At 49.8% G+C, this 103,435-nt stretch overlaps 5 protein-coding genes across 5 annotated transcripts; 2 read left to right on the top strand and 3 right to left on the bottom strand.

Moving 5' to 3' along the window:
* Nucleotides 1-326: 326 nt before the first annotated feature.
* Nucleotides 327-25,311, top strand: PIAS3 (protein inhibitor of activated STAT 3). Its single transcript, XM_072983796.2, has 14 exons — nt 327-484; nt 8,054-8,519; nt 10,870-10,954; nt 11,880-11,930; nt 12,937-13,027; nt 14,307-14,441; nt 14,976-15,081; nt 16,037-16,110; nt 17,162-17,322; nt 17,464-17,600; nt 18,654-18,825; nt 18,930-19,063; nt 19,713-19,750; nt 20,964-25,311. The coding sequence occupies exons 1-14, from the start codon at nt 461-463 to the stop codon at nt 21,246-21,248; spliced, it is 1,959 nt and encodes a 652-aa protein (XP_072839897.2). The 5' UTR covers nt 327-460; the 3' UTR covers nt 21,249-25,311.
* NUDT17 (nudix hydrolase 17) lies at nt 25,192-30,912 on the bottom strand. Its single transcript, XM_020810249.3, has 8 exons — nt 30,333-30,912; nt 29,544-29,666; nt 28,795-28,978; nt 28,399-28,424; nt 27,894-27,986; nt 27,244-27,342; nt 26,020-26,159; nt 25,192-25,819 (listed from the first exon to the last, which is right to left on the bottom strand). Exons 1-8 carry the CDS (start codon nt 30,426-30,428, stop codon nt 25,657-25,659), a joined length of 924 nt encoding a protein of 307 aa, XP_020665908.3. The 5' UTR covers nt 30,429-30,912; the 3' UTR covers nt 25,192-25,656.
* Nucleotides 30,913-33,229: 2,317 nt separating this feature from the next.
* On the bottom strand, nt 33,230-42,536 carry POLR3C (RNA polymerase III subunit C). Its single transcript, XM_020810239.3, has 15 exons — nt 42,385-42,536; nt 41,181-41,404; nt 39,993-40,248; nt 39,705-39,890; nt 38,719-38,807; nt 37,978-38,082; nt 37,480-37,572; nt 36,980-37,060; nt 36,786-36,837; nt 36,323-36,383; nt 35,814-35,964; nt 34,581-34,682; nt 34,414-34,463; nt 33,757-33,906; nt 33,230-33,444 (listed from the first exon to the last, which is right to left on the bottom strand). The coding sequence occupies exons 2-15, from the start codon at nt 41,325-41,327 to the stop codon at nt 33,366-33,368; spliced, it is 1,602 nt and encodes a 533-aa protein (XP_020665898.3). The 5' UTR covers nt 41,328-41,404; nt 42,385-42,536; the 3' UTR covers nt 33,230-33,365.
* Nucleotides 42,537-42,582: 46 nt separating this feature from the next.
* Nucleotides 42,583-55,454, top strand: RNF115 (ring finger protein 115). Its single transcript, XM_072983790.2, has 9 exons — nt 42,583-42,836; nt 45,399-45,457; nt 47,284-47,341; nt 49,496-49,692; nt 50,578-50,652; nt 51,427-51,499; nt 52,081-52,174; nt 53,383-53,498; nt 53,980-55,454. Exons 1-9 carry the CDS (start codon nt 42,744-42,746, stop codon nt 54,109-54,111), a joined length of 897 nt encoding a protein of 298 aa, XP_072839891.2. The 5' UTR covers nt 42,583-42,743; the 3' UTR covers nt 54,112-55,454.
* Nucleotides 55,455-56,928: 1,474 nt separating this feature from the next.
* ITGA10 (integrin subunit alpha 10) lies at nt 56,929-98,120 on the bottom strand. Its single transcript, XM_072983816.2, has 30 exons — nt 97,852-98,120; nt 91,806-91,917; nt 85,915-86,024; nt 84,510-84,598; nt 82,736-82,850; nt 80,692-80,819; nt 77,777-77,925; nt 76,924-77,074; nt 75,144-75,309; nt 73,078-73,145; nt 71,750-71,894; nt 71,131-71,279; nt 70,302-70,445; nt 69,197-69,400; nt 67,919-68,049; nt 67,506-67,672; nt 67,163-67,305; nt 66,173-66,283; nt 65,297-65,382; nt 64,938-65,079; nt 64,566-64,658; nt 63,824-63,900; nt 63,241-63,330; nt 62,830-62,914; nt 62,395-62,508; nt 61,057-61,158; nt 60,108-60,221; nt 59,444-59,542; nt 58,487-58,600; nt 56,929-58,138 (listed from the first exon to the last, which is right to left on the bottom strand). Exons 1-30 carry the CDS (start codon nt 97,910-97,912, stop codon nt 58,085-58,087), a joined length of 3,513 nt encoding a protein of 1,170 aa, XP_072839917.2. The 5' UTR covers nt 97,913-98,120; the 3' UTR covers nt 56,929-58,084.
* Nucleotides 98,121-103,435: the final 5,315 nt, after the last annotated feature.

The raw sequence follows: 103,435 nt of genomic DNA, 5'->3' as shown, positions 1-103,435 counted from the left end.
CGATAGGTTCCCCAGATCTCCTGGTAGGATTTCCTTTTTTCTCCCCCTCTCCCTCCCTCCCCTCTCCAGCGCAGCCAGTCTCTCCCGGGACTATGGGCTTTGTAGTCCGGAACGAAACCCCAGGCCCGCCCCTCCTCAGGCCGTTCTGCGTCGGAGGCGCGTCCGCGTCCTTGGGCGACGCTCCCTGAGGCGTGGCCCCGCCCCCTCCGCGGGTCTCTCTCTCTCTCTCTGCGGCGCTGCGGCGAGCTCCGGGCCCCGCCCCCTCCGCCCACGGGGGAGGCGTGGCTCCCCATCTGGCCCCGCCCGCCGGCCCCTCCCTCCCTCCCTCCCTCGGCTGGGGCCGCGTCGCTTCCGGCCGCCCGCTTTTGTCTGCGGCTGGGCGGCGGGGAGGGAGTTTGGCGGCGCTCCCTGGGCCGCGCGGGCGCTGCTCTTCTGGCCGAGGCGGCGACGATGTCTCAAGATGGCGGAGGCGGCCGAGCTGAAGGTAGGCGGGGGGGGGGAGGGAGGGGGGAGGGGAATGGGGGAGGGGGGAGAAGAGGGGGACCCCCCCAAAGGAAGAAAGGGTGGGGGAAGAAAGCGGGGAGTGGGAGGGAGGAAGGGGGTGGCAGGGAAGGAGGGGGAGGGTACCTGAGGGGGGTGTAAATGGGGGGCGTGAGGGGAATTTGGAGGGGGGGAGAGGAGGCTTAGGATGATGGGGGGAGCTGATGGGCAAAAGGCGGATGGGGGGGGTCGAGGGAGGGAGGGAGGGGGTGGGATGGGGAGCTGGGGGGGAGGGAAGGGAAGGGCCCCCCTGAGGGGGTATTCCTTGGGTTGGGGGGGGCCGGGAGGCGATTGGGAGGGTGGGGTCCAAAAAAGGGAGGTTTAAACATGTGGGGTGTTTTTTTTTTGGGGGGGTGGAGGTGGAGGGGAGAAGGGACGAGGTGGGCAGGGAGGAGGGCTGGCTGTGGGGGGGCGGAGTGGGGGGCATACTGTGGCTTGGACCTTTCTTGGAGTGGGGTGGGGGTCGTGGGGGGGCAGCCGTGGGGAGACCAGGACCTAGGAGGGCTGTGGGGGTGGGCGCCAGAAATGGGGCTGTGGGTGGGCTCGGGGGGGGTGATGCCTGGAGCTTGGAGGGGGGGCGGGAAAACCCAGTGGGGCAGCCTCTCAAGAAGGAAACATTGGGGGCTCTGGCAGGATGGAGGGGATGGCTTGTGGGGGGGGACAGGACGGCGGTCCCATCTGTCATTTTGAGTGGGGGGGGGACTTTTCAGTGGTTTTAGAAGCATGGCTTGGTGTAAATGCATGTTTTCATTTTCTGGATGCGGTGTTTCTGGGCATGGGCAGAGTGCTTCTCCCCCAGGAGCGTAGGAACCGTCAACTGCCTGCCTGCCTGCCTCCGTACCTCTGAAAGAGAGGCAGAAAAATTGCTTTGAGGTGCCTATGTATATCCCCCCATTTCCATCACAAGCGATGGCTCGGGGGGGGGATCCTTTTTATTTTTTGCAAACCTCCCCAGTCCTAAAAATAGTTCCCTTTTGCACAAAAGAGTGAATCACCCAGTCTTGAGAGCCTTCAGGAGCAGCATCTAACCTTTGCATGCACCTCCCCGAGTGGTTTACGCCCGGCATGAAATACTAGATTTCCAAAACAGAAAGTGGATTTTTGCCTCGTCTCCGTTTCATTCCTGGCCCCGAATTGAACTTTCCGATCCTCAAAGATTGCGGGTGCAGATGATGATGCCCTGGATCTGCCGAAATGGGCCACCCCTGGCGTGTAGGCCTGCTGCTCTCCTTGCTTGGAAGGAGCTGTCAGAGAAAGGAACGTCAATAGGGTTTGCTTGTAGCCACGATCCCATATAAACCAAGGGTGTCTTTAATGGTGCAGGCAGAAAAAGGGAGATTTATGTCTTCTCCTTGATGTTGTCATTTGTATGGTGCTTTCCCCGTGGGTAGAGGTTGCTCTCCTTTTTAAAAAAATTTAAATTCAACGTACAAAAAAAACAAAAATAGAGAAAGAAAAAAGAGAATAATAAAAAAGATAAACTAAACTAAACCCTCCCTGGTTTCGTTTCCAGTATAAACTAAGTAGATATACATATATACTAAAATTTGCTCTACGCTCCTGTCTGTCTCTAGGCCCAAGAGTATATTAGTTCCCAGCTTTATTTTAATTCCTGGCATAACATTCAATAATGCCATTTCAGGTTTTATATCTAGTTTCTGCTGGGTAACTTCTTTTAACTAAGTCCCACACCTGTGTCCAATAATTTTTGACTTTTTCGCATGTCCACCACATACGATAATAAGTTCCTGCATTTTTTTTTACACTTCCAACATGTATTGCTGTCACCCTCTTGACATTTTTGCTAGTCTTACAGGTGTGTAAGTGCCATCTCCAAAACATTTTGAGGAGGTTTTCTCTGAGATTTGCTGGTTTTAATCATCTTATAGCTTTCTTTCCGCATCTTAGTCCAATCATCAAGACCTATGTTATATCCAAAAAATTTTTTTTGCCCATTTTACCATCGTCTCTTTCGCCCTGTCATCCCCGGCAGGTTGCTCTCCTTTTGAATATATGTATTTTCCCCCTTTTCTCTACCCCCTTTTAGGAGTCAGAGAGGGTAACCACCCCGGCCCTCCACCAGATCCTGGAATATGCAGTTGCTCCTGGTTATTAACTCCAAACAAATCTGGGAGTGGGGACTCATTGGAAGGTTAATATTGTGTTTTTTTTTAAAACCCATTATAGATTTGTAGCCAGACTGTCAGCAGAACTGAACAAACCCCTTTCAAAACATGGGCGAGGTAGGCAGGCCCTGCCGATAATGGTGAGGTGAATGTTTTTACCTCCTCCTCTCCTCCTCCCGAAAGGAAACTTGATTTTATTGTCAGCACTTAACCCGCTCCAGTATCAAGATTGCCCTAAAACTGGCATTTGGGAACTGCAGGAGAGAAGGATGAACTCTGTGTAAGCCAGAATCATGAAAAAAATAAACAAAACTAGCTGTTTTGTTTTTGAGCCTTCCTCGCTCGCCATTGGCTGAGGGACTGATGGCAAGGAATGTCAAGAAACATTCTGACTGTTCAGGGAGACGTTGTGGTTGTGTTGACAAACTGGGCCAGTTCCTGCCAGGGAGATGGTCAAGCTGGTTTGTACAGCTTTGCCGCCGAGGCTGACGGAAGTCTTGAACCTGGAGGTGCGATGAGTAGATTCAACCATGTTGGAAACAGCGCTGCTGTATCCAACAGATAGCTCGAGCAAGTGACTCCCGCTTTCATGCTGGAGGCGGGAATGAATTCGTGCGCCCAGAATCTGGATCAGAGTTGGTGGCGTGTTTAGTGGAAGCCGGGAACTTCTGATGGTGCCTGTGCTTTCTCTTAGTATTGTTTTTTACCACGGTTGTCAATTTGAAAAGCTGGAATGCGCCGTGTCTTCCTCTCTTTACATGCTGGGCATCTCCCTTGAACCATTTTTAAAGAGACCTGAAGGTGTGTCAGGATTTGCCCTGTTGTTGTTGTTGTTGTTGTTGTTGTTGTTGTTGTTGTTGTTGTTGTTGTTGTTGTTGTTGTTGTTGTTGTTCATGTTTTGAAAAAAAAATGCCATGTTTTATGTGCACTTGTCCAATGAAAGCTGTGGGTATTGCTCTGAGTTTGCCCGGTTGTAACTAAGCATAAATCAAAGGAGGTGTCAAAACGCAGTCCTTTAAAAGAGAGGGGCTGCTCGTGGAATTGCGGGATCAAAAGCTTTGTGTCACCAAAAGCTCAAAAAAACGGGACTTCGCTTGGCCCCTCCTGGCACTTTGTGTGAAGTGCATTTTAGAAAGTAACTTGTCCTGCAGTTTTAGGTGAGCCTTCTCGGCAACCTGGAAATGGCAAGTTACTCACAGAGGGTGGTTGATGAATATTATTCACGATCTGTACTCAACCCTCTCTGACGCCCGGCATTACAGTGGTGCCTCGCTAGACGATGATAATCCGTTCCACTGAAATCGCTGTTTAGCAAAATAATTGTCTAGTGAAAAGCATTTCCCCATTGGAATGCATTGAAACCTGTTTAATGCGTTCCAGTGGGGAAGAATCATCATCTAGCGAATATCACTCATAGGAAAGACGCTTTGCGAACCACCGATCAGCTGTTTAAATCGCTGTCTTGCGAAGCTTAGGTCCTGAAAACACCCGTTTTGCGAGCGCGGAGGGAGCTGTCAAAATCGTTGTCTAGCGAAAATTGGTTTGCGAAGCAGGGACCAAACATTGTCCAGCGAAATTCCCCCACAGGAATCACTGTTTTGCAAATCACTATAGCGATCGCAAAAAGCCAATGTCTAGCGAAAAAAATCGTCATGCGGGGTAACTGTCTAGTGAGGCGCCACTGTATTACACTCCGTAGGACCCTCCTATCCGCAGGGGATCTGTTCTGAGCCCCCTGTGGATGTTGAAAAACGTGGATTGTAGTGAACACACTATCCATAGCATAGTCTCTGGCCCTGCCCTGTCTCTCCATCGGACGGACCCGTTGAAGGAGGTGGGACGGACAGGAAGGCCTCTCCTGAGGATCTTCACACCTGAGACCCACCCCGTTCAGGTTGCTTGGGAGGAACTCGGAGTGAAAAGCGAGATCAGAGAGGAAAACACGAAAGGCGTGTCGTGAGTTTCGGAGGAGGAACACCTTCGGAGAATCCCACAGCTCCAGCCCCCCCCCCTTTTGTAAGGTCCGGTATTTCCTGGGCTGGATGGGTAACCTTTCTTTTGCAAATAAGTCCGTACATGAAGGGGGAGCTGCGATGCGTCTTCCAAGGCTGATTTAGATTTCGCCCACCCGGGAAGCGGGCTGAGCTATTCGGCTGTAGTGCGCGGCGTTTACCCAGCTGGCCGCCCTGATGGGTTTCTTAACCTTTTCTCTTCCGCTGAACGCAGCACCGATGGCTTCCTCCCAGCGAACTGAATAATTCCCTCTCGACTCTCTGTTCCCCCCCCCTTTCGAGCAGCCCCTTTCCTGTGCTTTTGTTTGTCCCTTCTGTCACTCTGCTAAAGCCAAAAAAAGGATGTCGTTTCCTTCCTTCCTGTGCTGGGGTGGGGCAGGGTGGGTTGGGGGAGAAGATCTTCAGGGGGTCCAGGAGGGGGAATCTTGATTTTGGGGGGGAGAGGAGGAAAGAGGGGTGCAATTTGGGGGATTTATTTTCAACAACCCCTCCTTCCGTGTATTCTTAGGGCTTAGCTCTGTCAACGTGGCACATATATACAGTAGTGGCTATAGGTGAAAGGAAGATTCCCCCAAACTCCGAGATAAGCTAACACAGACTCAGCAAATGGGATAAACTAGGGATGTTGAGCAAACTGTTGTGGATGTGCGTGGAGTTACCGCATAGCACGTCGCCTCCGGATTCAAGGTGGTGTTTTGTCAAAGGGCAAGGGGATATCGAGCCACGAGTTCTGTGTCAGTGTTAGTTGGTGAATAGGAAGGAATTTGGGGTGGTGGTGGTCTCAGGTGGTAGCATATGGGGCTGATGGGATTTGTAGTCCAAGGATAGGTGACGAGCGGCCGACTTTGATGCTCGTCTTCAGCCGCCTCCCCTGCATGCTTTCTGGCTTCTGTGTGGGTTCTGCATTCAACTGGGCGTCTTACACACACTTCACGTCTTAACACGAAAAAACACGGAAATATCAAATGCTATACCTTGTCTGGTCTCCGGCTCTTTCTAGTGGCCAGTTCTGGTAAATACACCCTAGAAATATATATAAATACAGTAGTACTGCACCTCGGTTTACATGATTTTTGGTTTATGAACGGAAATCCTTTGTAAATAATGCCTTGGTTTACGATTTTTTTTCTGCAGTATGAAGCAAGTTTCCCCAGGATGCAATGTGCCTGGAGGTTTATAGCGCCACCCTTATTCCTACGGCAAACCGCGTTTTGGTTTATGAGTTTTTTTGCATTATGTAACGTCCTGGAGAACACATTAAATTCGTAAACCGAGATACGCCTGTATGTACATATTTCTGGAGGGGTTTATTTCATATTTTTCAGGCAGCGGATAAGTGAATCCTGCGGATAGGTGGGTCCTACTGTATTTCGAGCACAGACTGTGTTGTCTTCCTTCCCAACAGGCTGTCTGATGTCCGGTCAGGCTGTAGATTCCTTTTGGTGTAGAACGGTCAGCGTGACTGGCGATTTTGCTTTTCTGGGGGTTATGGTCTTGAGTTTTCAGGAAGAGTAGGTTTCAGAGGTTGGCCCAAACACAAATGGCGGCTGGATCTTCTTTTGGGCCTGAGATGGTCGAGGGAGGAACCTGGGATTTTTCACGCAGCTGGAACAGGTTCTTCAGCCCGGTGAAGAAGACTTTACTGTAGAGAGATTGATGGGCGACCCTTTGCCGAGACCTGGTGGGTGACCTTGCGAAGCCTCCAATCTGACGTGATGAAAACCCGGCGGGGTGATGATGGCGGGCCGGCGGGCGACTGCCTGCCTCGGTGGCGTAGTGGAGGTTGGCTAGAAGAGAAGCCGGGCAGGAGACCCCATTCCTAGACGATGGGGAACGTCCCAGAGAAAGGCCAGGATGGGGTAGATCTCAGCCCGAGTCCGGGATTATGATGAGCAGCAGTTTTAAGGGAGATTTAAAAAGCACGCAAGACATCCTGAGTAAATTTAAACTTGCTTTCTTTAATCTGACCTTGAAAATTGAGAAATACCGAAGAGCCAAGTGGGTTTTCCTTCCCTCCCTCCCTCCCTCTTTCTTCCTTCCTTCCTATCTTCCTTCCTCCCTTCTTAATTACTGACTGATTTACTGGCTGATCTGCCGTCCCTGGTTGTATTCTCTCCTGGGATCCCTGGCGATGCTCTGTGTCCATCCGGCTGCGTCACAAAAACCCTCTTCCCGATGTGGGGCCCGGCTGGGGCGGCCGAGGGGGAGCGGCTGGCTGAGTCACCTAACCGGGCATAACTGTGCGGTGGAAATGCTGACCTTGTAGCTTTTTGAACCTTGACAAAGGACTGGAGCCCCATGCGTGGGCCGCTTGTTTTAAAACCCTGTGTGTGTGGTTTTTTAAAAAAAAAGCAATTTACTTGCTATTTTGAAGGGATTCTGTCCCTCTTTCTCCCCCAGCGGGACTGATTTCCATTTCAGATGTGGCCGTAAGAAAGGAACAGAGGGAAGAATTTCCACCTGGAACATCTCCTTTCTGCAAAACTTGCCACGTTAGGCCTGAAAACTAGTTCCAAATCATCCTCCTTCATCCACCCTTTTGGCTCCCCTCGTTTGAGAAATCCCCAGGTTGGCATGGGTTTCGCTCCAGAAATGTTCTGAGACAATGCCTGTGCTCCTCCGGGCTTCTGCACAACCCCAAATGCCGATTTTTTAAAGAAAGGGGATACAGTAGGACCTGCCATATTGGCAGAATCAGTATCCGCTGATTCCCTTATCTGCTGTCTGAAAAGATTAATAGAAAAATCCTAGAAATAGACATTTCTAAAGATGAAGTTGCCAGAACTGGCCACTCGAGGGAGCCAGAGATCGTGCCCTGTATTGTATTTGCTATTAAAATAGTGTTTGCTAGAATCCACATTTTTCAGCATCTGCAGGGGAGGGGCATGAAACCAATCCACTGTGGATACGGGGTGATGGTGGTGGTGGTCCTGCTGTACATACATGAATTTGCTGCTGGCTGGTCCAATTTACGGCACGGCCCGTGCATTTCCTGTTTCAGAGGTGGTAGACGAGATGTCATTACCAGGCATAGCTTTTGAACCTTCTACCCTGGCTCCCTTCCCCTCTGATTTAAAACCCATCCCTCTCCCCAAACTGTAGCCTTTGCTCGCGAGTAACAACGACCCTTCCTTCCTTCCTCTCGATCGTGGGGATTCGAACCTCGATTCAGATCTTCGGGCGTCGGTGGCGTCGACGGAATCCGGTGGACGTTCCTTCTGTGTGAATGCTCCCGGTCCGGTGTTGGTGGTGCCGGAGGCCTTCACGATCCGCGACCTGCCGCCGTCGCCTTGACTTCTCTGAAACCGCCAGCTTCTAAAACGCCTCCCTTTTCTTTTCTTTCTTTTCCCCCTTCCTCCTCCTCCTCCTTCGCAGCACATGGTGATGAGCTTTAGGGTCTCTGAGCTCCAGGTGCTGCTCGGTTTCGCCGGCCGGAACAAAAGCGGCCGGAAGCATGAGCTCCTCACCAAGGCCCTCCAGCTGCTGAAGTCGGGTTGCAGCCCCGCGGTTCAGATGAAAATCAAGGAGCTCTACCGGCGACGCTTCCCCCGGAAGATCCTCACCCCGTCGGACCTGTCCATGCTCCACCTCCAGGCCGGGCAGCTGCCCTCGGCCACGGCCCTCACCCAGGGGGCCATGTGCCACTTGCCCTACGACAACGGCTCCGTGGCCTCGGCCGTGCCGGCGGGGATGCTTCCCCCGGTGCCGATGTTGGGACCCAAACATGAGGCGGACGTCCCGCACCTCTCGCCGCCCATCCACCCTGTCCACCCGGACGTGAAGATGAGGCGGCTGCCTTTCTACGACGTCTACGACGAGCTCATCAAGCCGACCACCCTCGGTAAGGCCTCCGTCCCGGGCTTTGGGGTTTTCCCCTGTGGTCTCCTGTTTGCTGCTTGACCCGAGCGCAAGGGAAGAGCTCTGTGTAACCTGGAAGCCTGCTGCTCTTTCCTTTGCCAAAATATGCATGCTTTGCTGAGCTATTGCTGGGCGAGGATTTCTGTGACCTGTCACATTTTCCCTGCAACCTATATTCGAACCCATTCAAACATGTTTATGAGTAATTGAGCCTTTCTCACTGGATTGCTCATCAGCATGTTCAGACCCACCCATAAGCTCAAACATGAACTGCAGAAAAAATATGACATGTCATAGAAATCCTCCCCTTAGTGATCGGTCCTGCACGCCTTTTTTGTGAGCATTTTCTGTTGTGTTTCCTGTTCCAGAAATGTTTGCAAAGTTACCAGAGTAAAGCAAATGGAGAAACCATTTCACCTTTTCAGAATTTCTCAATATCTGTGTGTATGTGTGTGGGCCTGTGCGTTTTAATTGTTCCACTCAGATATGCAGGGGTTTTTAGGTCTTTGCAGAGCCAGAGGTTGGGAGTTTGAATTCTCTCCCCCCCATGCCTCCTTGACTGGCTGGGCTGGACAATCTTATAGGGTCCCGTTCCAGCTCTGCCATTCTAAGAAGATGGGGTTGACTCAGATCAATGAAATAAATAACCATACTTTTTACTCCATCTCTGAAAGTTGCTGCAGGAAAGCAAAGCAAAAGTCTTTGGTGTGTTGTTGTGTCTGCGTTGCAGTTTTAAAAGCCAAGGGGGGACAAAAGTTCTTTTTTGGGAGTACAGTGGTGCCTCGTTTAGCAGCAAAAATGGCTGATATGCGATTTCATCGCTAAGCGATTTTTAAAAGCCCATAGAAACGCATTAAAACGCGTTTAATGTGTTCCTATGGGCTTAAAAACTCACCTTATGCGAAAATCCTCCATAGGGGCGGCCATTTTCGGTGCCTTTAAAGCGAGGCGAAACAGCGGGCGGCCATTTTGGAACCGTCGATCAGCTGTGCGAAAATGGGGCCTTTGGGATGATCGCGGGGGACCGCTCCCCTGCGATCATTGCAAAACGAATTTTTTCCATAGGGGCCATTGCAAAGCAATCACTCTTGCGATGGCAAAAAGTCCATCGCAAAGCGATTTCGTCATAAAACAGAGCGATCGCTATGCGAGGCACCACTGTATTTTGTGAGTCGCTGGTGGGGGCCGTGGGGCCGTTCCCCAAGGTGATGCTGCCGGCCTGCCAGGAAAGCACCTGCCGAGATCCAGGGAGGTTGAAATGTTTCTCCTGGCGGCCCTCGCATTCTTTGGATTCCCAGGGCTGGAGAAGCAAGCTGTGACTCTCCCTCTGTGAGGATGTGGGGATTCGAAGAAGGCTGCCGGGAATCGGGTTCCCGGCCAAAAATCCTGGCTATCTAGAATCCAGCAGAAGAGTTTATCCCACGAAATCAAACAAAGTGTTTTTCCTCCCTTGGCCTGTGAGCGAGGCAGCCTCCAGTGGCAAGGAGTCCCAGAAGCTAGTTTTGCGTGAAGAATTTCTTCTTGCCGACTATCGGCTGTCATTAGGAGGCTCCAAATTCTTACTTCACGGGAGAGTGAAGAATCCTAGGCCGTTGTTAGGGTCTAATCCAGCCCTTTTATGATGCAGGAGATCTTAACAGCTTGGGTGTTTCGCTCCGTGTTTAATCCACCCGCTAATTCCCGCTTCGAACAAGAAAGCAAAAATTCACACTTGTTGGAAAAACAGCCCTGATCATTGCTTTGTGCTTGAATGAGAAGTGGTTAACAGATGAAGGAAGAAAAAAAACAACCCACTTCTGGGGTTTCCCCCCTGCGTGGTGGTGTCGCTTTGTGAATGGCCGTGAGCACACGAGGGGATCCCACAGACCAGCCATGGATACCATCAACGTTCAGGCTGCCCTCTGCTAGGTAAAGCTTGGCGTCCTTTCTGCTGCCGGCAACGTGGGCACCCTATGGTGCTGCCATTTCGGGCCCTTTCCTGGCTTTTCGAATTGTGGGTCCAGAAGCACAATATCCCCCACTCATGAACCAGACGGTTGTATGTGTGTGTAAGAACTGCACTTTTCCCCCCCAGTGGCAAACAAGCAAAGTTTTGTAAGAAAAGGGTGATAGAAGATGCTTGCTCCTGGCAGGGGAATCTCAGAAGCTGCTAACGAGGATCCTGATCCCGTGGATAAGGGGGTCCGACTGTACTCTTCATATATTGGGAGTGCTTTTAGAGTTGTCTTATGATTTTACTGAGGGTACCCTAATATGTCTCTACAGAGGGGCTTGGCTGGCTCAGAGGGCTTTCGTTAAAAATATATATACCCTTGGCTTCTTCTTTTTTGCAGCTTCCGTGAATAGCCAGCGGTTTGAGGAGGCCCACTTTACTTTTGCCCTGACCCCTCAGCAAGTGCAACAGATCCTCACCTCTCGGTAAGGGGATGCTATTTTCCTTTAAAATCCACCCTTCCTCTTTAATGATGTTGACTCAAGGGCATGTCGTGAATTAACAACAGGCCTACGTTGAGGTTGGGCTGCGTGCGGGCAAGGCCAAAATGAGGGCCACGGGTCCACCACGGAGGCCTCCGGACTTAGAGGACAAAGGCAGAGAGAGGACAGCACATAAACAGCAAGGGAGGCTTTACGGCTAGATGCTCTCGTGCTGAACTGCAGTGACTAGGGATGGGATTTTGGATTTCGTGGACTACAAAAGCCATAAATCCTCATTCTGGGAGTTCTGCCTGATTTGCACACACCTCACAGATAATTCAGTGTGGCTCTCCTGGATGGGTGGGGGTAGAGAAGGCCACAACTGGAAGACTCTGAGGCCAAGCTCGGCCTAGCTCTGCCTGGCTTCCTGTTCAGAAGGGAAGTTCCCAGGGAGCACTGGGGCAGGAAGAGGAAGCTTGGGTGAAGCTAGGCCTAGCTCGGCCTCCAAGCCTTCCCGTCTAGGCCTTTACTCCCGGGTGAGCCACATGTAGGTCTGTTTTAAGTCTTGTAGAATGCCAAGGATAGGGAATTATGGGATATGCAGACCGCCTAGAGTGGTCTTAACCGACCAGATAGACGGGATATAAATAAAATAAATAAATAATAAATAAATAAAATTCATTATGCTGGCTTGGTATTATTTAATTGGGAATGTCCATAGTGGACAAAAAAAAAAAATCCACGGATTTGAAAAGGCTACTCTGAAAGAGGCAGCTCCCTTTGTAAAAATGGACTCAGAGTGTGGATATTTTGGATTGTAACACCAAGTTTTCGACCTGCTCCATATCCTCTTATTTACAAACATTTCGAGATTAGTACCTAGCAGTAAGAAATCATAACCTTTTTTTTCTCTGTTTTTTTTCCCCAGTGACATCTTACCGGGTGCTAAATGTGATTATACCGTACAGGTACAATTGAGGTAAGAGCTTCAGAGAGCTATCTCTCCCGTTCTTTTAAAGAGTGGAAAATACCCCTGTGTAAAACTTGCTCTGCCCCCACTTTCCCGGCAGCATTTCCCCCAGGCTGCATAGTGTGTTCTCATCTCTGATTTTTCCTGGTCTGTGCCTCGGGACAGTTAAAAAATGCTTGGAGGGGGACATTATTGAATGAACAGGCTTAAGATGGAGAGCTTACAGCATCCATCCGCTGATCCTCTTCCCCTGCATCCCTTTCCTTTTCTGCACCTTGCTTGAAAAGTGCCTCTCACCTGGAGAAAAAAGGGTCCCTTCCTTTAAAGCAGGGCCTAGCCGTGTGCTCTTCCGTGGCCTTTTTTGCTTTGGGACTCCCAACGACCAGGATCCCTCCCAAGAATTCCCCAGGCAGTTTAGCTGTAGGACTACAGCTCCTCCCAGGAAGGAGAGCGCCCGCTTCCTGGCTTCTCTTAACTTTTAACGACAGGAAACAAGGCTGAAAGAAGGCCGTGCGGCCTCTCGAGGGGTAGGCCTTGCTCCAGGTGAGCAAAATGGAGGCATGTGTTTGGGGGGTTTGAAACTCCCAGAATTCTGTCTGAGAAGTTCTTGCAAAGTTGTGGGAGTTGGAATTTTTTTTAAAAAAAGAGCACACCCTAAATATGGTCCTTCCCCAACGGCAATTGGTGGGGGCAGCATGATGCGGTTACCTCTCCATCTCAGAGGACTGCTCTCCCGAAACATTGTCTTAAATTCTTTTAAACTGAAAAAGGGGAAGCTGAAATCAGCTCACCACCCTTTGCTGTTCTGAGTGTCGAGTGGGTGGGTGGGAAGCCCCCACCCTGCCTAAAACAGCTTTGGGGGTGGTGGGATGTAGCAAAATTGCTGCCCACACAGCCTCATAGAGAGTACAAGGAGATCTTTAGAGTTTGGGGGGAGGGTAGCCCTCCTGCTTTGGTTATGCTTTCTGGGTGCCCCCTTGTCTCTCAATAAGTGGCCGCCTTTCCGCTTTTGCAGGTTTTGTTTGTGCGAAACCAGCTGTCCTCAAGAGGATTACTTCCCCCCCAACTTGTTCGTCAAAATCAACGGCAAACTCTGCCCTCTTCCGGTGAGTGAGACCCTCCTCGTCCTCTGGTTCGGTGGGTTTATTCGGGAAAAGCTTCAGCGGCTCAGTATTGTAGAGCCCAGGCTGAAAGGAGTTTGCCAGATCTGTTCATGACTTATAGTTGTTCTGTCCTGTCAAGTTAAGACCGACTTAGGGCGACCCGAACAGGGCTGTCAAGGTAATTAAGCTACTTACAGAGAGGGCTTCCCCCATTCCACTGCGATTTTCAGTGACTGAGCGGGGAATTCAAACCCAGTTCCCTGAGGTCTTAATCTGTCCGTAACCTAACCCCACACTGGCTTTCTGAAGAATTCTGGCTTTCTTCCTTCTATGTGTCTCTTATTTCTCATTTTCTTCCCATTTTCTTTAATACGTCTTCATTGGGTTGTCCAGGGAGATTGTAACGCCTTCAGCTGCTCCTGACTGCTTTGTCGCAAACGGCATGCTTTCCGAGACCGTAAAGCAGAAGATGCCCTTCAGTGTAGAGTGGGCTCTCTCAAAAGCACTTGATTGTTATTTTTAATTTACAGAATGCATTCTTTGTTATTTGAGATTCCGTTCCAGGTCATGTCCTTTCTGACTTTCATGGCTAGGGTCCCGGATTTTATATATAACTGAACCTTGCTTGACCGTGATTTAATATACAGTGGGAACTCTGTATTTGCAGGGGATTGGTTCCAAGCCACCCTGCGGATGCCGAAAACCATGCATACTAGTAAACACTACACAGGTACAAGAAAACATCCAGAAAAATGCGTTTTCACTGTGTATTACCAGAACTGGCCACTTGAGGGAGCCAGAGACCATGCTGTGTATTCCTCAACAAGAATCTATATAGCATGATCTTTGGCTCCCTCTAGTGTCCAGGTCTAGTAAATACATCATGAGAAAACGTATTTCTAGGGTTTTTTCCTCCCCTTTTTAATATTTCCAGACTACAGATGATTGAAACTGTGGGTACCGATCCGGTGGGTATGAGCCAGAGTTCTATTTTGTATTTCTCTTAATATGACTTTCAACAGGGAGAACACCAGAGGTTAAGAAGTCGTCATGGGCGTTTCCTGCCAGACACCGAGTCATGTGACCAGTGTGTGATAGAAAATGCCGCCGGCGCCATCTTAACTTCTGGCAAAGTGCTGCTGGGAGGGAGGCAAAGTGCTACTGCGTTAGAACGGGAGGTTAGATTAGCAGGATCCAAGCCGTTGCTTTGCTGCGCCTCTCTCGCCGTGGTTCTGCGGCTGGCCGGACTTTGGCCCCTGGACGTTCTCTTCTGCCTCTGCAGGGTTACCTTCCGCCCACAAAAAACGGTGCAGAGCCCAAGCGGCCGAGTCGACCCATCAACATCACCCCCCTGGTGCGGCTTTCGGCAACCGTCCCCAACACCATTGTGGTCAACTGGTCCTCGGAGTTTGGCCGAGTAAGAGCGGAGGGGTTGGTGGTGGTGTTTCTGTTGTTTTCCTTGCTTAGCTCCGTGGAGTTAGTTCCTCTGCTTTGACCCATCTTTTATGAGAACGTGGGCAGGAGAGAGGGTTTGCATTGCTTTCCAAATAAGGTGTCTTGTTGGCAAAGGAAAAGGCCGACTGTCAGGAAAATCTTCTTAACTGTTAGAATGGTATGACGAGGGAACCTCTGGCCGCGAGAGGTGGGGAGCCCTCCCAGCGCTGGAGGCATTCAAGAGGCGGTTAATGCAGACTTTCCTTTCAGTGTTTTTAATATTTCCCAGACCATGGATAATTGAATCAGTGGATAGTGATCCTGCGGATAAGGGGGGTCCTAATGTAATGCTTTTAACATTAGCATGTTATGTTTGAAAAAAAATGTTTTCAATCTCTGGGAGCAAGGAAGAGATTCGCCATGAACAGGGGAGAACCGTTATTTCAGCAGTTACTTGTAGCCTGAATTGTTATTTCTTGGCACAGTTGTTAAATGATGCTGTTTTCCTCCTGCCTAGAATTACTCCCTGTCCGTTTACTTGGTGAAACAGTTGACATCCGTTACCCTGTTGCAGAAGCTGAGGGCCAAAGGCATCCGGAATCCAGACCACTCGCGAGCCTTGAGTAAGTTCTCGCTCCGTTGAACTGTTCTTCCTGCGTAGAAGGTTGGATAATAGACGCCAGGGCACGTAGCGTTTATGTGTTTTCCTTTCCATTCTTAAGAGGGCGTGAACATTTCTTACATTACTTACTTTGATTTCAGGAGGAAAGCCTTTCCAAACGGTTGACTCTCGTTTTAGCAAACCTTAGCCAATGATGCAGGAGATATGTCCTGGCGATCCTCTTATTTCCTTCCAGCCCAGCTTAATTTTTTTCTGCGAGGATGCTCTCTCCAGTCCGACTGTGTTGGACCAGATGCTCTACTTGGTTCTAGCTAAAGGCAGGTTTTATTCAGAAGCACCTTTTTTTACTAAAGATTAAAATAGTAAAAATTAATTATACCTTTAGAAACGGAAGCTGGAATTTGCCGTTCAGCAGACAAAGCAGAGCGGGAGTCCAAAATCAAGATCATCAAAACGGCCCGGTTTGTCACGATGAGCAATGCAACCACAGTGCGTTTGCTAGCTTTTCATTCTTTTGAAGTCCCCGTCTTAAAAAATTTAAAAGCCTTAACAGCGAAGCAACAGCACTTTTCCTGTAGATGAGAAAGCTCAACAGAGGAAGACGCAGAAATATCATTGCCTGAGTTATTCGTGGGTCCGTGTTAGGGACGCCCAAGAAGGTTGTGTTGTTTAGCAAGGTGGAGAGTGAAAAAAAGACGTGCAGGTATGTTGATACACGTCCAGGCGGTTTTTGAAAAATTGAAAGGTGTGAGCAAGAGCGGAATCAACCTCTCGCTCTGTCTCTAACCTTTCCCAGAATCTTTTCTCAAAAGAACTTTGTGACCCACAGAATCTGGAAAACGGCCAGGTGGAGTAAAGTATATGTGGGCCTCCCTCGTTTTTAATCCCTCGGAGAGGCTCTTAGCCTTGGCACGCAATAAAATGCCCTCCCCTTCTCTTTTCCCCCCTCCCTCCAGTCAAAGAAAAACTGACTGCTGATCCTGACAGCGAGATTGCGACGACAAGCTTACGAGTTTCTCTCATGTGCCCGGTAAGTCCCTGGCTTGATTTGTTCCTTGTTTGAAACACAAAACCCGCGGCGTCTCCATCAGCGGCAGGCGGAGCCACAAGATGCTTAAAACCGGGGTGTCATGTATTCAGATTATTTCTGTCCAGAAGTGCCATTCAGGAGAACCTAAGTTTTCCATCACATGTCTGGATGTCAACATATGTTTTAAGTTTTCATGTGCCTACCAGTTTTCCCTTTTCCCTTATTTTGTTTTTTCCCCTTCCTTGTGACAACCTTCTGTAACGGTGGAAACGTAACGAACGATACTTAGTTCCTTAACTGCTCATTAAAAACAGATGCCTCTGGTCTGGTAATCTTGTGGGAAGAACCTTTTCTATCCTTTACCATCCATAAAATGATTTTGAATTATTTCCAGAGAAATGTGGTTTTATTGGCATCGTTCAACAGACAAGCGATACTGAAAATTCGTAAGGCCAAAACACATGTAAAGCAGTAAGGTACAGCCATTCATTTCAAAACCCGGCGTGAACGACCAATCATTCAGGGAAAGCCTGCTGGGAGAGAAAGGTCTCTTGGCCAGCTTGTGGAAGGAGAGCCGAGAGGGGCGCCAGCCTGGCCTCCAGTGGCAGGGAGTTCCGCAGTCTCTGGAAGCAGCCACCGAGAAGGCCCTCTCCCGTGTCCCCATCAGACGGACCTGTAAAGGTGGTGGGACCGAGAGAAAGGCCTTTCCTGATAATTTGAGCCCTCGAGTAGGCTCATAGTGGGAGACATGGTCTTTGGGATCGCTTGGACCCAAACCGTTTAGGGCTTGAGAGGTTGTAACCAGCCCTTTCCATGCAACATGGAATAGGATCGGCAGCCAGCGGTGCTGCTTCTAACGTGTGTGTGTGTGTGATCCCTGTGACCAGCCAGAGTTAGCCTCAGGCAATTTCTGTGCCTCTCCAGCTGAGAGCTGAGTATCAAGATCCCGTGGGTCTTGTTTTGGGGGGTGGAGGAAAGAGAAGGGATGGCCAGGCCCTCGCCCTGCCTCCCAGTTGACCCGTCCCGATGCTCTTTTCCTTTTCCTTGCCAGCTCGGCAAGATGCGGCTGATTGTTCCCTGCCGGGCTTTCACCTGCACCCACCTCCAATGCTTCGACGCGGCCCTTTACCTGCAGATGAATGAGAAGAAGCCCACCTGGACTTGCCCCGTTTGCGACAAGAAGGCCCCCTACGAGGCGCTGATCATTGATGGGTAAAGTCCGGGGAGGGTCCCTTCTTGCCCTGCCCAGACGGCGAGTGTGGGAAAGGGCTCCCCGCGTGTAGCAAAGGATCCAGGCCTCGGGGGCTCTCGGATCCAACCTCGTGTTTCACCTTTTTCCTCCCCACTCGCCAGGCTGTTCATGGAAATCCTCAACTCCGTCACCGACTGCGACGAGATCCAGTTTATGGAAGACGGCTCCTGGTGTCCCATGAAGCCCAAGAGAGAAAACCCGGAGGTCTGCCAGCCGTCTGCTTACAACGGGCTGGAAGGTAAGGGAGGCCGAGGTGATGATGCTCTCTTCCCCCTTCTGGGCACAATGGGTGGGCGGGTGGCTGCAGGGTCGACCGTGGGCTGTTCTTGACCGGCCAGAGAGGGCCTCCAGGAGGAGTTTTGTCTTTCCTAGGATGAGAGGTATCTTTGGAAAAGGTACAATGCCCAGGGCTCCAAATTCAATTTGTGGCCTTTTTCAAAAGAATCTCGGGTGGGAGGACCAAAAAAAAAAGGTCCTGTTTGGAAGAGTCGGTGATGACAGAAGGCGACTAGGTCATAACCAGGAATGGCAGGAAAAATGCTGTTCCCAGCTTGAATACTGCTACACCCTCCAGTTATGGCAGACCCTTGTCGCATAGTTCGTGTGTTTCAAATAGACTCCACACTTAGGGTTTACTCAATTATTTCACGTAGACTCCTGTGAACCATAAGTTCATTTAGGGTCAGCAGGAAGGTGGGACGAAGAGTGAAGAATGATCAAACCAAACCCCTATTTGAACATTTGGCCCAAAGTGAAGTCAGGGTTTGATTTGAGCTGGATTCCTTGAGGCCGGTCACCCAGGAGCAGAAATCTGTCGTTTGTCTGTGTGTCGGACAAGGCTGGGGGGGGTCGTAAATGTGTCATCGCTCTTAAGTTTGTTTCCTAATGAATTGGGTTTTTTGGGGGGTGGGGGTGCCTGCCAGCCCCCCCTGCTGCTACAGACCCTCGCTTTCCCCAGAGGGAGATCTGGTTGGCCTCAACCTAGCATAAACTTACACCAGGGTAAATGCCCAGGGAGTTACGGCCAGGCGGTCCAGGGTGGTGGCAGCTGGTTGCGCAGGGAGCCATGCTTTGGCCATGCAGCTGCACCTGTGGAACTCCTTCCTGAATAGATTTTGGAACAGCTCTCCCATCGGAACGTGGGCCTCGGCCTCTCTCCGTCTTCTTCACGCGTAGAGCGACTGTGCTAAGCTTGGCCTTCTTTCTCGTGCGCCTGGGTGGAAGGAGTGAGGGGCCTTTCGGCCCGGAGCGGCCGCCCAGAGTCCAGTCACCGCTTGCGTTGTCTCGACAGCTTCCCTCTACACCGTCGGAGCCGATGGGAAGCCGGGAGGGGCTGAAGGCAAGAAGAAAGTGGAGGTCATAGACCTGACCATTGACAGTTCGTCCGAGGACGAGGAGCCCCCCGCCAAGAAGCAGTGCCCGGTCACCACGGCCGCCATCCCGTCGGCAGCTGGACCGAAAGGGTAGGAAAGCGGCCCTCGTGGGCCTTCCCTTCCGCCTGGGATTATCCTGGAGGAGTCGGACTCCGCCTCCCTTAAGCCCGACGCCCGTTCTTGCTTCGTTTCAGGGTTCTGAGCGCCGACCACCAGCCGTCCTCGGTGCTGCGGAGCCCCCCGATGGCGGCCGTGGGCAGCGACTACCTCTCCAGCCTTCCGATGCCCGACTATCATCCTTCGTACCAGGTGCCCTCCGACATTCAAGGTAATTTGGCCCCCGGGGGGGTGGGGGTGGCGCCTCGGCTGGGGAGGGGGCCGAAGGGAGTCCGCCAAACCTACTAGACTCCCTTGTGCGATTTTTGGTGTTTCCTTTTGAAAAACGCTCAGCTTTGCAGAGCCTCTTGGCCTCATCGCCTCCCAGAGCGGTTGCTCGCCACAGGTGACCAAGGCCACGGGGGGACTGACAAACCCCAGGCCGAGGAATTCTGCTGCCCCTCGGCAGGGTCTCCCCCAGCCCTGTGCAACAGCCTCCTCTGTGGGTCTGCGTACGGTTGCTCGCGGTGGCCTCACTTCTCCCCGGGCTCTGAGTGCGAGTGGCGGCTGGGTATCCTTCAAGGCCAGTTTTTTCTTGACCGCCTTGCAACTCCGGGATTCGGTGGCGTCAGAGAGGAAAAGTCCGGGCACAGAGGAAGCTGTGGTGTGGGTGTCAACCACCCATGGGGAGATCCTTTCTTACTTACCCCACTGGAGGTGGTGACAGGCGCCATTCTTGGGTGGGCCGGCCCCTCGCCTTCCTGACCCCTGCCCTGGATGTGGCTGAAGTATCTCTCACCCCACTTCCTTCATTGCAGATCCTCTTTCTCTGACATGTTCATTTTACCATTAATTTCCCCCCCCCCTGTTCATTTTTCTAGGTCTGGATCTGTTCCCCTTCCTTTCGAGTGAAAATCAGGTAATTTCTTCCATTTCCCCTTTCTCCCCCTCCCGCTTTTCCTCCAGCTCCTCACCTTGGCCTGATTATTCCCCCCCCCCATCATCCTCGTGGGGCCCTAACACAGGCTCTGTCGTCTTTCCATCTTTCCCTTCATCCGCTTGGCTTTTTCTTTTGCTGCCGAGCTCACCGGGCAAAAGCTTCTCAGGTTCTGACTGTGATCTGTCTGCGGCCAGCCCTTCCTGCTGCTCACGGTCTCTGACAGAATCCTGGCTTTCCCTTTCCTGTAAAAATGGGTTTCCCCTCCCCCTTCAGGATTGGGGTGGTGATCGTCCATGGTTAGAATTATCCCTGGAAATTGGAACGGCTCATGCTCTGATGCTCTGTTTGCATCCTTGAGCAGTCACTACTTCTTGACGGTCTCCAACCTCCTAAGTTAAGTTTTCCTGGGCCATATAAATGTTTCTTGTCAGCAGAGTTGAGTCCCGCCTTTGAGCTACCAGTTCAGGTCATGTAATAATTCGGCATGCAAAAGCTGTCCCCCCCCCAAGTACTGTAGGACCCCCGTATCCACAGGGGATCAGCTCTGCAGAGGTTGAAAAACGTGGATTATAGCAAATGCTGTTTTACTAGCGAGCGCTATACAAAACATGGTCTCTGGCTCCTTCAAGAGGCCTGTTCTGGAAACGTCACCATGAGCCATACCTATTGGTAGGGTTTTTTAAAATCTGTTTTAATATTTTCAGACCGTGGATCAGTGAATCCACATGGATGCAGATCCCACGGATATGTGGGTCCTACTGTATTTTATGTCGTTCCTAGAAGACAGGAGATGTTTTTCAAGACCCGAGTCAACGAGATCAGGGGTAGAGCAACCTCAGTGGGAGGGAAACGGATCGGAACAAAATTAGGTTTCCCGGGAGGAGAATTCTCTTACTCCGGTGGGCTTTGGGGGTGTGTGTGTCTTTTTCTGCCTCCCGGCCACCACCTTTTCCTTCCTTGGTAGCATCTTGTTATATTATTCTTGGGAAAGGAAAGGAAAGCCACCCCCCCCCCCCGGGTGATCCTGGGGCCAGCACCACTGTGTTTTTCAGCCACCCGCTGGTTCGGTGGCAGCCTCGGTCGGGCTTTCCCCTTCTGTCGTGTGTCTGCGTCCTGTGTTTGGAGGAAAAGACTGACGAGGGGGGACCCTTTCTCTTTCTCTTTTCTTCCCCTTCCTTTCCCCCCTCCGCAGCATTACAGCCCCTCCGTCATCACCTCCCTGGAGGAGCAAGACACGCTCAGCCACTTCTTCCAGTATCGGGGCACCTCCCCGCACTTCATGAACCCCCTCGCGCCGGTGGTGGTGGCCGCGGCCGCCGCCTCCCACGGCACCGTCGGCTCCCCGACCAGCAGCCGCATCAATGGCGTGGTGTCTTCCCCCCCGGCGACCTTGCGGGAGAGCCACACGCACGGGGGCGCCATGGGCAGCAACCCGGGGCTGCCGGGCTGCCGGCCGGATATCATCTCTTTAGACTAGACCGGGGATGCCAGGGCAGATGTTTTGCACCCATTTCGTCCCCCCTCTGCCGTTGAGAGAAAGGACAGTCATGAGAAAAGGACAGCTCTCCGCTTTTTCAGCACGTCGGATTCCTGCGGGCAGCTTGGAAGGAGGAGGTGTTTGGTGTTTGGGAATCCAGGCTGAGCTTTTAGTCGGCGTTCCCGCTTTCCTGGGCTCATGGCAGCTGAGTTTTGCCCTCCTGGGAGGCTGGACATGCTTCCTAGCAAGCGCCCAACGTTCGGCAAAAGCCCAAACAGCACCAGGACGGCCGGAATGGATGGTCACAGGGATGGAGAGGCGTCGTCTCCTTGGTTTGGCGCCAGACTGTGGGTGCAGGGTGAGTCAGCGTTGTGCTCCTTGGTGTAATCGTTATCAATTGCAGAGTTGTACCTTTTTCAGGTATCAAATCTGGGGTGGAGGGGGAGATAGGGTCGGACCCGGTTCATCTGGACTGTTCGGCCGAGAGCATCGTCAGCGCTGCGACTTTAGCCTCGGATGGTTAAAACCCGCAATGCTTCCAGATGACAAGGTTAGTGGTGTCGGACCAATTCAGACCAAACCAGGGTGAAAATGCTGCAGGTCTTCAAGCTACACAGAACTCTGGTGCAGGAGAGGCGCCCGCTGAAGGTCGAGTCAGGGGAACTTGGACCTCCCAACGAAGGCTTGTCTCCTTCCTCCTTCTCAGAGAGACTTTTAAGGCTTCTGCTTTGTTGGCAGGCGTGGGTTAAAGATCCAGTTTTAAGTATGTGAGAAACGGTCTCCCCGAACAAACAGAAGCAGCCGTGATTCTTGGCAACCCCCGAACCTCTCTCTCCTCTGTCCAACCCACCTTGGTGACAAGGACGCTCTCCGAAATCCACGAGGGCAGAGGTTTTTTTCGGGACCAGGGTCAGGAGGGCGCTTCGGCTGTGCGAACCAGGACGCGTCCAACCTGCAGCCAACCTGCAGGTCAGGCAGAGTGACGAGGGGTCCCTGGCAGCGTGCCGAGAGGGGAGGAAGCGGGTTCCGTGGCCTGCGTGGCACGCGTGTTCAAGGCGAGGTTCTCGGGCGCCAACCACGGTTCTTGGAGGAGGCCCCGGTCTGTGTCGGGTTTGCTCGTTGCAACATCGCCCCTTGGCCAAGATGCTCTCTGCTAACGGCAAACCTTGAAATGCGGAATTTCGGATTTTTCTGCATCTCAAACCCTGCGCCGGGCAGCACCGCCGAAGCCTGTGGAGATCAGGTGCAGCCCCTCTCGGTCCCAGTTGCCTAAAAACAACGGCCTGCTCTTTCCTCTCCAGAGTTGGGCCAACGTTTTGTAGCTGTTTTACCTACACCCGGCTTTGCAGCGGCAGCCGAATTATGAGCTGACCAAGCTGTAAGTAGAGGAACCAGGATGAGCCGGCGATGGGGGTGTGGGTGAAGAGATTTGGAGAACCCCACGCTTTGAGCTGCTCCCCCCCCGCCAACACCTCTCCTGCAGTCACTACTTCCTCTGAGTGGGCTGCTGGGTCTTTCCACAGGCCCTCCCGCACTGTCCCATCGCTCAGATGTGGTTCGGTAGCTAAACCGTTCAGATTTCCAGATGATCCTTGGGCCAAGGGTTCAGCAAAAAGAACATGACTTCCACCCGCAGGCAGGATTTTGCAAGTTTAGCGCACGGTCTGGCTCTTAATACCGAAGGCGTGAGACCTCTTCGGCGATCTGCCCCAAGGATAGAAAGTGATTAGAGGAAGGAACGGCAGGGCTTGGAAAGAATCGCATTCATTTCTTTTTAATGCAGAAGCGTTAAGTTTTTGCCCGCTCTGAACAAGATATCGCTGGTACCACCCTCGGTTGGTTAGAAGTTTTTTTGTGGGGAGGGGCTTGAATAATAAATAAATATGTAGAGCCTTCGGCATCGTAGCCTGCGCTGACCTCCCTGGCACTGGAGAGCCAGGGGGTCCGGCCTTCGGAGGAGCCGTGTGGAAAATGGTTTGTGAAGAAGCGCCGCCGAGAACAGCTGCCGGCAAAGATCGCGTGGAAAGCGGGGCTGATTCGGCGAGCGCAGAAAAGTGGGAAGCGGGGTCCGCCTGTCGGTTCCCCTGCAGTCGGGGCAGCCTTGCATCCCTCCGGAACCTGGCCGGTTCCTTGGGGGCCGCCTCCGTCGCCAGCTCTTTAATCCTGCTGGACGCTGGGGGGGGCGCGTACAGAGTGGCTAGACCCGTGGACCGTTGGTGGCCTTTTCTGGAGTCTCCAAAACATTTGGCCGGTTTGCGGCCACCCACAGAACCCGAGGCGTGATTTTCTGGAGGATCCTCCGGACACCCCCTTGGGGTGCACCCCCTGCCCTGCGCTTCCTGTACGTTGGGGGCTTGTGTGGACGCAGACATGGCGAAGGTCCCCCGTTACCAGCGTGCCCTGAAAAATGACGCAAGGGGTGCCCGCTTTGGCGTCTTTTTCCCCTCCGGTTGCAGCGAAGGGGATTCTGCCCTGCCTCTTGACTGTTGTTCCTGCAGTGTATTTTTATATAAAGAAAACCCTGTAGATCTAGAGTTCCCACAAGCTCCTGTGAATATATTTCCTACCGATCATGTACAGAGAACAAAAGATATATATATATATATATTATAGTAATAATAATCTATATTTTCAGTTTTTTTGTACATAAGCAACTCCAAAGATCTGTTTTTTTCTTTCTTTCTCTCTCTCCGAGGACTAAATGAAGGTTGCGTCGGCCTCTTCGAAGCGTACGTGGGGTGGGGTGGGGGGTCGCGCATCGTCCATTGCACAGTGTTATTTATGTATTTAAGTGTATTATGATGTGTGTGTATTTTTCCATTTGTAGCAACTGCTTTTTAAGTTTTCGGCTTTAGACCCAAGTCTGTTTCCAGCTGGCGTGCGGTGGATGAGGGCCCTCGTAGTCCGCTAAGAGGCTCATGGACCACTTTGAAAACCGAATCGATCTGAGCGGGAGACGATGGGTAGGTGTCAGGATCATCCTCCCATCAGCTCCAGAAGAAATCAAGGGCCTTTAAAAAAACTTTTTTAAAAATTATTTTTATTTTGAGTTTGTCTGCCTTGGAAACCTTCTCCTCTGAAGCCGCCCCTTCGTTTGCTTTTAATTAGCTCCGGAAATCAGAAAAGCCCGGACACCCAATTTCAGAATGGGACATTTTGAAATCCAGTTCCTCCATCCGAGTTGTGCATTCAGTTTAACATTGGTGGTCCTTTTTAGAGAATATTTATTGGATAATTTTAAATAAATAAATTTAAAACTGTTTTTTTGGCTTGGCAGTTTGGAATAGAGAAGTTGTCAGAGGAATCCGGAAAACTTCTATGGAAAACTGACCTGGAATGGGAGACCTCGGGTTTTGCACTCGCTCCCTGAGGCAGGCGGCTGTTTTTTCTTGGTGGTGCTGTGCATTTGTGTTCTCAAAGGATCAGCTGTGCTAAAATCACTGCGTGGAAATGTGGTTTTACCAGCTTGGGAGACGACCCACCTCACTCCCAGCTGCTTGATCTTATTATTTTTGTGCTTTGGGTGTTTAGCGAGGAAGGCTTCAGAGCAGAACATTATTGTTTTGACCCTTAAAATATTGTAGGACCTCCCTATCTGCGGGATCAGTATCCACAGTTTCACTTCTCTGCTGCCTGAAAACATTAAATGAGAAAAACTCAGAAATGCATATTTTAATGCTATAATTACCAGAACATGCCAGTAGAGGGCACCATGCTACACACAGAGTTCACCGTTATCCGTGGTTTTCGGCATCCGCGGTGAGACTTGGAACCGATCCCCACGGATACAGCAGTCTGCCGTATATGTTTTGTACAGATTTCAGAGCATTTAACGAGCAGAGAGCCTCGAGTCCTGCTTTTTCATTCCGCACCGCCGGCCAAGAGTCCACAAGGCCCTCCCAACCCGTTGAGTAGAAAAAGGAACCCTTTAGCACCACCTTAATCCCTTTGCATGGGTTTATTTATTCTGTCTGTCAGATCCCTTGTTTTATCAACTCGGGGCCATTTTGTGTATATGCAAACGTACCTTTTTAGAGAAAATAAAAAAATAATCCTGGCAAAAGTTTTTCAGAAGTGTACCGTTCATTCATCCTCACCGTTGCCGATGTTGTCTGCCACCCTAGAGTCCTGAATCTACTTCGCGCAGCGCGTGAGTCCATTTTCAAAATCATCCCACGGATTTCCGCCCCTTCCTTGATCTGTGGTACACAAATTTCTAACCAGAATAAGAATTATTTATTGGCTGTGGGAGAGTGTGGGCGAAATACAGATTTTTTTTGCTAGCGGGACAGTGGCGTCCTTTCAAAAGCAGCAGGGGAGAGCCCCTGCCAGACCCCCACAAATGTCAGGATCTTATTGGGGTTCAATTTTTGGGGTATCCGAAGCCCTTTCGGAGCAGGCTCGGGTCTTACTCGACTCGCGCTGCGGAAGCTTTGCGCCACCGCTGAAGGGCGAACTTGGTCCCGGTGCTGACGCGCTCCAGGTCGTCCCCTTGCGCTGGCGCCGTGTTGAAGAAGGTGGCGACGGGGATCTGGACCGACTGAGCCGAGCCATTATTCAGTTCGGTGATCCTGGTTGGGCGCAGAAGGAAAAAAAAATGTGTGAATCGGACCTGGCGAACATGCTCGCTCCATTTAGGGGGGAGCCCGGTTGACCCACAGAGGAGTTTGGGAAGGGGGGGGAGGAGATGATTCTGTTTGTGGGTGGAGCCAAAAGCAAAAGGTGGGCCTAAAAGGCCAAGTGATTTTGGCTGAATTAAACGAAACCATACCGGAGAGTCGGAGGCAGATGAGCGTCGCCTGCGCTGTTCCCACCTCCAGCCTCGTCTCCCGTGGCGGCGATGGCGGCCAGGAGCCGGGGTTCCAGCCAAGCGTAGGCGCTCACTTCCGCTTCATCGGGCTTCAGCCTCCCCTGAAAGGTGGAAAACAGGAGGGCAAGGCGGTTTCCTCCACCTTTCCCGGAGCCGCACGCTGTCAACCCCATGCGCTGAGCGGAGAACCTCTACTGGCCGGCGGCAATGTCTCCCCTGGCCTTTCAGTTTTAAGAATTTCGGAGCAGACTTTCCTTTTGCCACCCTAACAAGGACACTGGGAGATGGCACAAGAGAAAGAGAGGGTGTTTCAACCATCGCTCCTGGCCTGCGAAACTCCCTGCTACAAGAATCTAGGCCGCTCCCACCCACCCCCGTTGTTCTTTGATTCCCCCTGTAATGAAACGTTTTTCCCAGCTGCAGAGAAGGGAAGTTTTTCGTGGGGGAAACGTGGTGTTTTTCTCCCCCTTCGGATGCATTTTTAAGGTGTTTTTAAGTTAGCGGCCTTTCGAAAGCATTTATGGTGCTTCCACTTCATTTTAATGTCAGCTTCTTATGCAACGGGAGGGTCACGTAAGCTTTCTTGCCAAACCAACAAGCTTCCCTTCGCACGCTCACTCTTGCCTGGCCTGCGAAACATTTTGTCCCATGACCAAGAGACCTGTTGGAGCCAGAAAACGGCTTATGTGGTTGTCCTTATATGCTGAACCAGGAGACTGGCCTTGATAACCCAGTGGCTAGACTCTTATTAGTCGTAACAGGGCGTTACAACTCTGGGGGTGCCATCCTGGTCTGAAAATATAAAAAGAAAAAGCTAGAAATTTGTGTTTTCATGATGTATTTTCCAGAACCGGCCACTAGAGGGAGACACAGACCATGCTAGGTATTCTTGTTGGTGAAAGACAGCATGGTCTCTGGCTCCCCCTAGACACGAGTTCTAGTAATACATGGTGAAAATATTTTTTTCTCATTTCCCCCCCTCCCTTCATTATGCTATGTTTAGTGTTTGCTATTATCCATGGTTTTCAACATCCACGGAGGCTTGGAATCAGTTCATGGATATAGGGGTCTTGCTGTATATTTTTCTAATCTTTTTAAAGCCCTCCAAGGGCTCTTGCAGGAGAGAAAGGAAGCTTTTGAATAAATTTAAGATAACAAAAAGGGTTCTCCAGGACATTTCCTCACCTGCAGCTGCTGGTGGCTTTCCTGGGAGAGCAGCCAGAGATAAAGGACCACGTGGTGACGCCTCGGCAACCCACGGCTCAGGTAAGGAGGGTAGACGGACTGCAGGACAGGATCAAAGGAGGCAGAATCAATTGGTGTGTGTGTGTGTGTGTGTTCTTGGGGTTGATTCTCCCCCCCCCCCTCGAAAAAAGCCTCTAAGTCTCGAATTGTCTCACATGGATCAGTGACCCTTTTTGGTTTTCCAATCCTTGAGAACAAAACTTCAGTGAACAAGAGGATGCTAGCCTCTGTGATAAAAAAAGAGAGAGAGATGCTCGGGTGCCGGTTCCTTAAGGGGAAGCTTGTAACATAACGAATATAATAGAATGTAGTAAGTGTAGCAGACGTTATAGTTATTAAAGTTTAGGAGTTTCAAACTGCTTTAAACCAGGTTTTCAAAATGGTCTTTAACCTTATTTTCAGTTTTTGTCAAATGTATAATTGCTCTTTTTCAAAATCAGATTTTTTTTTTAATGGGAGGATTGCATGTTTTTAATGGTTGGGTCTCTCATGGGGAGATCCAGACCTCCGTTTCACAAGTCCAAGCGTCGTTTCCCAGCTTTTGAGCCCGCAGAAGCCCCTCCAGAGACGTTCAGGTTGCCTGACCTTACCTCCCAAAGGCCCAGCGTCTGGCAAGAAAACTCCCCAGCCTGAAGCTGCAATCCCGTCTCTTCCTGCAGTTCCCGCAGCCCTGCCTCCAGTAACTGCGGACCAGAAAAAGCAGGTTGGCACTTAATTCTGCAACACACACAGCCGGGGGGGGGGGGGGAGTCAGGGATTGCCATGTGCAAGGTGCACCCATGTGCCTCTGAGCATGGGCAGAGAGTCACCCCATGTATCTGGAACCAAGATCAAGGAGGTGTGGCGTTTTAATCAGGTGCCTCCCCCTCTCATTTCAACGAATCCTTCCCAGGGTGGGTTTTCAGACCTCCATGAGGACTAGAAGCTTGCAACCAGGTCAAAATGCAGGCAGTTCCACCATAATCCCCAATTCCAGGCAGACCAGAAGGGACAATTCCGATCTTTCTCAAGGGGGCTCCCCCCCTCGCTTTGCATCACTGCGCCGTCCCTCTTTTTAGGGGAGACTTCAGGGGCAGGCTGATTGATTTTTCTTACCTTTTCGTCCGGTTCGACGTGACCGCCTGAAACGAGAAGAGAAGCCTTAAAGGTTGCCGGTGAGCCATGATGTCCCCACCTCTTTAAGTGTTTCTAGTATGCACCTAAGTACAGATCCTGGATCAACCCAAGCCGGGACTACATCTGGAGGCAAAAAAAATGACGAAACAGAGGCTCTCCTACCTTGGACACATCATTTCCAGAAGGTGGGATTCTCTAGAAACAGACAACCTACGGCCACCCGGATTGTACCACTTAGGAGGGACTTGACGGATTTTCAATCTCTCTCGCCTGCCTCTCTACTTCCGGGAAACCTCGGTTTAAAGGGTATTCCTATCACACACACAACCAGAACCCAGAAAAATGACCCCCCCATCCCTCTCGTCCAAGCCTTACCTGGGGGCACCCAAACGTTGGGGAAGATGCTCAGGCGCCTGGCGCGCCGGGTGAGCAAAACCTCCCCGGTGGCGGACTGCAGGAGAACCGCCACCCCGACATCCACACCTCGATCCCGGATCTCCCCCGGCAGGGAAGCCGCTTGATCTGCACTCAAGAGCTTGATGGGGCAGAAGGGCGGCCGCTGCAAAAGACAGACCTTGGTTTTAAAAAATGTCACATTTGGACATGTAAGGATAGGCAGCTTCCCGGCATTTTTGCAGCAGGATCCTGGAGAGGATTCAGAGAAGCCCTGTGGGTGCTCTGGCCTCTACTCAGCGAGGAAAGTGCCCTTCAAGCAGGCGTGTCTCTCGAAAAAAGCTCTCCGTTCTAAAACCTTGGTCCCACTTTCAAAACGTGACTGAAAAAACCAAAGCTTTTTGGGTGACTTCTCCAAGGCTGCTCGTCCGCCTGCCGGCCCAGACAAAAGAGTTTCTGATTTTTTGCTTTTTCCGTAGATGTCAAAAAGAAGACCTCGGCATTGCAAGGTCTCTCCGAAATTTTAGAGACGGAGGGTTCCTCGCATCTGCTCCGCGAAGGAGCTACAGGACCAAAAAATAAATAAAAATCAAGCCACGGGCCTTCCTGACAAGATGGCAATGAGGTTTTCGACTGCCACCCCTTTCCCAGCGTTTCACTCAATGTTCGCGTCCAGCTTTGGGCACGAACAGGCCCCCCTTCCTGATCACGGCCCCCCCTCTTCTACCAACCTTCAAGAGCACTTTGCTGGAGCCACGAAACTCCCGGTCAGAAATGAGGAACTGATGTGCTTCTTTGCCGCAGTGGACCTCTCGGCCGTCTTCGTGGATTGTACCGAAGTGGCCGATGATGCTCTGGAAGACAGAGGCATGGAGCGTGGGAATACCTAGGGACGGGGGTATTTTTTTTATAAGGGTGCCCTGTTTTGCCTTGGGGGGGGCGAGGCCACTGTTCCCCTCTTTCCTGCTTCATACAATGACAAGTCAGGCTGAGCGAGAGTAACAAGCCCAAGGTCACCGATTCAATTCAGTGGCAGAGGCTCGTGCATCCATCCATTGCTTGATTGATCGCTCTATCTATCTATCTATAAGCACTCCAGAGACCCGAGTTCGAATCTTGACTTGGCCATCGAAATTGGCTGAAGAGGGGCTTGTGGCAGACAGCAAATAAGTCCGGAACGGCTCACCGCCTCCGAAAAGCCGGTCGAGGTTGCCGTAAGTTGGAGCAACACAAAACGAGAACTTGCGGAACAAAAACAGAGAAGAGGACATCCTAAACCCAACACCAGACAGAATGACCTTTCTGTGTTTAGAACAGTCTGAAAGAGCAGGAGATCTGGATGCCGCCAAACCCCAGGCCTGGAAATAAAATGCACTTCAAGGGTGCAGCTTAGAATGCAATGGGAATTAAAAGTTTTTAAGGCTCCTGATCTTCAAAAGAGGCATGGGGATGCATTTGCAAACTGCTGAGGTTTTGTAATTGGGTGTCCCACCCCCACCCGTGTCAGATTTGGCTCCTACCTGTTCGAACCTGGCAGGCCGGGGGTGGGCGTGGCTTCGAGACAGGTAGACCAGCACCCTCTGGCTAGTTCCCATGCCGCGCCTGCGGGCAAGCATTGGGAGCCCAGAGACCCGGGAAGTGACCCTCTTGCAAGCTTGGAGAGGGGAGGGAAAAAAATCAGCTTTTCCCTGGAGCCCTGGAAATCCTCTGGTTGCAGGCTGCCAAGCCCCGGGGCTCTGCAAGGTTTTGCATTGCAGGCAGAGGTTCCCCAGGTGCAGAGTCTGGCACCTTGCAATCTCACCCTCTTGTTCGCGGCTTCTGCCTTTCGAGGGAAGGGAAGGAAGGGACGAGGGTCACCGGGAGAGAAAGGAAGGAAGGAAGGAAGGGCCGAAGGACATGCACGGATGCCTGCCCCCTTTTCTCCCGGAGGAGGCACTGCAAGCGAAGCTGGATCGAGTGAGTGGAGGAGGGAAAGCATCTCATCATCCGTCCCATCCTGCATCTCTAAAAGATGATGACGGCAGCCGAGAAATTCAGGAGGCTGAGGCTTGGAAGGGCAGCAATGACAGATCAAGAAATAAAGATCAATCAAGGATGTATCGCTGGAGGGCGACGCCCCCGGGGGCTCCAGTGGCCGCTTGGCCCAAAGGCCACCCAGGAGGCACCGGGGAGGATTCGAACTCGCAACCCCGGGGAGGCTCAGGGGCTCGGAAGGCGCCAGAATCAAAAGCGTGCTCAGAGAAGCCCCTTCCAGCTCCATTACAGTATTCTGTGATTCCTTGATGTGTCATTATTATAAATTATCACTTGGATTATGAGATCATGTGAAATGGCCCATAAAAATTATGCCAATTTAAAAAAGGGGGGGGGAAGAGGCGGCGGTGGCAGCCGCGAGGAGTGACGGGAGAATCCACCAATAGGAGGGCGGAGACGGGAAAGCTGTGAGACACGCAAACCAATAGGGCGCGGAGGGCGGGATTTCAAAGAGGAGAGCGCGCTGAGGGGAATCCAGTCAGATAAACAGTTGGGGAATATTTTTTGGCTGACGCTCGCTTACTGCTCATATATCCATAAATATAAATATAAATATATATATAGCCTCGCTGGCCTGTCAAGATTACATGAGGGGAACTCCTTGCTGATGAGACATGCATATTCATTTGTCCCTGTTTAGTTCGGTGAAGTTTGAGGACCGTGTGTGAAAGCTCCCCTGAAGCCCTGAGGAGACAGAAAAAAAGAAAATTTACCTCAGAGTTCTTCTTTCCTACGTTATAAAAGAAAAAAGAGTCACTGCTGCTTTAAAAAAATGTTAAAACGGCGTGTGAACTGAACCTCAAAAGCTTCAGAACCGGGGCTGAGGCGAGAGATGTACAAAACGCCTCAAAAAAACAGGAAAGGAAGTCGTTGGTATAATTTTTTGCCCTCCCTAAATATCTGCATTAAAGGCAATAACTGAAAATTCCCTCATCCGTCGGGGCTTTCCTCAAGAGTCCCCACAAACCGTGGCTCGGATAGCAACAAACCCCCGTCAAAGCCCAAAATAATGAGGGAGGAAAGAAAAAGGCAAATTTGATGCGAGGGAAGTCGGTCTTTCCCCCCCCCCCCCTTCCTCCTCTCTTCGAAATTTATATTTCAAGAAGGCTTCCTCTCTAATGTGTTTCACAACGATTTTGGAAGCCATGGACATTATTCACGTGTTAAGTGAAAAACCTGTAAAAACATCCAGATAAAAGACTTAACAAGGAAAAAAAGCATGGTGCACACAGCTTGGAAGTCTATAAGCCAGAGTCAGCACTAACATATGGTACATCCGATTAAAACCAGTTTTTAAAGTGCCTCAGGAGTGAAAATCCAGCTAAAAGAGAGTTGCAGACGAGTGGAAGACGTGTTAATGAAATAGATAGGTTGCTTATTACATCAACATGCTGTGCACCATCTCTTATTAAAAGCTGTTTTTAAATCCTCGGATGTTAAATCCTTGCTTACTGCTCCTTAAAAGATGATTATATTCATAACATGCCTTTGAAAACCCATGAATGGTATGTGTGTGATAAGGATGATGCACAAACACATCCTTGTGTCTTAAAACACACAGGGTTGGTGTTCACCACTAAAACCGTGAAGCACCTTAATTGAGGCGTGGGTTGTTGCTAAAACGACTGTATTTTGTCTCTCCTTTTTACTCCGCCTTCTGCCCTTCCAATTTTTGGAAGTCAAGGTGTTTGCGATCAGACACGAAAAAGAGCAACTAAAAGTTTTGAGGAACTGAGAAAGACTGGAGAAATCTATTACAGCATAAGCTTCTATAAATCAGAGGTTATTAGATAAATCTGGGTATCGAAAAAAGAAAAACATGTGAGCGGTGAGGCCAGAAGAATTATTGTCAATTGCATGGCTTCTAAAGAAAGTATACATCAGAGATAATGCAGCATTTTTGTCAACTTCCCTATACATGTCGGGATCTGTTCTTGATCATCCCCAGAGTACTGGACACGTAATAATGAGCTCAAGCTACATGAAGCCAGATTTAGGCTGAAGATCAGGAGAAATTTATTAACTTAGATCAGTACAACAATGGAACTGAGGACCTTGGGAAGTCATGAATGCTCCAATGCGGGACGCAATTCAAGAGAAAATTAGACAGCCTTCTGTCAGATCTGCTTTGACTTGGATTCCTGCCTGGAGCCGGGGGGGGTTGGACTGGATAGCCTTCGAGGCCCCTTCCAACTCCGTTATTCTGTGATTTTAGGATTCTAACCCCTCTTTTTGAGAATCCTGGGGTCTCGCTTTTGTGAACAGCTGTGACCACAAACTCCTTCGGACCCAGGAGATGGTGGGGTAAGAAAGCCGTTGCCTGGATGAAAGATGGCATTTCTGAACGGCCCCTTTAGACCCACAAATCTCCCGCAACAGCCAGTCCAGTGAAACCCTCCCGTTTATTTTTCTCATGACAAAGACAACCCACTCCCTCCCTCCTTCCGCAAAACCCCGGAGGTGTTTGGCTCCGGAGGTAAAGGGTGAAGCCACGGCAAGGTGGCGCAGAGACGCTCCGCTCAGCCCTTGATGGTGGTGGCGATGTACGATTCCAAAATGAAGATGGTTTCATCCACTTGGTTTTCGCTGGCGTCAATCCTTTGATGGAGAGACGAAGACGGGCAATTAAGACCGTTATATGGAGCATCTTAAAGCAACAGATTTGGTCGAAACCCTCTACTTTTAAAAAGGCATGTATTAAACCACACACCCTGGACATGAGAAACGCTCTCTTAAAAACCAAACACATAGCCCAGCCTGGCTATTCCGTTTCAAGGGGATATTGGAGGGTCCCAGTGGGTCCCCCTTAGCCATCATTTTTGGAACCCAAAAAGCTGGGGAGCTCCCTCCCTCCCAACCCACTTTTCTCTTGATCCTCATCATCATCATCCAAGGCCTTTCTGCACTCACTTGTTGACATTGTGCTTGAGGGTGTCGAGCTGCTGCCGTTCCGGGGCGGTGATCATCTCCTCAATTTCCTGCAGCTGCGCCTCCTCAGCCCCTGTCGCCTGCATCGAGGCCAGGATGGCCTCCACCCGCTGGGATTTCTCCAGCAGCCGCCTGGAAGCAGAGGGCAGACACTTAAGGGGGCTCCATGCAGGGACACGCTTCCATTCCAACCTCCAGTTGAGGCGCCCGGCTGGCCCAAGACTTTGTTGGTGCATCAGAGATGAGAATTGCACAGCTGGAAGGGAACCTAGAGATCATACAGTCGACCCCTGGAGGCACAGGAGGGATTCAAACTCCCAACCCTTGGCTCTGCAGCCAGAGACTTAAACCACTGAGCTATGGAGAATCAGACTCTCTTCATGAAAGCAGCCGACACCCCCCCCCCTCAAGTGTCACAGAAATCAATGGACCTTAAGAGAACTGTTTAGGCTCGTTCTGCCCCTTGGATTAATTAGGCTGGGCACCTCCCTGTTTTCATACACCTTTGAAATATTCAGAGCCAAAATCTTAAGGCATTTTCTGTGAGTTGCAGGAAGACACGCAACTGTGCTGTCGTTTTTATCTCTGGAAGAAAAAGGATTTGGCCGGGGTGGATCTGGGAGGCCCTGGACCGCTCACCGATTCTCCTTGGTCTCATGCAGCCGCCTCTCAATCAGGTTGGCCACGCTCTGGAAGGAAGGAAGGAAAAGTCTTGAAATCCCGTTTGGACTCATGGAAAATGGGCTGGGAGGGAAAAGCAGGAAAGAAGCCTTCCAAAATAGGGGAGAGAGACTTTTAACGCCTACCTTGTAGCAGCGCTGGAGCAGCATCCGAGCCAAGGAGAGAGTGTTGACTGTGTAGAGGTAGAACGTCCGGGATGGGGCATGGTCTGGGGTCTTGGGGATTTCCTGATTTTGAAAGAGGAAGCAGGAGAAGGCTTGCAGTGTTCATTAAGAGCTCAGGAATAACAACATCATTCTCCCCGTGCAGGTGGATCTTGGATGATCAGCCAGGATTTCGTAGAATCATGGAATTGGAAGGGGCCGAACAAGGCCATCGAGTCCAACCCTCTGCTCAGTGCAGGAATCCAAATCAAAATATATCTGACAGGGGGTTGTCTAAATCTCTCTTGAATGCCTCCAACGTTGGAGGGCTTACCATCTCCCAAAGTCATGGGTTCCATCATCATACTGCTCTAACAGTTAGGAAGTTTTTCCTGATATTCAACCAAAATCTGGCTTCCTGTTGCTTGAGCCCATTACTGCATATCCTGCACTCTGGGATGATGGAGAACAGATCCCGCCCCTCCTCTGTCGGACTGTCTTTAAGTATAACCCTTCATGCACCATCATCAGCACATTGCCTCTGATTAAAGGTAAACTTTGCAGTGGCCACGGGCAACTTTACCACATGGTGTACGGGTTGTGGAACAGTCCTAAATCAGCTTAATTAACAGCAGTCTGTCCCACATGATCACCATTGAGCTCCAGAACAGGATTTCAGCCAGTGTATAAAATTGGTTAGGTAAGTCCTACCAATTACTTGGGCGGCAGACTTTATGTATGAAACCTAAGAGACTATAGAAACTTGAAGGGGGGTGGGCATCATCTTAAAAGTGAGCTCTCCCGCACCTGATTTTTCTCACCCACAAAGAGACGATGCCTTTGGAAAAATAAGTTTTGTGTCATTTTTAAGAAACGCCTTCCTTCCTTTGTAATTTTTTTTACCACTAAGTAAATTTATATTGATGAATTCAAAGTCATATGATTCATCCCATGCAATATCCTTAACTGGGCTGTGGGTGTCGTTATTAATGCAGTGGGGGTAAATTTGAAAACTTTAAAAGCTCCCTCAAATAGGAAGTGGAGAGGGAAATTTTGCTGGTTTTCAAAATCTGGAGTGACTTCTGGTTGCTTCTGGGTTTGAAAATAGAAAGCATCTTGATGGACATCTTAGCAGATGGTGTTATGCAAGATCCCTCTTGCTGCATCAGCTCAGGTCTTGCAGAGTTTAAATAGCAACAAAAGGAAAGTTTGTACCTGCAGGGCTACAATGTTCGCTGACAGCATTTTGTACATCATTTCTTTGGCTTCTTTGGCAGGAATCATGGCGAAATCTTCTATCTGTTTCTGCTCCAGATGCTTCTTCCTCAAGAGCAGGCGGAAAATGCGGGCGCAGCGGGACCCGAACCTGGATCAGGGAGGAAGGTAAAACAGGGAAATCCTTTGTCCCATGTGCAAACACTTTGATTGATTTCTCCCTTGCAACTTAGTGATGTTCCTCTCAAACAATGGATTTGGCTTAGAGTTATTTATTTATTGGATTTACACCCCACACCATCTTGGCTTATGCTTTTATTTTAAGTTTCTAGACCCCATGGTTTTAGCTCCCAAGAATGTTATATCTGCTTAGGCATCCAGAAATGTAGGTGGTGGGGAGACCAGTGAAGGCTAGAGGGCTCCACATCCCCTTACTCTGGTGTAGCCACTGAAGCTGGCTTGCTTCTGTATGAAAAACAGAGGACATGCTTGTTCAAGTTTCTCCTTACCGTTCCTGAACGATCGACTCCAGAGTCGCAGTGGCCAGAGACGCCAGGGCTTTATAAAGGTCTGTTGGGGGGCGTGTTAAGGAAAACCGGAAGGACAGGTTGTGTTTGGGTACCAGACCAGACTGAGTTTCATTCCCCACAGAGCGAGAGTCCCCCACACATCCCCCCCCTGGGGTTGACGGATTGGGGTCCAGGGCAGAATGGTGAACCATGGTGGATCTTTCCTTTCTGATCTTGCCTGGTGAACCCAGCCCTCAGGGAGCTATGCAGGCCCCTTAAAAAAGCGGAGCCCTGGACACTTTGATTGGCCCTTTTTCGCTCTGGCTATCGCCACCTGAACCCCTTCACAGAAGGTCATCGGGAATCTCATAATATATGGATGGTCTTGGTCTCCAGTAAGATCCTGTTCCTCTTAAGAAGCATGGCTTACGTTTCTAGTCGAGCCAAAAAAAGAAAAGGATACTGATCACGAAGATTCCCCCTCCGCTTTCGCCGGACTTCCCAACAAATTCCAGCTGTGGGTGGAAAGAAAAGCAAGGGTCAGCTTTGAAACAAAAGGTTTTGCAAGAAGGAGAGAGGACATGAAAAGGGTGGCCTCTTTCTTCCAGAGACCATTTTCCATCAGCCCTACCGCAAACCACAAGCTGAGCTTCTTACCGGATCATCTGCTAAAAGAGTGAGGTACTGGTCAAGAATCTGCTTGGAGATGTTGTAACCGGCAGGCAGCGACCGGAAGATCTTCATAAATCAAAGAGGGAGGAGGGAAAACAAACAAACAGGTTTTAAGGTACATATTGGAGAGTTTTCCTTTGGAATCCATTTCCCAAGCACATTTTTATCTGGGAATATTCTGTGTGGCTTTTACCAGTTCCACAGCAAATGCTGCTAGGAAGCAGAGGCAGGGGGAGCTTTGCTAGACCTCAGATCCTCTGCCCCTGAGGAGACCTTTGCCAAACCTCAGCTGCCCATTCTCAAACATTCCCAATTGCAGCCTCTTCAGAAAGGGGAAACGAGGGGAAACATTGCTCAACGGACAAGCCGTCGGGGACCTTCTTTGTTGGACAAAGTGCAGAGGCCCCTCTCTCCACCCCTCTTCCAGGTACCAACCCTGGATTCAAGATTCACCCAAAGGGTGGAAGGCCCCCAGGCAGGCTCACCTCGTTAGAGGACAGAGGCTGTGTGTACGGCGCGTGAGATGAAGTGGTGACTTCGCTCATCCGCAGCATCGTCCGGACGATCTCGCTGCTTGTCTGTCAGGGTTGGAAGAATAAAGACATGGAGGCGATGCTCTTATGGAGGTTCTCTATGCCTCGGTCTGGCTGGTCCATACAAAATGGACAGAAGGGCGAGAAGCCTCCAGGCTGCTTCCGTATAAAATCGTTTCCCCCACCCCGCCCAGCGCTTTCCTAAGTCATCAAACACGAACAAAACCCCTAATGTTCCAAAACTGGCCTATCCACTCATTTGGGACTTTCATTCTTCCTCCCACCCTTCGGATGGTTCGTGCAGGCCCTGAAGGCGACCAAGACAGAGACCTGCTGATGTTCTGGGTTTCTGGGATAAGCTAAGCCTCTCTGGTTTGAAAAAAAAAAAGAAGCAGCAGCAGAAGCAGTCAGGAGAAGGAACCACCTCCCAAAGGAGCATGGGGCACAGACCTGATCCATTCTGTTTGCCACGGCCCCGACAATCGCTTGATCCCGGAAGTGCTGGTGGAAACGGTCAAGGTTGACCTGCCAGTAGATCCCGTCGTCCGGAGGAAGCTGGAGAGCCAAGGGAGGGGAGGAAGAAAACGAGGAGGGTTGGGCTGAGCACCGAGGTAATCCCCAGCAGAAAAAGGATGAGCACCACGCCATCTCCCTTGTGTAACCACAACAAAAATTTGGGTTCTGCACTTAAGAACCCAAATGCAGAACTTGTTTAGGTTCTGTACATCAAGCCAATTCAAACCGGTTTTGCAGAGTTTGGTTTTAACACCCTGTCCCTTGAGTTCCTAATCAGGGAAAGGGAAAGACAGCCCCGCTGCCTTTCTTTTCTAGTTTCAGGAGGCGTTACGGACCATCACACTATCTTGTGCAGTTATATGGAACATGAGATTCAGGGGGAAAAAAACCTCAAACCAAAGCAGGAGGCCGCAGCTGTTTGGGTGCGTAAGGGAGAAAACCCAAATCACGTAACTGCTCTTTTTTCACAGAAGACCAAAACATTTGCACCAAATCAAGCCGGGTCATTCACCCCCACCCCCAACCTTGGCCCAAATCCTGCAAGGGGTCCCTAGATGTGTTTTGCCTCATGACAGCTCGGTCTCTAAAGAGCAAAAACCATCCACCCGTCTTTGACGGGCTGAATGTTGGAAAGTGGTCCTTCTCGGCATCAGGGCAGCCGACTAGCCCGATTACCTCCTTGTTGTCGGGCTCTTGCTTTCGCCGCTTCGCCTGGTGTTCCTCCTCGTCTTCACCATTGTCTGAGCTCCTCCTCTTCCCCTTCCCTGCGGGACAGAAGACCAGCGCTCAGCTTTTCTAGGCACAATAGGTTGACCCTGAGGACAGAGGCTAAGACCCTTGTCCAGCTCAGAGCACGGAGGAGGGAAAGATGCTAGCCAGACCTGCCCAGCTATGTTCGTCAAGGATTTTATTTAATTTATCTATTTGCTCGCCGTCTATCCCACCCATCTGGCTACAAGGCCAATCTGGGAGGCTGACGCTCAAAATAACGAAGACATAAAACCGTCAAAACCATCAGTGGTGGGTAGAAACTCAAAATTAAGCAAAATCAAACACAAATCAAAAAAAGAACATACACTGTAAAGTAAAATCAGCAGGTCAGGCTTGAAGCATCAGCCGGAATCCTCTTACGTATTCATTCCAGTGTCATTTATTATTTTATTCATCTTACTGCTACAAGGTAAGAAGTCAGTGTAAACATTTGCTATCAATCCCATGACTGTCTCCCAATCAGATTCTTAACTGATGCCAATCTGATGCTGAAACTGACCGCAACAGAGTTATGCCTACAAGTGTAACTGATAGAATTCGGGTCACTTACCAGCTTTATTTTCAATCCCTCCCAATATAGCAGGAACCCCGGTATCCACGGGGGATCGCTTCTAAGACCAGATGCTGAAAAACGCTGATTATCGCAAACACTGTTTTGATAGCAAATGCTATACACAGCAGGGTCTTCAGTTCTCTCTCATGGCCTGTACTGGTAACTTCGCCTTTAGAAATATATATTACTAGGATTTTTCTTTTAGTATTTTTAACATTTTCAGACCGTGGAGAAGGGAATCCGTGGATACTGATCCTGTGGTTAAGGGGGTCCCACTGCACCAGGTTTTGCTTCTATGAAGTGAGGCCAGCCCAGGATCTCCCCGTGGTTTCCTTACCTATGAGGTTCAGCTTTGGAATGGCGTACATATCCTTCTCGCTTGGCACCAACGTGGGCGCGGGAGGCGGAGGGACGTCCAAAGCCTCGGGACCTTCTGAGGTTAAGGGGCATCTCTGCACAAAATGGGTGTCTGCCAGGCGTGTAAAGGTTTGGGAGACTTCACTGTAATCCATCGTCTTGCCCTCTGAAGGAAAAGAAGAAAAAGACATTCCATTTTTCCTCCCCGGGTCTCCTCGAGGGCCATTTCCCCAGCGCTGGCCACCCCGCAACCCCTCGGCCGGCTGACCTTCCATGGTCTCCGTCAGCCGGTCGGCCACCTTCTTCACCACGGTGCTCATGGTGAGCTGCCCGTTCAGCAGCAGCTCCTCCACGATCAGCTCGCCCGTGTCGCTGTAGAGGGTCTTGGCGGTGTAGATGTACCGGGGGTAGCGGAGGACGAGCAGGACGCGGCTGCCCTGGGCCTCGTACTCCACCTGGCCCCGCTTCTGCAGCTGGTAGGTCACCATGTTGTGCTGGATCAACACACAGAGCGCCTTCCGGACCTGCGCAGGCACAGAGGAAAGAGCTGCAGGTATGCGGATCTCCACGGAGCCTTCTCCCCTCCAGAGTGCAGCGTTCTTTTACGAGCAAAAAAGACTGCACTGTTCACCTACATCAATTTATTATTTAAAATATTTCTTACCCCGCCTTACTCCTTCAAAAGGATCCAAGGCAGCTTACATCGTTAAAAGACAGTGACGCGAACAACAGTGAGTATACCATACTAAAAAAAAAATCAGACCACTAACATAGTTTAAAAAAAAATCCAAAACATCCTAGGCAACACCAAAAGACATTCAAAGCACAACGATCCATTTAAAAACCTCCCTGTCTGAAATGGCTGGAGGACTGAGGCTACCCTTGGCTTGGACGAATCCAGAGAAGATTTTACTTAAGGTTAGACAGTGAACTGGCAGTGGGGTGAGGTGGATACAGTGACGGACTAGGATGCAGAAGAACGGAGTTTGAATCCCTGCTTCGTCCTGTAAACTCACCAGAGAGGTGGGATTGGCTGATTGATTTAGTAAACCACTCCTTAAATGTCTCGCCTTCCTTGAAAACCCTGCAAGGATCACCAGAAATTGGAGGCAATTTGACGGCACATGATGAGTGAATGAGTTCAGCGCTGAGGAACCAGGGATTTCCTAGCTCACCTGTCAGATCTGAAGCTATTTTTCTCGCACATTTTGCTCCTGGCGCCAACGCCAGACACATTTTGCTGCCAAGTTAAAACCTAGTTCATTCTCTTGTCTGTTCCCCTCTCTGAGATATTTTTAAAAAGTAAGTTGCAGATATTTAAAGAAAACCAAGTAAGAGGAGCCCGGCCGCTCTTACGACCTACGACCTGCAACAACGTGCTGGTTCTTTGGGGACGCAGCCTCGCTCCGCTGCCCCTACCTGTAACCTCTTTTTAAAAAATGACACTTAATTCTACCTGGTCCAGAGACATCCCCGTGTCGTGGGCGATCATCCGTAAAGGCTGGCCCCCCATCCGGATGAGGTGCGTCCCGATCTTTTCCACAATTTCGCCGAAATGCTCACGGAGCAGAAGAGACGCCAGCTTGATCTCCGCCTGGCTCATCTCGCCGGGGAGTTTTTACGACCGCCGTCGGCTTCAATGGGGTTGCGCGATGGCCACGTAGCCGTTTTGTGCCAGGGCTGGGAATGATGAAGGAGCAGATTAGGCATCTGGAATGAGCTTCAGAGGCCTTCATTTTAAACTCCAGCCACCACCAGGCACACAAACACCCGCTCGCACTCAATACTTGGTGTTTGATATTCAACCCCCATAGTTGGTCTGGGAACAGAAACTGAGGATGGTTCATTGTTTGTTAAAACTCTCCTTTTGGGGGAACTGACTGGGACCCCTTCTGGATCTGGGCTGGGAAACACACAGCCCTCCGGAGGCCCTCAGTCTGTAGCTTCTGCCTGCTGTCGTTAGCCTAGCCGATGGTAGGGGCAGATGGGTGTTGTAGTTGTGCCTAACCCATTTCCCATTTTCCTGGTATGGCAAATGTTCTCCTCTCCGCCAACTTGTTTATGCCTTGCACCATTTAATTTTTGATTTATTTGCGATCCAAATTCTGCACAGGGCAAGTGAAATAAGAACAAGGCCTCTTAGCAGGCTTTCTCCCATATTATGGGATATATGTCCCACAGTCCTAGCCGACCCCCTTCCCGTAGGAACCCAGGAGACCTGGTTTCCATCTCTTGCTCGCGCTCTCGCTCTCCCCCCGTAGGGGCACCTCGTTCGTTCCTTCCCCATCGGATCCCACCCTTTTTTCTCCATCAAGGAGGATCGAAGCGGGGGGGGGGGACACACATGGGTGGATCAGCCAGCCATGCAATCCAATGCAATGCAATAATACTGTATATGCAATTAGAAAACAGAAATGATTTTTCCAGGTTTAAGCAGGAGGATTATTCTGGAACGGCTGCTTAGCAGCAAAGGCCTATTTAGGCAGGTATTCCTGGAGGAGTGGGCTTTTGGTTCCTTTGGACTACAACTCCCAGAATCCCCCCAGGCTTCCCTGCAAAACAAAAGAAAGAGAGAGACGAGCCCCCCCTTACCGAGGAGGAGCCGTCTTCTTCTTCCTCCTGCTGCCAACCCCCCCCTCCGCTTTCCAACCCCCTCCTACCTCCAATCCATCCAACGGCGGCCCCGCTTCTGCCACCCAAGTATGTAGGCCTCAAGCCTGCCACTCGGCAACCATGGCAACCGCCGTGCGGGGCCACTTCCGGTCTATCCTCCACTCCCCACCCGAGCGGAGGCCAAGGCCGGGGAGGGAGCCGGCGAGAGGCCGGAAGTGGCCTCATCGGGAGGCTAGAGCGTCACCCACTTCCGGCGCTCCGCTCTAGGCCTTCGTGGTTCCCGGAGGCGGTGGCTGCTTTCGCTTCGGCTCCCGTCTGGGAGGACTGAAGGCGGCGGCACCGGCGACGCAAGAGGCCCAGACCGGGAAGACCGGAGCCTCGGCGGCGGCGGCGACGGGGAGAGAAGATGGCGGAGGCCTCGGCGGCCGCGGCCACCGCCGTCTCCCAGCACCGCTTCTTCTGCCACAGCTGCAAGGGGGAGGTCAGGCCCAAACTGCCGGTAAGGCGGGAGGGGGAGGGGCTGGGGGGTGGGGGTGGGGGTGGGGCGAGGCCGGACGCCTGGGTTCCTCTGTTGACTGGGGGGGGGGTTGGGGTTGTACAGCCTTCCACGGGTCCAGATGGGGGTCTCTCAGGAACCCATATCCTCAATTTTTTTAAAAAAATAACGGCCCAAAAAAGCCCCCGTCCGCCCTCACAGGGATGGGGTGGCAATTTTAGGGGTTCCAGCACACCTGAGCGACCGCACCCCCATTTTAATTCCCCCTCCCCCAGAAATTCTTGGCCACGAGAGGATTTAAGAAGGCTTGCAGGTTCGGACCAGGGTCTTGTTTAGCTCAGCGTTTGTTTATTTCAAATATTTTTACCCCACCTTTGTCCTTAAAAGGAACCCAAAGCAGCTTACATAATTAAAAGACAGGATTTAAAGCAAACAACAGGGAGTGTACAGATACTTTAAAAAAATTAAACGAATACCATATTAAACAAACATTAGCAACACCAGAGCACGTTCAAAGCACTGAGGCGCAACCATCCATTAAAAAACCCCACTCAGGCAGACCATCATTTAAAGGAAACCTGGCCGGAAGAGAAAGGTCCCTTGGCCTGCTTGCAGAAGGACAGCCAAGAATAGGGACCCAGCCTGGCCTCCGGTGGCAGGGAGTTCCATAGTCTCTGGGAGCCACATTCTGCTTCCAAAACTGACTTCCTGGGTCTCTCCCTCCCCTGTGCCGTGCTTTGTATGTTTAAAAATCTGTTTCAAATAGTTCTGGGTCCTCTGTAAAGGCTTAGTCCCCTCTAGGCTCACACAGCAATGATATCTGGGCATCACAGCAAGCCAGAGAAGTGCAGGAACCCTGTCCTCTGGGGACGAGCGTGGTGTGCTTGCGTGCTCCCAACCGGAGAGGCTAAAGACACCACAGGCTTTTGGTCAGGGGGTCGTTTTCTCTGGACGTGAGCATGGCTGGCTCGTTTCTCTCCTGACAAGCTGGAGAAGAAAGTGGGGTTAGTTACAGGAGCTGCTTCTTCGGTTTCCTGGCTGGGAGGAAGAGGAGGGAATCCCACCAGCGCGTCAGCTGCCACCGCATTCAAATGCCACCATCAACCCCCATCATTACCCAAAGGTTTGTTCATGCTTCCATTGAACGCTGCAGCTGCCGGAGTGGAGTTTGTCTTCAGTCAGCAGAATTCGTACATCTCCCTGGCTTATTCCCATGTCCAGACGCAGTCGGAAAAATCCGGCAGAGCAATAAATAATTCCCCCAATGAATGAAAGCCTACAAGTGGACATCGGGTCCAGATTAATGTTAAAAGCCGGGCAGAGGATAGCTGCTCAAAACTGCCGTCATTTGGACTAAACACTGAAAAACTGAACACGAAAAACTGAACGGTACAATGAATTCTGGGAAATACCCTGTTTCCCTGAAAATAAGACTTAACCTGAAAATAAGCCCTAGTATGATGTTTCTGGATGCTTGTCATAGAAGCCCTGCGCCCAAAATGAGCCCCTCTTAAGTGAAACCCCGCCCTCCGCCCTTGTGCAGCAACCAGAAGAAAGAAGACCGGACGGTATTTGGATAAATGTAGATGGTTGTACATAAAAACAATAAAACATCCCCTGAAATTAAGCCCTTGTGCGTTTTTTGGAGAGAGAAAAAATAGGACCCTGTCTTATTTTTGGGGAAACACGGTAGCTGTTGACAAGAAGTTGACATAACATTTAAAAATATCAGGCAAATTCCAAAGAAACCATACAAAACAAAGACAAAAACATGTGGCACCTTCAAGATTAACTGTTAATATTTTAATGTGAGCTTTTGAAGTTCATGTCCCTTTCTTTGGACATATGGGGGAAAAATGAAGTGCAGAATGAAATACAGAAACCACAAGTAAAACATTCATTGGCTTTAAGAATCCTGGGTATGTGGTTACATCTCACGGTGCATTGATTTGTGGCCTGTGTTGGGTGAGTTGAAATGTGGCAAGATTTTCTGAAGTTTGTATTATTTGAAAAGTGGAGGCCGTCTCCCCAGACGAGAGCTGATGCTGTGTTGAAAGGGGTTATGAGAGAGGATAATCCCTGTAACTTTGGAGGAAATATATCTCTCTCCTGGTCTTAGTGCTGGGTGGACTAGTTTGAGTTAAAGTTTCCTTTGTGGCAGTTGTTTTGAGTACTGTATTGGCATACTTTCTGTTTCTTTGTATGTTGTGTTTGCAGATGCTGGGGATGGTTATAAAAATAATAATATTTTAAAATGGGGTGGGCTCGGCCATGGTCCTGTCTCTGCGCCCGTTCCACACTGTCCGATCTGTCTTTACGAGCCAGACATTCTTGGTTGGCGGGAGGAGAAAGGGTGGTCCCCGAACCATCGGAAACACACGCTGCTGTTCCTTCTGCCTTTTCCGTGGAGGACGGAGGAGTCCGGCGACTCGGAGGGCAATCTTATCATGGGCTAGGTTTGTTCCCGGGGCTGAGCTCTTTAAGGACTCGTCCCTGGAGCTTTGGTTCCCACCGCTGGGTATTTTTGGCCTCATCCGTACTCTCTCTCTCCTTCTCTCCTTGCAGGAGTACACATGCCCTCGATGTGAGTCTGGCTTCATTGAAGAAGTGACAGACAATTCCAGGTACCTGTCGCCCTCCCAAACGCATCAGATGTTGATCAACGGCCCCATGCCTTTCCCTCCCTCCTTCCCTCCTTTTCTTTTCTTTTCTCTCCACCTCTAGTGCTGGAGATACAAGTTACTCTCTATTTAGCACAGGTTAGGCCTCATCTCGAGTACTGTGTCCGGTTCTGGACACCGCACTTCAAGAAGGATGCTGACAAAGCAGAACAAGTTCAGAGGAGGGCGAGAAGGAGAATCGGGTGGGGTGGGGGACTTTGAAACCAAGCCCTAGGAGGAAAGGCTGAAAGAATTGGGCATGATTAGCTTTAATAAAAGAAGATTGACGGGAGGCAGGACAGCGCTGTTCAAATACTTGAAAGGCAGTCAATACATAGGAGGGGCAGGATCTGTTCTAGATCATCCTAGTGCTATACCGAGTGAAAATTTTGATATAAATCACAATTTGATTTTTTTTTTTAAAAAATCAGCTTCTTGTTGACAATTTTAATTTTTTTTAAATGATTTAATTTTTTTTTTAAATCATGGATTTTTATCTGCCCTGTCTGGTTATTTCCCAAGAGAGGGAGGGTCAGTGATCAGAAATGGAAAATGATCCGGGCTGAATCCTGGCTCTACTTGGTCCTGACCCAGTGGAGGGTGACCTGTACACTCAATTTAAAGACCACAAACCATTTGCGCTATAAGTGGCTCTTAAGATTTCTGGCTGCCAAATTTGGGGACATGCCCAGTCCTTGAGACGGGCTGATTCAATGTCGTCCTTCTGTGCTGGCGCGGGGGGGGTGAGATCCTGGGAAAGGCCCCCCTTTTATTTGCTCCCTGCTGTCCTCAGTCATGTTGGAATCTGAAGGGCTGACTCAGCCTGGGCAGGTTGGCTGCTGAATGTCTTCCCGCTTGTCATAGGAACGTAATAGCTTTGCTGAATCAGATCCAAGTCCGTCCAGCCCGGCTGTCTGCTTCCAAAAGAGGATTAATGATCTTAGAAGTGCAGAGGCTGGAAGGGATCCGAGAGATCATCAAGACCAGCCCCTGTCAAAGGAGGCCCCAGATATTTAGGTTTTTGTTTAAAACAGCTGCCAAAGACATCCCGTGGCTGCAGGAAAACATGGTATTTCAGCTGACCTCATGATAGAGATGGGATTGAAGCCAGAGGTGCCTCACTAAAGACTTACAGAGGAAGAGTGGCCCAGTGGTTAGAGCGTGGGAATGTTATGGGTCAGATCTGGCTTTCAGGTCCCAGCAGAAACTCCTCCCGGGGGGATGGGGGCTTGGTCAGGCGTTGCCCTTCAAGTCAGCGTACCTTATAGGGCTATCGGGAGAGGATCAATTAAGGTGGAGAAGAACCCACTCCACCTCTTTCGAGTTTACTGGGGGGGAAAGTGGTATACAAGGGGAACTAAGTCATATGTCAGGGGATTTTGAGCCTTGTAGTCTCTCAGTCCAAAGAGGAAGATGTGAGAATGCCAGGCTGAGAAATATCCTGGTTTGGCTTGTCCATTATTCAGCTTAACCTAAGCATCAGGGTGTCTTTACAGAAAGAACTTGGTTGATAAGTTAAGAATAATATATATAATAAGAATCTTATGTATGATTCTTTTAGACCACGTTCTTTGTGGTATGATCTGATCTCTCTCCCCCCCCCCCAACCCGGCTGCCCCCAGTACTACAGACACTCAGGTTTCACCCTGTTCCCTTACTTAGGATCTTTCTCTCATAGGCAGCTTCCTTTGCTTCTTCCTGGTCCCACCCCTGGGAGGTGGCTTTAGAGGTTTTATTTCTGGAAGTGCCCCTGCACACACACACACCCTTCATCCGACTTTTCTCCTTAGTTTTCTAGAAGGCGGCGGCACCGGGATCGACGACAGCCCTTCCACCCTGTTTGCCGAGGTGAGATTGTTTTTTTTCCCCCTTCCCATGAATACTCGGACAGCATTTCCCAAACAGGTAAAGCTACGTAGAGACCATTTATGAGTATGAAAAAAAAAACAAGGTGGGAAGGGCCTGGAGAATAAGTGGGGGGGGAGCAAGAAGCCAAAAGCACAGAGGGCTCCCTGGATTTTCCTTGGTTCCTGGCATGATGGCTTTCTGGGTGAAAGCATCTCAAGAGGGTTGTTACGGGGTTTCCATTGCTTAGGGCAACAGATCAGGTAGAGCATGTTTTGTGTTTTTTGTCATCATGAGCTAGCAAGACCTTCGAAAGGGGCGTCTTTATTTTAAAAAACTCTGCTCGTTCGCAATTTAGAATTAAAACGGAATCAGATTTGACCTGGAAAGTAAAGAGGGGTCTGACTCTTTGGGTTTCCCACATGCCTTGCAAGACGGGTTAATTATAGCACCGGCCTGAAGCCGTGATATATTTAGACTAATGAGTTGTTGTTCACGTCTCCAAGAGGGACTTGCTAGAGTATGAGACAGGCCTTCCTTTTGAAGAAGCAGCGGGTAAATATAATGGGCGGGGGGGGTTTAGTGGAAAACTTGAGTGGCCAGCCCATCATCCCTCCCTCCCGCTCACCCAATTTCAGCTGTCAACCTGAGTCCACCAAGCCCTCTTCCCTGAGGCTCTGAGGGTGCTCAGAGCCAGAAGGAGAAAGCTAGGTCTGCTGAAGGTCGGGGGAAAAATGTGAAAATTGTTTTTTTTTTCCTGGATCCCCCCCTCCCTTTAGCATGCTCTATATTTAGCTAGCTAGCATTTGCTATTATCCAAAGTTTTTAGTATCCACAGGGGCTTGGAACTCTTCCCCAGCAAATATGGGGGGTCCTAAAGTATGAGATGAATTTTTGAAGCCTGCAATACCAACACCCGTGGGTAGATGGCAGACTTTCATAACCATGGAAGAGGAGGCCGCAGTCAGCCCTTGGATATTTATTTCTCCCGTCCACCTCTGGACAGGTGAAGATTTTAGAAAGTAACCTGAAGGACCACATGATTAGCAGGACCTCAGATCTTACAAAAGGTGAAGGGAGAAGGAAAGAGAGCCACTCCTCCTACCTCGGGGCGGTGTCCTTCCGCAGCACTTTTCCCTTGGGTACGTAGCCGGAGAACTAGACTCTCCCACCTGTCGACTTAAATTTCATCCCGCTCGCCTGCCGCCTCTTTGTGCATCACTTGATCCGAGAGGTTCTGTTTCCCTGCGGAAGCTGACCCTCTTGACTGGGCTTCAGGATGTGCTACGCCCCCCCCACACCGAATATAAAAGCACCTCCTGTAACAATAGGTGGTGCACACAGTGGTGTACAGTAGGAAACCCCCCCCCACGGTATCTGCGGGATCAGTATCTGCTGATTCCCTTATCCAGAGTTTGGAAATATTGAAAGAACAATCCTAGAAATATCTGTATTTCTAAAGGGGACATTTACCAGAATTGACCACTAGAAGGAGGTGGAGACCATGCTGTTTTTGCTGTTAAAATGATGTTTGCTATAATCACAGTTTTCAGCATCTATAAGGGGGGGGCTTGGAACCCATCCCCTACAGATATGGGGGCCCCTACTGTACTTTCTTTGAAATTTAGGAAAAATGGAATGAAGCGAAGTGATGGGGCCTGGGAAGTTGGCTTTCCTAGCAGACCGCTGGGCAGCACGATAGAGAGAAAGTGGGTGTTTATTTAACTGTGGGTGTTACAGAGTCTAATTATTAGCAGAGCTGAGGGTGGAGAAAATGCATTTATTCCTTTAAAGTCTGTGCCACCCGGCACTCACATGGGGCAAAAATGAGCAGGTAGCTGTGACGGCGGAGGATCGAACTCGGCACTTGGGAGCAGAGTCTTGACTGCAGGACTGCAGTTTAGCCACTGTGCCCCAGGGCTCCCCATCATAATAATCAAGGGAAATACGAGGTACTGTGTAAGATCAGGTAAGCAAAACAGCACAGAGAGGGTGTAGAAGAACAACTGGTTCAGCGTTTCGAGTGCTCCCTCAGAAAGGTTCCCCCTCCATCTTTTCAGACGGCCTTCTCCCCACCTTTTCCAAGTCAGAATTTACTTTGAGCCACGATGTAAGCGATCGAGAGCCCAAGCTGACGTCCCGTTTTCTTTCCTCCAGTTCTGGGACCAGCTGGACCATTCCATGGTGTTCCCCTTCCTAAGCAGCTCCCTGGACCATGACGGCAGAGACAACGAAAGGGGCCACCAAGCCCACGCGGACCTGTGGGGACCAAGCCGGCCTCCCCGGCTGCCCATGACGCGGAGATACCGGCTCCGGTTCACCACCCGGCCGGAGAGGTCGCCGGCCATCGAAGGGTAAGGCCACGTGGAGGGACCCTCTCTGAGATTTGGGGGGGGGGGGCATCTGCCTTGTGCGGCTGCCTTTGTCCCTCTGGTGGGGTTTTGGCCGAGCAGAGGGGAGCTGGGGGGGGCAGAGTCAGGGAGTGGCTGTTCTCACCTAATGGGGTGGGGATTCACACCATGTCCGTACATTTTACGAACAAGGCATCATTAGAAAACCCAACTACCTTGCTTTTGGGGGGGGGGATTTGGATCTGCTAGTTTTTATTTTATGTAACGAAGGCGATTAAGAGAAAGGGGTATGCATGTTATTAGAGATGAGTGGCTTTGTCAGGGAGGGGTGACTTACAATTTTATTTCTCCTTTCCTACTTGTGTTTTTTTTTAATAAAAAAAAAAACCACTTCCCCTCCAAATCATTTTGGTTTTTGCACACATTTGTGGAAGGCAGCCATATGCTACGGAAAGAAAGCCCATATACTTATAGTACCTAGACTTTATTCGACCTTTCCTCATTTGTTCTTGCTCTCGCTCTGAATTGGCTTCATTTCTCTGTTCCTCATTTGTCCTTGCTCTGAACTGACTTCATTTGACTTGTGGGGGGGGGCTCCAAGAAGGAGAAGGCCTGCCACCTTTATTTTGCTTGTAGCTGTTTCTGCTGTTGCTATTATTTCTTTTCTTGCTCGCTATATTTGCAAATTATAGAATTTGCCATCTGCTCTTTATTCATCAGACAGAGCGGGGGTGCTTCTCTGCTGCTCCTCACGGTCCCACAAGATTCTCCCTTTCCGTGCAGCTGCAGTAGCAAAAACTGGAGCTGCTCCCCCTCCGGGCGCTGCATCGCCACGTTCTAGGTTTTCCTGACATGCTGACTTTTCTTCTCTCTCTCCCTCCCAAACAGAATCATACAGCAGCTGTTCGCGGGCTTCTTCGCCAATTCACCCGTTCCTGGTTCTCCTCCTTCCCCTTTTTCTTGGTAAGCAGAGCCTGCTTTGGGCAATCTTTGTTTTCAATTAGGGGTTTTGAGAGTGTGTTGGTTTGAGAGGGTGCCAAGGATTTGCAACAGAGGTATGTTTTTGTGCTTCCAACATCCGTGTGCGATCCGATTTGAAAAGGTTTTCAAAGCACTTTCCCAGAGGAAGACTCCCCCCCCCAATTCATTCTTCACTGTGGCAACTCCAGGCAAGCAAAGGTTTAATCTGAAGGACCGTAACGCCCACCCCCAGTATGACCTTGTCCAGTTTTTAAGACCTTGAGAGGTGGTCCTTCTCTAGGTCCCAGCACCCCCAGAGGCTCACCTAGTGAGGACATAAGAGAAAAAAAAAGTATTTGGTGGCTGCTCCTGGTCTGTGGAACTCCCTCCCACAGGAAGCTAGGAGGGCTCCCTCCTTCCGGTCCATCCAGCAAATGGATGAACTGGGAAGAAAGTTTAATAGGGTGGTTCTGTGTTTCTTTCTTTTTTAAACCCTTTTGCATATGTTTTTGAAATGTTTTAGAGCACCCCGAGTTAATGTCTTCTATTATTATAGGTTTAAATTGTGTTTTATAAGTCATGCATTCTTTAAAAACCACTTCCGTATGCCTTGGCGGAATGGTGGGATATAAATGCATCATCCTTAAAGTTCTTGTACGTCATGCCTGGGGTAGCACGTGGTGTTTTGTGACAGGGGGCGCCGGGGCCCGTTTGCTTCACCCCTCCTTGGGTTCCTTCATGCCCTGGGCTGAGCGGGTCCTTCCTCTTTCCTTCCAGGAATGCCTCTCTGCACTCGAGCCCCGGGGACTACGCCTGGGGACAGACCGGCCTTGATGCGATAGTCACACAGGTAAGGTTGCCAGCAGAGAGAACCCACCAAGACCCTTCCCCATGGCTTATCTTGCATATATGGCTTTGTGTCTAGCCGTGGCAGCCCCTTCTTCAGCCACCACGTTCTCCCTTTCACCTTCCCCAGGGGGGGCAGGAGGAGAGGCGGAGTATACTTTTGCCTCTCAGGGGACCGTGGCCGTGCGCACCTATGGGAGAACGTTCAAAGGTGTTTAGTCACTCTTGGTCAAAGCTGAGGTTTACGTTATTGGACCCGCCCTTGCTTGAAACTGGGGCACACCTATTGGCAAGGTCCCTGGGTGCCAGACGGGTTGGCGTGGAAAGGATCCTTGGAAGATCCACATGGGTGATGATGGTGGCTGCCTTAGATGGACCAACGTAATGCTGGTAGATGATTTTGAGGTAACTTCGGTCCAAGACCAGCATTTTGCGATTTGCTTTTCGATAAGCCGGCCTATTTCCTGCCGTCGCTTAAAAGCAGGGACCCGTGCAGAGCTGCGGCACAAGCATCTGTATCAGTACCCCCACTTTGATGATGGGATCTTTGCCTTCTTCCTTGCCCCCCCTTTCCACCCGCTGCAGCTCCTGGGACAGTTAGAAAATTCGGGACCTCCCCCTGCAGAGAAAGAAAAAATCTCCTCTCTTCCGACAGTGGCAGTGACTCAGGAACAAGTTGGTCAGTTCTCTGATGGTTTTGTTCCCATTCCGTCGATTGGCCTAATGGGGGGGGCGGAGGACTGGAAGGGGGGTTGATGGGACTCGGAGTCAGGGACCGATTGGGAGCGCCAGGTTGGGGAAAACAGATTAGTGAGCTGAGCCGGGTGGGGGGAAAGTTGCTTTTTTTCATGACTCAGCCAGGCACTGGGTTCAAGCGGTTCCCTCCAGAGACTTTTAAATTTATGTTTTCAGTTGCAACCTCTGGCCACTAAGGGGCAGGTTGTTTTTCAGACGGGCAGCTGTAGAAGTAGCTTTTGGGGCTTTCTTTGGACACAGCCCGTTCTGCCCGGAAGACCAAATGAGACCTGACCTTGCAGGGATTTCAAACTGCTTAGCCAAAGCTCACTCCCTGTGCTCTCCAGCGGCAGCTTCGTAAAACTCACTCCTGCGTCCGTAATACGGCCGTTGGAGCAGCAGCTGATGGTTCATCACTTGCGACGTGGCTAGCAATTGCCAAAAAGCATGAGAAGTTCTTTTTTGAAGACGGTCTCAGCTTGCAGCCTTGCATTCTGACACAGCGCAAGAGGGAAAAGGGAGGGGGAGGGAAGAGGAAAGCAAGCGAATCCAAGCACCCCTGCGGATGCTGAGAACCGCAGATAATAGGGAACGCAATAAGTAGTATGGTAAAAGAGGAAAAAAATCTCAGAAAAAAGTATTTTCACCACATATGACCACTTTGCAGTTGTCAGGCAGATCCCCCTGGGTTAAGCCGGTCCTTCAGGTGCCACACAGAGGTTTGGCAACTGGTCCAGCCCTTAAAATGGATGGTTGGTCCGCATAATTACAAGGGTGGGGTGGGGATGGCTGGTCTTCCAGATGTTGTTGGAGGTTGGTTTCCACAGTCCCTCACTGTCTGCACGACTGGCGAACACAGATGGAAGGTGGCCCTGGAGAGGGCATGAGCAGAGTCTTGGCTGCAGCGCGGGAGTTTGACCGCTGCACCCTGAGGCTGCAGAAGGGCTTCTTCCTGTCTCTCCCAGTGGCCGCCTTTCCTCCCTCGGTGGGCCGTCACCAGCTGCTTCTCCTGCCCAGGGCAGGCGGGTCTGTTCGCTCTGGGCCAGGACCCCTGCCTTCCCGTCTCCTTTCCTGGTCGAGAAACCGTAGCAAACCAGCAAGGGCTCCGCCGGCTCTTTCTGCCCTCACCCGAGCCCTCCTGCCTTCCCACAGATACCGGCCTGGAGTGCCCCGTGTGCAAAGAGGATTACGCCGTGGCGGAGCAGGTCCGGCAACTCCCTTGCAACCATTACTTCCACAGCAGCTGCATCGTGCCCTGGCTAGAACTGGTGAGGGGGCCTCGGGACTGAAGGGGGGGAAAGATACCGGGGGGGGGAGGAGGCTGGTGGGGCCTTCCGGGAGAACCAGGTGGCTGGGGTAGAAGCGATTTGGGGGCACCTGGCCTTGGGGGTGGAATCTCTGGGGTGCTTCTCCATTCAAAAGATTGCTGGAAGTTCTCGATTCTTAGTCTAGGGGAGCGGCTCCCTAGACTTACCGGCCACTTGGCCCGGGACGCTGCTTTGGGTCATGGAGGGGGAAGCCTGGCTTGAGTAGGACTTCTGCAGATTCTGTGGCACCCCTGGTTGGGTTGGGTGGCGTCGCAAGGCAACACGGCACCCCGTTTGGGAACCTCTGGTCTAGAGCGATTTGAGGGCTTTGTGACCCAGCCTGTTTTTTGCAACCTCCCCCCCCACACACACACACACGTTGCCACCGTCTTTCCGGCTGCCCCCCAGTCACATCCTTCTCTCTCTCTCGTCTCTTCCTCAGCACGACACGTGTCCCGTCTGCCGGAAGAGTCTCAACGGCGAGGACTCCACGCGGCAGGCCCCCACCCTCGGGCCATCCCCAAGTAGCCCCTTCAGCGGCGCGAGACACCTGGACGACCGGTGGACTTTTTGAAGCCGGCTGGCAAGGGAAGGGGCGGCCGAGGCCCGGAGTCACCGTCACAACTGTTGTAAATTGTATCATAAGGAAGCTGCAAAAACCCAGTGGCCAGAAGGGAGGGAGAACCGGTGCGAAGCCTTGGGATCATGTCCCTGCCTCTCCCCCTTCCCCTCGGCACAGAGGCGGGCGGGCGAGTGGGGGGGACACACCTCATTTTCCCAAAACGACGAGCGTCTCCAACCACCTCGGCCACGCCGACCCTCTCTCTTGCGTTCTCCGCTGCTTTCCAGAACAACCGGTTGCAGAGCGGGGCCAGGAGCCAGGATCGGGTTGGAAGGCAGGTTTTTAAAAGCTGGGGCGTCCCTGTCTCTTAGTAGCGAGAGAAGCCGGCCCTGAATCCGTAGGGATCCATTTTGGTCCTAAGGCGGAGCGAGAGCATCGCCTCTTCCTTGCTCCTTTTAGAAGGGAGCAGGCGAGAAAGAGGCCCGGAGGGAGTTCTGACCCAGGAGAGGGACCGAGCGGGGAGGGTTTCCGGACCTTTCCGGCTCCCCCCAAAGAGAACGGTGGGTTTGGACAATGTCCGTTATTCCGGCTGCCTGGGATGTTGCCGTATTTAGGCTCCTTTGTGTGAACGGAGCCCATGTCAGCTTTTATCCTGGCGAAGGCTGTGAAAACAAGGAGAATGAGGCTGAGAGAGAGAGGGGTGTGTGTGTGTGTATGTATGGGGGGGGGGTTACCCCGATTCCCTAAACGCAGGTAGATGATGCACCTCGTGTGAAATGTATTTTTCCTTGACTGGGCTCCATTATCTTTATCTAAACCAGCCATTTATCCACCTGCTCCTTAAGACCCATTTTGCTGTCTTGCTATCAAACGGACCATATATACTGTATATCTAAAACTTCGACTTTTTTGCAGCCTGTCTTACTCCTGTATTTAAAATGAAGATGTCATAGTTCGATACCATAACAAATCACTTTTTTTTTTTTGCTTCTTTTCTTTTTTGATTGTTTTGCTTTTAAGTGTTTTACCTGTCCTGGAATTTTTCTACACCAACACCTAATCCTTGACCTTTCCACATTCTCAATCATGTTGCGGGCAAAACTCCCATGAAGTCTGCGGCCCCTCGTCTAAAACCAGAAGCCGGGGGAAGTTTGTCTTTGATTTTAGGAAAAAAGGGAGGGAAGGGGGCAGAAGACGAGACCCACGTTCCCTCTCCAAAAGAAAATTAAAAACCGCCACAAGGAGACTTCGGTTGCCATGTCATCGCTGTTAACGGTGTACCACGTACACTTGATTTTGGGTGCAGTGTCTTCTGTTTGCTATTAAAAATTGAATAAAAATCCTTTAATAAGAAAGCTGGGTGGTTAAGAGAATTTTTGTCCATTCCTCTGGGGGGAAAGAAGCACTTTTCGGAGGGTATTATAAATGTTTGGCCACTTTGATGTTTTGGGCATCCAGCTGTAATAATCTACTTTGGAGGTAACACAAGCAACAGGAGCATGAAAGCTTAACTAGGAGCTACTAACATCTCCTAAACTGGTGAGTGTTTACTTAGCTTATCGGGGCGGAGGGGAGAAAACCCATTCCTCGCCGGGCGGGAAGCAGTTGGAAGATGTGCCTCTCTGATTAGGAATCCCGAATCTGTTGCTTTTCAAAACACAGAAAGAATGTCTTCTGCGGAAAGATTACCTGGAAAAGTAAAGCTTACGGCAGGATTAATATGAGAGGTACTGTGTGAACCCTTGAAAGTTAATGGAAGGACTGAGCAAAATCTGAACTCCCAAGAGATCCTCTTTAGTCTGTGGTGCCGTTTGAGTTCCTAAACGCAGGGGGACAATCTGGCCTCGTCTGTGTCATGCCATCTCCACCCATCTGACAAAGGTATGGACTTGAGTTGTCTTTTTTTTTCCCCATAGGAAATTTTCTGTTGATATAACTTCCAGCCTGAAATGTTCTGGCAAAGCACAGACGTTTGCTTATCACTTTTGGGCCCTTTACAGTAGGACTGCCACGCTGAAAACTGTAGATAATAGCAAACACTATTCATAGCATGGTAAACGGAAAAAATTGAGAAAATAAAGTACAGTACAGTATTTTCACCATGAATTATCAGAACTGGACACTAGAGGGAGCTAGAGACCGCGCTAGGTGTTCTTCAATACAGTACATAGCCTCTGCGCCCTCTAGTGGCCACATCGTGACAATACAACTTTCTGGTTTTTTTTTCCTTTGAATAATTTATAGTGGTGTAAATGTTTTGGCTTCACTCACCTGCTGGCTACGCATTCAAGTTTAATTAGAATCCTGTGCGATCAAGCCAATTCTAACTTATAGGAACTCTTTCCAGGGTTTTCCAGGTAGAGAAGACTCAGAAGTGGTTCCCCCTTCCCTTCCGGGGGGGTCGCCCTGGGGCTCCTGTGCCATTTTTGCCCGAGGCCACCCAAGCTGGCTTTCCCCCCCCCCCCGGGAGGCACCGTGGGGGGAATCGAACTTCCAACCTCTGGCTCTGCAGCTGGAGACCCAAACCACTGTGCTGTCCAGCCAGCTAAAAAGCAGGGTTCGCTTTCTCTCTAAATATGTGTGCCTTTGGGTGGTGGTTGTGTATTTGGGGCACAAGTTCCTGCAGAGCTGAGCGGCTGAGGGACGGGCAGAGGGTAGGTTGCGGCTTGCGTTAACCTCGCGGATTTTGGCGTGTGGACTGCACTTCCCATCATCCCTGCTGGATAGTGTGGATGGGAGCGAGAGAGTAATCGCAGCCTGAAGGCGGAAGTCGCACGAACGAGGTTCAAAGCAAGACAGCAAAGGGGGGGGGGGGACGGAAACGGTGGGAAGGACGTTTAGGTTTTATTAATTCTTTGGTCAGGAAGGTGGCTGAGGGGCTCAAGAATACCTGTGCCATCTTCAAATATACGAAGGAGGAATATGGAACCTTGAGTCTGTTTGATGAAGGCAATTTTGGTTCAGGATGAGGAAGAACATGGAGAGGGACGCAGGTGTTGCATCCTTTCTCTCTCCCCCCCCCCCCCGGGTGCTCTAAATGTGGATCTCCTGACGGTGAGGAACAGGCGGGATCAGCTGTTCTCCGGGACCTTTTCCACCCCAACCGTTCTCTGGCTCTCCCGATCCTACAGGGAAGTAGCCAGTGGTCACCTCCGGCTGCCCACAAGCGATGGATGGAGCCTTTCCCCCGACACCGCCCAGTGGCTTCGGTCGTCAAGAGCTGACGCAGGGACGGGCCTTGTTCCTCTCGCGCTTTGCTCGGTGCCGTGGGCTTCCCCGTGAAACCAGAATCGGAGCGGGCCAGCGTGACGCCACGGCCAGGCCTGTACGGCTCACAGAACCAGTGCCCTGGGATTGCTCTCCGAATCAGGATCTTTTAAAACGGTCCCTAACGGAAATCTGGAACGATATGCCAAACTGTAGGACTTTCGGGGTCTGCGCCTTATGCGGTTCTCTTCGGCCGGGGGGGGGGCGCCCTTGGCCGAGACCGCCACAGTGGGAAAGGAGAAACGAGGGACGGAGCCCCTTGGAAGGAAGAGGCTCTGCACGGCTGGGAGAGAAGCTGGTTTGTGTGGGGTGTGTGTGGGGGGCTTCCCATTTCATCTGGGGAAGGGTGGACGTCTGTTGGTCATCCGAGCCTGTCTCCGTGAGCCTCTGCAGAAGGCGCCTGGCTGGCCGATCTCTCCTCTTTTTTTTTCTCGTCCTGTAAACCTTGCAGGCAGGATCCCCACCACGGAGAGCAAAAAATGCCGCTTTAGGGCCCACGGGGGGACTTGCGCTGAGTTGCACCTTCCACAAGGGAAGGGAGTGGCATGTTCTGAGCTTCTCGAGCAGAAGAATGAGATTTCTCTCTGAAATGTCCACGGACTGAAAGGGAGAGTCGGAGGCAGGCAGCCACAAACCCCCCCCCCCGGCCCTCCGTCTGGATTTCTTCCCGTAGCAGCTCATCTCTGCGGAGCGAAAAGTCTTAGGCGCAGGTCGGGTCTTACTGGTCCTCTTTCTCGTCCTCCCCAGGCTTTTTATGGGCAAAGAAGCCGAGCTGTTGGGGGAGCAAAAGAGAGCATGCAGATTTTATTAGGAGAAAATGCAATCGCCACAGGGAATGGTCCCAAGCCCTCCTGGCGGATGACGAAAACCGCGGACATAGCAAACCCGATCTATATAGCATAGTCTCTGGTTCCCTCTAGTGGACAGTTTTAGTAATATGCCCTGGAAATGCTTATTTCTGGGGTTTTTTTCTTTTTAATATTTCCAGGCAGTGTATAACTGAATCCACAGGTACTGACAGGTACCCTTGATTTAACCTTCCCTCTCTGTCAGAAATGCGACGGCAGAAGGGCCGTTGCCTTTGATCTTTTTCCAGGGACGGGGGCCGCCAGGCTCTTACCTTCCACAAACAGATGATGATGAGGGCCAGCAGGAGAAGTCCTCCTACGATACTGCCGATGAGGATCCAGAGGGAGAGGGGGACCACGTCGGACTGGATCACCTCCAGCAGGGTCTGCGACCGTCATGAGAAGAGAGGAAGCACTCAAGAGGCTGGGATTTCCCCAGGATGGGGCAACTGTGAGCCACCTAATCCTTACAACGTCCCTGCAGGGTTGGCCGGTGTTATAAATCAGAAGGCAGGCGAGTTGCCAGCGAAGGCTGCCCTGGGATCATATTCGAGTGAGCCTCCCCTCCCCCAGCTCAGCGCCCTCTGATGATATGCGTTGAACTACGACACCCATCATGACACAGGCAAGTCACCCCTTTAGCTGAGGATCGTGGGAACTGTAGTCCAACCCATCTGCCCTTCAGCGGTTGGGCTCCCACTTTCCCTGTCAACCTTCTTGCTCTTTCTTCCATCCCCTTCAGTCCTGGATTCCCTGCTGCTCTTTCAGGAACAGAGTCGGAACAATGTTTGCAAAGTACCGTTTGCTCTCTTCTGGACTACAAGCTCCAGAATCCCCCAGCGAGCACTGGCAACGATGGCCAGTAGCTCAGAAAAAGTTCTCCAACTTTTCTGTAGTCCAGAAGCAATTTTCCTAATGTGTAGGTTAGAATATTGGATTTAAGACTCCCAAAGCTGAGGCTGGTCTACCCCACAGGACTGTTTGTGAGGAGGAGAAGGGCCATGTAGGGGGCCTGGAATTCACTGGGTGGGGGGGGGTTTCCACATTTGGGGGGATGATGGGATATGAATGTTCCTTGCATACAGGAGAAAGCAAGACAACGGGTTTGCAAGAAAACACACACAGCTTTGCCTGAGCCTACACAGGCTGTAAGGCAGGGCTTTTCCCTTCCAGAGGAGAAGTGGGCTCCTGAACCCAGAACTGGCGAAGACGCCGCCGGTTCCCCTTACCTCCCGTCGATGTGCGGCTTTGGGCAAGAAGAACAGGGCCTCTCCTTCTGCCGTGCTCAGCGTGAACGTGCTGACAACCTTCACCGTCTTGAATTTGGCCTTTGTCCCCAAAATGGAGAGAAAAAGAACCGAAAAGAAAAAGAGATGGAAGAGACTTTTAAAACTTCAGTGAATGGTGTTATAGGAGGACCTCTATATCCACAGGATCGGGATCCGTGATTTCACTTACCTGTGGTCTGAAAATATTAGAAGAAAAAAACTTAAAATATGTATTTCTATGAGGTATTTACCAGAATTGGCCACTAGAGGGAGCCAGAGACCAGGCTAAGTAGAGTGTTCTCTATTATCCACAGTTTTCGGCATCCACCGAACAGCTTGGAATGGCGGATATGGGGTCCCTACTGTCCAGACTCATCGGGTGGGATGATGAGCTGCTGACACCTGGCTGTTGAATAGCTTCGCCTGGGGGAAGCTGGAGGCACCCATTTCAGAGGGAAAGTGAATAAGACATAGAAAAGTATTCAGGTGCCAGGGAGTGTGTAAAATTTAGACTAAAACCCGGGACGGATTAGCTGCCCTGCTGACATCGGAGCCACTGGTGTCTGAAATTATCTTCCAGAGTTACCTTCCAGCCTGTGAGAAAAATGGCCCATTTTGCACTCACCCTGCTGAAAAACTCGTTGTGAACTGTCCTAAGCAGGTGGATGGAGACTTCGGAGGTCCTCTCGACGTGGGAGAGCTCACACTTCACCACCTGACAGCCAGCATTGGTGCAATTCTGCCACAAGGGAGAAAAGGTGGTCCTTGCCGGTGAAACAGCTTGCAAATGCCACATACCCCATGACATGACACTTAGCTATGGGTCTGGATTTTTGGGGCAGTGTGTACATCCTTGTATAGTTTTGCTGTTCAGTTGTAAGGAACGAAACCTATTCCTTCCACGATTAATGTCTCAAAAGGAGTTATTGAGACTGCAAGGGCCAGTGAATGAAAAAGAAGAGGTGGACCACTTTGGGGAACTGGAAGCTGTTCTTCTTTGTAAATTCCTCCACTTCCCCTGTGCAGTGTAAGGACATTAACCAGCAATTCAAAACTCTGCAGCAGGTTTTATTGCTGGATGGACTGCATTTGCATCTCGACCTTCTTCCAATGAGCTTAAGGTGGCTCTCCCTCTCTTTATCTTGACAAGAACCCTGTGAGGTGGGCCAAGAGAGGTTGGGTTGTGACACAGTGGCCCAAATCCTGCTGCTACATGTAACAAATCACACTAGAATAGAGAACCAGTGAATCAGCAGGGATAGGGAGAGTCAACTCCATTGATTCAAATGGGCCTCCTCTAACAGGGACTTAGGATGCTGAACTTTGCAGTTAGAGTTGGCCCATGGGAATCCATGTAACTGAAGGAGGTGCTGACTCACTAAATCCCCATTAAGTCAATGGGCCTACTTTAGTGCAGTTTACTATTCTATGCAACAGGATTTGGGCTGTTGGTTTTCGTGGCTCAATGAATGAATAGAGGTTTCTAGCTTGCCTCTCTTCCCAGGCTACTCAAAATATAATTTAATCTAATTTATTTTTAAAATTAGAAAAATTAAAGCTGTTTAAAAACTCACCAGTTTGTCTACACGCATCAGTTCTTCTGGGTGAACAGGGACCACCCCCTCGCTGCTGGCCCTCGACACCGTCTCAGTCTGGTTCTGGAAGCTGCAGGTGACCTTAAGACAGTCATGATAAGACCCATGAGCTCCTAAATCTGGCTTCTTCTACTACAACTCCCATCACACCCCAGGCAGTGTGACTCCAGGCCCCATGAGCTAGTGGCTTCTGGGATCTGCAGTCTAGAAAAAAGATATTTTTCAAATTCTGAAAAACTGTTCGGGCAGCAGAAAGGGAGCCCTGCCAGCGCCAAGCGCTCCGAAGGGAGGAGGCCCCTTTCTCTCCCCACAGTCAGAGTCGGTGCCTGGCTGTGTTATGCGGATCGTTCCTCATATTCTGATTTCCGGGGCCCTCCGCAGCCTAAGGCTCTCTGGATAAAAGGGATGATCTGAAAGGCGCGCCCCCAGGTTGGAAAGTCTGGGCCATCTGAACATTTGTAGGCCAGCTAATTTTTTAAAAAAATTTTGCTTGAGGGGGTTGAAGGCGGTGAACCCATTATATTACAAGTAGTAGCTGGAGGCCTTTGCTAGTTGAGACAAGCTTCGTTCAACCTGAGAGGTTTGCTCAGGCCTCAGGAGCCTGCTGGGATGACCTTTGCCCAACCTGAGTAGTTTCTGTTCAGGGCTCAACAGTATGATGTGATAACCTTTGCATAAACTGAGGTGTTTTTGCTCAGGCCTTAGGAGCCAGGATAAGCTCTGCACAACCTGAACTATTTGTTCTAACCTATGTGATCTTGCATGGATTGAGGTCAGACTAGATACCCTTGGGGGCCTTCTGATGTTGTTTCATGCTGTTAGGTGTCTCCCAACATATGGCGCCCTATGAATGAGTGGCCTCCAGAAGATTCAGTCCTCAACAGCACCTGCTCAGGTTTTGCAAAGTCAAGGCTGTGGTTCCTTTATGCATGCGCTGTCCTCCTTTCTTCCTACCGCTTTCACCTTTTGATAGCTTTTTTGCCCCAAATCCTCCTGCCTCATCTATGCTGGATGACTCACAACACATAAGGATGCCGGGAAAAGGAAACACTAGCAGGGTAAGAGAAGACTCCAAGACACGATGGATCGACTCCACCAAGAAACCCACAGGCTGTGGGTTTGCAAGAGCTGAGCTGGGCAGCTGAGGACCGAATGTTTCGGAGGTCCCTCGTCCATAGGGTCGCCCTGAGTTGGAGCCAACTTGCGGCCACAGAACCCCAACATCCGGGCTAGAGTTTTGCCAGCAAGCCCGCTAAGAGGGTCCTAAAGATGACACCCCCCTCCCCACGCCCACCAAGGGAAGCCGAAGACGCTCACGTTGTCGGCCAGGATGCGGGTCACCGAGAGGAACGGGAGGTCCTGATAGGCAGTTGCCGGGAGCTCCATGGTGAGGGAGAGGTTTCCCACTGCGTAGCATCCGAGGTTCTGGACCTGCAAGAACAACGGGGAAAGCGGCTTCAGTTAAAAACAGATGCTGAAACAGCAGCCTTCAAAAAACAATTGATTTTGCAAGCGTCAGACAGAAAGAGTGTGTCTCCACTATAAAGTTACAGTGCTTCGGTGCTGATTTTAGCTCCCATCTGTGCTCTCGTCCGAACATTCTTCGGCTTCAGATTCCCCCTCTGGGTTCCAGCGCCCTTAAAGGTTGGTGCCCTGGGGGCAAAAGCCCCGGTTCCCCTCCCTTGGACAAAGTACCCCGTTCAAAAGTGTTGCCTTGGAGCCTGGGTGAAATAGGGCAGGCCTGGTCGTTACCTTGAGGGTGGTTCTGAATTCCGGGTTCATCCCCATCGGGAAGGTCTCCACCGGATGGACCTCGTAGCGATTCAGCGTGGATTCGCTGGGCGAGGAAGCGGGGAGAGAAATGACAGAAAATAAGCAAAGCCCCTTTCAGGATGTCATTCACACCCATCATCCCCAAACTGAGGCATAGTGGGCTCCCGATCCCATCTTCCCCAGACAAAGTTTCATCTCTTTTCTTTACCAGGATGCACGAGAGCATGGAGGCTCACTAAGGGCCTCCCTGTGAAATCCACGGACCTCTGTTTCTGCTGCCGTGGTTCAGCAGCCATGCCCTCCCCTCGCAGGGAAGGCCCAATCATCCTGCCCTCAACCCTGTCCCCAGGCTAAGGCCTCAGGCAGCTTCCTCTGGGGGTCGGGCCTCACCTGGTCAGGAAAAGGTCAGGCTCGTAGTGGACGTAAGCAACAGGCTGCACCATGTTGTCGGAAAGAGTTTCGTTTAATTCATGGCTGTCGCTGCAAGAGAAGAAAGTATGGTAGTCAGTGATTCTCTGTTGCTGAGAGTTATTGAGACTGTAAGTGCCAGTTAAAGAGGAGAAAAGGGGTGGACTACTCTGGGGAACTTGGAAGCTATTTTGTTCTGTGAGTCCGTGCGCGGCTGCCGCACAGCTAGAGGAATTTAACCCAAAACTCTGCGACAGTTAATTCTCATTATTGCTAGATGTCAGGATCAGACCAATCAGTTCAATCAATCAATCAATCAATCTAGCCATCCATCCATCCATCCATCTCTCTCTTTCCATCCATCCACCCATCCATCCATCCATCCATCCATCCATTTCAATGATCATGGTCTTAAACAAACAAGCCTGTTCAAGAGAAGAGCACTGACCTTTATGATTATGATTTTTTTTCAGCTTAATTTTTTTTCTCCCCTGATTTCATCAGGGCTCCTGCCAGGTCCGTCTAGATGTGCTTTGGCTACCCCCCCCTTGAACCCAGTTCTCACCTGCTAGCCGTGAGCTTCACCAGGGCTCGGTTCAGGAGGGACGAGCAGCTGAATTCAAACTCCAGGACGAAAGCCACCTGAGGAGAAAGGGCGAAAAAAGGAGAATTCTCTAGAAAGAAGAAGCAAAATGTGGAGTCAATAATGCCTTAAAATATCAGTGGGGTGGTATTTGGGGGACTGCAAATCCCATAATTCCCCATTTTGTCTGTTCTACCTGACTGTGGCTCCCCTGGGGGACTGGGCCTTAATGAGAAGGCTTTAGGGTTGAGCTTGTTCTTGCTCGGCCTAGCTTCCTGATAGATCGCTTCCTGTTCAGAAAGGAAGTTCCTAGCTTGCACTGGGACACAAATGGGAAGCTTGGGTAGAAATAGGCCTAGCTCAGCTGCCCAGGGTGTGCACGTCAGGCAGAACTCCCAGAGGGGGAATTATGGGATTTGTAGTAAAAAAAAAAATCAAAACATTTCATTGCTAATATCCAGCACGTTGCAACCCAGGGAGAAGTCTTGAGAACAATTTTGAGTTTTCAACCCTCCTTTTTTCCTTCCTGCCCATATTGACTCCTTATTTGCCCTGGGTACGAAAAAAAACCCATGCGTTGTCCACAGGAATCTACTTCATCAAGTCAGTGCCATCTTGAACAGTCGGACAACAACTCCCATCGCCCTCCGACGAACCCATTCTGATCTAGAAGGCCCTCCGACCGGCCCAGTCGTACGGGAGGCTTGGAGGACCAACCCCTCACCTTTGCCAGGGACCTGAAGACGGGGTAGCCCACGGAGCATGCCCGGGTTTGAGCCGACGGGGTGGTGCATTCAATTTTTACCGGGTTCTCGCCCTGCGGGAGGGAAACCAAAGCACAGAACAACCCAAGGTTTGAGAAAGGGCTGAATCCAATGATTCCTCCGCTCTTCTAATGATGAAAGCCACCAAGACTCGTGGGGAGGACCGAGAAATGTGGGGGCAGAGATGCTACGATTGGCTTAATCGTGAACAGCCTGCTTCTAGGAACTTCCCAGGAATCTCGTTTCTGGATCACACAGGGTTATCCTTCCGGTGTTTACCTTCTCCCACCGGGCCACCCAAAAAAAACCCCACCCAACGGTGGCCTCCTTACCTTGAGCACCAGGCTGGAAAAATGGAGGTTTTTGGAAAACCACAGGCCCAAGCTGGCATTGTAGGCGTTTTCCTGCTTGTTCTCCAGAAGGACGTCCACCAAGACCTTCCGCCTCCCTTTTCGGAGGATGTGAGGCTTCTGCCTGGAAGGAGGAGAAGAGAGGACGAGCGTGAGGGCAGGGGAATGGGAAGTGTTGGAAGGCAGCAGGAGAAGAGGAAGGCTATGCGTGAGATGGGCGGACTCCCTCTAGGAAACCACGACTTTCGAGTTTGCAAGAGCTGAGCAGGGCTGTTCAGGGAAGGACGTTTTGGAGGTGGCTCCTCCATAGGAACATCGTGAGTCGAAGACCTTCGGCCTACCTGGATCCAGTGATATCCATCCGAGCTTTCAGCACCAGATCTGTGATGCACTCATCGTCCTCACCACAGTCCTTGAAGAAGGGGATCTGGAAAGCAACCAAGAGGAAGGATGATGCTGGGCCATGCAGATGCTGCGCAGAAGCTGGTATTGCTTGCACAACCCTTAGTTTCCAAAGGAACAGAACTTTTTAATAATAAACCAAAAGCAAAATTCTAACTAGCGAACCCAGAACATGTTTTTATTATTTTATTTTTATTAAAGAATCAGACAAGATAAGCAGCGTTACTGCAAATGTATTCGACCGAGGTGCGCTGCGTCGGCCTCAGAATTTGATACGGTGCTTGGATTGCTTTAAAAAATAAACTAAAAATTTAAAAACAAAAGCGGTTAAAGGGCCAAAGATCCAGGACTGCTTTTTGTCCCGTCTTGCACCCAAGAAGACCGCACACCATTTTGGGAAAAACGATTTTTCAGAGCAGAGACTTAAAAATCTGACTTGTCAAAATGAAACGGCCGCACAGGTATTTTCAGAGCCGATGGCGGCAAGAAACCTTAATAGCCAGTTTGCCTGTTATTTTAAAAGGCTGCACCTTTTAAAAAAAACATAAGATGATCTCCATAATCCTGCTATAAAAGAATTGTCTGAAGGTCCTCGAGGGACAGAGGCCGGATTGGAAAGAAACAAATCCGAGACTTCAGCTTTACAGTTAGAAGGTGTTAAAAAGTTATCTCTTCTGAGCTTTTGTGGCGGTGCAACCAACTTGTCTACGAAGCCCCTGCTTTTCTCCGGAGGGCCAGTAAGTAAAAGACGACGAAGATTTCAGAACCAAGCCTAGATCTCAAACACCTCCCCCTTCCCGCCCCATCTCACTCACCAGTTTCTTAATGGTGGTGGGCGATTTCTCGTCCAGCACTGGGCCCGGCTCAGCGTCGCTCAAGGCGAACTTCACCGTGACTGTCACAGGTCTCAGGTAATCGGAGGTGTCCTGCAAGGCAAGGCAAGAGATGGGCCTGGAATCATCTCTAGGGGCTGCGACCTCTGGCTTGTGTTGCCCCATAAGAAGGAACACGAGAAACAAGAACAGGGTTGTTGGGTTTTTTATTGATCTCGACAAGAGATCTTGCCTTCACCAGGCCAGTTTTTGTGCAGCTGGAACTTTGTCCAAATCTACAGTACAGCAGGGCCCCCATATCCGAAGGGGATCAGTTCCAAGCTGCCATGTGGATGCTGAGAAACGCGGATAATAGTGAACAGTCTTTTAATAGCAAATGTTATAGATAGAGTGGCCTCTGGCTCCCTCTTGTGACCAGTTCTAGTAACTCCATCATTAGAAAAGTACATTTATGTGTGTGTGTCGGGGGGTTCTTTTAAAATTTTCAGACTGTGGATAAGTGAATCGGCAGATACTGATCCTGCAGATATGGGGATCCTGCCGTTATCAAAAATCAGCGCTTGGGGTCCAGATCTAGTCAGTTTGTTGCAGGAACAACGAAAGAGATCTCTTAAGAGCCTGTAATTTTCCTCACCTATGGATCTCGCATTTAGCGTGCTTCGTTTAGGGACTGGCGTAGAGGATGCTGAGCGAAAAGGCCCTTCACCTCCCAATGCTCAAAAGAGACTGTCACTTGGTGGGAGAAGGTTCCAGATTCAATCTGGAGCACCTCCAGGAAAAATGAGAAAGATTCTGCCCCGTAAATCCCAAAGGGCTGCCCCAAGGTGGAAAATCCTGCAGTGATCTTACGGCCACCTCTGCGTGGGCTTGGTTTCGGCCTTTCCCAGCCACCCAGCAGGGTCTTGGGAAGAGCAGCCAAGCTCTGGAGATCCTGCCAGCTTAAAAGCCAGGGCTGAGCCACGCCGTACTCACAATCACGTGGAAACGGACCGTGGAACAGGCCGTCCTGCCCACGGTGGCCCGGATCCTCTTCTGAAGCAGCTTCTGGGAGTTGCCGTCAAACACCGCCCTGGTGCCAAACTTCCGGTCGTCCAGGGAGACGTTGAATTTTATACCTAAGGGTGGCCAAGGAAGGAGAGAGCGAGAGAGACGCATGGGTTGTGGTTGGGGTGGACAAAGAGGAGCCCCCCTGAGCCCTCCAAGGTCACCCCCCCCCAGTGTATGTTGTCAATGTAATTTGGGCCGGTATTGCCAGCTCATAATGAATGGAGTGCGAATTGGGAGATGCGCGAAGGGCCGGCGGGCGGACACTCACTCAAATGGCTGTCCCTCGGGCCGAGAGAGCGGGAGGACACCTTGAAGCAGAGGCCGACGGTGACGCAGAGCGACTCCTTCCCGTTCCGCTGGCAATTCTTCTGGATCACGTTGATGGAGGACGGGGTTGCAGAGACGGACGTGTTCACCTGCACGATCCTCCTGGATCTGTCCTCTCGGCAACAAGAAGGGGGGAAAAATCATGGAAAGGCCTCCCTTGTGCCCAAAATTCTTCTGTCTTCATGTCCAGCTCTGGTGGTGTCGGCTTCAGCAAGAGTGCTGTGTGACCGCACACCCTCCCCCCCAAATATCTGAACACACCCAGAAGCCCCAACACGGAGCTGACCTTGGTCTCCCATTGAGGTCTTCCCTCCCGGAGGTTCCCAGAGTCGTGGCGCCGAAGGAGTGGCTCACCTTAACACCACGGCAGCCCCTTGGGCTCCGACAGCAAGGTCCACCAAGCCGTCTCCATCCAGATCGATCTGACCGTCCAAGCTGCGGCCGAAGTAGCGCAGGCCCTGGGGCAGTGCCGACGCTTCGATCCGCTACCGGAAAGAACCATTCCAAGGTTGAGTGATCTCTTTATCCAAAAACCTTTCCAGTTTTGGATCTATCTCCTTATTTCATGGCATCAGGCCATTCTCCTTCTGTTCCGTTTGTGTCATGTCTCTGGTCTTGCGCTATAGCAGTTCATTGCTATGCAAGAAGTGCCTTATAATTAACACGGTCATTGCTGGCAGCTTTTTCCCAAATCAAAATCCATTGCTAATTCTACACCATTGTTCGTATGACACCTGCAGTTGTTGGTATGACATTCAGAACGCTTCCCATGGCCTAGAAAGTTCTTAGGTCAATTTCTGTCCCTTTGGAAGACATCGAAGTAACTTTCTAAGTAGTTTTTGTGCTAAGATGCATTGGCCCCCCGATTATGGTTGCTACAAAATGGCTCTAACTTGATGACACATAACACGCATACGTAACAAAAAAATCTAAACATAATGGCTGAGATTCTGTTGCATCACTTATGCCTGCAGGAGGGTGATACCATCATGGGCAAAGAATGGTTTTTGGTCATCAAAAACTTCCCACTTTTGTCCCAGGGCTTTTCTGGTTTCTAGAATATCCTGTTCATCACGTGGAAGCTGTAGGAACGGTGGGATGGAGGGAGGAAGTCTTTCATTATGAAAATGTTCCCTCTGCTGGTAATGGGGATGATTTTTGGTAAAGAAATACTTCCTCCTTCAATCCTGTGGCTCTCACAGCTCCCCTATGATTCACGGGATTACATGGGAGTTGCGAAAGCCACAGGACAGAAGTAGGAGGCTTTTAATTGCCAATTACATAGGAGGCCATCTGGTGGGATGATGCTTCTGAACAGTGAATTTTTTTTAATCTCTCATTTTTGCAAGAGTTCTCACTTTTGCTATAACGCCAAAGCAGAAAAATGAAACAGATTTCCCCCCCCCCCCAAGTGTTAAACATTTCCAGGGAGTGTGATCCTTCCCACCAACACACAGGTAGAGATGATCTTGGCTTCAGCTTGTCACAAAACAAATACCCCTGGGAAGAGACATGGCAAAGCATCTGTTTTTCTTCCAAAACAAAGACATGGAAAAGCAATATTGCTGTGTTCTGAGACATCCCCCGAGCCCTTTGGGTGGTGCATGTGCGGGCCCTGGGGGGCTGCCTCACCTGTTTGAAGTGGGGCAGCACAGTCGTGCGGTACCCATGGTAGACATAGACCGCCCCCTGGTGGTCATCCTCCAGTGGTGCGCCCACCACCACATCGTTGTAGCTGTCGTGGTTGAGGTCGGGAACAGCCAGGAGGCAGTAGCCGAAACGGGCATCCTGAGGCTTCGGGTCGGCCTGGAGCGTCCCGTTGGAAGACAAGAGTGACTTCCAAGGAGAGGGGAAGAGAAACGGACATGAAATATACAGGATTGGGTGATGTGACCGGGTGAGAACAGGGACCTTGTGACACAGTGGTGGGCCCCGTAGGGTCGGAGGGAGCCCTCTTTCGCTCCAATACGAATCTGAGAGTTCAGAGACAATTAGAGAATCAGGTACTCCACGCAGGTCTTGCAAAGCAGAAAACAATTACAACGTCCCTGACAGGCAGGCCTACGGCCATTGCTGAAGGGCCTCCATCCAAAGACGTGCACCTGGACGGCCACCAGGTCACCTGCTGCTGCCCGTGGCGGGAAGCCGGGAGCCCTGCTCAGTCCGCCGAACCACTATTTATTTCTTTGACTTTTCTACTGCCCATCTGGCTGCCAAGGCTGCTCCGGGTAGTTTACACAACCAAGCGACATATCACTGAACAACAGTTCAAACAAAAAACATAATGGTATAAAATCAAAATTAAACAGAAGGGATAGCCTGGAATGCGGTCAAGTTTCTGGGGGAGAAGAATGACACAACGGTCATTTCATTTGATTTTATTTATATGCAGCTGTTCAGCCAGAACTCAGAACCGGTTCATTCTGGAAGCCAAATCTAGGGAGTTATGGAAATAAGTTAGGGATCTTTCCTCCTGTACTATCCCTGTTTTCAGAGAAAATTAAGTACACTCCCTCTCTTTTTTGCTGTTGACCAAATTACTTTCCTGGATAATTATTCCTGTTAACAATCAAAAACTCAGGACCAAACAGCTGTGCTCGGCCAGAACAGACCCCAAATCATCCTTAATCTTTTTTTTTTTGGTAGAAAATTAAATCATGGACCTTCTTGGCCTGGGTTAGTTCAAAACGGGTTCCTGTGTTTTAAACACTGAAAGCTAGATCTAAAAGGCACTCACTGGTCCAACTTTGTAGATGTAAACCCGCCCCGTCTCTTTGTTCTGCAGGCCCAGGTACATGGGGGCAGCCACTAGCAGGACATCCGTGACCCCATCGCCATTCACATCCACGGGACATACTTCGCTGCCAAAATATGAGCCAATCTGCGAGGGTGGGAACATATGTATTTATAGGAGGACCGCTGTATCCGGGGGGGGGGGGTTGGTTCCAAATCTTCATGCGGATACTGAAAACTGTGGATAATAGTGAACTAGATAGAGAGACAGACAGACAGATAGATAGCATGGTAACAGAAAAATATTAAGAAATACGGGGAGCCCAAAATGATAAACTCTGAATTACAGCAGATCAAACCATATTTTCCCCACCAAGGTGTTGCACCCACAGTCTGGGGTGGGGTGGGGCTTCCAGAACTACAAAATTATACAGTAGGACCCTCATGTCTATGGGGACCCATTGCAGAGCCCCTCCACGGATGCCGAATAATACGGATTATAGCGAACACTACACACAGCATGATTGTTTATCCGTAGGCAGAAAATATTAAAAAGAAAAATCTAAAAGTGTGTATTTTCAGAATGCATTTACCAGAACTGGCCGCTGGAGGGAGCCAAACACCTTGCTATGAATTCTTCTTGTTGTAGAATATATAGCATGGTCTCTGTTGCTCTCTAGTGCCAGGTCTGGTACTGACCTTGTGGAAATATATTTTTTGCTCATGAATGCTCTGCATAGCATGGTCTCTGGCTCCTTCTCTTGGACAGTGGTGGTAACTTCATCTTTAGAAATATATGTATATGTGGTGGGCATCCCCACCCTTTATCTTACTTGTTCCCCAATGAGAGCTTGGGAAATGGTGACGCTCCCATTCCTGAACATCTCAAAGAGGATCACTTTCCCCTTGTGCTTGAACCGGGGGGCGCCAGCCACGTACAGACCCTTCCCGTTCCTGAGTTTGAGCGAAGAGACGGTGTAGCCTGCAAAGGAGGAAGAAGGGGAGCGAGAGAGAACCATGACGAACGAGAAACTCACAGCGATACTCCCATGAGGTAAGGGGGAACCGGAGGTAGGTTTCCCCACCGCCGAAAAAAATGTCCAAGGCTAGCCAGGTGGCAGGACATCTTTCTAAACCATCAGCCCCATGGGCTTCTCTCCCAGGAGGCACAGTGGGCTAATTCGAACTCCTAGCCCTGGCCGGCTTCCACCCACAAATGTACCAACCCACTGAGTTACAGCAGCCTTGTTAAGAGGACACAAGGCGCCACCATTTGCGTTGACACGGGAAGGAGGTCCGTAAACAGCAAGGTGGAATGATGCCTCCATCTACAAGAGCAGTCTACCTTGGCGGTTCAGGGAATCAACCACAGGGAGAGGACAAATCAGTGGCTATAAATTAAATGAGAGCAAGCCCCGTTGGTGAGAAGGGGCTGGACCGTTCCTTCCTTACCCAGGTAGGCAGCGTGGTTTTTCAGTTTGAGGGGGAACTCCTTCTCGAAGGCTTCCCGGGGCGGGATGAGGGGTCCCATCCTGCTCTCCTTGAGCACAGCCCCGTCCCAGTCGTAGGCCCCGACCATCCCGAAAAGGATACCGTCCTGCCAGGAAAGAAGGAAGGAAGGAAGGGCCGAAAGGGGGAAAACCCGGAGTCAACTCCAGAGAAACCTGCTTCCTGGACCACAGAGTGAAAACGGGGGTCTTTTGCCCCACGATTCGGGGCAGGGAAACCCTAACCCTTACGCCTCTCAGTTTTAGGATTTCCCTGCACACAAGCGTTGCGGGACGGCTCACTTGGTTGTGGGACAGACAGGAATTGTGCATTTATTTCACCCAACCAAGCTCACGACAATTTACAATTTCATTGGCATGACAACCCTCCGAGGCCGCTGTCTAATCTGAGAGAGAGGGACCGGCCAGCCTTTGGCAATCAGGGCCGAGCAGAGCTGTAGACTCTGGCCTCTCCCCTCTTAACGTGGAACCAGGTCTCACAAGGGTCAAAACCCCACGATTGTATAAGGAGCGGGGCTTGTGATGTTGTGACACCCCCATCAACACCCCTGCCCTTCTGAGGTTAGCTGCCGTTTCACAACAGTGGGGAAAGACACGGATTTTCCTCGAAATGGTATATATTGTTTACAGACCATCCTCCTTCAATACACAGTATTTGCTGGTTGTTTGGTCTTGAACAGACCAAAGAGCCATTGGCTTTGCAAAAGACCGGTCCTTGCTCAGACCCCGTTGTTCACATGGATCCATTCGGTGGTCTGGATTTGTGGACCTCTTCGGTGAGGTCTGAGCACTGGGACTGTCAGAATGAGTCCCGTTTCTTTCAGATTTAGCACCACATCATTCCTCTTTAACCACTGAGCAGTACAGCCTCAGGTCCAGCTGAACCCTCCGGGGTGCTTTAAAATCCGACTGGAAACTTCAACTGGTTGAAAACCAGGGGACCAAGCCTGGAGAAGCATTGATGGCACTCGTGCATGAGCTGACAGACCTAAATCGGCTACAAGTGCTAATCCAGTTTTGACGTGGGCCAGGTTTACGCAAAGGGCCGCCTGCTGCTGAACGAGCCCAACCGCTCAACTCTGGAGGGCTGATGGGTGGTGATGCAAACCAGGGCATTTGCTCCTCACTTTAGTCCGTGTTTCACAGCGTGGTCACACTGGCATGTGATGCAGACCGCCACCTCCGTGACAGCCCTATCTGCCTCTGCCTGGCGACCAGTCTATCAGCCCCCCCCCCCGATCAAGAGGCTATTCCGACTTTGTTACCCCTTACCTCGAGGAGGTGGGTGGAGAAGCCGATCTGAGACATTTCCAGCTCAAAAGAGCTGTATTCACGGGTCCCTGGAAGGATGGGATGGGAAAGAGGAGGAATTAGATTTTGTTAATGTTGTTAAACCACTTCGGTTATAGAGTAGAACTCCCGTATCCATGGCGGATCTGTTAAAAGCCCCCCTGTGGATGCTGAAAAACACAGATTATAGTAAACACTATTTTAATAGTGAATGCTATATAGCATGGTCTCTGTCTCTGTCTATTGGCCAGTTATGGTAATGTTGTCTTTAGAAATATATTTCTAGGATTTTTCTTTTAATATTTTAAATATCTTCAGATTGTGGATAAGTGGATTAGCAGATATTGATCCCATGGATATGGGCAGTCCTATTGTCTTGAGTAAAAAAAAGCTGCCACCTGAGAATGAAATAGACACAGAGCAAAATAAATGGGTGATTTCTCCATAAATGAATTATTCCCCTCCAGCCACTTCAATAAACATATGACGAAGTCGCTGACAAGCTGGCGAGGCTTTGACAGAGCGACTAAGCTTTGCCGCACCTCCACGGAAGGCGCGAGATCTTCAGGGTCTCATGAGACTTGTTCAGAAAGCGGGAGAATGCCCCTGGCTATATAAGGGGCGTTCTCTTCACTAAGCAGGCCCCCCCTTTGCCAATTGATTGGCAAAAAATTATTTGAATGATTATCAATAAAGTGTGGCCCGTGTTTTAATCCATAATACTTGTCTCGCGTCTTTATTCCGGGGTTGGGTGGCAATGAATATATGGAGACCTCCATCATCAAATATCTTATGTTTGGAGTCATGCATTCCACTTGACAATGTCCCATCACGTCTTGCATCATCATAGGGTGTGGGAAAATTGTATGCCTTTAAAATGTATATATCTATGGCAGTAGCAAATGTATATTATAAATGTATATAAATGTATATATCTGTATGCTAGTAGCAGGCATCATGCCCTAGCTGCAAGACACGTACATAACTGCTAACTTCCAGTAATGGATAAATCATTGACCTGCTGTCTATTGTCTCTGGATAATGTAGTTAAAGTGTTCGTGTATTCAGGAACTTGTCTGTGTATTTGGATGGTATCTGTGTCTGTTTACTATTAACTGTCTGCTTAACAGCCTCTGTTTACTGATGCCTGTGTATTCAGGAAATTAGTTACCTCTGTATTGATTAACTAGAGCAAATGTAGTAGGGGGATACAATAAAAGAAGAGGAGGCGGGGGAACAAGAGATTCCGCCTCTGAACAGCTGCCATACACTCGAGTGTCCCGTCTTTTTTTTTCCCCCTTGCTGGTCAAGGAGAAAGATCCCTGCCCCTGAGGCTTCATCTGCAAGACCCCTACTTTCCTTCATCTTGCAGATCCCGACAAAATGGTGCCCTCTCTGAGGTAAAATCCCGACAATAGGGTATCTTATGAGACTGATAATGGTTTGCTTTACTACAACTCCCAGAATCCCCTTGCCAATGGCGTTATGTTGGAGTTTTGCACAACCTCACACACTGCCTGGAAAAGGTGTGGCTGGAAGGGACCTTTCTGGGCTGGAGTGACTGTCAATCATCGGGCACTAACCAATCATCCCTTCTAAGAGAGCCCCGCCTCTATGCTCTGTACCTCTTTCCCTCTCTTTTTCAGTATGTTGAAATCTGTTGCTGAAGGCAGCCGTGTTTGTCAGTTTGCTGTTGATCTGTCTACAATGTAAGCAATGAAAAGTTTTAATTCTTTCTACTGCTAAATGTCTCAGAGTAAGCTATTGAGACTGGAAGTGCCAGTTCATGCAAAAAGGGGTGGGCTATACTCTGGGGGACTGGAAGCTATTCTGCTCTGTGAATCCCTGCACTTCTGCTGCACAGCTAGAGGGATTTAACCAGAAATTCGAAAAATCTGCAACGATTTACAGGAGACAACTAGGAAATTCATAAACCCTTTGTGAGTTCTTTGTTACTTCTTGTGCACCAGATTTTGTTTAACTTTCCTCAGTTGATGCGATTTGATTGATTCCCTTCCAGCCCTTGAAAAGCCACCCTTGGCCGCTACCTTCGAGGCTAAAGATCCTGTCCCCCAAAGCGTCCACGATATCGTTCAAGGCGGCCTCGTCCGTCACGTTGAAGAAATACTTCTCGTCCGGGTCGCTGGCAATGTATTTGATCTCGTTGATGAAGGAATCGGGGTCTTTCTGCCTCCGGATGTAGTGCCCCAACACCTGAAGGAAAAGAAGCCGTAAGAAATACGGGGATCCTTTGCTAGGACCACAGAAGAGTGAGGAGGTGAGTGTGCATCTCTCGTGTGCGTGCTCTATAATCTCAATGAATTCACTCAGAGAGGTTACTGTGTTTCCCCAAAAACAAGATAGGGTTTTATATTAATTTGTGGTCCAAAAATGCATTAGGGCTTATTTTCAGGGGATGTTTTATTTTTTTCATATGCCACAATCTACCTTTGGGTAGTGTGGGCGGCATATAAGTTAAATAAATAAATAAATAAATAAATAAATAAATAAATAAATAAATAAATAAATAAATAAATAAATAAATAAATAAATAAATAAATAAATAAATAAATAAATAAATAAATAAATAAACAAGCAAGCAAGCAAGCAAGCAAACAAACAAACAAACAAACAAACAAACAAATACAGTCATGTCATCTTCTGATGGCTGCACAAGGGTGGAGGGCAGGGTTTCACTTAACTAGGGATTATTTTGGGGGTAGGGCTTATATTGCAAGCATCCTGAAAAATCATACTAGGACTTATTTTCAGGTTAGGTCTTATTTTCGGGGAAACAGGGTAGTAATATAAAGAATAAAGATGTCTTTATAGGAAAAATCTCAGCAGAGAGGGGGGGGATCTCTCTGAATTCTGACAAAGGAGAGAACTACTGATTAATGCTGACAGATTGACGGTTACGGCAGCCTAGATAGGCCCCTCCCAGTCAAAACAAGCTAAAGGCAGCCTGCGAGGTTGTACAGCTCTCAACACAAATTCGCAGGCAGCTGGGTCCCATTTTGTTAGAACAGTTTTGAAAATGGCCCAACGGCAGGTCTGTCGGCAGCCTAAAAGCTGCGCTCCCCAGGGGAGAGAAAGATGCTGTTTCGCTCAATTTGCATCTTCATATTTAGTTCGCCACACCGAACCAACAAAGCAGCAGACTGGAACACAACGCCAAGAAGAACCCGGCAACCGAAATCAACCATCTGAAGTTTCCGATGCAGTGTCCTTGTTGTCCTTTAAGGGAGCCAATTGACACAGACACACCCTTGACACGTCTCTCTCTCTCTCTCTCTCTCTCCTTTCCAGCCTTTTCCATGCTCACATTTACATGAATCACTGCTAAATTTAGTCGTCTGCCCTGAAGTTGTGGTCCCTCATTTACGGAAACTGCGAAGAGGGAAGGACGCTGGGCTTAAATTAGAATGGAAGAACTTGCTCTCCATTTTCCTTTTGCAGCACACCTCTTGCCATGACACCCCCCCCCATGGCATTGTCTGGACCCACTTCCAGCTCACCAAAAAAGGACAACCAAATAAGAAGCAGAGGTGAATTGAACTACAAATCATCATCAGTGGATCATCCAGTCCAGCCCCTCTCAGGGAGGCCCCGTGGGGGAGTCAGACTCCCAACCTCTGGCCCTGCAGCCAGAGATCTCAACCCCTGAGCGATCCACAATACTTCCTTCTCCGCGTGTATTTGTGTGTGTGAACACTCGCTTCTGGTCCCGGCCATGCCCACGTTTGCTGGCCCATCCTTCCAGGCCCCTGACCACAAGGGCCGGCAGCCCGGCGCCAACCCCACCCCTAGAGGCCCCCGGGGACTCACCGCAATGGCGTAGCGCGTCACGTTGCGTGCCTCGCACTCTTCCAAGGCCTCAGCGAGCTCTTCCCCGTCGTGGGATTCTCCGTCGGTCACCACGATCATCAGCTTAGTCGCCCCTTCCCGGCCACCCCTTTCTGGGCTGAAGGCCTCTGTGCTAAAGAGGCAGAACAGAAAAAGAGATGCCAAGCATTGTGTGTGTGTGTGTGTGTGTGTGTGTGAGAGAGAGAGAGAGAGAGAGAGAGGCTTCCTGGCCAACTGCTTCATCACTGCATCACAGAATCATAAAACTGTAGAGTTCAAAGGGGACCCCAAAGGTAATCTAGACCAGCCCCCTTTGCGGTGCAGGAGATCTGGCATCACGGCAGGAATGCGGAAAGATCGAAGAAAGCAACCCCATTTCCATTTCAAAATATCTCAACCTTCTCTTTTCGAATGATCAATGTGAATGAATAATACAGATGGGATTGTTTAAATATTTTCGGACTACAAACTCCATAATTCCCCATTCTGGGAGTTCTACCTGAGGGACAGACACCTTGCAGACACCTGACTGTGGCTCGCCTGGGGGACTAGACCTTAACAGGAAAGCTTTAGGGTTGAGCTAGGCCTAGCTCTGCCTAGCTTCCTATTCAGAAAGGAAGTTCCCAGGTAGCACTGGGACACAAACAGGAAGGTTGGGTAGAAACAGGCCTAGCTCAGCCCACCCTTGAGACTCGCCTACCCCTCCCATCTAGTACTCCCCCCGTAGATGTGACTGCTAACCCCATCAGCCTGAGTCTGCACAGCTGAAGGTTAGGGATGATGGAAGATGCAGCTCAAGAACGGGCTGGGGAAGGGCCACCAAAGGCCCACTTACCAGGCCTTGTGGATAGCGGCCGCCGTCCGGGTTTCCAGCCCCTCCTGCCGGCTGATGTTTTTGGCCGCCTCGATGACCTCCTCTTTTGTCTGGTAATCTTTGAGGGTCCACTCATGGACGGCAACCTCGCTGTACTGTAAGACGCCGACCTAGGTGAAGAAGAAGCTGCAACTTGAGACATGGGTTGTGCGTCCCTGGTTCAGAGAAACGGGAAACTTTATTGGTCTCTTAGATAACAGGCAATGAAAAGCTTCCTACTTCTGTCCGGTGGCTTTCGCAACTCCCATGTAATCCCATGAATCATAGAAGAGCTGTGTGAGCCACAGGATGGAAGGAGGAAGTCTTTCAGTACCAAAAAAAAATATCCCCACCAGATAGTATTACCAGCAGAGGAAACATTTTCATAATGAAAGACTTCCTCCCTCCATCCCACCGTTCCCACAGCTTCCATGTGATGAAAGGAATTTCCCAGAAATTAGAAAAGCCCTGGGACAGAAGTAGGAAGTTTTTGATGACCGAAAACCATCCCCTCCCCATGATGGCATCACCCTCTTACAGGCATAGGCAATGCAACAGAATCTCAGCCATTAGATTTATGTGTGTTATGACATGGAAAGGACAAAAAGTGAACCTTACTGAGAATTGTGAAGTAATACTTACTGGTGTTAGATTTTGGCACCTTCTAAATTCGGTGCTCTGGGGCCAAGATCCGGCTACTCCAACTGAGCGACAGCCTTAAGACACAGGAAGGCCATCTATTCATATGCTGGACGAAACACGTTAACCAACCCATTTGGGTGGTGATTGAAGCCTGGCCTCCCATCACCCGAGGCTCGGGAACAAACAGCAAAAGGTGTGTTTTGTTCGGGAAAGGCTGCTCTGGCCCGCTCTGCTTCCTGCCGCCCTCGCTCCCTGAGCCTTGGGGAAAGGTTTTTGCATTCGGACCTGCTGACTCAGCTTTGGAGAGAACCGCTGGAGAGACCTAAGGCCAGCTTTTGCTCCTTCCTCCCTCTTTCCAACCTCCTCGTTCTCTTTTTCACTTCCTGTTCGTGCGAGGGAGAGAGTCGACACCACCCACGCCTCTAGTCTGGCTTGGAAGCCAGGTAAGGTCCCGCAGGGGCGTCCAGCGTGCCAGAGGAAGAAAAGCCAAATGCTACTCCAGAGCTGATGGAAGGAAGAGGTTCGGTCGCACCCCGGTTGGTCTACTGTCACCTGCTATGTATGGGGCTTCCTTTGGAAAGTGCTCAGAAATGTCAGCAGGTCCAAAATGCTGCAGCTGGGAGCTGGACACAGGGAATCACAGTTCCACTGGCTGCTGACCAGTTTCCGGGCACAATTCAAACTGCTGACCCTTTTACCAGGTACAGAATCAGGAATCCTTCTCTGCGGGCTTTTTTTGGGCTGTCGTCTGTTGAAGTCTGTTGTTGAAAGCAGTCGTGTTTGTCAGTTTGCCGTTCTGGCTCTGTCAAGGATGCAGCTAGACTTCAGGAACCAATCCGAGGGTGTCCGGAGATCACCATCCTAGCCTCTCTGGGTGTACATGTGCTTTACAACCACACTGCACTCAAGGAAAGACGACATTCCTTCAAGACCCTCATTCAGAAGGCGGTCCAGCACACCTGGCTATGAAACTCTGTGATCTCCATCCCCTTTCTCACCACCTGAACGTGGCCTTAGGGGCTGAAGGATGGGCCACTGAGGCTGTGTTTGGAAAAGTTGCTTTTCTGGACCTCAAAGGCATTTTTCCAAGTCCTTCCCGTAGCCCTCCATTCCTTCCTCCGATACCTGGCTGCCACCTCCCACCGGGAAGCCCCCGCCCGATGCCACCCGAGCGGAAAGGCAAACATTCCCCCAGTGGTTCTTTGACAGGGTCAGTTCTCTGCCCACAGTCCTGACTCAGCCGGCCGCCAGGAACCAGGAAACCCTCCAGCCAAAGTCTCAGCATTTTCTTGGCCGATGCATCCGGCGGATGTGGGAAAGGAACCTGGTGAGGACATCTCGGGCGGCTTTCAACCTTTCTCAACCCTGTGAAATCATTCACATCCTATTCTTTTTCTCCCTGGAATTTCTCTGCCTGAAAAAGAGTCTGTTCCAGGTCCAGAATATGCTGCTCTGAGCTTTTCCAGATACGAGCATTGTATCCCTCTGTGTTTTCCATTATAATACACAGTTTCCAAACACCCCCAAATCTCCCCAAGCCCTGGTTCACTTCTTTTTCCTGTTTTGTTCCGGGGCTGAGTTTAGCGCTATGGCACTTCCCAAGCATTTACATTAGCCCTAAAGCAAATTTCTCCTTGGTATTAAAATGTCTTCTCCCCAAAATGCCAAGCCTGTGGGACTGTGTGCCAAACGGCACTTGATGTCTCAGAGCCAAGTGGGAGGGAGAAGAGGATGAACAGGCCACGCTAACCAGCTGGTGGCCTAATAGGCCAGCTGGTCTTACAGAAAGGAAAGAGAGGAGGACTGCTGGAGAGCACGGGGGTTTAAGCTTCTCTGGCTGTGGAGCCCGAGGTTGGGAGTTTGAATCCCCACTGGGCCTCCTTGACGGGGGCTGGACCCGGTGATCCATAGGGTCCATTTCAGTCCTGCAGTTCTTCTTATTAAACCATTACAGTTTGCTTAACACCTTGACGGCACCTGTTTGTGGTCGTCCTTTGCCATCAGATCACTTATGACTCACGGTGACCCTATGAACGAGCCATCTCCAAAATGTTCTCTCCTTGGCCGCCTGCTCAGCTCTTTCAAACTCAAGCCTATGGTTTCCTTTAGAAAGTCCGTCCGTCTTGTGTTTGGCCTTCCTCTTTTCCTGCTGCCTTCCACCTTTCCCAGCAGGATGGTCTTTTCCAGACAATCCTGCCTTTTCCTGATGGGCCTAGAGGACAAGCACACACACACACCCTTTAAACCAAACTCACCTGGATTTGCTCCGGATCGATGAAAAATTTGCTGAGGACGTTGCTAAGGAAGTTCTGCACCTCATACCAAGGGTAAATACTGTTGGATCCGTCCAATACAATGACGATATCCATGTAGGTGGAACATCCTGCAGGAAGAGAAACAAAAAACAGAAGGATAAGCCAAAGTGGAATCATGGGCTGAGAAAAGGCTAGCACAGCAAAACAGGCGTTGACGTCCAACGCGCGAATGGTGAGAATCGTATCGGGTCCTTCAGCCCTTATGCGGAAGCTGGATCTTTCCCAATTTCATTATGCGCTCGATTTCTATAAGAATTTGAGCGCTATAGTACTACAGCGCTGAGCCAGGTTCCTTTCCTGAGAGACTTTGCTGGAGCTTCATCAGGTTTCTGAAATATTTATGCTGCTCTACCGATCATCGGGATTTTCTAACGCACAAGCTGAGATGCCGAAGACATGAAAAGTTAACCTTTTATTCCAGCCTACAAATCCCAGGATCCTCCAGCCAACCAACCACAGGGAGAGGGGGCACAGCTTTGACGACCAGGTAGACCACGCAAGTCTGTGGTTGTGGCATCTCCTCTCCAGGGAGACAAACCACCACCACCCCAAGATGTTTGCAATGGTCAAACCACTCCGTCTTTCCTCTTTGTCTGGCTCAAAACTGCTGTGACAACTTGATTCACCTCATTTTTAATTGGAAGGGGAACCTGTCGCCTTCGCTCGCTGTTTTCTGTGTTGTTCTCATGTGCTGTCAGGTTGGGCTCAACTTAGGGTGACCCTATGGATGAGCAATCTTGAACAGGTCCTGTCCTTCACAGTCCTGCTCAGCTTTTGCAAACCCAAGCCTGTGGTTTCCTTGAGGGAGTCTGTCCATCTCGTATTTGGTCTTCCTCTTCCCCTGCTGCCTTCTGCCTTTCCCGCCACATGATGGTCTTTTCCAGAGATAATCCTGCCTTCTCAGGACTGACTCAAAGTAGGGCAGCCTCAGCGTCAATGTTTTTGCCTCCACAGGGAGATCTGGCTTGATTTGTAAACACACCCTTTTCTAGCATAATTTATTTTTATTTTTTTGCAGAAGGAAACACAAAACAGGAGAGCTGTGTGTTGAACCCGTCGGGCTGTCATGTGCTCAGCCCCGGGCCTCACTCCCCATTCCTCCATCCTCACCCTGTGCATGCCATGGACACGTGGCGCATGTAGTGCTCGGCCAGCAAAACGGGCGAAAAATAGCCGCGGACACCCTTCTCAACTCGCAAGCACCAAAGCCAAAGAACCAAGTTCAGACCAAAGGGCCCGAATCCTGTTGCTGTGCTTAGTGAGTTACACTAGAGTAGGCCCACTGAATGCATGGAGATTACTTGGGATGCCTCTTTAGGATTGGGGAGGGGGATGTTGGAGGGTTTGTGTGTGTGTGTGTGTGTTTTAACAACCTCGCATGCTGCCTCAAGTAGCAGTGGCTGGGAGGGAACGTCTTGGGTTGGTCTGGCTGTCAATCTATCCAGCACTAACCAATCATTCCTTTCCCTACCTCTGAATTCAATGAGAGCCCCGCCTCCCTGCTCTGAATCTTTTTCCCTCTCCAGAGCCCGTTGAACTCTGTCGTTGAAAGCAGCCATGTTTCCTCAGTCGGCTGTTTGTTCTGTTCGATTTTAAGCCATGGCATCTTTTGTTCTTTCTCCTACTAATGTTTCAGAGTGAGTTACTGAGACTGTAAGTGCTAGTTAATGATGAGAAAAGGGGCGGACTGCGCTGGGGAACTTTATGCTAATTCTGCTCTGTGAACCCTCGTGCTTCTGCTGCGCAGCCAGAGGAACGTAACCCGAATTCAAAACTCTGCAACACACCTTCCCTTGTGGCCTGCAAAGCAGCAAAGGTACAGCTGTGGTTATTTCACGATGGACGCGTTTGGCTGTCTGAGTTTTCACCATTAATGAAATTTGGTATTAGCAATTTTTGGTATTTGAGGGCCCTTCATCCCGAAGGTTCCAGAATGCATGTTTTTGGAAATCAGGTGCCTCGGAGAAGACCCCCCCCCACTTACTCTGAGCCGTCGGGGCAATATTCTCCCTGGGACGGAAGTTCTCATCCACGCTGGTGCAAATCCCGGTGCTGAACAGGGACGTGCCACACTCCTGGGACCACAGAGGCGCGCACGCCTGCCGAGGAAAGAGAAACAGAGGTGGTGACAGACTGTTGCCTTTGTGGGAGACATAACTTGATGTTCAGAGAGAGGTAGCACGCTTAGTCTTCCCCCTTTCCTGCTGCCTTCAACTTTTCCTCACATTACTGTCTCTTCCATTGTCTTCTCATTCCGTACCAAAACATGACAGCCTCGAACGCCACGAGGTTCAAGACGCAGCATCTACCTAAAGCTGTTTCCCTGCCCCAACATGTTCCTTGAAAACAGTTATCTCCCTGTTCGGGACTCCTGCATCCAGAAGCCCCAGCTCAGCCAGCACTGCCAATGGTCGGAGATCCTCGGGGCTGAAGCCAGAAACATCTGCTGGGCCCTCATGTTGAACTCACAGGGCTGCCAGGTAAGCCCACTGGAAGCCAAATCTGGCTTGGGTTCCCATCGAACAGCTGGAAAGGGGCTTAAATGTTACCTTTCCCAGCTGAGCGAAATTCATGAAATAGCATTCTCTTTATTTCTGCCTTAAGGGCAGAAGTTGGGGAAACCAAGAGGTATTTAGGGGGTCACATCTGTCCAGTCTTTGTGACGTTGATGAGACCGCCTGCTTCTGAAATCCTGGAGAAAGAGGGCCTGGGTCTCAACTCGGCTTCACGGTCAGCGGGCCCCAATTTTTGCACAGAGGCCCACGTGGGCCTCATGAGTAAACAAGCACTTGCCCACAAAATATGCCAGGCAGCAGATCCCAGCCTCTTCTTCCCCCCCCCCCCTTTTTGGCTTTCAGGGAACGCCCAGCTAAGCTGGACTGGATCCATCTGCTGAGCAACGGCTCCTTGAGCCAGCTCCTTCAGGGGGAGAGGGAGAAAAGTGTTTTGTTTTTTTTAGCCCCCTGGGAACAAGCCTTTGCAGCTGCAACCTGTGCACGCGTTCCCCCCCTTTGCTTCCTGGCAGAGTCTTTCCCGAGCAGGCAGAAGTGCGACAGGCCGAGCTTCCTGCTTCCCTGCCTTTCTCCTACTACACCCCTTAGAGAACGTGGGGGAAAGTTCCCAGAGGATCTCTGTGTCACGTTAGAATCGCTGGGTGATGGTTCCGCCTCCTAACATCCTTTGGCCTCTTCAAAATCATCATCATCATCATCTTAGAACTGCAGAGCTAGAAGGGACCCTACAGAACACTTGAGTCCAGCCAAGGAAGCATGGGGGGGGGCAGGGATTTGAACCCTCCACCCCTGGTTCTGCAGCCAGAGACCTAAGCGCCAGTCCTGAGCAATCCAGCTGTCATTGTTCTGACTCAGCTAAACAACCAACCAATCTTATAATTATTTTTCTTCTTTTCTTTTTCAGTTTTTAAATCTGTCTGCCTTTAGGGTTTGTCCGACTGCGGCAGCATTTTCAAACTACAAACCCCAGAACCCCCTGCATGCAGCTATCATCAAGGCGCCACGTCAGGTAGCGCCGTCAACACCTCCACTCCCAAGTCGGCTCTGCCACCGTCGGAGCCTCCGTCCTCTTCCACCTTACCCAGCCACCACCTCTCCCCCGATGGAGTGCCTGTCGCTGCAGGTTCCTCCAAGGTTTGGCTCCCGGCGGCATGATTGCTGCCTGGCGGTGTGCTTTTTATAGCTGCCGCCAAGCGAGCCAGGCCCGGGGTTAATGCGGCTCACACACAAAATACCCCCACTCACCACAAAGCCGTCATCTCGGTTGGGCACCAGCGTCATTCCAAAATGCATGTTTTTAATTTGCTGGGAGTTGTTCCGAAGGGCCAGGTCACCTAGTTTGGGTCCGTGGTGGGGGAGGCGGGAAGGAGGAGGGGGGGGGGAAACAAAACAGAATAAAGCCGACAACGTGAGGCTTGGCGATGCACGGCTAAGGAAGGGGTTACGATGGGGCAACCCTGAAACCCTCAGACGCTTCCTGTCATCTTTGGTTACACGCCTCCAGATCCGAGATCTGAGTTCCTCCTCTCCCCCACCCCCGGGCCTGAGTCCTGTTGTAAAGGGAAGGTCAACAGATGGGTCTAGATCCAACCCAATGGAGACTCCTCATGAGAAAAGGCCATCGTGCTGGGAAAAGCTGAAGGGAGCAGGACAAGAAGGAGTCGGGCCCCCATACGAGATGGGCAGACTCCCTAAAGGAAGCCATGGGCTGGGGTTTGCAAGATCCGGGCAGGGCTTTTAAGGGCAGGGCCTTCTGGAGATGGCTCGTTCACGGGGTCGGCCTGTCACAACCACAACGTGCCTTCAAAATGTCTAATTCAGCTGTAAGTTTCCTTTCAACATCTTGTTTCTTCTGGAAGATGTACATTGAGCTGGGGTTGGGCTAGATGACCTCGTGGTGTCCCTTCAGTTCTTTAAAAGCCCCTGAATTTCCACACTGCTCTGCCCCCAATCCGCTGGGTGTCTAGCAAGGCTGGGACCACGGGTAGGTGGGCCTGTGTGTGCATGGGCACACACTCCTGGCCAGCTACACTTTGCATGTGCTCAGGAGCACTGTTGTATTTAGTTATGTGATACGCTTATCACCAGCATCTCTCCCTTTAATGAGCAGAAAGTGTGGCCCCCTCCTCCCCACTTCATCCTGTCAATAGCCTTGCGAGGCTGGGTGTAGTTTTGAAACCAGATCTTCAGAATATCAGTCCAGGACTCCACACGGGCTCTACTATATTCATTTTTTTTAAATTGGAGGACCTCCGTATCCACCGGAGATCATTTCCAAGCCTCCTCTATGGATGCTGAAAAATGCAGATTACAGCAAACTCCATTTTAATAATGGCATCTTATATATATTTCTAGGATTTTTCAGGGTAGCGCCATATTTTCAGACTGTGGATAATTGAATCAGCGGATACTGATCCCACGGATAAGGGGGTCTCACTGTACTTTCATCATGAAGTCCAAGTTTTAAAAACTAGGCTGTGGCATACGTATATGGCTTCCTCGCCTTTGACCAGGAGGCGACCCTGGGCGCTGGAGCGGAGCCTGGACCAAAATTAGATGGCAAAGGGGCTCCCACCGGCAGGGAGGAGAGTTTCAGATACACTGCCCCTAGACAGGGAGGCTCCCTCATGGGAGTGACTTGATTACCCACCAATGTGGACTTTGGCGCAGGTCGAGTTCCTTCTTCCTCCCACGACGCACTTGTACACGTCCCCCTGGCGGTCGTCGGCCGTTCCTTCCCAGGGAGCCCCCACCAGCATCCTGTGGGGGAAACCCGCAGCGTTCAGGAGCATCTTAATTAAATTAAAGCACATCTCTATTTTTTAAAAACCCATTTTTTTCCAAGGGATTCCAATATAATTTTGGAGAGAAAGTGGCCAGCCGTGTGCTACGGTTGCTGCTGTTAGAAGCTCAGGATCGCCACCACTGACTAACTTGGTCAATGGACATTTTTGTGTGTGTGTGTTTTTAAGGGTGACCCAAAAGGCAGACGTTCAACCGAGAGAGTTTCCACATCCCCACGCTTCTAAAAGGCTTCCCCTGTTGAGTGGATGCCTCACTTAGGAACTCAGTAAGGGAAGGAACAGAGAGACAGGGTTCCTTAATTTTTCTCCACGTCTGCTGCTTATTTTTCATTAATTAATTAAGTACCACAGTTTCAGGGTCAGGGTGGGGAGGCAAGAAAATGTATAAGTAATTAGTTACATGTGAGTACTTACTTGTAACTAATTCCTTTCTCCAAGAATGATGGTATTGCTCAGGACAGGCAATGTTAGAAAGTCAAAGGGGCTATTTTAAAAAAAAAAAAAACCCAACAAAACCATAATTCCTCCCCACTTTTTGCAGAATAAAATTTGGAGAGGGGTGATGAGAACTTTCGGAGGCCTATTAAAAACCCAATTTTTAAAACCCTTAAAAGTAACTTTCAAAAGTAAGTACGTAGGTGTTACTGACTGCACCTAAGTAACTCAGGTTTTGACTAGTTACTTTCATTGTTACCCAAAAGTAACTAGTGACAAGTCAGCTGTGTCTTTAGCTCCTTTTAGGTCCCTAGTGAAAGGAAAATCCAATGCTGCAAAGAAAAATACTGCATAGGAACCTGGAATGTAAGATCTATGAACGTTGGGAAGCTGGAGGTGGTCAAACAGGAGATGGCAAGAATAAACATCGACATCCTGGGCATCAGTGAACTAAAATGGACAGGAATGGGCGAATTCAGCTCAGATGATTATCATATCTACTATTGTGGGCATGAATCCCGTAGAAGGAATGGAGTAGCCCTCATAGTCAACAAAAGAGTGGGAAAAGCTGTAATGGGATACAATCTCAAAAATGATAGAATGATGTCAATACGAATCCAAGGCAGACCATTCAACATCACAATAATCCAAGTTTATGCACCAACCAGCATTGCTGAGGAGACTGAAATTGAACAATTCTATGAAGATTTACAACACCTTCTAGAACTGACACCAAAGAAAGATGTTCTTCTCATTCTAGGGGACTGGAATGCTAAAGTAGGGAGCCAAGAGATAAAAGGAACAACAGGGAAGTTTGGCCTTGGAGTTCAGAACGAAGCAGGACAAAGGCTAATAGAGTTTTGTCAAGAGAATAAGCTGGTCATCACAAACACTCTTTTCCAACAACACAAGAGGCGACTCTATACATGGAAATCACCAGATGGGCAATATCGAAATCAGATTGATTATATTCTCTGCAGCCAAAGATGGAGAAGCTCTATACAGTCAGCAAAAACAAGACCTGGAGCTGACTGCGGTTCTGATCATCAGCTTCTCATAGCAAAATTCAAGCTTAGACTGAAGAGATTAGGAAAAACCACCGGGCCACTCAGGTATAATCTAAACCAAATCCCTTATGAATACACAGTGGAAGTAAAGAACAGATTTAAGGAACTAGATTTGGTGGACAGAGTGCCTGAAGAACTTTGGATAGAGGCTCGTAACATTGTCCAGGAGGCAGCAACGAAAACCATCCCAAAGAAAAGGAAATGCAAGAAAGCAAAGTGGCTGTCCAACGAGGCCTTAGAAATAGCAGAGAGGAGAAGGGAAGCAAAATGCAAGGGAGATAGGGAAAGTTACAGAAACTTGAATGCAGACTTCCAAAGAATAGCAAGGAGAGACAAGAGGGCCTTCTTAAATGAACAATGCAAAGAAATAGAGGAAGATAACAGAAAAGGAAAGACCAGAGATCTGTTCAGGAAAATTGGACATATTAGAGGAACATTTTGCGCAAAGATGAACATGATAAAAGACAAAAATGGGAGGGACCTAACAGAAGCAGAAGACGTCAAGAAGAGGTGGCAAGAATACACAGAGGAATTATATCAGAAAGATGTGGATATCCCGGACAACCCAGACAATGTAGTTGCTGACCTTGAGCCAGACATCTTGGAGAGCGAAGTCAAGTGGGCCTTAGAAAGCCTGGCTAACAACAAGGCCAGTGGAGGTGATGGCATTCCAGTTGAACTATTTAAAACCTTGAAAGATGATGCTGTTAAGGTGCTACATTCAATATGCCAGCAAGTTTGGAAAACTCAACAGTGGCCAGAGGATTGGAAAAGATCAGTCTACATCCCAATCCCAAAGAAAGGCAGTGCCAAAGAATGCTCCAACTACCGTACAATTGCACTCATTTCACACGCTAGCAAGGTTATGCTCAAAATCCTACAAGGTAGGCTTCAGCAGTATGTGGACCGAGAACTCCCAGAAGTACAAGCTGGATTCCGAAGAGGCAGAGGAACTCGAGACCAAATTGCTAACTTGCGCTGGATTATGGAGAAAGCCAGAGAGTTCCAGAAAAATATCTACTTCTGCTTCATTGACTATGCGAAAGCCTTTGACTGTGTGGACCACAGCAAACTATGGCAAGTTCTTAAAGAAATGGGAGTGCCTGACCACTTTATCTGTCTCCTGAGAAACCTATATGTGGGACAGGAAGCAACAGTTAGAACTGGTCATGGAACAACTGAGTGGTTCAAAATTGGGAAAGGAGTACGGCAAGGCTGTATATTGTCCCCCAGCTTATTTAACTTATATGCAGAATACATCATGCGGAAGGCTGGACTGGAAGAAACCCAAGCCGGAATTAAGATTGCCGGAAGAAATATCAACAACCTCCGATATGCAGATGATACCACTCTGATGGCAGAAAGTGAGGAGGAATTAAAGAACCTTGTAATGAGAGTGAAAGAGGAGAGTGCAAAAAACGGTCTGAAACTCAACATCAAAAAAACTAAGATCATGGCCACTGGTCCCATCACCTCCTGGGAAATAGAAGGGGAAGATATGGAGGCAGTGTCAAATTTTATCTTCCTGGGCTCCATGATCACTGCAGATGGAGACAGCAGCCCTGAAATTAAAAGACGCCTGCTTCTTGGGAGGAAAGCAATGACAAATCTTGATAGCATCTTGAAAAGCAGAGACATCACCTTGCCAACAAAAGTCCGAATAGTCAAAGCTATGGTTTTTCCTGTCATGATGTATGGAAGTGAGAGCTGGACCATAAAGAAAGCAGACCGCCGAAGAATTGATGCCTTTGAATTGTGGTGCTGGAGGAGGCTCTTGAGAATCCCCTGGACTGCAAGGAGAACAAACCTATCAGTTCTAAAGGAAATCAACCCTGAATGCTCACTTGAAGGACAGATCCTGAAGCTGAGGCTCCAGTACTTTGGCCATCTCATGAGAAGAAAAGAGTCCTTGGAAAAAACCTTGATGTTAGGAAGGTGTGATGGCAAGAGGAGAAGGGGACGACCGAGGATGAGATGGCTGGACAGTGTCTGCGAAGCAACCAACATGAACCTGACACAACTCCGGGAGGCAGTAGAAGACAGGAGGGCCTGGCGTGCTCTGGTCCATGGGGTCACGAAGAGTCGGACACGACTAAACGACTAAACACACAGGTCCCTAGACTTGGTGGATGTTTAATTTTTGAGACGACCAGAAGGGTGAAAACAGAAGATGGGGAAAGGAAAAAAGATCTGAATAATGTGATCTGTTTTCCATGTCAATGAGAAATAAATAAATACAGGAATCTATGGTTTTCCCCCCGGGTGAAGTCATAGCTAATGTTCAGATTTTCTCCTTGATTCTTCATTGCTGAGAAGCCCATGGATTCCTTTCCTGTTCTGGTCATTTGATATCAATCGCAAAATTCTTAATTAAGGTCGTGATAAGTTTGCAGGTTTCAAAAATGAGCCCAGATACCATTTAAAAAATAGATTTTTTTTTAAGAAAGAGAGAACAAATTTCTCTTCCTAGTCGAATTCTGAGTGTGATGAGCCGCTTGGTTTAAAAAACCTGAATTACAGCCGCTGGCTCACTCAGGCATCCATGACCTGCTGCCTTCCAGAAGGGCTGGGCAATGGACTACGATTCCCATCGTCCTCCCTCCAGCCTGGCCTGGCTTCAGACCTCGACTGTGCCATCCGGAAGAATTAATTTCATAATGCACCCCGCCGCCTGCCCGCAGGCTTTCCCCAAAGCTCGAACATCTGGAGAACCCGTTCCCTGTGGCTTGGGGCCGTGACGGGACAGCGGTTCGAATTTTGATCCAAACACCCACCAGCGGCGTCTGAGACCTCGTTTCCTGGAACCAGAGGCTCTTTGGACCCAGTTCTCTGGCTGAGCTCCAGATCCTCCTGGCGTCCCATTCGGGTCTCTGTCTGCGTGGGCTGTCCCCCCCCTTTTTTTTTTTTTGCCTGTAAATGATTCTTCCATAGGGCAGGCGTTCCCTGGTCGCTTTGGCCCTGTTATCCTTTAATCATAAAACCATCTCGGGTCCAGTTGCGGAAATCAACACAAAAACCTGGACCAGCCTTTTCTGGGCTCCCAGATCCGGGACCGGTGGCCTGGCGGCTGCCTAAAACTGTGGCTTGCTTTTTAAAAGTTACTTTTAAGTTACTTTTAAAACCCAAACCCAGAGGGAAAGAAAGAGGAGCAAACGGCAAGGAATGGGGGAGATCCCCTTGTTTTGACCCGTTTTTAAAAAGGTTTTTGTGGGCTGGCCTGCTTAAGGATGGGGTTCTTGATCAGGGAAAAGGCGAAAAGTTAGAAGAGGAGGATTTGAATTTGGGGACTTTTGGGGGGGGGGGTAGGTAGTTGGACTACAACACCCAGCATCCCCCAGCAAGGTGTAGTTCAAAGGGAATGCGTAAAGGTCTGTTCCTCAATCCTTTGGGGAGGAACAGGTTGCTTTAAGGCAGCCTCCCCTTGCCAATGGCCATGTGCGCTGGGGATGGTGGGCATTGTAGTGTCACACCTCTGGAGCATACTGGAGAGGGCTAGCTGTATCCCTTCCCTGTCCAGCCAAACACAGCCCTACACTTTTCATGGGGGCAAGCAGGGGGGGGGGAGAATGCAATACAGGAGAGCATGTCATGCTAAATCCCATTTTCCCTTGTTTTTCAACCACTTTTCCTTGTTTTGTTTTTTTAAATGTGTTTTTTTTCTATGTGATTTTGCATGCTGTTCCCCCAGCAACAATATGTTAGTTCTTTCCCCTAAACCCCACAAACGCCTCCAGAGTCCAAGATGTGGCCCACCCATCACAAACAGGCATATTTTCACTCAAAATATATCTTAAAAAGTACATTTTGCCTCAAACCCCCCCCATACATTTAAAAGCATATTTTAAGATCCACGAACCGCCCACATCTGTATCGCACAGTGTGAAATCTGTTTAACAGTCCATGTTTGATTCCCCCATATTTTCGACGAGATCAATAAGTACTAAAAAGGGCAATGAGATAAAATAAGTACCGAAAATTGCGAACTTTGGATTCTCCAAGAAATGTAATTCTCCCCTCACACACATACTTTACTGCTTTTAAGTAATGCCTCCTGCATCTCTTTATTGACTCTGAAGGAATTTTTTAGGAAATTTCCCAACCACCAAATCCCAAATGTGCCGGTTCCGAATTCCTCCATAGGTGTGAGTTCGGCTGAAGAGAGTAAGGCAGAGAGGGAAAAATAACAACCATGTCAACACCCAGAAGAATCATCTTTTCAAGGATGATTGACTCACCATTTCTGCCCTTGGGCTGTGTACTGTAGGACTTTGTACCCAAACTGGGATTCTTCGGGGCCACGGAAGATCTGGGGTCTCTTCACATCAATATTAAATGGGGTACCAAGACCTTGAATGGGAAAGAGAGAGAAAAGGAGAAGTGAACACAGATTTATTGACAAACAACAGAGGTCTTTTGCCTGCGTGACTGATTATTCGTTTCACTTCCCAAATGAACGCAAGGAGGGGTGAGATTTGGGGTGGTTTTCTGGTGATGCCATAAGATGGGGCGGGAGGTTTTGGGAAAGAAGGAACACTCGCTCGCTGTCCCAAAACATAAAGCCCCAAACTAGTATGTTATAAAAAAAAAACAAATTTAGCGCTAGATCACCATATCGCTATGTTGCTATGTCAGTTTAGCACTAAATCATCTCTGCATGATAAAAAGAGATAAAAACCCATATGAATCAATATTTCTTTTCTTTCTCTCCCATTTTTAAGGGACTCTTAGCACCACCTGCCAAAACTGGTTTTAGCTGCGACGGTTTTACGCTATCGCACATTCCCAGCCTTTGAAAAAGAAAGGGGGGGGCAGAATGAAGTGAGAGGAAGTGAAGGTGCTGATGGCAGAGGAAAACATAGTGCACCTATACCAACACTCAGAAGTGTCTTCTCAAAGCCGTCTGTAGCTATGTTCTCTTCCTGAACTCAAGTTAAGTAAACGACAAAATTCTTTGTTTGTTAATCTGAACCCAGCAAAACCTACATCCTCTCAGTGATGCTGATTTTTAAGTTGAAATTATTGCAACCTCACATGCTGCCTCTACTAGGTGTGACTGTCAGTCACTAATAGCACTAACCAATAGTTCCTTCCATGCCTCTGAATTTAAAGGGAACCCCGCCTCTTTTCTTTTGAGCTTTTCCTCTTTCCTTTGTCTGTTGCTGCAGTCAGTCATGTCTGTCCCTCTGTAGGGGCCTGTTGTTGAAAGTCAGTCAGCCCTGTTTGTCAGTTTGCTGTTGCAGCCATTGAACTGTAAGTAAATGAAATGTTTTTATTCTTTCTCTTACTAATGCCGCAGCGTGAGTTACTGAGACCGTAAGTGCCAGATGATGAGGGGGAAAAAGGGGTGGACTAAGCAGGGGAACTCGAAGCTAATTTTGCTGTGTGAATCTCTGCACTTCTGTGCAGCTGGAGGAATTTAACCAAAAAATCAGAACACTGCAAAAAGAGGTAGGGAGATACAGCTCGCAGATGTGAATCCAGGTAAGTCCAAGACCTGTTCCGAACCAAACAAGACAAAGACAGCAGAAATTCTCTGTTTTGGAAAAAAAAAAGCCTGATGTACCTGCCCGGTTGACCTCTTGTATGACCTTGGGATCAAATGTCTTTGGCTCCGGCCTTGAAGATTGGCTAGTTTGATCTTTACTGGGAATACTGGAAACCTGGATTTACCCTAACTGTAAATTCTGAGGGAGGCTTGTAAAAAAATAAAATAAAAAACCCTCACGTCAGCTGCTTTTTGTTTAAAAACCAAGTATCAGCTCACAATAAAAAAGAAAACATTTCTGAACTTATATTTGCGAGAAACAACCGGCATTTCTGTTGCTTTCTCCTTCTTTTTCCAGCGAAGGAGGAAGTCTTGACCAGAGTCACCGTCCTTGTCGGAGAGGCTTCTGAGATCACCCCGGCGTCTGGCTCTCCAGCGACAGACCGACGGTCAGCCCTGAGCCCGGCGGGGCTGGGCAGGAATAAAAAAGAGGGAAGCATTTCCTGCCTCGCACGAGGATGTGTGAGGAGGAGGGAAGGGTGTTGTGGTGTCCTCTGCACAATCGCTCCTCTGTCTGCACTCTGGATTCCACACTTTGGAGGAAAACAGCCCGCGATGGAAGGCGGGCCGGAGGGCCTTTCCGTTGCTGGCAGGCACGACGGCACCTTTTTAGGGATGAAGTCAGAGCTGATGGCTTCATCAACTTCCTCGCGCGTGTGAAAGCAAACTTTGGCGCATGGAGTGCATGCCGCAGCTTTAATGTTCGTCATGATCCCCGGAAAAGATCCCACATGCTCTGTTGGAGTCAGGCACATCTACAGATGTTCAAAGCCAGGCCACGAAGATTCCTGCCACTTTGAGTCATTTTATTTCATTATTTATTTATTTATTGTATTTATACCCCGCCTATCTAGTCATTTTGACCACTCTAAAGCAAAGCGTGCTGCTTATATACTGCCCCATAGCGCTTCAAGCACTCTCTGGGCGGTTTACAATTTAATTATACAGGCTACACATTGCCCCCCCAGCGAGCTGGGTACTCATTTTACTGACCTCGGAAGGATGGAAGGCTGAGTCAACCTTGAGCCGGCTACCTGGGATTTGAACCCCAGGTTGTGAGCAGTTTTAGCTGCAGTACAGTGGTTTAACCACTGCGCCACGAGGCTCCTAGGTGGCTTACAACATAAAGGATAACAAGTTCAAGAAAAATTTATAACAATGAATTAATTAAATGATTCTGCAAGATGGGAAAAATACAAAATAAAACAAATAAAGAGAGAGAAAAAAGGAAAGAGGACAGGAATTAACTGGAAGGGAAGGCCTGCCTATACATCCACGTTTTTAGTTGGTTCTTAAAAGTACCCAGCGAGGGTGCAGCGCGAATCTCCAGAGGTAGGTTATTCCAGAGGCGAGGAGCCACCGCCGAGAAGGCCCGGTTTCTAGTTCTTTCCTTCCGGGCCTCCCTCGGCATCAGGCTCCTCAGCCTCACCTCCTGGCTCACGCTGGTGACACGGGTAGAACTAGAGTCATGCCACATCGTCTGGAAATGATGTGAACCTTTCGGATATTTTGGGCTTCTGTTCCCAGAAGCCCCAGTCTACACAGCCATCAGGCGGGGATGGTGGGACTTGGAGTACTGCCCCTACATTTGGTGGGGCTTAACCTTCCCGTCTTTGCCACCCATCGACTTTGCCTCGGCCACAAGGGGAGTTAATCTTCTTCAGCTCCTTAAAGCCGTGACCGCAGCTTTGTATCTTGTGACAGGGAGTTCCACACACGACGCACATCCTATCAAACCCCCTTTCTGGGGCAGCAAGCATGAATATGTGTGTGTGTGTTTGGGTCAAGGGTGTTTTTTTCAGGGGGATCTGTGAGATGGGACGTCTAAAATGCCTGCCCTGCCTTTTCTGGCTTCCCAGAAGCTTCACACAAAGACAAACTGCTTATTTTCTTTGTGGTGGGCAAAGCCGCTTGCCAGCGAAAGCACACGCGCGAAATAAGGCTGGCCAAGGAGGCTGCGCCCAGGAGCGTATTTTAGGAAATGGCAATTAGAAAGGGCGAATACGAGCTGATCCGGATATGCCACGAAAAATTGAAAGAATTCTCATGTCGGGAGTGCAGGAGGCATACAGTTCAAGACCGTGTTACTCTGCTTAAGAGTTTTAAATCTTAATTTTGAGCCATTCCTTCTTGAAAAACCCTGACTTCCATCCACCAAGGCTCCTTTCCCCTCTGAAATGAGGGCCTGCATGAACCCCTTGTTCTTCCCCACCTAAACCTTCTCCAGCTGCTGCCTTCCAGCTGTTTCAGACAACAACACCCATCGTCCCAAGAGACCACAAGCATTCAGTAGGGTGATGGGTGTTGTAGTCCATTGGGGGGTTGGCTTATGGGTTTGAGACAGATGGACTTCCTAAAGGAAGCCACGGGGTTGAGTCTAGAAGAGCTGAGCAGAGCTGTTGAGGACCGGCGGCTTTGGAGGCCCCTCATTCCAGGGTTCGGTTCCCTACTCTGCATCCCAGAAGAGCCAGCCTGGGTGGCCTTGGGCCAGCTGGACCGTCCCAGGGCGCCCCCCCCCCCCGAAGAAGGGAAGGGCAAACCACTCCTGCCTATTTTCTACTTGGAAAATACACAGGAGTGTATAATTCTGATTCACCATGAATCAGAATTAACTTCATGGCACATGCTTATTATTATACACCACTGGGTCATCATCTTGAGAAGATAAGAGCTGGTGGGAAAAGACAGCAGTGCTTGAAAACATTGAAGCAAGCAGGAAAAGAGGAAGACCTAACAAGAGACTGATGAACTCCCTAAGGAAGCCCCAACCTCGAGTTTGAAATTGCTGATCAGAGTAGCTAACGACAGGGTCATTTGGAGGTGGCTGCTGCTTGGAGCTGCCGTAGGTTTTTTTAAAAATTGACTTGATGGCGCGTAACAAGAACAAGTTCCAGTGGGCTTATCATTCACGAGATTTTGCAAAGCCGCATTTGGCAAACATTTGCTTGATTTTGTTTTGTGACTAGTCAGCTGAGAGACAGGATGGCTTAGCTTTGCATGTCTGATGCTCCAGGCATGTAGGACTGAAAGACTTGCAAGCCTGGAAGGATAACAGTCTCAGAAGAGGAAATCCTTGTTTACCTTAATAGGTAATCTGACCCTCTCTCTTCATGGTTCATCTCTTTCCAGTTCCACTTGAATCAGCGGAGTGAATCTGTGCCTAAATCCTTGGCTTTTCCTGGTGGACTTTGGAACCTTAGACGTTAAGGGAAGGGCGAAGGGGCCGTGCGGAGAGAGAAAGAGGCCCAGATGAACTGGGAATGGCCTAGATGATGAGGAAGAAGTAGAGGCACCCATATGACTTTAATGCTCATGAGTTCCGAGAGTGATGTTGTGGATGTTCCTGGTTTGAATCTTGCATCTGCCACGACTTTCGCTCCTGGCTTCAGAAGCTCCACCTGCTGGCCTACCTCGCCAGACTGTTGTGCGGACGAGATCACGCAGGAACTTGTTCCTCTCTCTCTCTCTCTCTCTCTGTGCTGAGAATTTCCACCAGATTCAAACCTGTGTGACTGTGGTTCACAGGCCTGGGGGTCTCAGAATCCGTCCCTAATGAAACGCAGCATCCCACGTCAATAAAATATTTCCATGATGCCTCATTTTCCGTGGGGGAATTTAAAGCGACCTCCCCAGGAACTGTTCTCCAGATGCTGACTAAACTCGCTTAAGGGGCCTGAATGGTTTGCCTCGAGGAACAAAATAGAGAAGTTACTCCTTTTTAGGACAGCTGGTCACCAGGGTAGTTGGGGGATTCTGAGTGCCGTAGTTTCAAAAGAAATCTTCCCATGCTCTGCCTTTGAGGGTCGTGTGCTCCATTCCTTTTAAAGGCATCTTTTGCCCTCGCTTCCTGGACAAGTAACTCCGCATCAGCAATAATAACCTCCAACCCTCTTACAGTCCCAGATTAATACATAATAATTCATGAGAAGAAGAGTTGACCATAAAAATTTTTTTTAAAGAAAAATTATTCACCCAAGATCAGTTAAAACGTTATATATTCCTAGCACTCCCTTTGAATTTCTTGTTGCGATACATACACCAACCCAGTAAGGCAGGCTGGCATAGGAACATGCCAGAAACCCCCCTTGTTGCACCAAGGGAAAAAGTGGAAAGCAGCAGGAAAAGAGGGAGACCACTTATGAGAGGGTTGGGCTCCTGAAAGGAAGCCACAGGCCCGTGTCTGCAAGAGCTGAGCAGCAGCTATGGGGCGTGGATGCAAGCCACTGTGCTCCAGCGTCGCCCCTTAGCTGCGGAGGGTGGGTGGAGCTAGAAGAAGACCCAGGTAGCTTGCTCCTGACTTTGGAGGTTCTACTCTGGCTGATAAGACTTCCCTTCTGCCGATTTGTTTCCACCCTCTCCACATCTACCAGAGAGGGAACAAACTTTATGGTGAGTAGAAGAAATAGACTTTCTGATCATTATTAAGGAGGGTAACGGCCGAGCCATTTTTCCACATGGGGATCTTCCCAATTTAGGGAGGGCTGTGCCTGAAAGCTGAAGGCAAAGGAAAAAGTGGAGATTTTTTTCCTAAATAGACAGACGATCGGTTTATTATCAATTACCGGTTTCTGGGGGGATCACAGCCCCTCTGGTCAGCTTCTGCACCTCCCCTCAGCACCAGGAAGATTCCCTGCGCCACCCTCCTGACAAGGTAGGCCTCCCTCCCGCCCCTCGCCTGACTTTCCCCCCTTCTTTTCAAATGGACGTAGCCATTTTTTGAAACCGAAGCTACCTACCTGAAAGCAGCAAAACGAGGAGACATTGAAGGGAAGAGCAGAGGATGGGCGACACTCCCATGGTGGGGATCCGAACTCGCACCCAAGCAACGACCCGGGAGAAGCTCGAGGCCGTTTGAGCATGGCCCGGGTCTCCTTTGCAACTGCCGAAATTTTGCTGCCCGTCAGCAGCCGCCTCAAAGGTTACACTGTCTTCGGCCGGACTCTTACACACCACAACCAAATGTTTTCTCTGCCTCCTTCATAGCGGAAAAAGCTCCCATTGGCTGCTAAAAATACCTTAAAAGTTTGGCCTTTGACGCGCCAGGCCCTCCGCCGCCCTTCTCCTCTTCTCCCTCCGACCGACCGCCTGCGGACCTGACTTGTAAAAATGAGAAGGAAAAAAGAAATCAACACATAATATATAATCTGTATTTGGTGATAGGAAAAGAGGAAAGCGGCGGGAATCGCTAACCAGCCGAGGCAGAGAAAAAGGACTCCTGTTTTGAGGCTAAAACCGGGTGGTTAAAAACATGCAAGAATGCAGAAGCCAGAGTCAAACGTTTGATATTTTAATTTCCCCCCCCATCTCCTCCGGTCTTACGCAGAGTGGTGTGCGTTCGGCACAGAATAAGCACAACGGATGCTCACAGTTCTGGGATCACAAAAAAGAAGGCGCAGCTTACCAGCCGGCTCAAACTTTGTCACGTTTCCTTGTTTTATAAATCATGTCTTTATACATCCTTGATAACAATAAACTCATTTATTAAGTGTGTTGTTTTCCGGGCTGAACATTGAACTAGGATCCCATTTTCAAACTTGTTGGCAACGCAATATCTCAGCTTGGAAATGTGTGATGCGCTTGTTAGCCTCTGAACATGTCTAGAGTGTATTTCCACCCACATCTGTGAATATCCTGCCCCCAACATTAATGTTTTTGTTATTAAGAGCTTGCAGAGTTCCGCTTTGCTTTACTCTGGGAGAGTGCTTTTTTCTGCCTTAAAATACTTACATATTTTTATCGATCAAATTGTCCAGATGCCCTACAGATTCTTTGGTGATAAGAAGTGAAAAGTTTTTCTGGTGACACTCGGGACCGGTGTGTGTTTGGGAGCAAAGAATTCACCCATCCCTGTGTCTTCGTCTGTGCAGTAGTGAACTAAAATCTATTGGGTCCAGTCTTCATAGGGGTGATGTGTGTGTGTGTTTGTGTCCTTGTGCAAGCCTGCACAAACTGTACTTCAGAAACATCATTGCTCATCGTAGGAGTGCCCCTAGTCACCTATGCATCCTGCTTAAGAAGGGTTCAAAAAGGCAGGCAGCCAGATTGACCCATAGAAACAAATGAGGAACGGGTCTTTTGTAAAGCTTATGGCTCTTAGTTGACCAGACGGCAACAGGGATAATTTGAAACACTACACTTTTCTTGAGAACATCCACGTCTCTCCCATCAACTGTGAAGATGGCAGCTAAGCTTAGACAGGAATCAAAGCTTTGGGGCTGATGTGTGGCACAGAAAACCATAGACCCGGGGTTTCGATCTTGGGAATCCTGGCTCTATTACATCAATGTGGGCACCCAACAAGGACAGTTTGAACCCAACAAAAGTTTATCAAATACCCTGGTTCTACATAGAAGCCCTCTATTTCGTCTTTTCTCTACCTAGATTCCATTTGTACTCTCTAGAGCACCAGTCAAAATATATACATTGGGTTCTTCTAACTCTTCTTTGGACCTTAAACCAAAATCCTTTTTTAACTTGCTATCTTAAGAATTTTGCTTCTGCCTTAAGGGTAGGTTGTGTAAAGGCCTCTGTGGGTGATACCCAGCTTGGGGTTTTTTCTTTGTTTGTATATCTGCTGTATGATCTTTTTCCACGTTCCTAATAAGGCTCTTCTTATCGTGTATGCATTAAAACCTTTCTGCTCTTTATCTTTTTTGTACCATGAAAAAGCATGCCACCCTAACTGTCAATCATGTCCTTCCATCATCTAAGGGTATCCATTCCTTTATCCAGACTAAGACACAGGCTCAAGTTTTGGTACTTGAGAAATTGTATTTCCATGATGTCATTACCAGCACTGGACACGAGAAGGTACCAGAGACCATGTTACGTATCGCATTCGCTACTGTCTTTCACTACAATAATCTGCATTTATTCAGTATTGGAGGGGGGGCTTAGTACTAAACCCCTGCAGATATGGGGGTCATATTGTACTCAAACTCAACCCCAGTATGTGGCAGAGTGGGAAAGGGAGGCCTCCCTTAATTTCTCTCATTTCCTTTTCCTTTTTTTCTTGTTCTTTTTAATTTTTTCTTCTTTTTTCTTGTTCTTTTTTTGCACCCCCTGATCCAAGCTCCTGTCACAACACCCTGGCCCCAGACCACCTTTCTCCCATCCCTCTCCCTGTGGTCAACAAAGAAGACAGTTCCAACTTCTGGGTCTCTTTGGAGCTCTGGCTCTTGTCAAGAGACGACCGGATTATTGGCAGGGACACTCCTTCTTTCCACCCCAAGCTTAGGGGCTCCTTTCGGGTCCATGGAGAGTGGGGTTCCCCCAGGCCAGGGGAGACAAGAGTGGGAGGAGACCCAATGAGAGAGGGAGAGCCACTGAGTGATGCTGCGGTCAAGCTTTATTGGGAAACGGGAACAGAGAGGATGCTCCCTCTAAAAGAAAAACGTGAAGGAAAAAGAGGTCCCATGGAGGAGAGAAGAGGGTGATCCAGGAGAATGAGAAGGAAGGAAACGTGGAAGAGAGAGAGAGGCCGGGGAGAGAGGAGGAAAAGAGCGGGTGGCCTTCGTGGGCGTCCATTGAGCGCCTTTGCCTTGTTCTGGGCGAGTAAAAAGTGGAGGGTTCTTGTACGTGAGTCCTGATTACGTCGATGGATTCTGGGCGATGAGAAGGGAGATCCGGAGTTCGATGAATGAAGTGAATGGACGAGGAGGGGGGACTCCAGAAAAAGGGAACAGAGGCCATCAGGATGTGGCCTCCATATTTGTGTTGTTTTTTTTTAAATTGCAGAGGGTGGCTATTGTTAGAGGGTGAGGCCAGGTGAGTCTGGTGGAGGAAAGCTTCCCTTCGCGCGAGGAGGGGGAGAAAAATGGCCGCCTATCCATCCAGAGGCTGAGTGGTCCCTGTCGGCCAGGGTCACGAGGAGCACAGAGACCAGCTCCGGGGTCGCAGAATGGCAGGCCAGGGCGAGCCACGTCCCAAAGCTCCCCAGCGGTCCGAGAAGGAGGAAATTGCACAGAAGCGTGAAGATTTTGCGGTACAGCAGGACTCACTCAGATTGGCAAAGGTGGCTTGGCGGTGTTCTAGAAATCAACAATTCTTTGCCGGGGACCTTCAGCCTCAGATGTTGTTGGAGAAGACAGAAGGGTAGTTTAAAAAGCGTGCAGTACGGGGCATCACTATCACAAGCTCTTGAAGGGCAAGCTTCATTAAATCGGGGTCAGAGAGACGAAGCCCATTGAAATCAACCATCCCACCACTGGCAATGGATCCGTCTCCCTGCAGTGCGAGCATCAATCTCTCAGGTGTGAGAGACATCTTGGAGAGATATCTGGAGGAGGGGGGGAAGAGACATAGGAAATATTAAGGAACACAAAGGGAGACAGAAGCCATCTGCTCACCAGGAATGTTACCGTTTCTGTGTTGACTAGGATCCTGTCCATGCTGGGAAATTGGGGGCGATAAAAGGGCTTTATCTTTGTGACCCCCTTGCTCCTGTCCAAGCCCAGGCCATGGAGAGGGGAAACTGTGCTTCCTCAGAGCCCTCTTGGGATCAGGGTCAGGGCAAACTAAACTCTCACCTGGCGGCAGTGGCCGGAGACGTAAAGGTCGTTGTTTGGTGTGAAGAATTTTGTAACGCCTGCCAGTCACGGTCAGAAAGCAGTGGCGGAAACCCAAATTCTCCATCCCAAACATGGGTAAAGGAGCAAAGATTCATAGCTGGGATGTGAAAGCTTAGCAAGCAAAGAAATATTCTCTCCGGGCAGGTGAATCGGTCAAATAGACTCTCTTTTGAATTTCAGTGTGAACGAAATCTCAAGACTTTTGGAAAAAAGTATTTAAAAATATCGCAAACTTCTCGCATACTGCAAAGAAAAGGGAAAACAACAGCAACAACACATTTTTAAACCTATGCCTACGTGATAGTTTGGAAGGTAACTTACCAAGGGCTGGAGACGATGAGCAGAAGCAGCCGAAGGAAGTCCAGGGGTGATGTTGGGAAAGCCTGAGATGGGGAGAGATTTATACGACTCGCTCTGGCCCTCCGAGGGTGGTCCAAGTTGGCGGTACCAATTTTGTTAAGTCTATGACGCTACTAACTACTCTACATGTTGTGGATTGCGCCTAAATGTCCTGACGCCCACGTAGGCGGTTCCAGAAAGATCTCTCCCCTTCTCCAAATTCTCAGCTCGGGGCAGGTACCCTGAGATATCTTGAAAGGGCTTCCTCTTGACCCTTTTTCATGTTCCTCTTAATGTGTTCGGGGTGTTTCCTTTGTTCTTTTCTGCTTTAGAAATGCCATCTTAGTGAACAGGTTGTGGTGGATTGTGTCCCCAAGTGAGACTCTGGCGTCCCACCAAAGTCAGCACCGTGTCCTTGATGGGAAGAGAGGCAGCCTGGGAGAGGAAAGGCCCACCAGGTCATTCACTGATTGACTGACTCATTACTTAAAACATTCGCGCGACTGTAATGTACTGGTACAACTGCACTTGGGAGTGCCTGTACTTCTCTCGAGAGGCTCCACTAACTGGGCGCTCGAAGGCAGAGGCTCCCCGAGATACTCCAAATAGGGTTCCTCAACAGGAAGTGAGCTCTCCTCTCTACGTGGAGCTTTCCCCGGCCCAAGGCAGGAACAAGCACCACTCTTAGGTGACCTAAATGTTCCCACAGGAAGATATTATTAATATTAATATTACTGCCTGTGATTCTTTAATGAGTCTCACACTGATAAAAGGCTCTGACGGAGGCTTTTTTGGGGCTCCAAAGGAGCACAACGTCTCCCGTGGGTGGCATTGGGGTGGGTAACAGGAGGCATGGCAGATTCCCCAAGTTTTGTCCTTGGTGTCAGCTTTTTGCACAAGCTCACTATTAATTTATTCATTTATTAAATCATTTCCAAACTCACCCTCATTATAAGATTCCAGGGTGAGGTGCAATAACTGACGAATTTCAACAGGCCAAACTTTGGAAATTTCCAAGTTAAAATTCAGCATTTCACCCCTCTTCTTAGGTGAAGTTTCTCCCACTAAACCCCACCTAAGAACTTCACATTTTTTGAGACATTTCTAATCCACCTATTTATAGATAATCTCCAAATCAACTCTATCACCCCCTCATTCCACCCCAGTAGTGCAGTTAACAGGCGATGGCTCCCCACCCCACAAATCGTCTTCCTCTTGACTGCACACGGGGTCTCCAAAAGGCCCAGATGGGCCCAGATTGGGTGGGAATCTTGGGGGCCAGGACTGGGGTGGAATGAGGGGCTGTCGATCATGTCCTTCCAATTTGAACAGTCTTTCATTATCTAAGGTTATCCATTCCTTTATCCAGACTAAGACACAGGCTCTATAATACAATGCCAATCCGGGAGAC

This window comes from Pogona vitticeps, chromosome 15 (assembly GCF_051106095.1).
Source record: "Pogona vitticeps strain Pit_001003342236 chromosome 15, PviZW2.1, whole genome shotgun sequence".
In the NCBI taxonomy this organism is placed as follows: Eukaryota; Metazoa; Chordata; class Lepidosauria; order Squamata; family Agamidae; genus Pogona; species Pogona vitticeps.
Note: the sequence above shows the minus strand (reverse complement) of the source record. Positions and strands in the feature narration are given on the sequence as shown.

Bases quoted from the DNA above. Each gene is read 5' to 3' on its own strand.
- ITGA10 (XM_072983816.2), bottom strand. From the start codon at position 97,912: ATGGGAGTGTCGCCCATCCTCTGCTCTTCCCTTCAATGTCTCCTCGTT. The intron at 69,401-70,301 runs GTGAGTGCCTTT...TCTCCTTGGAAG, and splicing joins ACATCTACAAAGTTGGACCA to TCACTCTTGTCTTCCAACGG. The intron at 65,080-65,296 runs GTAGGCCGAAGG...TCCTCCTTCCAG, and splicing joins ATGGATATCACTGGATCCAG to GCAGAAGCCTCACATCCTCC.
- RNF115 (XM_072983790.2), top strand. From the start codon at position 42,744: ATGGCGGAGGCCTCGGCGGCCGCGGCCACCGCCGTCTCCCAGCACCGC. The intron at 49,693-50,577 runs GTAAGGCCACGT...CCTCCCAAACAG, and splicing joins AGGTCGCCGGCCATCGAAGG to AATCATACAGCAGCTGTTCG. The intron at 52,175-53,382 runs GTCAGTTCTCTG...GCCTTCCCACAG, and splicing joins AGTGACTCAGGAACAAGTTG to ATACCGGCCTGGAGTGCCCC.
- NUDT17 (XM_020810249.3), bottom strand. From the start codon at position 30,428: ATGCTTGCCCGCAGGCGCGGCATGGGAACTAGCCAGAGGGTGCTGGTC. The intron at 27,987-28,398 runs GTAAGAAAAATC...TCTGGTCCGCAG, and splicing joins ACGTCGAACCGGACGAAAAG to TTACTGGAGGCAGGGCTGCG. The intron at 26,160-27,243 runs GTGAGGAAATGT...TCCACCTTTCAG, and splicing joins AAAGCCACCAGCAGCTGCAG to GGGAGGCTGAAGCCCGATGA.
- PIAS3 (XM_072983796.2), top strand. From the start codon at position 461: ATGGCGGAGGCGGCCGAGCTGAAG. The intron at 17,323-17,463 runs GTAAAGTCCGGG...CCCACTCGCCAG, and splicing joins GAGGCGCTGATCATTGATGG to GCTGTTCATGGAAATCCTCA. The intron at 19,751-20,963 runs GTAATTTCTTCC...CCCCCTCCGCAG, and splicing joins TCCTTTCGAGTGAAAATCAG to CATTACAGCCCCTCCGTCAT.
- POLR3C (XM_020810239.3), bottom strand. From the start codon at position 41,327: ATGAGCCAGGCGGAGATCAAGCTGGCGTCTCTTCTGCTCCGTGAGCAT. The intron at 37,573-37,977 runs GTCTGTGCCCCA...CAACCCTGACAG, and splicing joins TGGCAAACAGAATGGATCAG to ACAAGCAGCGAGATCGTCCG. The intron at 33,445-33,756 runs GTGAGTGCAGAA...TCTCCATCAAAG, and splicing joins CTCAAGCACAATGTCAACAA to GATTGACGCCAGCGAAAACC.